Raw genomic sequence first — 141390 nt, 5'->3', positions numbered from 1 at the left:
CCCACAGAGATCCAGGGTATTACTCAATAACTCCTACTTACCTATTTGATGAAAACATAAATGAGATCATTTCAGATGCTATTTGATGCAAGTGAAATTTGAATCCAAAGAGACAAACATTTATGTTTAAATTTCACTTTTGAGGACTTTCTGCTGCTGCCTAAGGAGGGAGAGGATAGCATGGGACCCATAAATGTATGGGAAATGAGTCCATATGATCAACATTCTGAATACAAAGCACATCTTGCAGCTGATGAGACTTTATTTCAAGGCACTATTTGAGGCCAAGTTTTGCTGTGGTAGCATTCAGAGGAAGTAGCTTATTTTGGAGATTGTCCCACTGCCATAAGAGACATAAACTAAGGACTAAGCCACAGATTGCATCTTCAAATCTAAAATACATCTACATATTTAAATGTATGTATTTTAAATGCATGTCTTTTTCATTTCAGCGAGCCTGGGGAAGGAAAGAGCAAAGTAAAAGCCCTGGAATCCTTTGCTAGAGTTTGCAACAAGCTCATCTTGAGCATCAGCAATTCAAACTTCATCAAGTCAAAATGCCAATGAGATTGCAATGACTCCAGCAACACCCTCAAACAGTGTTGGGGGACTGGAGATGGCACAGCATCCTACTGTTCCCAATTCCCACTTTTCCCTGCCACTAAAGGTAGTGCTATTTCTGGTAGAAATGCATTTAAAAATCCTGAATTGCTGGTTGTCTTACACAGCTGCACAATTGTTAGCAGCTTGGTTGTTATTTGCTCTACCTGGAAGCTGGTGGGACTGTCACCCCCTGACCAGGGGACAGGGATGGGCCAGTGCTGCCAAAGTTCATCCCAGCACAAGCCACATCCAAGAGCTTCAACCTGCATTTCATGTCCTCACCATACTCATGTAGCAATGCAGCTACTTAAGAAAAAACTGTGGTTTTTATCAAATCCATAATTACCCCATTCTCCTAATACTGTTTAGTGAAAGGAAGATAGCGATGCACTTCTAAAAAACCAAACTTCTGGGGAATTAATATTTAAAATTTGGATATTTTTGTTGCACAGGTGGATGGGAAAGCCATTAACAATTCTGCATACACCTTATTAGAAAGGCTGCCCACATCCCAGCTCAGACAGAGCATAGACTGATAAAAAGGCTTAATACATAAATGCTTGTTTGTGTTTGGAAAGTTCCTGGAGCTTAGCCAAACATTCAGTGTGCTGAGGAAATACAGAGAGACAAGGGCCTGCTTTTAGAGCAATGCTTGTCTGCAGCTCTGTATTATCCTGAGTGACATTTAGCCCAAGTACAGTAATAACACACATCCCTGCCTGCTGCTGAAAGCAAAAGCCAGATTTTAATACCTCATGGAAATATTCTTGCTTTTGGGAGCATCCAAAACTGGGGGGGGAAAAAACCCAACATTCAGCTTATAAAAATATTGATTTCTTCACATAAAAATGAGCCAGTTTTTAGCAACAAAAGCCTCTCAGATGGTGGGTGTAACCTCCAAGCTGCTGCCATGGCAGTCTTTTAGTAACACTTGTGAGTTATACAGAGATGCTTCAGCACAGACTGCAAGGATGCAGAGCTCACTGTTCCCAGTGACAGCCAGGGAGCCTGGAAGCACAGAGCAGGCACTGAAGCTTGCCCAGCAGGTCAGGATCAGGAGGATCAGGGTTACAGCTGAGCCACAGCAAGGAGATCACTCTCATCCTGATGCAGGGAGGAGCCAGAAGCACATGGTTTATGAGTGTTTGGTTTTACTGAAGTCACTGAGATGCCAGCACAGAAGGAGGTTTGACTGACCTGCTGTGCTAAGTTCACTCTCACATCTAAATGATGGACCAGGCAATCTTACTGAAATACAGCATCTGTTCTTCACCCTGCTCCCTTTCCTCCTCTGGCCAAAGGGTGCTGAGGTTTAGGGATAGGTCAAGAGAAAAGCCAGCAAGATAAAAACCTTAGGAGAAACCCAGAGTTGGGATTAGTTATCAATCACAGCCCTGCTCTCAATGAACTCCCAAAAAGTAATAATTTCTCCTCTAGGATAGCAGGCAGGTGTTTCAGGCAAGTGAGAACAAACTCACTGATTCCAGGTACAAAAATTTACCCTAAAAGCCATGCTAAAGCCCCTGGACAGCTGAGGGGATGTCCTTTCAGTGCCATGGGAGTGCTACACACCCTGATGGAGTGCTGCCTTCAAGGGCCAGAGCACTGCTTGCTGTCTGACCCTGAGAGCAGCTCCAAGCTGGCCTCTCCCATTTAACAGGTCTGAATTCCTTAAGGACTCTCTCTAGAGCATGGAAGGAGAGTGATGGAAGGGGGAGTAACAGGTCTGCAAAATCCAGAGTGGAGAGGTAATGAGAGGGCACCTACTACCAACTTAATAAATGGGAGTGAGGGGTGGAATTTGATGAAATGATCAGACAGCATGTCTAACACAAATTAAATAAAGTGCTTTTTTACACAGTTAATTTATGGAACTCCTTGACACAAGTTATTACATGAGACAAGGAGTTTTAAAAGGACTCAGTAAAGGACTAGACAAAGTCATGATGACTTAGTACCTAAAGGCACAGCTTGAACACCCCTAAGCCATCAATTGCCAAAAACTGGAAAGATTTGTCTGAGACAAGTTCAATGTCTGTTATTTCTGCTGCCTTTTCCCACACATCTGCCTCTTGCAGGCTTTGCTGGCCAGGTGATTCTATTTCCATATTGTCCCTGGCACTGAGCAGGAGCAGGGACAGTGTGCAATAAGCCACTGCAGCAGCTGACCCTTCCTGCACATTTTCCCCTGGGTCACTACTGAGCAACTTTCTCTGCTTTTCAGAGGGATGGGCTCTCATCCTGCCAGCCCATGCAGTCACTTTCTCACACACACATTCCCAAACCAGCCCCATCACAGCTTGCAACGTGACCAGCACAGGTCAGAGCTCTCCTCCTGTGGTTATCCTACCACTGCTCAGATTATCCTTATTAAGGGAAAGGAGATATTTTAAGGTCTTTTTCTCTTCTCATTAAAGGCTCTGTCACAGGAATTACTTGTTGCCACAGGTTTAATCTTCTGCAGAGTCCAGTCTCCACGTGTTTGCATTCATGAGATGAGGGACAGAGCACCAGGAGGAAATTGGACCAAATTAACCTGCTCCCATGACAATCCACAATAATAACAAAAGTGGAAAATGGCAGAGAATTAAACTGTTCTTGACAAAAACTGTAATGACCTCCAAGAATGCCTCTAAAGTAACTGTCCAAGTAATAGTTTCCAAGTGCAATCTCAAGGATATGCTATGCAAACTCCCCAGCAGTATTTCAAACTACTGGTTAAGAAGACAAAAAAAATTTTAAAAATTAATGAGAGAAGGAGATAATCAATACTATAATTAACAACAAAGTAATCTAAAACAGGGTGATTGGGTTAAATAAGTACAGGTAGATTGGATCAGAGGAAACTATGAAATAAAGAGAAGACTTTAAATCTGATTTGGTTTTAACAGTGGGAAACTAAACACTTTAAAAGAAGTTGTACAACAGGCTGCCCTACTCCATTTCAAACTCTCAGTAGTTGAGTAGAAAAAAAAACCCACCAAAACAAAAAAAACCAGCAAGCAAAGCAAACTGATTTTAGATAGCATAACCTTAATTAGTCAATCCCCAGATAGAGAGATAGCATCAGTCAAAGTCAGGGCAGAATTGGATCGAAAGGCCATCTGAGATTGGCCCAATCTGCTGAATAAAAGGATGTCCAAAATAAAAGTATTTCCGCAGAGTGAATACCAGGAGTCTGCATGCTGCATTTTCCTTTTTAAAGCTGGCTGAGGCAGCCAGGGCTATATTTTCCAGGGATTAACAAAGGAGAGAGAAAGTAAAACCTTGTTATTCTCCTCGTAACAAAGGCTGTGGCACTACCTAAATGCTCCTTTTCAGAATCAATATTTCTGAAAATGGTGTCAGTTGCCATCATGTCAAAGAAGAAATTCAAGAGTTTGTCCCTGAATCATAAAAAGAGACTGAAACATCATCTTCAGGATAATGCTGAGCTCTGACACACCAGGCACAGGCCTGGTACCATGAAAGGACCATGGCCTTATCAATGCACAGCTGACAGTGAAGAGTTCAGGGACAGCAGAAACTAAAGTTACTCCTTCAGATAAAGCCCAGTAGTGACACAGCACTGTCATAATACACCTCCTTAATCTAGTCAAACTCTATGAGAAGAAAGAAAGTAATCCTTGGAGGATTTCCACTAAGTATAAACAATAATATATTACCTAAGGGCTTAATACTGCTCTGCTGACAAAAACCTCTGAAATTTCATGCAGCTGAGACTCCCAGATTCCAGCTCAGTACAGGGAGCACTTCATTTGGGATTCATCTGTCCAACTTCAAATGCATGCAACATTAATATTTGCATATGAAAATTCATTTAGACTCCATATGTGAAGAGCTAGGCATTTCTGGAGTCCATTACTGATGAACAGAGCCAAGAAGCATTGCAGATAAGTAATGTGAAAAATGAATACTATTTCTTCAGACAAATATATCTGAAAAAACTCTCTTGGCTCTGTGGCCAAGATGAAGTTTTCTTCCATTTTGAATAAAACAAAAAACCAAGAAAGCCTTGGTACCAATTAAAAAAAAAAAAACAACAGGGAGGAAAAACAGCAACAAAAATCCCAGCATTGTGTTACTCACAAAGTCACTCTTATCACACACTGTGAACCAAATCCTTCTTCCAGGCAATATCCTCCAACATCATAAGAAGTGAGACCAAGGGCATTGGCCAAACTTCAGTTTCTTTCTTTAGCTACATCTCAGTCCCCCACATGGACAATTAATCTCTGCTTTAGGAGTCAGTCTATGGAGCACAGTTGCAGTCAAAGCTATCATTGCCAAATGAAAGCAGCAGGTAAATGACTTTGTGCTATCTCTGGTTTTATAAACTTCCTTTGATAAAAGCTGGCTTTGAAGCAAATAAACAACTTGGTATGAAGACACACGAGCCAGCAAAGGTCTGGAAGTCTTTCAGATCTTGGTATTATCATCCCAAGATGAGCCCTTGGAGAAAAATCATGTCAGACCATACCTTAAAATACAGGAAAAGGAGAGGTACAAATCCAGTAAGAACTTCAAAATTGTTTAACTTGTCATGTTCAGTATCTGTTTCTATACTCTTCCCAATTTATTGAAGCAGATTTTGGTAAGAGTGCAAGGGAGAGAAGCCCTGCAATTTAAATAGACCTTTCTGACTGTCAGTTAGATTGATTACAATTTTCTGCAAACAATACATTTTTAAATATTTCTTTATGGAGTTTATTTTACTCCCAACATTTTCCCTATTATACAAACCCCATAACGAATGCAATCACACTTCTATTCACTGCCTCTCCAAAGTCTCCCTTTTCTCTAGCCTCCTGTTAGCTCTTTCTTTTCTAAATTTAACTCCCTTAGCTTTGTTTGGTAACCTTTTCCTCATGCCCTCATTATCTAAATTCTGCTCCTGCTGTGGTAAAGCTGGTGGGGAGCTGGATCTGGGTTGTTATTTTGGAAATGGGCGGGGGAGGAGGTAATGAATCAGTCCATCAGTAGAGGTTTATTTATGGCTGTTTTTCCTTAATAAATAATTTTTTTTTAACTAAACCAAGTTCTCTACCACCTTGTACAAAAAAATTGACAGCAAAAGCACTGGAATTTATTTAGAATATCTCAAAATATGTCTTATTTCTGGTTATTATATTGGCAGGGTACATGCTGGATAGTCCTTTACAGCTGTGAAAGGTAAATATAAGCTGGAACTCTAACTCATTTGTTCACTGCTCAGTGTTAGCACAGGTGACCCTGGAGAAACTGTGATCAGCACAGAGGGACAGACTCCACAGGGCAGGGAACAGAGTCCTGCCCTCAGCCAGCTGCTGCTCATCCCCAGCTCCCTCTGTGCAGGAGGCACATCCAGCAGCAATTCCCACACCCCAGGATGTGGCATTTAGGAAACTGAGGGTGCAGGTGACTGCCCTTTTTCATCCCATCCACCACAAATGTTCCTCACCCAGCCTTGGACAGAGCTAAATGCTGCCTTGAGTCTCTCCATGAAGTGGTGATGAGACCAGCCACCCACTGACAGGCACAAATATGGAAACAGATTGTCCAGAAAAAAAAAAAACAAAAAAAAACAAAAACCAAAAATACCAAAAATCAAAGACTTGCAGCATGAAAAGACAGAGAAGCAAGGACAAGGAAGGGCTAAGGTCATCAGTCACTTCCCAAAGAGGACAGAGTAAACCCAAATCACTGAACAAAGAATATGTCACTAATTATTACAGTGTGTCTTGCACTTCGTTTGCAGCAGTTCTGCTCAAACTTTAATGCATAAATTTCAGCTCTCTTTGGAGTTTCCCATTGACTCATCACACACAAAACATCAGCAGCCCTTTGGAGATGGAGAGAAGCTCCAGGCAGAACATGGTTTGTCCATCCTGATATCAGGGATGCAGGAGAAAACTGCAGGGAGCAGAATCTTAGTGAAGGGAATAACTGCAGCTTTCCCAACATCATGTTCCATGTATCCTGCCCAACACACCCTTCTACAAACTCCTTGACTGCCCCAATAAATCTTCCCTTGAGCTAGTACACTTTAAATACTCTATGGAAACAGGTTGATGCACATAAAAACCACACAGCTAATGCACAGTGAGGTAACTAAATGAATGAATTTGGATGCAAATAGGAAAATAAAAGCTATATTTCACCTACAGAGAGAGCCTGGAAACCCCTGTTCCCACAAAGCACATACTGATTTTGAGAATATAGTGAGCTTGTGTTGGGACACAGAGGGGAGATATTTTTAAAATGCCAAAGTCACTGGCATGGCACCAGGCATTGGTTTAATTTCATTCTCGTGCTTGCTCAGAGCCAAAATGAGTCATCTTCCCCATGAAATAGGAATCTGTACACAAAGCTGGCTGTTAATTACCTTTCCTGTCTCCATTAAAGAGGGAAGTGACAGCTTCAACCTCTCCCTGGGTGAGCATTGTGTTCTCTCTGTGCTGTCTCCACCGCTCGCCAACAAATCTGCTGCTACAACTCAAGTGGCACTTGAGATATTCAGTCTAGCATTTCAACAACAGTATAATAACTGATAATTTGACAACAAGAAGCCATCCTCAGGAAACTCAAGCCACTTATAGCCCCAGGAGAAACAAGGAGAGGTATTTCTCCACCAGGCCTGCCCACAGAGCAGCTCGTTTTTGCCCTGGCCAGCATCAAGCACTCCAAAACTGGGAGCAGACATCTCCAAAACTGGGAGCAGACATCTCCAAAACTGGGAGCAGACATCTCCAAAACTGGGAGCAGACATCCCCAAAATATTGCTGGTTTAGCACTTTGGCTCCATGAAATGAGAGGGTCTATTTCTCATTTATTTGTGAGGCTACAGTGAGCATAAAGTTTTTTGAGCAGAACTCCACCAAAATATCACAAGTTCCTTAGATGCCTTTTTACCTTTGCACAGAGCACTAAGTGAAAGGAATGTAAAGTGTTACAGCAGTTGCCACCAATTAACTGTCAAAAAGCCTGAATCTGCCATATTCCAAAAATTACAGTGGCAAGAATAATAAGAAAAAATTTAGTTCTGTTTGTTCCCTGGGCTTTTACTCCTATGGGAAAATCTCTAATTGAAGGGCAGAAACAAAATTTTTCAATGCAAAAGCCTGTTCTTTTTAAAGACCCTTTTGAAGACAGTTATTTATAAGTGAAATAGCCTAAGATTTAGAATATAATCATTAAAAAATGGGGAGAAAAATAAAAAGGTAACACTGAAATTGCTACTCATTTAAGCTTGTAACAAAAATTCACTCCTATTCAAAGGTGAATCAAGATCCATACAAAGCTACTCTCAGTGAGCCCTTGGGATTCAAATAGATTAATGTACTTGTGCTCAGCTTCCCAGAAGGACAAAACTCACCTTTGTGTACATTGCAGCAGCTAAAGAAACAAAAATTTTCCAGAAATTAAAACACTGAAAACCTTCAAATGCAGCAGGGGAAAAAAAAGTCATACTCACTTCCATTTCTGTTTATAAGCTCAATATTTTACCAGATATAAAACAACCTCTAAATAAAAGCTCAAAGGAATTTGCTAACCCTCCTAAGGTCTCACTGGACACCTCTAAATTAGATAACACCACTGATGAGTCTTTAATCCTTTGTGTCACTACAGGGGAAGATTGATGTGTTCACAGCAAGGTGTTGGATCATTTGCCTGGACCATGGCACAGGTCATTCTCCAAGCTCAGCCTGAAGGCCACTATAATTTATTTATTTTCTCACACCAGTTGCATCTGATTTATTTACTTATTCACCTGCAGAAGTAAATACAAACACCAGGGTTGATATCTTTATAGCATCCTTCTCCCTGAGGAGCCAAGTTCTCACTATATCAGGATACCCACTACTATGATAAACTCTTTTTGTGGTGAATTTATTACTTTGTCACAGCATGTTCTGTATTGAGTAGAACAGCTCCAAGTGAAACCAGTTCATTAGTCATCTGCTCTGTGGCTTATGGGGGAAAGCTCTGGAATTACCAAAAATAAATACACACAAGGAATTGCATTACTTCTCAGAGGCAGAGAAATTCCTGTTACTACATGTCTTATCTGAGAAGATAAAGAATACAGGGAAATAATAAAGGAAATTCTTGATCATTAGAGTAATTTCATGAGGGTATCTAAAAATCAAAGCACAAGACTGAATTTCAGCCTTGCAAGGTTAATCATAGAAAACTCATCTACATGAAACAAACTCCGTTTTTGTTTTTTTTTTCATAAAATAGTTTAAAGCTAGTTTTTCATTTCATTGAACTTTTCATGGGGCTGTTCATCACATTTTTACCATCGTGGCAAGTGACTAATGACCTTGAAAAAAATAAAAAGTAGCCATATGAGCATTAGCAGAATAATATATACTCCAGATAAAGGAGGGAATGTTCAGCTTTTGCTCAGTGAGGTATGCAGCTTGTTCGACAAAAAATGATTTATAGGGAAAGCAGCAGGAAATCTCCTGATGGTTTTGAGATGCACAGCAGGCACAAGCAAAGCTGAGACTCAATGCAAGCAGAATCCCACCATGGAAACAGAGGTAATTAATATGTGCTTGTGATTGAGCTCACCTAACCTGTACCCCCCTTACTTAATTCCTTGAACTCAAGGCCATCATGAATGAGACTCTGCTGTGTCTTCCCAGGGACTGGGAAGGAATAGAAACAGCTACACAGGACAGAACTAGTCTGCTATTTTCCTTTCAAATGAAGGAGGAATTATTCCACAGGGTGTAGCTGAAGGTGCAAGATTCAGTGCTGCATGGACACTGGCACAGAACTCCCACTATTTAGCAATTTTTCCCCCTGGAAAAGGAATATCCCAGTGTGTGAGGGAGTAATCTCCCAATCTCTTTAAAAGATTCAATGCTTCTAATGCTGGTTATTTCATTCCAGGTATTCTTATTCACAAAAAGAACAATGTTCCCTTCCTGAAATCTTTGTGGTGTGCAAAGGGGGTTCTAGTAGAGGGTTCCTACAAATTATGAGAGCTGCATGTAGAAAAAGGGGAAAAAAAGGAGGGGGAAAATCATAAAAAACTCACCAAAAGCAATGGCAGTATAGCCTTGTTTTCATTCTGTCAAGCTTCATCTCGACCACGCTTTAAAGCAATTTAAGTGTTGCCCAATTTGATTCCCTATGCAGCCCCAGCAGATGATAACAAGAAAACCTGAGACACCACATGCAGCTGAAAGTGCCTGAGCACTGCCCAGACAGAGCCTGGTCAGGAGAACCCAATGGTGGATTCAGGGAGGGGGAAACAGACTGAAACAGAAAGAAATAGAATTTTTTAGGATGTCTCTTCTAATCTTGTTTCTATTCACTTCAATATAGGAGCCAGAACAACTTTCTCTTTTAATTTTACAAGATCTCATAGGCAGATTAAAGTTTCTCTGTAGTTATTTCCTCTGCATTTGATCTGGCTTATTTATTTTAATATCAACGGAGTTAAAAGAGGATGCATGTCATCTATTTTATTGGCTTTAGTTTTTCCCAGTGCAACTTTTTACAAGAGCAATCAGCTCCAAGATAAAAGGCAACACTATAGCTCTGACCTGGGAGAATTTCACCTTTACTTAGCAATCCTAGAGGTTGTTTCAGTTGCAGGCTTCAGCTTCAGCCAAACTCTTGCTTTTTGGTTGCAGTCACAAAAATGCCACATGCAAGAGGAGTTTTTCCAGGTAAAAGTGTTTTGGTGGGCACACATGTAACCACTGCACCCTGAAGCACCTCTGGAAATACAGGACACCATGCCAAGAGGTTGGGCACATATAGATTACTGAGCTGGAAAATTATTTTGGACCCAAAGTCTCTCTACTTCAATTTTATGGGTAATTAAACCTAATGTGTTGTCATTCAGAAAGCAATTAAGTCCAATATCTAGCATGCAGTGTCCCCTTCCAGTGAGTGATGGGGAGGAAGTGGCAGGATTCACTGTGCTGATGGATCATTTTTGGGAACCCCCCATGACCTTCGGTCCCCTCCTGAAAGGGAAACTGAGCAAAGCAGGAAGGTGGGGCAGGAGGATGTCCCTGGGGTACACCCAGCACTCACTATCAGCTGCACACCCAAGGGAGAGCCTGGAGAGGAGATTTCCCAAGCAATTAGACAGCTTTATCTGGATATTGCTCTGCTAAAGAGACAGAAATGGGCAGAGATAAGAGAGATCAGGGATACACAACGATTTTCATTCTTTGGGAACTTCACATCAAACACACTGGGCACACTAGAGGTCTTTTCACTTTTCCTGCTGGCAGAAGACACCAATTCAACTCACCAAAACCATTAATGGGGCTAACTCAGCCATTGCAAAATCCCTTGGCTGAGAGCCATGCTCAGCTCAGCTCTGAGTTTTTACCCACCAGCAATGCCCAGCACTGCTGCTGTGGCAGGGAGCAGGTCCCAGCCCCAGATGGATGAGAACCAAAGCAGCCCCAGCAGAGACCCTGCACACCCACTGCACTGCTGCTGCAGGAGCTGTGCTGCTCCTGAGCCCCATAAACTGCACACAACCTGAAATCCTTGGCCATACAAAATGCCAGCTGTCCCCAAGCTCAGTGAAAACCCTGAGTTGAGATCTTAAGGGGGAAAAAAAAAAAAAAAAAAAAAAAAGCAGGCTTATGTCAGAGTACTCATTAATACCACAACATTTGTTTTAAATTCTGTGTTTAAGTATCATTAGGTTTAATAGCAATGGTGGGCTGAGACATAATTGTGATCAAAAGGTTCACCCAAGGTTAGAAAGAAAGTTGGTTGCAAAGTCACAAAAGCAATCTAATCTCCTGCTGTGCAGACCTGTGCTTTGGGAGGAAGATAATTGTTACTAAAGCTCACCAGTGGGTAGTCGACATAAAGAAAAACTTAATAATTTAGAGTGTGCATAATGCCTATTTTTTCAGTGTAACTATGGAATGGAGAATGAGATTGGTAGTGAAAAACTAAAATAAATTTAGCAAACAATACCTTCACAAATCACATCTCAAAGATGCTGTTACAGTCAAGCTGACCCAGCCAAAACATTGGTCTTCTTACAGGAAAAGCTTACACCACTGTGGGATTTCTTAAAACATTTTTCTCTTCCTCTGTTATTTTTTACAGTAATATTTGAATACACCAGCTTTCTGCTTCTTTCATGACTGGGCAGCTTAGTGATAAGCCAGAGTATTACAAATGTTTTCTCCATCTTTGAGAGCAGTGTGTAATATCATTAGATTTACACGGTTTGCTTTGGCAGTGACATGCTCAGTGGACAGGCTGGTCCCCCTCCACAGAGACAGGGTCAGCTCTGAGTAAGCAAGATAGAAGAGCAGCATTAGCAGAAACCCATTATCTCTGTTCAATTTTCCCAAAGAGTAACCAAGGCCTCTTCTGCAACAGAATAAATGAAAATATTTATTGTCTGATAAAAATTAGTAAGCTGTTCTAACACATGCCTGTTCTGGCACATTTTCTCACTGATGGCAGTACAAGGGAGTTTCAGGTGATGAGCAGAGAAGGGCTGGTGACAGCCTCAGCAACACACTCCCAACACCCAAGGAGCTGGAAGAACAAGAGGGCAAAGCTACAAACCCTGGCACTGCTACTGAAGGATTCAATACTTAGTGTGCAACTCACATTTCCACAAACAAAACAGAAAAACACCAGTCTTGTTCCTCTGCCTGCCTACAAGCTCACCTCCCCCTTTCCAGCTGGCAATGCCACACTGTCCCTGCCCCAATTGTTTCTGAAACACAAAGGCAGCACATTCAAAGCAACACCACCCCATCCTGGGCACTTCTGGAAGGTGAACTTTGCTGAAATGCCAGGCTTGCAGTTTGCTGTACTAATTTTATACCCTGGCCCATCCACGAGGATATGGAGAACATATGAAGTCTGTTAATGGCTCATATTTCTGCATCACATCCTCCTGAGCTGCTCCACAGGCTGGCAGTGATGTGTGACACATCAGGAATTTCCCAATTTGTTGACTGTCACAGGTTTGCTTTCACCTCCCTGGAAAATCAGTCCCAGGAGTCGAAAGCCAGATTTTCACTCTCTACTTCAATGCCTCTGTTGAGCATGTGCAGGTTAATGATGGGGTGTGATAATCAATAAACAGCTCCTGGCTTTCAGCTGATGGTGCATTACTGCCAGGGCGGAACAGGAAGGCGAGCCTGCAATTGCTGCTCGCTGGGGAAGGCTCTCTGGGGCAAACACAACTCCTCAGAGCTCCCTTGCTTGTCCTGCTGGTGTCATTTCCACTCTCCTCAGTCTTTGCTGTCAGCATGTTGCTGTGTTCTGGAATTAGAAGGCTGACAGTGATGGCTTTAATGACATGCAAGCAGCATTTCAGTGATTTCCAATAACTACGTGCCAGCATAAAAGCTGCAACTTCTAACTCAGGGAGGCAGAGCCCAGAAAGCTTTGTGCTTACAAAACCCAGTGTCCACAGGACCAAGCTGAGCCTGTGGCAGGAGCAGGTCTGTGGTGCTCATGCTGCAGGGTTCAGAGGTTACTTTCTGCTCGTGGCCTGCCAGCCTCATTTGACCTGCTAATAACAAAGGTTAGGAGTGAAGGAGAAATGCTTTTTGGTAAAAGAAGGAACCTCACATCAAAATAAAGCATTCCTTCAATCCTCAGAAGACAGCCAAGGAAATTACTTAAGATTTCATTATGCTTTTCTTGGCCATTTCATATCTGCACCTGATAGCAAGTGACATCTATCCACACTGTCAGACTTCTTTCCATCATGTAGAAGGACAGGAGAAATCACTCACTGACACCTTGAGATTGTAAGGAACAGAAAGCAAAGGGACATCAAGGGGTTTAGCATTGAATGAGCCAAGTACCTGAACCCATTTAACTCAACTTCCAAATGACTTCCACTTGACTCAAGCAAGGAAACAGGACATTGGATATCAAAACAAAAAACTTTCAGGCTTTAGCTCCTCCAGATAGATCATCACTCAGTACCTACATAATCCATCTCATCTAGTTTATTTCCACCAGCTGTGCTCTAGAGGTAGCATGAGCACCCAGAGAAACCATCTGAAAAGAGCTCCCTGCAAGGACAGAAGGCAGAGACTGAGCCTCCTTTGCACGGTTCAGAGATCCACCCAGACACAATGCAGCCACACCATGCTCCAAGGGTGGCTTCCAGCTCTGAAACAGGCAGGATCCTGCAGCCCCTCTTGATGAAAGCAGCTAGCAACATTCCCCTTCATGTGGGAGAGCAGCTCCCATCTCCTGGAAGGGGATAAGCAGCTGGGGAAGGGGAGGTTGGTTTTATTTTACACCCTCACCCACTGAGAAGGGGTCCAGGCACCACCAAGACTGACTTAACATCTCAGTAAGGGCAGGTGGAGCAGCAGGGTCTGCAAACTCCTCTGGATGGAGAAACAGCACAAGGTCTGTGCCTGAGGATGCAGCTCTGAGGCAGGCAGAGGAAACACCAGCCCAAATCTGCTACTTATTTGCTTTGGACCCCAGGCATTTTTACTCTTCCTCAGAACACTTGGTCTTACTTGAAGAGCAGCACCATGCCTGAAATCAGCCCTCTGCTATGAGTTAAATTGTCAATATTCAGTATGTCAATGGGCTGAGCATTTTTCCTTTTTTCCTTCCTCTCATCCCTTTTAATGAAAACAAATAAAAACAAACAAACCAAACCAAACCCAAACAGACAAACCCCACAGCACTCTGAAATCCCTGTGCAAATTTACAGCTTCTGCCAAGCTTTGTAGAGCAGATGATGTGATGCAACCAGAGAAGGTGAGGGAACACAGAGGATTCCCACAGTGTTTACTCTCACACAATAAGGGACAATCACAGCAACTCTGTAGCTTAGATAAAATGAATTTCACACCTCAGGTCAGCATAGAGTGAATGGCTGCTCCCAGGTCTCCTGTGCTAGTGCCATGAACCTGGGATGAAGAGGCATTACTGAGATACACTGAGACAAGGAGAATTTTTGTTGCAGCTTCTGCTAAAAAAAGTAGCAGAAATAGCCTGTGAATACTACAGAATAAGGCCAACAATTCCTGCATTTAGACTCCATCCTTGGAGGGGAATACAGTCAGACTGACTCCAGGGGAGAAGCAGAGAAAGCAGCAAGCCACCTTCCTCATCTTTAATTCTTGATTAAACTTCTGTCTGTCATTTGTGGATGTGGCTCTCCAATCCATCCAACTATCACCATCACCATCAGTTGCTTTTAGACAAAATGAAGAATTCAGAGGAAGTGTTAAATTTGTTTTAAAAAAATAAGAATATGCATAGCAAGAGCTGAACTGCTCCCAGTTCCCTCAGCAGCCTCAGGGACCAGCCCTTACTCTGTACCTGCCAGGTGAGAGGGGGGCCTGGTCACTTCACTGACTCAGCAACCAGGATCCTTTCACCCTGTGGAATACCCCAAGCCTTGGCTGCAGCCAGAATGGCCTTCCTTGGAGCCCCAGCACATGGGATTACTCAGTTTTAGGGTTCATGATTCCAGACTCAGCTCAGGATATCCACCACAAGGTCTGTGTGCAGAGGGATCATGTATTGATGTGCTGGGTAGAGAGGATTTGAATGTGATAGGACAGATGCAAGCCCTGACCTATCAATGGGGCAAAAGAGATCCACACAGGGCTCTGCAGCCCCCACTCCACAGAAAGGCTGCTCTCCAAAGGGCTTCCTGCATCCTGTGCTTTCTCCACCAGCAGAAATCCCTCCTAGCAGAGCTTCCATCTGAGGAGGACTTCTGAAAGATGGAAATGGGTCATCTTCTCTCCCAAGCACTCACATCTTCCCTGCCCTGGGGAGCCACTTAAAAGCATTAGGTGATAAATGTTTTGTTGCCAAGCACTGCAGAGGCCCCGTGGAACTCGTGTTCTGACACCTCTGCTGGTAAACCAGAGAGTGGTACAACAACATGACAAGGGATTTAAAAAATTAAGTCTCCCCAGACACTCCCTGGGGGTGCTTTTCCTACAACATGCAGGCTGCCAGAACTGCTGCTTGTGAGATGCCACGTTCCTACATTTCCTTGTTTTACAAGTAATGGTTTTCTCCTCTTAGTGAAACTTTAATGTGACAAAAGGAAGGGGCACTGCAGTAATACTGGGATGCTTTTTTTGGATGCCACCATGCCTGTGGTAGAGCATTCACCTTGCTCCTGGACTTGCCTTTGCATGACCAATCATTCAGATCAGAAATAAAATCCCTTTCAGAAGGAATGGACAGAGTGTGAAGGTTTTGGCAGTGAGCTTTTCACACTAGGAGGGGAAACAAAGTTAGAGGGGGTGGACAACAGGACATAGGAGCAGAATGGGACAGGCCAGGTTTCAAACACCTGGTCTCTTCCTTCCAGGGCTTTGGGACACAGCAAGGCTGCTCAAGACATGCAGGAGTGACAGCCCTCAGCTCATCCCAGCCTCCCCCAGCCAAACTGTGTTATCAATGGCTGTCTCCTCACTTCCAGTACCTGCTGCTGTAAATCATAGCCCAGAGCCAGGCTTAAGAGAAAGCATCTAAATCACAAAATAAAACAGGTCAGAGCTGCAATTATGATCAGTGAAGCAGGCATCAGTATGTTGTGCATAATTAAAATGACTGTAGGACTTCTCTATAAATATCAGCCAGAAAAGTGTCTCTTTGTGTGTGGGCATAAAAATGAGATGCAGGAAACAGCCTGCTCTGATGTGACAACATGACCTTGGAACAACTTTGTTGCCTCCACAGCAGAGTAATTACACTGTTGAAATGTCTGATTGTGTCCCTCTTGCCATCAGCAGCAACCAAGCCTTTACAGCAATAAAGTGGAGCAAGTAACAGTTCAATAAAGATCCACAGATAGACTCATCCTGCAGGGGCTGCTGCTCCTTGAAGTTCTCTGAAGCTGCAGTTCCAAGAGCAGAGCCTCTCGTTTTCTCCTTTAAAAGTCTGAACTCAGCTTGGAGATGAAATCTACTCAAGATGATAAATGGATACCATGCAAAGCTTGTCTTACACACGTCTTTAAATATTTTACTTACTGCTCATCAATCTTCCCCATCTATGCAGCATTCTTAACTACTTTGCAGTAAGAAATCCGATCCCTCCGGGGAATTTGGGAAGCAAAATACATTCCCAATCTTCTCAATGCTCTGATGACAGGAAATATGGAAATGTTAAATGGAGAGTGGTGCTAAAGCAGAGGGTTGCTCCAGACAGCTTTGCTGCTACCAGACTGAGCCGTGGGGCAAGGGCTGGCCCTGGCTGGACCCACGGGTCAGGGGCAAATCCACACGGTGCTTTTTGGACCTTGTGAGTCCAAATATTCACAGTTTCACTGGCAACAACTCAGAACCACAAATCAAGTCTGAAATGCTGCACAGGGCAGGCTCCACAACAGAGCAGGTGAATAACATCACTGGTAATGAGCAGCACTCCTTCCATTAGCACAGGGAAAAACCAGAAGTTTGGCAAGTGACAACACACGAGGTATGTTTTTATTCAGAGCTATTTCAAAACACAGATACTTCAATCAATAATCACTCACCTCCCATTCAATACCCCAGTAATCCCCTTTTGTCCAGCATAATGCCTAGACACAATTTTATTGACCCAGCAGTATTCTCCTAGGACACACCATTCTTTGACTGTTAATGACCAAGTGGGTACATTTCTCCTGCAGCCAAGTATTTATCAGGCAGAAGGCAAATATGGGATTCATTGATGCATAAAACATTGCAGATAAATAATAATGAAAGACCTATGCATCATTCTTGTCAATGTGCTGAGATTTGCTGAATGCACAAAGGTTGGGGGAAAGAAAAAGAAATAATCAAAAGTGTTCATCTGGGAGAACAAATATTGAGGCAAAAGCTTATTCAGGGGCAGAAGGGACTCTTCCACCAAGACCAGACTATTAGCACTGGAAAATACACAGCCTGATCTTGTGTCCAAAAATATAACATCACCACATGCTCCAAAGGAAATGCTCTAAACCATCTCACAACCCAAGGAATGGTTATAAAATATATACTGAGTTGTGGGGAAAAATGATAGGATTTAATAATTTTTTTTGTTAATATTTCACAAGCTGAACGAGTAAAAGAGTACTGGATACATTAATTAATATAAATTATTTTCCATGTGAAATATTAATATGCTGGACTGAAATCAAAAGTCAAATTAAATAAATGCCTGCAACAAAATGAACTGGAACATTGTGAAAAGCAGGGGAAATAAGCAAGGAGGAAACAGTTGTCATTCTCAAATCCCTCAAATACAGATCTTCTTTATAAAGAATAATGGTGCATCCAAAATGGTCATTTCCTTAAAATAACCTATATAAAGTACTAAAGGAGAGGCCCATAATACATGACACTATTGCGGCTCTGTCAGGTCACTATTTTCTTTTTAAGGTGTTATACTCCTTGAGCTTCTTCTGGGAATTCTCCCTAATAAATTTCCTTTATGTGTCACTTTTCAGGAGTGACATTTGAGGGATGCTATGAAAATACTTGGAGATCTTCTGGAATAACTGTGTGCAGCTGATAACCCTGAGCAGGCAGGAGCAGACCTGGGAGATCCCCTCTTACAGATCAGTGTTTTTGGGGCAGGACAGGAGTCAGGGAGCCTCAAGAGCCATTGGGACACAAATGAACTCCAGGTTCAGAGGAGTTCAGAGGAGCAGGCAGCCAGTTCCAGCACAGCCTGTGTGCAGCATCTCCACCCCACTCATGTGGGGACAGACAGGGGGGAAAAACCACCTTGCAAAGCACCAGGTAAAAACCCTGTAACCCACTGCTGTGCTAGATAATGTGGTGGAAGTGCTCTGAAATCCCAGCCTTGGCACAGCCCATGGAGCAGCCTGGTCCAGCCTGGCAGAATTTCTGCACTTTACCAAGTCACCCATCTCCTGCTTCTCAAACTCAGAGAAAAGTGACACCTGTCCATTAACACATTCCCCCATCAGAGCCTGTTAAATGCTCATCTGCCCTTCTCCATATTCCTCACCCTTCCAGGAGACAAACTCCATTCAAGGCAAGTAACATAAAGCTCATTTCCTTTGAACTTATTTACAAGTTTTACCATTAAACTTGCCCACATTATGCAAGCAGCTTGCAATCTTCCTTAATTCTCTGACTTTAATTATATAATTGAACAACCTAAAAACTCATTTTTTCCAGGAAACATTAAACATTACCATCTTAATGAAATTCTTAATGAAACCATCCTCCCTGCATGCAAATGACTGGCACTGGATTTGCTTATCACACTGATAGACAAAAGGACAAATGCCCTTTCTTTTGTCAATCATCAGGAGTGACAGCCCTGCCTAAGGACACTCCCCCTCGATGGATGGATAAGACACAACCACAGACAGGAGGAAGGCATCTCAGGGAAGGGTGAGGAAGCAGCCAGGAAAGGTCAGTAAGGGGGAATAAACCAACTGCAGATATGCAGACAAGGCAAACTTAATTCCTTAAGCCCAGCTGATTTCTGAGGGGCTCTGCATCAGCTGGGTTGTAACACACAGGATGGGAAGAGCTGGAGAGGTCAGTCAGGGGTCTCAGCATGTTGCAGCCATGTACTATCCAAAAGGAGAAAACTGAGGGCATTTTAGACATTTGACAGTTATAACCTCTTTCAAGACACTTGGCTCAGCCTTCCCCACCTCAAACACCCTCCTTGTGTTGCCTTTGTCTCAGAGACACTCTTGGCTCCAGCTCCAGACATGGCACACTCACCAAAAAGCAAGAACCCACCTGGGAAGGAGCCTTGCCAGTGGGGTGGCTGTGCTGGGAGCACTGGTCCTCCCCTTGCAGCTGGGCATGCCACAGCACAGAGAGATGCTGCTGTACCAAGCACTGCAGGGACCCAAGATACCTGCAGGGGTGAAACCTCCAAGAGAAGCCTCAAGACAGCAGGGGGAATAGAAACCAGCACTGAACTCCCATTGCTTCTCTCACCTCACCCACCAACTTGCCAGCCCTTTTACTAAACCAGCTGCAGAGGAGAGGAGCATCTGTCCCCTGCCAAGGCTGTGGAGGTGCCTTTTTGGACCCAGGTCCTCTTTTGGTGCCTGGCTGCTGCTGCTCTCCACAGCAGATTTTTGAGGCACTGGCTCAGCCACCATTCCAAACAATTTGATTTACAGGCTACAGCACTGTTTTCCCAAAGCAGACCCATTCTGCTCCCTCCCAGCCTTTTCTTGCAGGGTATTTTTACACAGCCAAGTTCCTGTGCAGTACCAAGCTCTACCCAGCTGAAGAAATTTTTGTCACGATTATTTCAGGTTCATCCTCTCCTTCACTGTCACTTTGCGACCTCCAGTTCTTGTTTTTGATACCAGTTCAAAGACACCACAAATGCCTTTCATTTTTATTCCCATCAAAAACATGTGTAGTTCAAAGACATGACCTTGGTGTCTGCTTCTGCAAACAACACTGGCCTCAGTGCTACACCAAAACCCATGTCACTGAATCAGCTTGCTCAAGCCTCTTCCAAATCTAATTCTTTCTAAATCTAATCCCCACAGATAAAGAGCAGAATAGTTTTATTCAATAAGCATTAATTAGTCCTTTTTTCCTCCACTCTCCTGCTTCACTGCATTTACAGTGCTCTACCCCTCTGGCCCGCAGGTACAGCTCACCCTGCTGCAGCTCCCAGATTGTCCTGATGATTTATTGACAATAAAACTCAAGCCCCAGGTGCCTTTCCCAATTTACACTCAGATCTGCAATTATGTGGTAGGTGGTCATAGCAAACTTTCAAATGAACAGAGATAGCTGCAATTAGTAATTTAGAGGGAAAGAAGGAAAAAGTAAAGAGGTGTCAGTGTTCTGGCACTACCCAAACCAGAAGGTCTGGGAGGGAATATTGCAAGAGTTAAAGATCCAGCAGAGCTTTGGAGATGAGGATCTGAACCTGACCCCTGGCCTCCACTAAGGGCATTCTGCTCCTCAGATTCCTGCTGCTGTCAGCTGAATCCTGGCAGTTTTAAAGACATTAGGACAAAACCATCTTTTCCATTTCAAGTCTAAAAAATAAAAGTATTTTTGAGTCAGCTACAAATATCTGACAAGCTAATTGCTTGGTATCATTAGGGGATTAAAGAATTATTTTTACTTAGGTCATGCATTTAATCCAGGTGAATTTCTTATGCTGGTTTGAAGCAAATAGTTAGGGAGCCTTGATTTGCCAAGATCCCATCACCAGTCTTGGTTTCTCAGCTAAAAAAATCTGCCAAGGTCTCCCCATAGTTGGAAATAAATTCTATTTTCTAGCTCACTATCTTTCCTGAAAGTACAACAGCCCTGCCACCATCAGAATATTATCTGTGTCCAGAGCAGAAATGGATTTTAAAGCCCTGGTAGGCAAAGGGGTTCTCAATCCCATGACAGCTCATGATCCTAAACAAAAGGAACAACCTAACTCACAATTAACTATCTTGGTGCTCCAACAGTCCAGCTGAAACCAACTCATAGATTACTCCAGCAGAGTAAGAAAACACCCACAAAGCACAGGGGACCAAAACATGGCCATTGAGGCCCAAATCAACTCATTAAAAAAATAAATGGGAGCAATTCCATTGGCCTCAGTGGGAATTCGATCTGGTGTACAGCTGGTAAAGCACTTTCACCAAGCCTTTCACTCAAGGCTCTTTACAGCAGAGGTGCATCATTATTTGCTAGAACCCCAAAACCTTCCCCTGGTCTGGTTTGTTTTTCACTCTATGATTAATTCCAGTATCTCAGAGTACTCCCTAGCTGTGAATTTTTGTCCCTGCCATGGTTTTTTGTCCTTAGCATCCCAAGTGTTGTATTCCTCAGCAATTATTTATAGGAGGGACTCATCCAGCCCCAGATCCATGCCCCAGCCTTGTGTCAGTGCAGCTCCAGCTGTTTGTCTCCCAGGAATTCAATCACCTTTCTGCTCCCAGGCTGCAGCTCAACATTCCTGACAGCTCATCCTCTCTGCAGGAGCAGAGCTCCATCCTCCCACAAGGAAGATTTCCATTTAGCCTCCACAACAGCCATTTGCACATGGAAGCAGGAGTTCTTAAACAAAAATCTCCCAAAATCAACTTTTTCAGGCTGTAAAATTTAGATTTCAAGTTCAAATTGAAATCCTATTTTTACTCTGATATAAAATTTGGCTCTTAATTCATCCCAATAGAAAGCTCTCTTCTTTTTTGTATTACCTATGTCATGATAGTATTTGTGATGACAAAAAGCAACTCAAAGTGCTCAAATCACACATGCTTGGACATACGAGGCCAAAACCAAAACTCTGTCCCATTTGCTACACACACTTCTGTCTGAAGTGGTTTTCTCTGTCACCTTTTTTCATTCCTTTCCTTTCTTCTCTCAACTTTTTCCTTTCTTTTCTTCTCTCACCTTTTTTCCTTCCTTTCCTCTCTCACCTTTTCTATATGTAAAAGAAGAAATACTTTTGCCTTTCCAAGTGGGAAATCTGCAGTGACAGGATGGGGAAGGGACCCTTCAGCAGTGGGAAGGGAGAATGACCAAGGATGCACCAGAAGTGCTGACTCTGCTCCTGAAAATCAGGAGCAGCCTCCTGGCCAGGCTCTGTGCTCAGACCAGGAAGGATGCCCTTTGCAAAGGAGGGATATTGATTGCAAGGAACCATCCCACCACCACCCCCTGGCAAGAGGTCACTGCAAAACTTCCCCTCCTCTCACTCACATCCATCTTGTTGATTCTGTGGAGATTCTGCAGATTAAAGCAGAGCAACTGAATTATTCCAGCTAATGAGAACGTAATGTTTCATTGCCGACTTCCACAGTCACTTAAATCTATCCTTATCTAATTAATTCTGCAAAACAAAAAGTGACTAGGCAAATAAACTCCACAACGTGACAGCTGTAGTATTATGAGTTACTGTTCAGTCAGCAAACAGACCAAGAGAGTGTAAGGGGGCCAAAGAGAAAAGGATGAAGAAATTACTCAATGAATGATTTAAACCAGTGCAAAATTTGAGGAGGGCAAAAGACCCCACAACTGACCCACTTTAGATCTGTAGAAGTGTCACCACTGCCATCCTGCTATTGAAAGGCACAGAGGCTTATGAGTGTCAATTGGAGCTACACAGAGCTAAGACAGCCACAGCCCATCTCAGAAAAGCAAAATTAAACAACATTAGCAATGACCCATTTCCTCACTCAGCAGGAGCCAGCTGAGCTAATCTGGCACTGGAAGAAACACGCTGAGGGTTTTCCCATGCAGAGATTGCTCTCTGCCAACACTTCCACTAATCCACCTTGCCCCAAAATGGTTGACCATTTCTGTTTAAAGAAATAAGTGGGGATTAAGACGAGGAAGCCTCAAATCCAACTGTATTGAAATTAAACTGGCAGGGAAGGCAAACTGCTGAGAAAGAGGGATTTGCTCTGGAAAAAGATACAGAGCTGCTGTGGGATGGGGAGCTCTACAGAGGGTGTAGCTGTCACACCCCACTGATACCCTCAATTGCACAGGGAGGATATTAATTTCTGGGGTTTATATTTGTTTTTTTCTTTTTTAAGTACAAAAAGGAATTCCCTGCCTATTCACCTCCAAAGGAACAAGTCAAACATAACTTTAGCCACACAGACCTTTCACTTTTGTTGCAGGTAAATGTTTTCACTTAAGTAATCTAAACTGCAGTGACAGCAAGGTTGGGCTGGGTGATCTTAAAGGTTATTTCCAACCTAAACAATTTTATGATTCTGTGACAACTGTTTCAAGTGTTTGCTCCCATCATCTCCCCCTCACTCCCCTTGCCACACTTTTAGTTACTTTGCCTGTATCTACAGACATTTGTGTCCTCTTTGCTACCAGTTCCATTTGCCCACTTTTTCCCTCAAAAACAAAGAGGGCAGCACCTCTGTTGATGTCTCCTGGCAGAGATATCAGAGCCATCCTCATTTATTCCAGCTGAGGATTTGACCCCAGGACTTCCAGTGCTTGAGTTGTAATAGAAGGAGAATCAGACCAGGCCATTACATGTTTGGGAGAAGTCCAAGACATTTTAAGGTGCTGTAGAAAACAGTGCCAGCAATTCTGTAATTTGTAAGGATTTTTTTTTCCCCATCTGAATCAAATAAGGATGTTCAGTGCAATGGGTAGAGCTCACAGAGATCTCACCCAGGCACTCTTTTGATTATTAAACATACCAAGATCTGCCACAGGGATTAGTTGCAGTTTGAGGAGTCCAGGGACATGCACCAGCCCATTTTTCAATTCACAGCTTACTTACATTCCTGTTTTTTTGTATTCAGCCCAAAAAGGCCCCATAAGTCAGACAGTCTGATGTGGTATTGCTGCAAGGGCCATGACCCCCAATATGTGGGACTTCTGGCAAACAGAGCCACCTTCACACCCAAATTGGGACAATTTAGTTACATTTGTAAGGAAGTTCAAACTACACAAAAAATCCAATCAAAGCAAACAACTAACACAAAAGGCTGGTAACATTTTATACCCAAACATCCAAAGAGAAGTGGATCTTCATTCTCCCTTTCTTCCTTCAGATTGAAGGATTTTCTCATGGTTTTTCCTACTTCTCCACAGGAAGGATAGCCCAAGATGAGACAGGCACCAGACACTACCAGGTCATAGCCTGAACCACCACATTTTCAGCAAGAACATGTAGTAGTTACATTCAAGACCCTAAAAGGCTGCTTCCCTCAGTACACATGGCCCAGTCCACAGGAGACTATTGTACAGATCTTTGGGAACACAAACTATAATCTTCCCCAGTTATGTGGATAAGGGACAGGGCACATTCTGCTTAACCTGGAATACTAAAACACAACTACCAGTTCCTCTACCTGCCACACTCACTAGAACAGGCTACCACTATTTGCTTAATAAATTGTTTTGCAAGACAAACCAAGAGCATCACGAGGTGACAGTGACACAAAAACCACCCTAAGCTGTATCAATGTCACTGCACACACAGACCAGCAAAGAGCCTGACCCTGCACACACCTGCAGCACTTCTGCCTTGCAGGAGCAGAGCTCAGCCAAAGCCTGACAAATGCAATTAACAGGTGAGGAAAGACAGGTCCAAGAACAAACATGCTTATTTGTACAGTTATTTTTACACTAGGGTGATGAATCCTGGCATAACTTGCCATGCCCTCCATGTCTGTCCCTCTAGCACACTGCCAGTCTCCCAGGAAGGCCAGGAATAGGAATATGTTTGGGTTTTTTTCCTATGCAATCTCATTTCTTTCTTGGTTTGCCTTTCTCTACTAATGCCTTGGGTTAACTAATTGAATTCAAGTAGCTTAATTGAAACATCTTGGGTTAACTAATTGAATTTAAGTTGAGACATGTTAAGTGCAGTTCTTGTTTCTGATGCAGCAGGAAGGGGAAAAAACCCCAAACAGCATCAAAGCCCTCTGCATTTGTTGGCACCATTTTTTTTTTTTTTACTTTGACATGGATTAGGATCATCAGAACAATATTGTTGAGACTATTCAAATTTCTAGTCAAGAACGAGGGAGAAGATATTCCTTTTGTACAACAACATTTCTGTAAATTTTGTTTAGCTTGCGTGGGATACAGTTAATTACAGTAATCTATCAAACTGGCACAAGGTAGTATTCACACACAAAGTTTTTCCTGCAGTCAGAATCCTTAGTTTTATATGAGACTGGTTTGTGCTAATTGAATTTTCACTTGGGTAGATAAAATCTTTAACAACTCTGGAATAACTAAGTGCTCTTTGTTCAATGATGTGGATCAGAATGATTTACAGCACCTTTCACATAATCATGCTAATTTTGCTTTCATATGATTAATTAAAACAATATGTTCTTTCTTTGTAAAATAGAATTAGTGCACCCAAGGAGACAGGTTTCATTGCAAACTTCTTTTTCTGGTAATAAAAGCAATTCTCACATACCACATTTTTGGCAAAGCTAAATAAACACGCTCAAGTGGGCAAGGAAACTGCAGCTGGGGTCAGATCCCTCTGTGGAGTGCCACCAGCAGGATTTGCAGATTGCACCAGTTCAGCCCCAGAGCTGGGAGGCAGAGCTTGGCCAGCAGGAAGATTTTGGGGTCTCCAGGCCAAAGCCCCTTCCCACTGCCAGCTTCCTGCAGACCTTCTCTCTCTCATCACAGCTGGAGCCAAACTGATGGACACTCCTGGCACAGCACAAAAACTCAAATGCTGAATGGATGGTGCTTGTGGTCCAAGCTCTGGATGCAGCACATCCCTCTGGAACTGGATACCTGGCTCTGATGGTCACACTGAGCCTCACCCCTGGGAAGGGTGAGAGGGAGCTTTGCTCTGTGTGTTGGGTGCCAGCTTTACACTGTCCCTCCCAGGATTTGTTACTGGCCTTGGCAGGATTGTTTAGATCTTCTCCTTGAGGTATACACTGATGAAATACCCCAGATAATGAGAGCTGCTAGAGGAGATTGATGAAGTGGATCCCATGGGGGGCTCTGGAGGGGAGGCAGGTGCTCTGGCTGATGGCAAAAAGTGAAGAGTGAACCTCGAGAGATGCTCTAATGGCACCAAAGGGCTAATTGTGCAACCTGACCCATGAGAATTCACAACCATCATTATAATTATTAGCAACCATGTGGATGGATGGACACAGAGCACTCAGGATTTACCTCCAAGGGCTCCCTCCTGCCTTATTTCACTTCAAGTCTGGATCAGACCAGAAACATTACCCAACCCAAAGTTTCAAACACACTAAGCTCTCACAACTTTGACTGCATGCCTGAGCATAAGCATTCTTTACTGCATGAATTGTGAAGGAAATCATGTAGTGCTGTGTTTTATAAACCAATTGAAAAAAATCACAATAAGAAGTTTACTTTCATCTGTCAATCCAAGATGTCAAGTCACTTTGCCTGAAGCACCCATGTATACCAGCAAAAAGAAACCCCTCAGCTGTTAAATGTCACATTTCAAGTAGTTCACCCACCAACTAAACCATACAGAGAAACCTGCTTAGAGGCATAAATACAAGGAGCATGAAGATCAGTCAAGGTAATCATTTCTATGGCAAAAAAAAAAATTCAACACTGTACAGATCAAAATAGAATATAACCAGTACTTGAATCTAATCCCAATGCTAAAATGTGCTGGGCAGAAAGCAGAATACCTTTAGGAATGCAAGTGTGAAAAATTTAGGTACCAAATAGAGACAACCCATCAGCAGGTAAAGGAACTCTAGAAATCAATCAAGTTTAGGACAAGCTCAGTGTAGATGCAACAAGCACATCCACTGGAACAAGGAAAAATGAGCACTCCAAAGAGCCTAGAAAAGGCACCTCTCAGAAAAGCAGTGCAGTTGAAAGGGACTGAAATAGAGATACTTAAACCCAGCCCTGACTCCTAGAAGAGACTGATTCAGAACAAGCCAGGAAAAAGAAATAAAAGGAAAAAATTTTGCATCTATGTTTTTCTGTTCCTATCAAAGACTTTCCAAGGGCTGTCTGATTAAAGGACTTTCACTACACCCTCTTCTCTATCTCCACATCTCAGCTTGCTTTCTCCAGCAGGCTGGAAGGTGTGTGGTTATTGGGAAAATTCCTGCTGCTGAAACTATCTCCTTGTGCACACACTCCTCCAGGGCAGGGGATGAGCAAACCAGCAAACTGCATGTGACAGGCCACTCACTGCACTTCATGGCAATGCCCAGGATGTGGTTTGACTGCAGTCCTACCAGGCTCTAATTCAGGTGTCATGACTGCTTCTCTTCAGTGCCTGATGCACGAAGAGGAGCCCTGGCTTGCTCCTGGTCCTGACCTCTCCCTGCAGCTTATAGGATACAGCAGCTGTGGCAGCACAGGGAGCTGCCCTTTGGTAATGTATCTTCAGTGCTGTTGTATAAAATAAAAATTCCATCTAGAAAAGCAAGGAGATAACAGACTAAGGGGCTGCTCCTGGTCCAGGGTGGTCTGGACACCACAGTGGTCAGACAGTGTGGTCAGTCTGTCCATCCTCTCACTGCATCCATCAGTCCTGCTGGAGCCTGAGCAGCTGGGAGCACACTCTGCTGCCTCCTCCTCTGATGATTGGCATTTTCTGCTTCTGGAAAATTAATTTGATGGCTGAATTAAACTAATAATTGTTTCATTTACAAATACAGTCTCTGAGTGCTTTTGACTTGGAGCATGATTCTCTTGGGAGGTGCCAGGGAGATCCAGTTGTATTACTTATGGAATCTGGGCTAATTTAATTACTTTTTGATGGAAAGTGCATGATTTTGCAGACGGTAGCTGTCTGCAGGGCCACACACAGTTGCTGATATCTTTTCACTTTCCTCTGTGAAGCAAGAGATGATAAAGGGCCCAATTAATAAAGTCACCTTGAGAAGGAGACCTTCTGTTAATGGGAGAACCAGGAGTGATTCACCATTTGGGCAAATTCTGGTTTCCTTATTTCCATCCTATCAAACACTCACCCACTCACAATATGCCTCTTGAAAACAACTGAATGCTAAGGGAGCCCATATGTCCACACTTTCACAAAGTCTTTCAAAGCAGGTAACAATTAGAAACATATTTATCAATGACATCCTGAATTTATACCCTTTCCCTCTATCACCTCCAGTTCCCTGTGCTCCCACTGTGCCCCACCAGCCCCACACAAGGGTTCTCATCCCATGGCAAAAGTTTGGGGACTTGAGTGCTGACAATTCAGAAATAGCACCAGAGTAAAGGATAATAAATAGTTGTTTCAAAAGTAACCTGTGCTGTTCATGTAATTAAACCCCATTTTCCACTCATCCCCAGGCAAAGGAAGAATCACAGACCTCTACCCAAGAGCACCATGTGCTTCTTCTGCTGTCACCAACATCCAGAGCATCCTCCAAGCCACTGCTAGGGCTTCCAGCCAGCTCTCCAGGGAGGGCTGCTCCTCTCCACTCTCTGCCTTAAATTCCCCATGGAAAAGGGAAAATAATTTTTGTTTCTTGCCCTTCATCTTGGCTGCCCAGATCACTTCTTCCTGCAGGTCCAACCACTGCTCGCTGTAAGTACACACAGAACCCAGTCCTGCAAAAGGAACAGGGTCTCTGGTTCCACAGGGATTGAGATGCCAACGTGGCACAAGCAAAATGAAACAGAGTCAGTCAGCATTTCATGGTAAGTGCCCTGACAGCAGGCAGAAGAGAGCTCACAGGAAATCCTGACAGGCACCTCAGGCTGCAGAGCATGAAACACAGTGGCAAAGATGCATCTTGGAATTTGGGATTTACTCTCAAGGGCAAAGTGTTTGAGTTCTGCTGAACCATGCCCAGCTTTAAACACAGAGAATAAAGAGCATCAGCTCAGCTGTTTTTTCCAGAAAACATTCACAAGACTAGGTCATCATCTGTCAGCAGTGAGAAGGAAACTTCCCCAGAGAAAATTAGCCAGAGGAGGAGGAGGGAGTTTGGAAGTGAAGGTAGAATAGTTTTGGAAAAAATGAAAAAGTAAGAAAAAGCTCTCCAGAGCTGTGAATCATCCTATAGATAAAGAAAATGGTGGCTTTTAGTGGTACTGTGAGATGCTGAGTGGTCTTAACCCCACTCCCTACTGTGGATCATTTTCTATCATAACTTACAAAACTATTATTTCCATTTAAATACCTATTCTACAGGGTCCAAACCACAATTTGTAAGGCTTTATCCCTCAAACTCTCTCAAAGCACTGAAGGAAGGAGTAGACAGAAAGCAAATGGCACACACAGAACCATGCCTTGAAAACCCAGGTGTCCTCTCCTGTGCTCTGCCAAGGACTGCACACACCTCAGCAGAGGGAGTTGAGGATCTCTCCATGGGATTTTGTGCTTTCACAGTAGAGGTTGTCACCATGAAACTCTGGCAGTGACAGATTATTTTTACACACAGCTCTTTCCTATTTATTACACAGTCACAGAATGGTTTGGGTAGGAAGGGACCTTTTAAAGTCATCCAGTTCAACCCCTCCCCACATGCAGATTCTAGAGATGAGCTTTCACTCTAGAAATTCATTTCTATTAATGAGGCTCAGAGACTGAAAAACCCAAAGCCAGCAGAGTGAACACACACAGCCAGCAGCCAGGCTGGCACCTTGTGACTCCCCCAGGACAGAGGAGGGCTCAAAAGAGAAATCCTCAATCCAGCAGCACTGACGTTACAAGGCCTCCAGTACAATATTAAATTAGAGCCTTGGCAGCCCCTCTAGGACCACATACTTTTATTTGTAATACAGTTGAGCTACACTTAAAATGAGGACTTGTAAAAGGAATAGACTGCTGTAAAAAGAATTAATTTTCTGTACTCCAGATCAGAGCCGTAGCACTGAAGTGAGGCCTTTAGAAACAAATGACCAAAAAGCAATAAACCTATTAAAAAAAATAAACTTTTGCTACACAAAAAGGGTGAAATAGGGACCTGTCAAAGGGATGATGCAGTTTGTTTTCTGTTTTGCAAATCAAAGCTAATTTCCCTGAGAAATGGATCTTTTTGAACAAACATTTCTTTTAGTATTGGGAATGTTAGAACTGCAGCTTGACTTTACAACATGGCTGAGCATTAAGCAGATTTTTACTAAAGAAAAGAAGTTATGGATGTAGTTAGTAAGGAAAACAATAAAATATGCTTGTCAGAATAGTTAGGCTTTAAAGACCTTGAGAGAGACTGCCTGGCATGGAAAATGCTGTGGAGCTGCAGTTTTCAGTGCCCAGTGATGATCATGGGCACTGCCCTGTGGCACTGCCCCTGTTCAGAGGTCAGTGTCCCTTTTCCCAGTGACTCTGGCTCCAGTCTGTCCTGTGCCACTGGCAGCTGTGGTTTGCAGCAGGGGCACATCCAGTTTATTCCAACCTCTGGCCCCATTCCCTGAATTTCGTGGCACAGACCAACAGCTTTCATCTGTTACAGACACCTCCATCAGGTTACAAAAGTTCTGTGCATCACCTATTCTCCCCTATTGCTCCAAAAATGTGTGTGCTTTGATAAAAGTCCTGGGGTTTGATGACAAAAAAGGGTTTGGCTTTTCTCCCAGCCAGATGCACACAGGTCAGAGATTCATGATACACCTATGCAGGTGATGGTGAGAGTTTTGTACCTTTGAACACAAACAAATCAGATGTTTTTAGGAGCTGCAGTTCTTCAGAAAAACATCAGGCAAGGACTTAAAATTAAAATGGCAGAACCAGGAATGGTTCTGTGTACCCAAAACACATCCATAATAGTGAGGGGGAAACTGCCTCACACTCAGACCTTGGAAAAATTCACCCAGTCCCTGCAGTTTTCCAAAGTGACAAGGTTTTATTTACCTAAAAGAGATGTATCCAGACTTTGATGAGCTCTTGCTGCTTTTTAATCTATCACTCAGGGAGCTGCTCTTGCAGGGAGCATTTGACACTGAGAGAGAGGCAGCAGTGCCTGGCAAAACCTGACTTGGCTGTTTTTGGGGAGGCTGTGTTTGAGCATCCATCAGGTGTGCTGTGCACACAGCCCAGCCAGACTCTGCTCTCTGGCAAGTTTGGCAGACATCACAGCACTGTCTCTCACTCACAGAGAGTGTTTTTTTCTTCTCTCACTGCACAGATGAAGGAGAAACTCGAGGAGAGTCATCCTTCTTCCTCACACTGCTTTTGCACTTCACAGCAACAGCATTCCTGAGCTCTACAAAGTCTCCATTTTTCCTTGCTCTAAATGTGGTAAGAGGCAGCAATTTTATTCCACCTTTAATAACACAGAAACTGGCATTTAATTTTTAATGCTGGCTTAAAACCCAGGAGGTTGCTGGGCTTCACAGGCGAAATCAATCTCCTCTTGGGTCATTTAGAGAGTTCAGGAGTCCAACACCACTGCTGGCAACTAATCCCTTCTTCCTCCTCTTCCCTCCTCTCTCAAACACCCTTTGAATTTTGCTGTACTGAAGGGAGGGGTAAGGTCAGATGGCTGGCCAGGCTCCTGGGGTACTGCAGGGGCCATAAACCAACAGGAATTAAAGCAGAATATACAAGCCAGGTTATTGAGCCCATTTCCTGGCCAGTGCAGTGCCCACAACACATTCCCTTGTGCTTTATCTGCAGCTCTTGAACAGAGCTTGCTGCTATTCCTCTCTGGTCACTTGGACTTTGCAGCTCTTAGGATGACCTGCAGGTTTGATCCTACCTGCAAAGGCTGTCTTGTCTAAGAAGAAAAAAAAAAAAAAAAAAAAATCCAATGTATAAAGGAATAGATAAGAACATATTCCTGCAGAGATGAGTCCCTGAGGTTTTAGGGTTTCATGAACTACCAGCAAGTTCAGCAGACTTGTGACATGGGCCCATACCACCAGTGTTTTAAAACTTACTTTAGAGAACAGACTGCTTTTTCTACTCTCTGGATTTTCTAAAGGGCAAGATCAAGAGACTAGAAAGGAAGAGGGGAGGGGGAAAAAGCCACAAATAGGATTGGTTCCAAGAATATAGCTACTTGTCAGTTCTGCAAAATAGCTGTTAATTTATAGAGGAGAAGTGTGCAGGTTCCTCCAGAGCCATACATCACATCTTTCTCACTGTGATACCTGCCTTTATTTGGCCTTCATATTATGGACCAAAATGGATTTCTCTGGTTCTGGATAAACTGCACAAGGGTGATGTACCCTGTGATTTATTGCTGCAAGTGCTTAAAACGCCTCCCACTAAATTTGTAGTGACCTTATCACACTATTAAAACCTGAAGTAAATAAGTGCACCAAGTAAAGGTTAACAACACTCAAATAAAACAAACAGCAAACAGAGGGGATAGGAGATTCTCAATCCCATCACTGGCACAATCCAGGGGATGAAATTGTCCTGGCAGCACCAGGGAAGAGGCCAGAGGATGCAGGGCCATGCAGAGATAAGGAATGTGGTTTAACCTCAGCCCAGCAGCATGACAGCTTTGCTGTGCCATGTTTTCACCTCAGGAAGCCCCTGGATGAGGATCCATAATGAGCCCAGGCTGGGCAAACACAGCAGCACAGAGGCTCAAAGATCCCTCAGAGAAGAGAGCATCAAAGCCCAAAAACACTGAGGAGGGCAGAGCAGGAAGCAATGGCTCTGCAGCCACAAGGAGATCCTTCTGAGAAATAAAAAATAAATAAAATTAAAAAAAAAACCAAACTTTATACTGTGGTCTGGAGAGAGAGTCATCACCAAATCTATCTCAGTTTTAATCTAGAGCCGAGTATTTTTCCTACAGTAATTGCTTACGTTTATTTTCTATTTTATAAAAGACCATGCCCAGGTCATACCTTCTATAGTTTCTCACAAAGATTTATAATTAGCAGATACCTGAATAAAATTAGTATCAGGAAATAGGGGAGTACTTGAAGAAACATTAAGGTGAACAAATGCAGACACTGATCCAGAGAATGAAAAATAAACTTTTGAGCCACTGATTTGAACAGATTCCTTATTGGTTTGTAGAGGGAGATATTCTCATCTCCAGGTGCTCATTGTTACAGCCACATAACAATGAAGTTTTCTGCAACTCAGAGCATCAGAACACACCTTGCCCACATTAGAACTCTAATAAAAAGCAAAATGTATGGAGGGAAAAGCATTTTTGACTAGCAATCCCCCCTAAAATTGTTTTAAGTCCTTAAGACAAAAGGAAAAAAACATGAACCAATTTCTTAATGCAAGCTGAAGCAGGTTTTGTACATTTGGCCTCTGCAGTTGGAAATGTTATTTTGATTCCAAAATAAATATTCATTTCCCATTTCACACAAGTGTGAAGTTCTGAAACTTTCTCTCCAAACATTAAACTCCTTGAATATAACATTTAGTATTCCCAGCCTCATTTTCTCTCTAATACATCAGCAAAGGTGAGTCAGGTCATTAGAATCTCCTTCCTTTTCATTCCAACAGCAGTTGTGATCATAAATTCATTATTTTCATAATTGCTCCATTATAATTTAGTAATAGATTCACATTAATTTCAAAAGTCCTAGTACGAGGCATTACCCAAACAAAATAAGAAACAATTAAAATTATATTTATCTAAAATCCTATTTAGAAGGAATTATCCAAACAAACTAAGAAATACATAGCATGAAATTTATCTAACATCCCATTAAAAATTATAACTTTGAGGCCAAAGAAAATATCTCACATAAAAGCACACAAGATAATTGACTTTTTCTGCTGTGCTCTTGAAACAAGAGCTGATAGCCAGCACCAGTGCTGAACCAAGCAGGAATGCTGGGCAGCCACAGGGGCTTCACACCCCCAGAACTGACCCCAGCAGCCCTGCCAAGACCCCTCCCCAACAATTTCTCTTTAGGAATTCAAAATTGATAACACCAGTAAAAAAACTCACTTTTGCCAGGACTACTTGGGAAGCTTTTCCTGCTGCCTTCAAGTCTCCACGTTAAGGAATTCCTCCCCAGGAGCTGCAGAGCATTTCACCACCAACCCTTTTCACCTGCTTCCACCTGGGTCACTCAGGTGCAGAGTGTTTCAGGGAGGAAAGGCTTTTAAACCAAGGCAGCTGGTGCTCCTGCCTGCTTTGTCCAGTGCTCCTGCATCTCCTTGCAGAAAGCACAGCAGATTATTGTTTGTCCCCTAAGGCCCCCAGATATTTGTCTCACCATCTACTATCTCAAATCATAAATTGCTTTATTGTTTGCCACTTCAGGGAGCAGCACTTAGCTGAGCCCTGCCTTGGGCTGCTCTTTTCCATGTCCCTCCATTGGGTTGTAGCCACTTTGAATTTAAAACACTCATAATTTTTTTTGTTGTTGTTTTTAAGCATCTGTTGAACTTTTCAGAGTGGAGAGTTGTGTTTTCTCAGCAGTAATGGAACTTGTATTGATGTAAAGTAGTCTTCTGTGTAACAAATTCTCTATGTCTCAATAACTAGGTCATGTTCAGCACTGAGAAAAGATGCTGCAGATCAGGTTGGTGTCAGCCATGCCCCACAAGCAGAACTCACAGCATCATTTTATATCATTAACTTGATCTCAGTGTCCAGTTTTACATTTCAGAATGTATGTCCATGGTCAGAAACACATTAAAGCAAACACTTAACTCCACCCATCAGTTATCTCCTGTCCCAGCCTTCCTGAAATGAGTCATTAGCTGTATTTCATCTCTTCAGTTCCAAAATCCTCAAATTCAGCTGCAAAAATGGAACCCCTTTGATCTTAGATTGCCACTAATTCATAATTGATAACCCAGACTGGAAGCAAAAGAAAAAAATTCGTCCCCATTAGTTGTTCCACTTAATATGTTCTGGTGCTTCAATTATGCAAAACCCAACTCTCAGGGCCTGACTGCTTTCCAAAATGTGAGTCAATGGGGGGAAGAGAAAAACCCAGATTGAGTTATTCCAGCTGTAAATCTTTGTAATAGCATAGATGTCACGAGAGCAATACTCAACACTGAACAATCCTGTTTGTTTACCAAGCTGCTCCTTTGTAGAATTCCCAAGGCATCCATAAATGACTCCAGAGAGCTCAGTGAAGGACTCAGGACTTGTTCTCCCTCACTTATATTTTTTTGGCCAGGCCATTAGGCTGTGAGTTGTAATGACCCTTTTTGGCCCTAGGCACTAAAAGCCTTGGAGTAATATACGACCTGGTAAGTGAATAAGTGAGGAGGAATAATTAACACAAGTCATTATGCTCTTTATTTTGTAAAAGAGAAACTGTCACTTCTTTCTGAAGACCTCTGAATTATAAAAGTTAAGAAAATGAGCACCATGAAGAAAACAGCAGTGCAGACATCACTGGGCCAAAGTGTTTTTCTACTGGAGACTGACAGAAGCAGGACTGCACAGCAGGGAGCTCAGCTGAAAAGGCACAGATGCCTGCAGCACCTCATGAATAACCAGCAATCAAAGATATGGATATGAATGTACCTGTGTTCTGTCACCCAGCAGGTTGTTGGGCTTCAAGAAGAATCTTTGGACTTGCATTTCTCTCAGACAAAACTGTAGAACTAGAACCATGCAGCAGACTCCCAGGAATCAGGGGAAATTACAGCCTGCAGTGGCACAGCTGCTGGTCAAGATCAGGAGGATCACCTGTTCAGGACATTTTAGTTCCATAGTTCTCCATAAAATTCACCCACATTAGCAAAAAAAAAAAAAAAAAAAGTGTGTGTGTGTATATATATATATATATATATATATATAGTTTGATTTTCTACTGGCTTGTGTCAAGAGACTGATGGACTTGATACTTTAGGAAGGTGGGAACTCCAGGTGGAAATTTTCATGAAGTAGGACCAGGATAAGGCCTCTTTTCTGGAAGGCATCACAACTTTTCTTTTTCTTGTACTTACAGGATCTCCTCTTTTCCTGTCACTGATTTTCTGTAAACTTCAATCTCTTCCATACTTCTCCTCAAACCTGGTCAACAGCTCCTGACACTGCAGGAAGGCATTCCTTCCTGGAGTAAACTGTGCTAAAGGAAAACACAATTATTTTACAACAGAAATTCACATCTGCTCTTTTTTCTTATGTACACTTAGTTTCCTAGAGTGGCAGGGTAAAGTCAAAGGCTTAAGGCAAAAGGATGGAACATCCTCACATTGCATTTATTGCCAGAATGTGTCAAAGTCATCACATAAACCTCCTTGCATTTTCTGGTACATTTTAAGGGCTAAGCCATTAACCTCTTACAAGAATAAATCTATCGAGTTCCCCAGGCTTCTCTTGCTCTGTTATTACTCCCAAGTCTAAATCCTTTTGGTACTTGGAAATTGAGGTGTACACTGTGCCTTTTACAGACAGACAGATGCATCTTGTCCTCACAGACCACCCCCTTCTCCTCCTTTCTTTGTCAGGTGCTGCAACACACCTGCTGTTACCTTTGCACTTCTGCTATTCTCATTCCCACCCAAATTTCCTCTTATTTCTCAAGAGAAATATATGCCTCAGCCTTTCCCAAGTCTATGAGAGCAGGAAACTCTCAGCTGGCTTCCCTGGGCAGTGCAGACCCTTCCCCACCCTGTCCTGCAGCTGACAGAGCTCTGCCTTTGCTGGCAGACCTGGGGATGCTGTCTCATGTCCAGCAGGACTGGGACCACTGATCCAGGGCCAGTTCTTGCCTTACATTTTGTCTCTCCTGCTTTCCTGTTGTTTTTATTTTTCCCAGAAACCTGGCAAAAGAAAAACAACCCTGCACCTCACAGACATTTTAATAATTCATATTCACCTTCAGTCACTGGAAGTTTAATAAACAAGTACTTATTAGAATACAATCACTTCTTAAAGCAGGCAGTTTTTAGGAATGAAATCACAATAATTACCTGTAAGAATATGTATGAATAACAAACGTTCAGTCCTCCTGTTTTCATTGTTTTGTTCATTTGCATGAAAGACTTCCCCAATGTTCCCCTTGCCTCTTTTTTAGCAAAGACTTTGCTTTTAATTGGACTGAATATTCAGCTGAGTTCAAACCCAAGTTTGTATGTAAAAAAGCTACACATAGCAACCAGCTCATCCTGGAATCCATTAAAAATAACAAGAGGGATTGGAATGAGATTATTTCAAGAGCTCTCTTACATTCACAGGAAAACAGATTTATTGCACTTGCAGAGAAGCTCTCCCAGGCAAGGGAGATGCAGGTGATAACACTGAGTCCTCTTGGTTCTTCCTCTTTCCTTTGTCCACAAAGCAGAACCATGAGGATTTCTGAGCTAATTTCATCCCTGAAAATCAGCTTGCCATGTGCTGGGAGCCTGTTATCAACACTGCCTGCTCCTGCAGCCTCCTTCCTTCAGCCCTCCCTCGGGATGCATCTCAGGTCCCTGTGAAATCCAACCTGGCACTAAAAGGAAGCAATGGAGAATACTGTACAAAACTAAAATAAACCAGATGCTGCTAAGTGGCAACTGCAATAAAAACACCTGCAAGAGGCAGGAAAGCAGATGGAAAGCTGACTGACACCCAGGTGAGCCCAGCAGCCTCAGTGCTGCAACAGGGGGGTGAGCAAATCCTGACCACCCACCCTCGACCCAGTCACCCTCTCAGGGGCTCCAGTGAGATTTGGGCTCACCAAATAAAAAACAGCATGCTGCCCTAAGAGCAGAGCACAGTGCCAAATTGCAGCCTGCCACCTCAGCTGCCACCCCTCTGGGAGGATGCAGGCTGTGTTTTCATTCCTAGGGAGGGTTTTTATTTGTCTCACTTAAAAAATAGCTATTTTCATAAAAAACATCTTTCCTGCACTCCCACTCACAGCAAGAAAATGGAAAGTGACCCAGAGACTTTAGGTTTCTCCTTCTAGCTCCTGACAGGGGAGATTTTCAGGAAGAAATAGAAACCCTGCTTTAACAAGATAATTGTTTTAGGGCACATTGTGTTGTGGAGCTCTTGAATGGAAGAGAACGTGGGGGTAGGAAAATTTTGACTTTCTCAACAGGAAAAATAATACCTTTGTAAATCAGAGGTACACACAGCCTGAGGCTGTAGCTGAATCTTTGAAGGGCAAGTCCTCTACTAAGACTTTCCTCACTGGCTGCCCTGCAGTGACCCCATGCAGCAGCCCCTGTAGAAGCCTTGAAGCCACCATCTCCAAAGGCACAGGCTGGGATGTGCCTCCTGAGGAGGATGCATATTTAACTCCAGGGCTACAAACAGGGGAAGGAGCAGCATGTCTCCTGTGCCAGGTAACACATGGCCTTTCAAGCTGCTCTTCAAAGCAGAACATCTTCCTTTGGACCACAGAGCCACAGGCAGCTCCAGCTTTGGGTCCTGGGGAAAGGTTTGTAATAGAGGAGCCCTGATTAGAAGCCAAATGAAACAAGATAAATCTGTAGAGGTTTTAAGAGTGAGTTTTACTGACTGCCATGCACCCTTAATCACTGAAAGTCTGCTGATCCCAAAGGTCTGGGCTGCTAAACAAAAGTCACAGGAGGCAAAAAGGTTTTCTTTGGAGTCTTGCTTCTAGTTGCTTACAACTTGCAGTTCTCAAAGTAAATGAGCTGCAGTTTGGCTCTGTGTAGATAAAGGTCTCACATTTGCACTATACCCACAGAGCTCAGCCATTGCTCTGAACCTGCACAGTGCAGGTTCCTGCAGTTCATCGCTGCAAGCACAGAGGGCTCTTCTGGTGAAAGGCACTAAGCCACACTTTTCCTGGAGATCCCACATCTCAAGTTTGTTGTTTAGGTTTTTTTTTCCCTAAGAGCAAACTAAAATGAACTGAACATTAGTGTGGCTTAGTTCTGTAGCAGATCTTTACTGATATAAATTAACTCTGACCCATATTCCTAATTCACACTTCTTGCCAACTCAGGAATGAGAAGTTAAACACAACCAGGAGGAATGCAGTTAACAATAAGGGCCTTGGCCTCAACAAGGTCAATCTTTCACCTTCATTTTGATAACCCTTATGCCAAAACCAGAATAGGAAAGAGGCATTTATTTCATTGTCCTGGAGTTCATTCATTCTGGGTTTTATAAGAGCCTGTAACTTTGTGATTTCTGCCAACTGGTTTTCTCTTGTGCACTGGCAGAGAAGCATGCAGGGCAAACACAAACATCCCAGCAAAATTACTGACCATGTTTGGATCTAACCTAGCTTGGGAATCTCTGGGATGCACAGGAGGTTGAACTGGCTACCCAGTTCCAGCTGTGTAAGAGTGCCCTGGCTTCTTTTTAAGCTTATTTATGTACAGATCAAACAAACAGACTTCCAAGCGCTTTCATTTAACTTTGATGCCAAACTTTGATGTCTTCACCATTTACAGTAATCATTTTTATGTGCATTTAATATTATTTTTTTTAGTCCAAAATGCTATACATAAAAAGACCAACTTCATTTAAAATATGCAGCATTTTTGCTATTTGAAAACTCTGCATTTTTAATTTGTTTCTTATCAGCAGAGTACTTCTGGGGCAAGGAGAACATCAAGTTTTTAATGCCTTTCAGTTGATTTAAATTAATATTTTATGTTTTTATTCAAAAGAGCTGGCTGATAGAAGGGTGCTGACTTTTTTTTTTTTTTCCACACTCTTTCTCTGGCATGTTATATGCAAAGTAATGGTTATTTCTTAAATGTTTGGTGCTTTATTCCATGATGAGTACCCAGAAGATGATATTTCCACAAAGTTTAATGCACTTGGATCACTACTCAAATGCCCAGGCTGGGTAGGAAAGGGTCCCCAGTCTCTCAAGGTTAAGATTTTTTATCTTAATACATCAAACATTTGTTTTAGAGGTAAACACTACCTTTGTGTGCCCCATCCCCTCAAAACAACAAAGCAGGGACGTGTTTCCCTCCCTGGCTCTGTGTCTCTGCTGAGTTCTTTTCAGAAAGCCAGAGATAAGAGTGAAACTTTTAATCAAAGGGGGCCTGAATGATTTTTGCATTTAATAACCACTTCATCACTGTCTCTAGATGAAAGTGCTGTATTGGATTCCATAGCTGACAGGAGTGGTGAGGCAAAGGACAGTCTTCAATTGGGAAGCTGCACCCCTCTCCTTTTAAAACCCATGGAGCAGGAGTATCTGAAAAGGTACCTTCACTGCTGAATGCTTCCCCTCCCTTACCCCAGGTAGTTCAGAGCTGGTAGAAATCTGGTACCTGAGGATAAAGCTCAGAGAGGAGTCACTGGGGATGCAAACTCAGACTAACCCTGCCACAGCTCCCACAGTCACAGACAGATCTAAAAATGTCTGGAAAATGGGAGGAACTCAGAGGAGGACTGTAATCACAGAGCCAAGTCCCACACAGCACAGGCTAATGCAGCATTAACACCACATTTTCACAGAAAGAAAATATTATTACCATTCTCCATGAGGGCAAAGTACAGGGGAGAAAGTTTTTCTCTCTAGGGCAGATGGAGGAGGAGAGCAGTGAGAAGAAATCATTAGTAAAATAATTGGCTGCCTTCTTTGCACAGTTGCCACAAAATGTTTATGCTGCCAGTGCCATGAGGGTGTTGAGTTGCCAAAGTCACAGTTGTGCCAAGGAACTGTCAACTACAGGGGCTGCTGCTGCTTTTCATCTTGTGAGTATATGAAGCACCCCTGGGTCATCACCCCTTTGCCCTGCTTTCCCAGGAACCATATCAGAAATATTTATTATCAGCCTCCTTCTGAAACCAAGGATTTTGGTCCCCATGATTGCTAGCAGGAACAAACATAATATCTGAAAATATCTCTGAAAAATAAAGACAGGATGCTGTGTGATAGAGGATCTGAATTAAGTTTGTGGAGGATTTTTTTAAAGTGAGTAATAAGTTGGAAGCTTCTGTGTCAGAGAACAAAAGACCTGTTGTTTTTCCCTGCTGTAGATAGAAAGAAATGTTAATATCTTACATTCAGGCAAAATGATACTGAGTTTATTCCAGGATTGTGCTGGAGTGGGGCAGAAATGTCACTTTATTAAAACAACTTTGTTTGCTTCTCCACCTCATTTTCCAGCTAACTTTAACAAAACACAGCTTGAAGAAGAAAAAATGTCTTTGTTTTGTATCAAAGCAGATGGATGTAAAAAAGAACTCCTAAGATACCCAAAAGTGGCTCCTGAGCACAGGCAGTCACTGCAAAAAATTCCAACAAGAAGCCTCACTTATCAGCAAGAAATCATATTAAAGAAGGGCATGATCTGGGAAGGAAAAACATGCACCACACAGTAACTTATTCATATATTACATGTGTAAAGAAAGCTTCTAAGAGCACAGAACTGAGAGCAGCTGCAGCTCCCTGCAAGTCCCTGCTGCTCTGGGGGTGGGGAGCACACTCAGCACACAGCAGGATTTACCTCTCATGACCATCTCAGCCCAAAGCCAAACTGTTATATGAATAAAATCCCTGCATACTAGATCAGGACAAGAGAAGATTGCCTGTGTTGCTGAGAGATTATCAAGTGAATAAATCTAGCATGTGATAGATAAAACAAATACCCATTAAAAATACAAATCTCTCAACACTAGGAAGAGAAATGCACTCCCAGCACAGACACTGAAAGCCTTCAAGAAGACAGGCATATCCAGCATCAGAACAGATGGGAGAAGATGAACAATAATCACTTTCCAAGCATCCATCCCCACAAAAGCAGTGAGTACAGGCCCCCTAAAGAGACAGATAATAAGAGCAAAAGAAAAATGAAGAGTATCTCTGAAACACCTTGGACTTGATGAGAACAGCTGGGAATTTCTGCTTTGAAGTGTGACATACTAGAGACAAACACAGACACTTCTGGTTACTCAGCCAATAGTTCAGTTGGCATTGCCTTGATCTCAGAAATTTTCACTGACTTTTGGAGGTAACAGAAGTGTTATTGCACCAGACTTCTGATTGTTGCTCTTGACTCCAGTCAGCCCAAAGTAAATCCAAGTTTCAAATAATTTTGCCCCTTCCCTTTGCTGACTTTGGAATACACCTTCCCCTCCTAAGGGCATCTCAGTTCTGGTTGTTTCACACTCAAATTTCTCTAGATACACCTTGCTCTAGAAGATGAAAATTGTCCTGCCTCATTCACCTGTCAAGAGAGAGGCTAGCAGCATGAGGTTTATTATTAATTATTAAATCAGCCATTTGTGGGTGTTTCTGGGCTCGTGCCAGCTCTACCTTCAGAGGTTTTGGACAAACACAGGGTGAGGGGAAGGACTCCTGTGCACTCTCCCAAGCTCTTCCATTACACCTGATTTATAGCATGACACTACTTGTTCTAGCCCATAACCTTGAGCCTGTAAACTACACAGGGAAAAATTTACTAACTACTGAGTTCATCTTAATGCACTGTTGGGAATTTTAAGTGGGGAAAAAAGAGGGCAAGGAATCTGGCATCTGGAGGAGCTGGTTTTGAGCAGCACTCCTGTGCTGGCCCAGTGCATCTCACTCTGCTTTCATTTAAATAAAGTTTTAATTTACACAGCCAGCATATAGTAAGGACCCATGTTTGTCTTGCTCTGAAGGTGATAATCAATAGGAGAGTTGTAGACACATTTCCCAGCTTGGATGGAGCTTCCCACAACAACATGTCCTAATGCCTTTACTCCACTCTCAGATGGCATCAGGGTTTGATTAATAACAGAAGACAGAAAACTGGTTCCCAACTTTTCTATTAGTATAGAAAATTGTCACCCACATAGAAGACAAATTCCAAGCAGTAAAGGAGTCCTCATCAGTGCAAACAGAAAAGCACTGAGAGCTGGAACATGGGTGCCACAGGTCCTTTACCACACAAAGTCTGATGGCTGCACTGCTGTGCAAGACACACAAGCATCACCCACAGTTGCAGCAGCTGTTTAGATACTTTGCCCCACATTTTGTCATTGTTTTCAAGTGTATTACACAGACTTTAAAGGTTAATTTCCCCAGCTAACACTCTTGAGGTGAATGTCTAATTTGCCCAAGGTAGAGTCCTTGGCTCGTTCCCTTCAATGGCAGCCTGCCCTCTGTACTAATGTACAACTTCCTTGAAACAAGCAGAGAGTGCTGATGTTACAGACTAAATACAAAATGAGCTCTGTATTCACTGACTATTCCCAAGAGATATCTTGCTCCTCACTTCAGCCTAAGTACTCCAAAGTCAGTCCATGAAACTTTCACCTCAAGTTATTTTTGCCATGTAAAGCTCCAGCAAACAGCAATTTGTGTGATTATTTCTGCCATTACAGTCTCTTACTTCATTCAGCTTTTAATTATTTTAAATTACATGGCTGAAGTGCTGCTGGATAGATGTCATTCAGCAATAAAGGCTTGTTCTTTGAAGAGCCTGAACTAGGGGCCTTTTCAGCAGGACTGTGGCTCATATGCTGGGGAATGTCACACTCTGTTTCTGTGGTTCACTGAAGACATTAGGAGTAACCTTATTTCTATTCAAAGCAGAATTGTGTTTGCAAATTACTTTCCAGCATGCCAGCAGTGGATTTCCATAGGGACTGGCAGGAAGCAGTGATTCCTATTGTTCCTTCACTCCAGTGACTGAAGGATTTCCCAAGTGACAGCACAGTGCAGAGGAGACAGGAATGTCACACAGTTCCCATTTGAGCCAAAGGGAATCACAGGATTTGTGAAGCACTGGGCAGAACACACCTGGCAGTGCCCAGGTACCAGCTGAGCCCTAATGCAACCCACTGACCACAGGAGTTCCAGTACAGACCTGGCCAGAACACAACTGTCCTGTCACTGACTCTCACACTCTCGTTTATCTTCCATGTTTAAAAACGGTGATGAACATTTTATAACTACAGTCATGAGCTTTTCTTACTCTACTTTTGATGAACCACATCATTAACAACTGCCCACAAGTCTTAAAAAGATAAAAACAACCAAACAACCACACACATCCATAAAATATCAGGCTTCCTGCCTTCTACTTTCTCACTGGATACTTCAAAATGTTTATGAACAAGCCCAACAGCAGGTTTACAAGTTTCTCCCCAGTTAAATCTCACATTGCTGAGCAGAGCTCACAGTTCTGCTCTCTTCAGATTTCCCTAAAATCTCACTACACCCTCACAAGCACTTGCTCCTTCTGTTTCTGTACCATCAGCACAAACACACACCAGTGGTGAGTTTACAGTGCCCCCAGATGTTACTCCTGAAATCAGCACCAAGTAGAGGCCTGACTGCCTCTCCATCCCTTCTGGTGACAGCTCATTTTAAAGCATTATTTTATAATAAATGATCTGCTAAAGGCTTATTGCAGTTAGCATGGAATTTTGTGTCTGAGTCTGTACCAAACACCTGCCTGAGCTGCAGAAGTACTAATTATTATGAAAGCACAGTAGAATCAAACCTCTAAAATTTATAAATATACATTTATATATAGGACTTGCCAGTGTAAAGCTGTGTCACTAGATCTTAGTGAACTGGAAAAGATTCAGGTTCCCAGCATTCTGATGGACTTACCATAATAACCACTCCAGACATTCTTATCACCCTGCCAGGGAAAGGCAGGGACCAAGGCAGTTCCTCACCTCACCCCTTCTCCCACCACTCCTGTCACAGACACAGCTGTGGAGCTTCCTCAGCCAGCACCATAAAGATCAGCCCTGGGTTATGAATGTTTAAGATACCAGAAAATTCCACCAAGGATCATAAGAATACTAAAAACATGCCAAAAGTTCATTTTCCCACTTACTGTCTTGGGGAAGAAAACAAAAACAAGCAAAACCTTACTTTTTAACAGAAAAAAATTTCAAAGCCCAGATCTGTTTGTTTAAAGGACTTTCAGGGCCACCTGCAAATCATAAGGATGGAAAATTCATCAGTCACATTCTCACTTCTCTCTATCTGTGGATTCATAACCAGAGTAATGGTATCTCTAAGGATACAGCCCTCTCTGAAGGTCCAGAAAGGATCTCAAGTAAAATCTACAGCATGCAGGAGAAATAGGTACTGGAATAAAATTCCTAGAAGCCAGGTTTTATGTGCCTAAGCATAATGTATGTGACTGCTTCTTAAAATTGGATTATTTTGCAATTCTTTAGTCTTCTCCCAGATCACTGATCCCCAAAAAGGTTATAAACAATTCAAGTTTGCTACAACTTGTAAGAGATTGACTCTGACAGAGGAGTTTAAGGGCAGCTGGCAGAGCCCAGCACAGCTGTTTATCACAGTACAACAGAAACAGTTCTTCAAACACACATCAGGGACTGCAGAGATAGAGAGTTTTATCAGAACACACCTTTCAGGCAAGTTACTAAATCGTGGCTTTACAGCAAGAAATGTGTTTGAAGGTACACTGCAGAAAACCAGAGTGCAAATAGGCCCCTGTTAATGGTACTGAGCTCTCAATATGCTTCTTGTGTAACTTCACCATCCCCTAATACTCTTTAACATCATGAGACCCTTTCTTTGGTAGCCCAAAGAAATCACTCTGTACCAACCTTTTTTAAGATAATAAAAATAAATTATTTCCTTATAGGAATTGTCCCTTTGCCACCACCCAAATACTGATCAAAGTAAACACAGGTATGAAAAGCTACCAGGAGCTGTCAAGGTAAAAAGACCCAAATAAGGTAAGCAATCCATCTCCCACTCTAATATTCCCAGAATGGAAAAGAAAGGTCTAAATATCAGACATTTGTTCATCAAATCTGGCCATCTTGATTTGAAAATCTGACTGAGTGAAATGAAATTCCCCCTATCAATCTCAAGTCTTTTCCTCTTCGAAGAAGTTAATGATAAAAACGGGATTGTTTTCAGAGAACTGAAAGCCTGATTTGTTTACGCAACAAGCCATTCCATATTAAATCTATGGAGTTTTTAATTTTCCTCAATGTAACCAAAGCAATTTGTTTCCAGACAATGCAGAATTAGTTCACTCTTCACCAAAAAAAAACTTTTCTCCATATTTTGCCTGTTACCCACAATGAATTTCCAGAGAGAACAGCCTGAAATCCATGCCTGTATCAGATTATTAATGCCATGGGCAAATTCCAAAATAGTTTGACCATTCTGGAAGTTTTCACTGCCACTTCCTCTCTGACAAACTAAATATTGCCACCTACTGCCAAAGCCTGAACCTCCAAGCATTTTTTTATTTCCCACCCCCAGACAAAATGCCCAAGACACACAAAGAAGGCTGTTACAGCCCAGATAAACCAAAAATTGATGTCTGATATTCTGAAATATCGTTGTTACTTGGTTTTGTCCACTCTTACTTGTTTTTTTCCAATCTTGTAACTACTTTGTCAAATTTTAGTTTGAGGCTTGATCTTGCAACATGTCTGTCAAGCACACAGTTTTATTATAAAAGTCCCACCATACATAACAGAGACACCAAGCTTTATAAAAGGACCATATGTTTTAGATCTGACAGTCCAGGGTTGAGCTTGAATACTGTGGTCCAAGTAACTCAGAAAAATAACATCTGCTACTCCAAGATTTTTCCATACCTGTGACTTGACAAATAAATAAAAAAAAAACATGATCTGTCTCACATCATCCAGTTCCAGCAGCACCAAAGATATAACTAAACCATGACTTTAATGATTCCTTTCCACAATTACACTGCCCAACAAGAAATACCGATACAGCCACCGAAGTGTGTCACAGAGTGTGAACAAGGGTTCTGTTTCGCAGCTGCTGCACATATTCCTTTGCTTGCTCAAAGCCAGTCTTTGGTGGCTCTGGGGGAGGAGGAGGACCTTCCACCAGCTTCACAAAGTAGTGGCACCTGCTGATTTTCATCATGCCAAACATGCCCTTGCCGTGGCACCGCACCCGCTTCACGTAGCGGCCCCTGCCCGTCTGCGACTCCGCTGCAGGAAAAACGAGGGAGAGATTTTTCAGTCAGGAACAAACAGCTGCAATAAAACACCTCTCTTGCCAGGGTATTTTTCATGGCTGCTTCTAGGAAGTTAATTTTGCTTGGGATTCTCCCCTCCATCTTTCTTCTGTTACATTTAGCAGATCGCTGCTGCAGAGGAACCCGTGAGCTGCATTAACGCTCTCCAGGAGCACCAGAAAGGTGAATTTAGAAAGCAGGCACATGAAGATAAGTGTGTGGTGAAGGACAAATCACACTGAGCACTTACTAGATTATACAGCTCTTCTGAAGGTGGTATTTGTTTCACTGCCTTTCAGTAGTTTGTCTCATGAATTCCTGTAAGGTCTTACAGACTTCATTTTCCCTCCTTTCTCCCTTTATTGCATTCATCACAGGAATTTCATTACCTGCACATCCAGTCCTGCACTACAGCTGAGCCTTCTTGTGGCAGAGTCCTGCAAGACTCCAAAGAATTCTAATCAAACTCTCTACAGTCCAGGGGACTTTAAGGGGTCAGTTTAATAAAATTTATCCCCTATTAGGAAAAATGGGATTTTTTCTTTGGGCCTCAAAACACCTAGGAGTAAACATTTCTCTAACATCTTTCTAGACTACAAAGCACTTTAGTCATTACAAGCTTATCCTGCAAATCATCTACAGACAAATCTTTTTATTAAGAATTTTACTGTCATTACCCATTTACTTTTATACTGTGTATGATGGAAGTTTAACTTGGATCCTGCAAATCAAGTTGTACCAGCCACAGACAAAGCTTCCAGCATCTCTGACTAGCAACATTAAAAACTAGAAACCATTTGCTTCTTGTTGTCCAGACTTTCATATTAGTGTCAAATATCTTCCTCCTCAGGACCTTCTGTTCAAGAGAGAGCAGAAATTACACTCTCAGAGGGATATATCCATCTTAAAAATGCTGCAAACATGTGCCTTTCATGTTTTGGTAAAGTTAAGTTTAGCAGAAACTGTCCTCTATTCACTTCCAGTGATTTCAAGCATCAAAATCTTATTAAATATAACACATTTTCATAGGGTAGGATAGAGTAGGGTGACATTTTTCGAATGCACTAAATTTAAAAAATGTACCTATGTGTAAATTTGATTTGAATTCCACATTGTGCTTTCTTACAGCCATTTCCTGTGCTTCTAACAGAACCTGTAACAAAAGGAAAAGAAATGGAAATACTGAGGAGGAATTAAAGCAATGCTATTTCTTATCTCTAGATAACATGAAAGAAGTTGAAAGTTTAAGTCAGTTATAGAAAAACTATTTTATTGAGATAAAAACTGTTAAAAGACAAGCATCTCTTTACATAAGGATGTTCCCTGCATAGAATGAAAAAGCCTCAGGACAATTTTATTACATTTTTGGGGAGGAAAGGGAGGCATGGTTTCCACCACCATTTGTCAGCCTTCCATCCATGGACCTTTATGGAATTAGACATCTGACTAGCAATAAATTCCAAGGTGGGCAAAATGAACGTGGTCCATTCAATACTTTCAGCTAATACAGGACATTTCTTTGCCATAATTATACCAGAAATCAACACTTCAGCCAAGAAAATGAGTAATTTGAGAATCCAAACTACTTCAGTGTATTCAGAGCTTTTGGGCCTTTAGAGAACTCAGTCCTCTCCTTAATAACATCTTTCATCCTTTACAGCTTAAGAACCAAAGCACACAGATGTAGCACTCATTATTAACCAGGATTCTGAACCTTTTACCATGAACTTAACACCAAGCACTGCTAGAGAGGACACCCACATGGAATTTATCACCATGACAAATCAGAAAACCAGAGACCCCAACACATTCATAAGTCACAACATTACATGACTGCAACAAAAATAAGTTGTTAGAAAGTGCTCCCAACAGGCTTATTTGAAACACAAAAACCCACAGAAGTAGAAACACCTCCAAACTTCTGGTGACAGGTATTGATTTTAAAGTTTTCTGGAAACCAAGAGTGTTAAACTGCTATTTACCTCTTTGATCACCTTTGCTCCCTTTTTGTCACTGAATTCCAGCTGAGCAAGAGCCTGATCAATGGACATTCCTTTTATCTGCAATCAAAGCATTAAAATTTACTTCTGCATTTACAAATATTTTCTTTCTCTTATTCAGAAGATATTATTGAAATTATACTGCTATTATAAAAACAAAAATACTGTCATTTCCTTAATTACCATTTCTTCAATGTAATATCTCACAGCTAAACCAAACTACAAACAGCCATTCCCTGTCCAGATCCATGCACATCCCCAGGACTCTGCTATAAAGATGCTGATTAAACTGTGATTGAATGAGGCTGTTAAGGCAAATACAGCAATTAAATTTTGCATTCTCTCAAGCACAGTACAAAATACTCTTTGCTTACCAGTTTTGCCAGATACCACATCTTATCTTTGCTGTATTTTATTTCCCTCCGACAGTGATATATTTCCTAGGGGCAAAACAAAGAAGGATGAGTAATTTTGCTGTGGAAACAGGAATGGAGCATCCATGGCTGCTCCACAATCTATGTTCTTACTAAGAATAAAATAAGAAGGGCTCTGCCTACTATGAGAACAGCACATCAGGCATAGCTTTGATATTTGAAACTGAAAGCACTAAAAAAAGGGGCTGGCACACAGGAAATTTTAATACAATCTTATGACAGTTTATAAGCAGAAGTCTTTGAAAAGGATAATCAGAAGATTTAGCACCATCTTTTCCTCTCATTCTCCCCACTTTAGAAGCAAAGATGGACATGCCCATTCAGCCTTAAAAATATTACCTTGCTGTCAACTCAGCAAATAAACAATATTATCAGAATGAACTTAATTAGCTCTTCAGAACTGAAAAGGGTTTCAAGTTTGATTGGCATGAAGAGCTGCCTCCACAGACCCATTTAACATTATTACTAACAGGGACCAGCACCAGTCAGGAGAATCTAACATCAATACAAATTTGAAAGAGATGGCACTCTTGATAAACAGGCAAAACACTGATTTAATAAACAAGTCTGTCAATAGCTGCACTTTACACACACTGCATCAGTCAGCACAGTCCACAGCAGGGATTTCTATATCCTAGGCCATAATGCTCACAAGAGCAATCAATAAATGCTCATGGCCCACAAAATACATGCCTAAAAAACCCTATTTATTTTGAAATGTAAATACTTCTACTATACTGAGCAATGTGTCTAACAGAAGCCACAACACATCAATTCCTAATGAAGAAAAATGATAACAATGGAATTCCAGAATATCAGATCTTGACAGTGCAATTTCTATGTCCTTGTAGTTCACAGACTTCTACAGAGGATGGGACCCCTACAGCTTGAACAACACATTGAGTAAATGATCAGCTGCCAGAAACTCAAGGATCCAATAAAATTTAGAGATGGAAAGCATTCCAAGTGATATTAACTTCTACAAACTGAATAAAATCCTAAAATAATGAGCAAATAAGCTTTCAAACTAGTGTCTTGTGCAGTCCCCCTGTGCACAGAATGACACTCTGTTCAGATATTGCTAAAGATTCTGAGGTAAGGACATCCACAGGAGCACCCTTACAGCTGGTCTGCGAGGCTCTCCAGGCAGCTGGGGAGGGTAAACAATCCTGTTCTTCTTCTCCCACTTCCCAATTTTCCCATTTCTCTGCACAGATGTGCTTGTGTGGATGCATGACAGAGGAAAAAGGCTACCAGATGCCAGCCACCTGCAAGACAAGACCACAACCTCAGCTGCTGAACACAGGTTCTTTGTCCTTGCCCAGTTTAATGGGAAAATTGTGAACTTGCAGTCTTGAGAAAGAGAACCAGCACATTTGTGTACTCAAAAAAACAAACTATTAAGTCCTTTATAGTTTATGATGAAAGGGCTTTTTAATTCAGCAAGACCATGAATATTGGTATGAGATTCCACATTAAATGTGCTCAGATTGTCACACAAAGTCACAGTCACACCTGTTCTGATGTTATTGTGGGGTTCAGGACTCACACAAACCATTTGCACCTTTCCCAAGGTACTTTCCATACCTATTTAACTTTTACCAACAACACACTTAGCAGTGAAAATTTCTAGTTTTTCAAGGGGCTGAGTATCTCAGAGCATTAGAAGTTTATAAACATAATGAAAATTGAAAAGAGAGGTGTTCTAAACTACTTCCAAAACACAATCTAGTCAATACAAAAAGCAGACTGCTGATAGCAATAGATTTAGTTTTCAGGCAGTTTGCTCACCTCAGATTCTGAAAAACCAAGCTACATTTTGCCCCCTGCTGCCTGGATAAAGCAGCAGTGGGCAGCCACTTGTGACTACAAGAAACAGATGAGTTCAAGACCAAATGCTGTGAGTTTGGCTGAGCCTTGAATGTCTTTTTGTGTGTGGCCAACCCGTGCAAAGCATCTTTAAAAAGGCAAACAGAGCATGCTGATTAGGGCATTGAATACCAGTGTTCACATCCCATAAGCAGAGATTAGCATGATACACATATTTCAATGTCATTGAGTATTTTTTCAGATTTTTGCAGGGATACAGTTGGCAGGTCCACTCCTCCTACAGCACAACTATGGGATTCCTCCAGAAAGAGAGGAAACTTCAGCAAAGGAAGGAAAGCAGTGACTGGGGACAGCACAAATACCACATTGCAGTGACCTAAACTGTGAAATGAGAGAAAACATGGATGTCCAAAAGAAAGAAACAAGGAGAGAGATATCTCCAGCCATCATGGCAGAAGTTCTGAATAAACAGAGACAGCACAGGGGCAGAAAGTGAGCTGCTCCCTGCAGCTGCAGGGCTGGGTGAGCCACGCCAGGCGAGCCCAGCCCCAGGGACCAGGCAGGGCAATGCCTGTCCCGGTGCCCAGGGACCTCCCGGTGCCAGACTCACCTCTCTGGCCGAGCCCAGCTGAGGAGACCCCGAGCACAGGCTGCACCTGCAGGGAAGGGAAAGGGAGGCATGACCAGAATCATAAAATCACAGAGTGGTTTGGGGTGGAAAGGACCTTGAAGCCTATCCATGGGCCGGGACACCTTCCAGTGCCGCGGTTTGCTCCAGCCCCAGCCGGCCTGGCCTTGAGCGCTGCCAGGGATGGCGCAGCCACAGCTGTGCCAGGGCTTCACCAGCCTCACTGCAAAGAATGCTTCCATAATATCCAATCTAAACCTACTCGCTGCCAGTCTGAAGCCATCCCCCTTTATCCTGTCGCTCCAGGCGCTTGTAAATGCTCTCGCTACATCATCCCTTCAGACTCTGGAAAGCTGCAACTTGATCACCCCGAAGCCTCTCTTCTCCAGGATGAACAACCCCAATTCTCCTAGCCTTTCCTCTTAAGAGAGCTCTCCATCCCTCCGATCATCCTCCTCTCAAGCGAGACCCTCCCAAACCAGCGCCGCGTCCCCTCAACCTCACCCGCGCTCAGCGCCCAGCGCGCCGCCATCTTCCCGGCCTCGCTTTGCGGCAGCGCTCCGGGCGGGCGCACGGGCAGGGCCGCGGTTTGCGACAGTTTGCGGCGGCGTGCGCGGCGCTCGGCGGCAGCGCCCGGGGCACGTGGGGCGGCGCGGGGCGATGGCGGCGGCGACGGGGATGGAGACGGGAGCGGGGACGGGTTCGGGGATGGGGGTGCGGGCGCTGCCCGCCTCCCCCAACTGGTACAGCAGCCGCTGCAGCGACGCTAGCAGCGACGGCCGCCTCTTCGGCTTCGCGGCGAGACACCGCGTCTGCTTGCTGGATGTCACCGCCGCCGCCGCGCCCACGTTTTACGGTATGGTCACAACCTTCCCCGGTCCCCGCACTGTTCAGGGGGGGCTGTACCGGGAGCCCGGACACGGCACGTGTGAGGGGGGATTTTGGGGTGCGGGGTTTCGAAGGCTTTGGTGCCCCGTGTCGATTTCTCGGTGTCGCGGCAGGGGAGCTCATCGGGCACACGGACAGGATCTCCGGATTCGCCTTCTGCCACTGCCCCGGGCAGAGCAGCCTCTGCGCCAGCAGCTCGGACGACGGCAGCGTCAGGATCTGGGACAGCGGGACTCTGTCGGCGCTGCTGGAGTACAGCGTGCACCAGGTGGGCTCGCACGGTGGGGCTGCTGTGCCCTAAGTGCTTTTCAGAGCCGCTGGAATTAAGTGAGTTGGACGCTCCTGGCCCGCTCGCTGTTCTTAGCCTGCAGCGCTGTTCATCACCGTAATTAGCTGCTGGTTGTCATCAGAGCCGCAGTGAAGTGGTTTTGACTCATTAGTGCTTAACCCAGCTCGCCTCAAGTGATCTTTGCGGGTTGCTGTGGCCCACAGGACAGACCGAGTGTGTATTTAAAGAGTTACTGTTGCCCATCAGCAACTGCATCCATCCTCTAAAGCCTGAAAGAATTGAGACACTCTGAGACAAACCTAGCTGAATCTGGGCACAGATAATCTTTTCACAGATTAGTTCCTGCCTGTTTTTCTGGATTACATACCAATAAAACAGCTCTAAACGTTTCCAATGCTCTTTCCTCAGAACCCGATCTCAGCACTGCACTGGTCACCTCTTGTGAAGGACCTGATTGTGTCTGGTGATGAGAAAGGTGTCATTGTTTGCTACTGGCACAACAGAAGTGACAGCCAGCAGTTCTTCCCAGAGCCCCGGACAGTTTTCTGCCTCACCTGTTCTCCTCATAATGAAAACCTGGTGGCCATTGGGTAAATGTTCATTAGTTATTATTCCTATGTTTTGCTTTCCACTCTTCTTCTGCAAGAATGTAATTGGGAGGTTTTGCTATGTGGTTGAAAGTTAATTTTTAAGAGGTCTTGGTGGCTGTTCTTTTAGTTTGGGAGTAAAACAAATTAGAAATAACATTTTGATTTGGTAAATCTGCAAAGGCAAAGACATCTAAAAGTGTAATGGTCCAGGCTGGCTTCTTTGTACTAGGGTGATAGTGACCCTGGAAAGAGCCTGTAAATCACCTTATTCCACAAGCATCCAAGAATGTCTTGATTAATTTAAATCTCTGCTTTCAGCTACAAGGATGGCATGGTGGTGATAATTGATATCAGCAGGAAGAGAGAAGTTGTGCACCGGCTGAGAGGCCACGAGGATGAAATCCATTGTCTGGCCTGGTGCCCTGTGCCTGGGGAGGAAAGGTTACCTGCTTGGCAGGATGAGCTCCAGGGTATGTAGACATAATTAACAGTTTGTGGAGTAGTTTTTAGTTCATGGAAATGTCCTTCTAGAGGACTGTTTTTTTTACAGAGGGTTGGTAACTAGCTAAGCAACTGCTAAGTTCAATAAAATACGTTAATTCTCAGTTCATTTTTATGAAGCTTTGAATTTTAAAGCATAATAACGTGATTTCAATGGTATTCAGCAGCTCCTTCAGAAGAAGGCAAGGTTCCAAATGGAGAGCTGACACAGGACACAGCCACAAAGAAAGGTTGTTACCTGGCCTCTGGAAGCAAGGATCAAACCATCCGAATATGGAGCTGTACCAGAGGCAGGAGTAAGTAAGAGATACACAGCAACAAGGTGTGAAGCAGCTCTTAAACTGCAGCCTTATGTGCTAAAAACGTGGGGAATGCCTTTAAAGCTGCAGATTCACAGGAGCCCTGTGTCTTTGAGAGTGTGTGAGGTGCAGTGATGCTCCTGGTTGTGCAGGTGTGGTGACTCTGAAGCTGCCACCCACCAAGAGGAGAGGAGGAGCCGTGGACCCCGCGGTCAAGGAGCGCATCTGGCTCACTCTGCTCTGGCCTGCTGGCCACCCCAGCGACCTGCTCTCCAGTGCCTTTGGGTGAGTGGGGCCCCCAGCAGCAGCTGCACCTTCCTTTCTTCCTGCTGGGGAAGTGCTGAGTACAAAACACACCCCCTTCTTCCTTGCTTTCCAGTGGAAATTGGAAACTGTAAAATCCAGGCTGAGAGTTAGAGTTCAGACATTGAGAAAATTGCTATTTGTCCCCATAATCTAACTGAATGTTGAATGCTAATAGTATTAATTGTGGTTTTGTTCATCTGCTGGGAAAAAGTGTCAGTTTTTAGGTGGAGTTTGTGTGTGTAGCTTTGTACAAGCAGTGGATGTCTGCAGAATTCTGGTACTCCTGACTTGCAGTATATTTGTCATATAGTCTGTATAGGGCCTGTGTTGTTCTTTTGAAGTGAAAATTTTAAATAAATTTCAATTTTGTAGAGGAGAACTGCTCCTTTGGAATTTGACCCAGCCTGGCAAACGCAAGTGGACTCTTCTGGGATCTTCAGAAGGACAAAACCACTCCAGAATTGTGTTCAATCTGAGTTCTGTGAAGCAGCAAGACAGAGAGCTCCTTTTTTCCATTTCAATGGACAGAGATGTAAGAACCATTTAAAAATTAGCATAGCAATGTCTCTACAATGCCATTTGACTGAGTAAGATTTACCCTTTCAGGCCACAGTTTTTCTCTTGAAGTGGGTTTATTTTAGCTTTTCATAGCATCACTAGCTAAGATTTGTAACACAACACAGGTTGTGTATGTTTCTGTTAGTTTATAAGCTCAACCTCTTAGCATGGTGGAGTGAATGCTTATGACACTCTGGACTCATACAGTAAGCATTTAATGAAAGGTGTTTTCCACTTCTTTTCCTCTCTGTTTCACTTTTAAAAGCCTGGTTTTCCTTCTTAGAATAATTTAATTGTACAAACTAATGCATCTATATTTTAATCAGCCTTTCTTTTCAATCTTTGGTCTTTTACTGGTAGCAGAGTTTTTCCTGTTTTGAGATTGGAAGAGAAACTTAGTAAAAGAAATTCATTATATCTTTTCCAATCTTGCAGCTGCTGCATCCCTGTCTGTGACATGGAATCCTCTGGATGCAAATCACATTCCATCAAGCCTTGCATTTTGACCCTTTGATTCTTCATTTCACTCCTGCTTTGTTTTTTCTTGTCCTGTAGTCACTCTGTATTTAACCATTCCTTGGTCCTTAAATATTCTTCAGGTGAAATGCTGGGATCTGTCAACTCTGGATTGCAGCTGGACCATGCCCTCCCTTGGAGGATTTGTCTACAGCCTTGCCTTCTCCCCTGTGGACACAGGCTGCCTTGCCATTGGGGTTGGGGACAGCATGATCCGAGTGTGGAACACTTTGTCTGTCAACAACCCTTATGATGTTAAAACCTTCTGGCAAAGCATAAAGTCCAAGGTTACAGCAGTAAGTGTGCTTTGGATTCCTTTTTTTTTTTCTTTCCTTATATCTTCTTTTCACTTAAATTTTTTCAAGTGTGGTTTTCTCTCTGTTTCACTCTGAAGGTTTGTCCCAGCTTAAATGGAACAAAGCCAAGTTGTTAATTTTATACTCAATTCTTTCTGCATACAATCCATTTTAGAATCTGGCAACAAGTTTTTAGACCTATTTACCATCCTAGAAGCTTGCCTTTACATCTGAAATAAGATGACTCAGAGATAAGTTGCAGTCCAGCTGGCTGTTATGTTACTTTTTCACTTTTATCCTCCTTCATGATTCTTCCTTGCTTCATCCATGGTTGCCCTTGCTGTGCTAGGAAGTTTGACAGATACCAAAAACCAATACAGCCAACACAGGTGTCTTCAGTTGGGCTTTAACCACTGGTTGGTCAAAAGCTACTGCCTGGTAAAATAGCTGGCAGCTATTTCTGTTTTGTAATGTAGCTATCAAATAGCATTTTAATGATTTTAATCCCCTGCATCTTATCCCATCAGAACTGGAAGGGGGAAAGCCTTTGATACTCAGAGCAGAGTGATGAAATCAAGTGGCTGTGGTTGGAAGGCTGGGTATAACATCCTTACTCATCAGTTTCAGAATTTTTCTTTTGTTTATTATTTAGCAATAAGATGTTTGTAACTTAGGTCATTTTGTGCCTCTGTATATTTTTCTTGCAGTTATCCTGGCATCCAACTAAGGAAGGCTGCTTGGCTTTTGGAACAGATGATGGGAAAGTTGGCATATTTGACACTTTGTCCAGCAGGTAAAAAAGTGGCTTTCAAATTCATCAGTGTCAGATCCTGCTGGTGTGTTACCACTCAGGGGTGGTGTGGCCTTTCCTGAGGGATACCTTTGCTGTTAGATGAGTGAGATTAAATTAAAATTAGTCAAACAGTTGGATTTTTCAATGCATTTTTTCATTTGCATTATGCCTGTGAGCTTCTAAGGTGAACTTGCTTTAGGGCAATCTTGAAATTGCATGTCCTGTGGGAGGACATCAGTTCAGGAAGACTTTACCCAGAAAGAAATTTTCAGGGAAGGAGGAGCAGCAAGGAGGAGGAGGTCACCAGGATGATTGTGTTACCATTTTAGTAGTGTCCTACAGCAGATGTTAAAGAAAAAAAGTTGGTTGAGCTATGGCTTTAGAATGTTAGAGCACCTGGTATCTCAAGTATGTTTGATTTTATCTTTTTTTCATTTCCATTTGCTGAAATCTGACTGCCCCTGTTTCCTTATCTTCCTGCCCAGTGCTAAGAATAAGCCACCTCAGATCTCCAGCACTTACCACAAGAAGACAGTGTACACATTAGCCTGGGGTCCTCCAACTCCTCCTCTGATTTCTGGTGAGTCTTCCAACACCTTGTGACAGTAGAATGTCCATGCAGAGCACACAGATGTCATGAAGCTGCTCTTCCCTCCCTTCTTAGGAGAAGGAGCCCCATTTGCTTGGTGGCAATTCTTTGAAGCAGCTAGGAATGTGTTCTGTAACTGTTAACAGTTTTGCAAGGGTGCAAACTCTTGTAGTTTGTGAATTCTGGTACCTTCAGGAAATACAGTTGAATAGTGCCCCACACCTCTGGGCTTGCTTCAGGAAATTCACAGGCTTCCTGCAGTAATTGCATCAAATCAAATACAGGTTTCAGAATTTCTGCTGTTTGAAATTTAGCCCTTCTTACACACTTGGATTATTTTCTTTTAAGGACCAAAATTTCAAGGGAATCTTGCTGTTTGCAGAGATTGTGATATGAGGGATCTGTTGTTAGAAATGAGAACTCCTTTTAGAGGGTTGTACTGTGAGAATTTTCTGCTGGTGGACCACATGCAATTGAAGGATGCATATTTTTTTCTGAAATAATGCTTTGATTTATAGTGAGAGAGATTCTATAAAGACTGGTGAAGAACAGAGTGTACTTAGCTCTTTTTCTCTTTTGGATAGGAGAAGAAAGTGAACAGCCCTCTGTAACTTTATATAGTTGTGCTGGAGAAGGAATTGTTTTCCAACACAATCCCTGGAAACTTAATGGAGAAGCAAATGACATCAACAAAGTCATCAGAGACACCAATTCAATCAAAGTGAGTATAAATTTGAGGGATTTTATGGATTTACAGTAACCACACCAGAGTTTCCATGGCCTTGTTGTTAAGTTTCTGATTTTGCCTTTTTGATGCATCTGTAACAAAAAACTTCAACCCCTCAGTCTCCACAGATCAACTTCAGTGACACTAACTGACTTAAACTATTTAAAGAGTCTATATAGTTGTGTCTGAAGAGGGTGGTTGGTATTTTTTTCTCCTAGTGTGAACATGGCACATCATCTTCTGGCATCAGTTGCTTAATTTTCTACACTGTGATTTTACTAGGGAGAATAAATGGGGGTAGAGTTTGGATTTAAAACTGTGTGTGGCTGTTGAAAATAGTAGATTTCCAGTTTCAAAGCACTTGAAGTGATATCCTGAATTATATCCTGGCTTGGACCACATGGTGAGCATGGATGAGTTACCTCAATTCCTTTAGTTCTCTTGCTTCAGCCATGAACTTTTAAAAATTTTTCATTAAGAACAGTAATGATTTTGCAGGAGGCTGTTTCCATTTATACTGCAGCCAGTGCAGAGTGGTTGGTGATCACTGAGTATCTTCTCAAGTGTTGTCCACCATATCTTAGTTGAAAGTATAAAATAAGTGTAGTGGGTTGGATCTTCAGTTCTTTTAAGTCAGCTGGAGTCAGTCCAAGGGTATTGATTTGCATCAGCTGGGTTTTATCTTCTTCCTTGAGTTAAGACTCTCTGAGGGATAAGAATAATGTCAGAGGCATTTAAATTATCATATTTAGACATCTAAATTATAAGTAGCTTTTGTCTGGATTCAAATGAGTACGGATAATTAAAAGTAAACTTTGGTTTCTTTTGAAGTGTGAAAGAATTTGCTTGCAAAGTCTGTTGCTTTCCAAGGTGTGTAAGGTTGTAAAACATCAAGGTCCTACTGGAATCCAGACAAAATTTCTTCAAAATATTTCTCAGAATTAAACCATAAAAAGTGATTGATTCTTGCATCAGTTATTTCAATTGCTCAGGTTTATGTCACTGCTTCAAAAGCAATGGACACTTTTATGACTTTTCATTTTGCAGACTAATTGCAGCTCTGTCCAGTTGCCAGCCTTGCTGTGTTGGATGTATGTGAGAGGGATTTGGGGGGTTTTGGCAATAATTGTGTCTTTTTCTGCAGCACAAGCTGCCTGCACGTACAGAGATCAGCTGGAAACCAGATGGCAAACTCCTGGCTCTTGGCAATGAGGATGGGTATGTCCAGCTTGTGGGTTAAGGTGGTGTCTGTGCTGATCTTGACTGCAAGTCACTGTGGTGAAGCAGAAGTACTTTTTGTTGCCCTGGTTTGTCACTGTTCTTGCACTGCAGATGTATTGGGACCATGATAGTACAGCATTCCCTGCTGTTATTTGTAGTAGCTGCTCTTGGCATGGAGGATCCTCATTATCACATTAAATTCTATTTCAAGGATCCACTCATGGTTGAAATGCACTTTTGCTGACCAGTGAAACCAGAGTTTGAGTTGAATCCAGAAAGCACAAACTCATTTACTCTAATTCATGTGCTTCGATTCTGCTCATGCAAGATAACAAAAATGTTCCCATTTTCACCAACTACTGAAATTCTTACACTGTTGTTCTTACATTTCAGCTCAATTGAAATATTTCAGGCACCAAACTTGAAGTTGCTCTGCACTATCCAGCAGCATCACAAACTGATCAATGCCATTCGTTGGCACCATGAGCACGGGACCCAGCCAGAGCTGAGTTACTTGATAGCCTCAGGCTCCATCAATGCCACCATTTATGTGCATAATCTGAAGAATGTTGTAGGTAACAGTTTGCAGATTATATTCCAAATCTTGACATCTTTTTTATTTAATTCTGTTTTGTCTTTCTGGCCATATTTAATAATGTTTCTATTTTCTTTCAGAGAACCCTTCAGAAAATCCTTTGATGATAACAGAGCCTTTTCGAACTCTGGCTGGGCACACAGCTAAAATCACAAGCCTTTCTTGGAGCCCCCACCACGAGGGGAGATTGGTGTCTGCTTGCTATGATGGCACTGCTCAGGTATTGTCCAAAGCACCTCAGAATTGTATTTCAAATCACCCATTCCACAGCTGATCAAAGAGCAAAACCTGTTTTTGTGAGGTAAACTATTAAAGTACTGCAAGTTTATCTGCTGGTTCTGGATATCTGATGCACAGATTATGTTGTGATTTGCAAATTGATTTGTAAGTCCAAGCATTTAGGTGCTCATATTAGCACTTTTGGATCCTTAGTAAAGAAAGATGTTGTGCAGCTGTATCAGTGCAAACAAAGTCTGCATTTTTTCCATTTCCATGTTGGTGTTTGAAGTACCCCTGCAAAATCCCAAAAGAGAAGTTCCTATCTGTGCAAATCATGAGAAAATGCAGAGTATTAGGTGAAGAAGTGACTTTCTGAGTAATTGGATTTCTTCCTTGTTGCCAAGGTGTGGGATGTGATGAAGGAAGAGCCACTCTGCAATTACCGAGGGCACCAGGGCCGCCTGCTGAGTGTCCAGTGGTCCCCAGTGGATCCAGATTGTGTTTATACAGGAGCAGATGATTTTTCTGTTCACAAATGGCAAATCTCCAAGCAGGAACACACACGGCCTCCTCAGGGTGAGTGTATTCAAACAGAAAATCTTTCCTGAAGGTGATGTTGGAGCTGAGAAATGGGAAGTTGCTATGTTGAAGTGATGCAAGTTCTTGTGCTGAATTCCAAATCTGCCTCTTGCTCTTCAGGAATAAACTGTGTCTAGGTTTAAATTGAGTGTTCTTATTTGGGAACTAAATGTTGATCCTAAGATCACTTAATACACTAAAATTTGCACTTTTACAGGCAAAAAGAGTATAGAGTTAGAGAAGAAAAGAAGTATACAGCCAAAAGTTAAAGCCAAGAAGAAGAAAAAGCCTGTAGGCAAGAGTCCAGGCAAGCAGGATGCAAATGATGCCATGAATGGAGATGACAGCTTGAAGGAAATACTGCTGGAGGAAAATGGAGTGTCAGACCACGAAGGAGAAAAAGAAGCTCAGGAGGCAGAGTTGGCTGATAAAGTCTCTGTGACTGGTAATAATCAGATCATCTTAGTTCAATATTTTCCAGACTGTTCAGCCCTCAGAGCATCACCAAGTTTAATTTTCATGCAGATTTTCTCATTGTATGGTTTTGAATTGAAATTGTCCTTGAAGGGAAAAAGGCTCTGGAATGCCTTTTATAATTTTCTAAACTATTTTGGGACAAATTGTCTTCAGATAACAAGATTCTGGCCTCAAACAGAGTTACTGTGTTGGGCTTGAAACAATGCCATTTTTGATCAGCATTGATAAATCTTATAATGCTGGTGGGTTTTCATAGGTGTCTCTTGACATATCATTTAGCCTTTGACAGTTTTCTGTTTTCTTGATATTTCCTTTCCCTAAAAAGCTGTTACATTTTATGGCAAAGCAAAGCTTGGTTTCTGTTTCAAAATTAATGTAACAGAATGTGACTATGTGAATTATTCTGTGTGCACTTCCATTCATTGCTTTTCCTTTTTTAAATCACTTGACTCCACAGTGTCCAGGGATACATCTTCATCTGCATGTGATGATTCTTCATTCAGCTTACCAAAGCCTTCTGTGACCCAGAAAGCTGCTCCTGTGAGAAAGGATTCACCTAAAGAGAGACCAAGTTAGTACCTTCAGGGATTTTTAGCAGTCCTGTATCAAGACAGAGTTCCCCATTCTAGACTTGTTTGACTGCAGCTTGCCTTCCTAATTGACACCAAATAAGTGCCAGAGAAAGAAAAGAATGCTTTTGAAATAAACTGAGGAGTTCTGCTGTAACTGCAGCAGCAGTGACTAAAGTGTGTCTGATTTTTCAGCTCCTGATGCCTCTCTGAAGAGGAGGAAGCCTCGTTCCATTCTGCCCTTCAGCACATTAATGGATCACAGGTCAAAAGAAGAATTGCATCAGGACTGCTTGAGGTTGGCTGCATGTCTGAAAACTAAAGGTATCAGTATAAAATTTAAAATACTTAGAGGGTAGGTGCTCTCAAATACTCAAAATCAATTGTCCAAGGACTTGACTTAAACGACAGGACAATATTTTTTTAAATCCTCACCTTTATCAAAATGTGACTTGGTGTGATATCAAACTTAGATCTTAGTGTTGACCAGCAAATTGTTAAATCTGCTGTACAGGAAAGAAAGTAGAAGACAGAAGTATTTGCCACCACTTGAGTGGTGTACAATGGTACAGTGACTTGGCACATTGCCAGTTTTTTGTTAAATCCTAAATATTAATTCTTCTTATCTGGTTTAGATAATAATGAAGATGTGTCCCCTGACCTCAAGGATTGCATCCACCTGGGGTTGTTCACAGACAGGGATTCTCTACACAAGATGATTGATATGGAAGGTAAGTGGCAAAAAGAGTAAGTCCACTGTAACTGTTACATTCAAGTAGAAAACAAATTGGGAAAAATGCTTGAGTTTTCTTTATTGTGGATAGAATTAAGAATGCAGCACTGTGTGAGAAGAATATACATCTTTTTCTCAGATGGTTTTTGCATCTTTGAGATGCAAACCTGCCTTATCTTAATGAATGATTTCCCTTTTGCCAAGCTATTTTACTATGACAAGTGATGCTGTTGCATTCATGCTGATGGGAAGTGTGTTTGCTTCCAACAGGAAAACACCACTTGGAGAATGGGCATGCAGAGCTCTTCCAGCAGCTCATGCTGTGGAAAGGAGACATGAAGGGTGTCCTTCAGGCAGCTGCTGAGAGGGGGGATCTGACAGACCAGCTGGTAGCCATGTCACCCATGGGTATGTTTGCTCTAGCACCACATACACTGGTGGAATTGGCTGCCAAGAGTCCCCTCATTCTGGTGGTTCTGGACAGAAACTCAGGAATTAGTTCTTTGTGATAAGATTAGCAGTCCTTACAGCTTGCTGCTGGTTTAAATATGCTTTTAAGTTATTTTACTGGCAGTGAAGTCCTGCAATTATGTTCAGTTAGTTTTGCCCCACTTCACTTGTGTTAGCATGGTTAAGAAATAGACTCTAACCTGGGGCAGATTGAAAAAACCTGTGATGGTAAGTCACAGGAATTCTTCCAGTTATAAAACTGCCTCCAATGGTGTTGCCTTTTCTTTTGCAGTTGGCTACCAGGCCTGGGTTTGGACAGTGGAAGCCTTTGCCAAGCAGCTGTGTTTTCAGGAGCAGTATGTGAAGGCTGCCTCCCATCTCCTGTCCATCCATAAAGTCTATGAGGCTATTGAGCTCCTGAGAGTGAACAACTTTTACAGGTTGCTGTATATTTATGTTTAGCACTTCATCTTGTTGGTTTTGGGTTTTTTTGTGGGGTAGACTGAGCATTTTGGTTCACTCTTTGCACACAGTGTAACTTTCCTGTCTGGTTTCTGTTATGTGCACAGGGAAGCAATTGTAATGGCTAAGGCCAGGCTGCGTCCAGAGGATCCAGTTCTGAAGGATCTCTACACCAGCTGGGCAGCTCTGCTAGAGAAAGATGGTCATTATTCCATGGCTGCCAAGTGGTGAGTGTTACTGGGGAGAAGACAGAATTGTTTTCATGTCTTGGTTTTGTATCAGTTGAAATCTGTTAACAGGTTTGGTCACTGGTTGTCTAAGGTGCTTCCTGAGCCTGATCTCACTAAATTTCTTCCAATGTAGGTGGGAAGTGAAGCTCCAGAGAGCAGTTCAGAGCAGAAAGTCCAAATGCCATTTACAGTAGAGCCATTTCTTTCCATAGACATTCCTGGAAGTTTTTGAAAAGTAGTCTAGCAAGACTAAGATTAGGTTGTCTACAAGAAGCTTATGTGAGATGTCCAGCCTTTCCACAGGAAACATTCAGTGCAGCAGTTCATTTTGAGTTTCTTGAAACCTTAGCAAATATCCTGGTTATTGGGTTATCCTGCTCCAACTGGAGTGTTTAAACTTATTGACTACCAAAATTACTAATATTTCTTGAAATATTTTGACTGGAATAGTGTCCTCTGCTTGGTGCTGATTTCAGTTCTGGCATTTTTGTGGGTGTCACACTTGTGAAAGGGTTTGCATGAAACCCAGAGAAATGCAGTAGGGACAAACAGCTGCATATAACCTTTGTCTCCTGAATCTGTTTAGTTTTATTGCTCATCCAAGCCATGTGTGGTGTGCAGACCACCAGAGATTTCAGTCCTGACTTTAAGGCTGTGTGACTTTCCCTTTGTGGCTTTGCATCAGATTGTTCACCATATGTTTATGGTAAACTTTGATAAGAAGGTGAGGAGAGCTCTGAGAACCTGTGGAAAATCCAGAGTAATCTTCATTTGCATGTTTGTGCTACTGTGTTGCAATCCAATTTAAAAACTATTTTAGTACCAATCAACTTGTTTTGCTTTTATCTTTTTCAGTTATTTGGGGGCTTCCTCACCTTATGATGCAGTTAAAGTGTTGTCGAAAAAGGGGGATGTGGCATCTCTTAAAACTGCTGCTGAGCTTGCTCTGATATCTGGGGAGGAGGAGTTGTCAGCAACTTTGTCTTTGAGATGTGCCCAAGACCTGCTGTTATCCAGGAATTGGGTGGGAGCTCAGGAAGTTCTTCAGCAGCATAAAACTTTATTTGTGAGTCTGGTCCTTTGCTTTCCACCATCTTCAGTATTATCTCTCTCCAGATTGACATAACTTGGCACCACTTCCCATATGTTAATGGTCCATAAGTGGTCCTTTGGGCTGGTTTTGCTTCAAAATATTTTTCTAGGAGTATATTGGATCAACCCCATGGATTGGTCATGGTGGGGAGGCATGTAGACTGCTTATTGTTATATGAGAGGTTGTAGAGAAAAGTGGGATTCTTATTTTAAGTGTAGCACCAATCATGAGAAGGAAGAAGTATTTGCTGTTTACATTAAATGAACTAATGAACCAGCTGGAAGGGCAGCTGCTGGAGGCTGAAATTTGAAATTTTTTGTGGACTGAGAAGCAGGTGTCTTGACTTGCTCTGAGGTTTCCTCTGACTTCCCCTAGGCTCTGTCACCAAGATGCTGCTACCAGGCACAATGTTCTTAAATCACTCTACCTGCTGTGGTCAGCAAGGGATTGCTTTTCTTGCTGCAACAACACAGTGCTTTATTTTTTTTTTTCCTCCTTGTTAAAGGGACAAAGGCTTGTTTTCTGCCTGAATGAAGTGCTCTGCAGGTGCCTCAGTGAAAGGAACCCCTGTGAGCGAAAGAGCCCCGTGCCCCCCTGTTACCACAGCTGGCAGCTGAACAGACAGGCCTCCTTTTTTGACATGGTGACAGAAGTGTGGCAGAATGTGCTGGGCATGGACACCACTGAACAAGCCACATGTGCACAGGAGCAGCTTCACAGGATTGAGCATCCTCCCTCAACCAGCAACACACACCCAAAGCAGGTAAATGGATTTTGATCTGTGCAGGCACAAATCCTCACTTGGGCATAGGCAGTAAATCCAGCCACTCTGTGGTGTTTCAGCAGCCATTCCCAGGGAACTGATGTCTGCACCCTGCTGCAGGATGGGGTTTTAGTCTGGGAGAGAGATGATCAGCAGTTGGTAGCCAGCAGTTGTTTCTGCATTTGTTTCTGTGCTGGATAAGAGCTGGCATAGAGTGTTGGGGGTGAGCACTGAGGTCACTGAGATGTGCTGGCTGGGAGTGATTGACAGAGCTGAGTAGTCTCAGCACTGATTCAGGGTTTGTATTGGACTCTTAAGGGAGGTAGGGCTGCTTGTTGTCAAAATAGTTTGCAAGGTCTGCCCATAGACTGGTGCTCCTGCAGCTCTTCTCTGTGACCACAGTGTGCCACTGCTCCCACTTCTCATCTGCTTGCTAAGACACAGGCAAGCACAGTGGCTGATTTCACAGCTCCAGGTGATGTAGAAATGCTCTACCTCCTGCATGAAGGAGACTGTAAATTGCATTGTCACTAAAATTGCTTTTGGTCAAATCATGTGCTTCTGGGCTCTTCCACAGTTGTCAAAAGCTCATACTTGCAGTAAAACTATTAACTGTGCTCTCTGGGTCTTCCTGTAGGTGCTTTTCCATATCTCCCATGACCTGGCCCTTGCAGCCCTGAGCTGTCACTTGGGTACATGGGATGAGGCAGTGAAAAGTATTCTTGGAGCTGTGACCCGCAGTTTTGATGCTGGGAATTTCACTCTGATGCAGGAGATTTGCAGCATCATCCTTCCTGAGGGTAAGTCTCTCTTTGTGTCTCTTTTGGCACTGACAGGGCTCTTTTCTGCCAGCACAGCTGTGTCCATTACTGTTCCTAGGCTAAATAATGTTTGGAAGCAGCAAGACTTAGCCATATCTGTGGAAACTTGTAGAGTTTGGCTAGTGCAAAGACCATTGGGCAATGAAAATTCCTAACTGTGGAAGGAAGCTCAGCTGTGTCACCTGGTGTGAGTGATGTAGGAAACTGAGTGAATTCTCTTCTGTGAGGGAGATGGGGCACATCAGAATGCTGTGTTCATTTCATAGCAACATATACTCCAACTTGTCTTCCATTCATTTTAGGGTATGCAGTGTATTTAGTTTGTGGGTTATTATGTGACTCAAGTTTTGCAGCTTGAGACCAAGGAAATTTGTTGTAGCTGATGAGAACATTTTAGCTAGAACAGAGTATTGTGTTCACAAAGATACCAAAGATGTTTTGGGTTTCCAGGGTTTCCTGCTTCATTTACCAGATCTGCTGATTGTCTCTGAAAGTTCAATGAACTATCTGTAATCCTTTTCTCATTATTAGGTTGTGATGACCTGAGAGACAAACTGGACAGCACAAACTCTCAGAGCATGGATGCCTGCAGGAGTCTGGAGGGCTTTGTGGCTTACAGATGGCTCTATGAGCTCTGGTGGAACCCACCTAAAGACTCCCTGGGCCTGCAGAAGGCTGTTCTGGGCCCTGTGCTGTGTCCCAGTGAGCAGACAGCTCTTGAGAAGAGCTGTGTTTCAGGTGACCCATCCCCTGAGGAAACAGTTCAAACTGCAGCTGAGATGGGTGAAAACCTCTGCAGTACAACTGAAGTTCCCAAGTGTGAGACACAGAGTGACTCAAGAACTGACTCTGTTGATGTGGTAGACAGACAGTCAAAACTGAAGGGTTGCCAAGTGCTCCTTTCAGAAGAGATGGCTGCCTTGCAGAACACCCAGAGAGACATAGCTGAGGTCCAGGAGACTTTAGCAGAAATGATCCGCCAGCATCAGCAGCAGAGGAACAATCTCCAGGAAAACACAAATGGAAACACCCAGGGAAGCAACCTGGAACAGAGTTCAGAGACTGAATCAGAAAAATCATGCTCTGACAGCAACCAGATGAATTGGTAAGACTCAGCACAGGAATGAGTGGGTTGAAATGTTTCTTTTTTGTATTTGTGCAGCAAATTTGTTTTGCTTAGACTGCCTCTAATCTCCAGCCCATCATCCAGGAACATTTGAATATACAGCTCAGAAATCTTGCATTTCCCCTGGACTGAACCATCATGTGCATAAACTCAGTGCAGCTGAACAGTTTTGTGATGCAGGAGGTGGTGGTACAGTGAATAAACAGGGCAGCTTGAAAAAGGGAAGATAATGAAAAGGCTAAGCATGATTTAAGAGTTCTGTTTCCTTGTTGAACATTGGTTTGGGACTAACAAGAATGAGCTAGAGCATAAAACACTTGGCCAGTTCTCTCCTGTGCTCCTTGTCCAGGAGGGAGGCTACAGTCACCTAACATTCTCATGACACCTGCTCTTTTCTTGACAGCAAAGATGAACCAAAGCAACCAGTTACACTCCCTGAGCTCACAAAGCAGCTTCTGAAAGCAAAGCAGAAATTAGCTGAATTCCCAGACAATTTAAAGGTAAGTTTTCAGAAGAGCCATTGCAGTTCTGGAAAAAGTTATTCTGCAAGGGCTGCAGAATCACAGAATCCCTTTCATACAGAAAGGAACAGTGATGTTCCTTGTGATCCTGTGGTAGTTTTGAGAGGAACCTGACACATGGCATCAGGGTGGTATTTTTCTTTCAAGTGTAATTTCCCCATGCAGTTGGACAGCATAGCTAAAGCTCCTGTGTGGGAGAACTCAGTGAGATACCATGGATGGATCATCCTATGCATCTTCAGAGAAATCCCTTCATACTTATGTATGGAAAAAAAAATATAAATAATGAAATCAAACATTTAAGCTATAAAATGGCCTTTATAGATTAGGAGCTGCAGGAAGTACACATCACACATTTGAAAATGGGTAACCATGGTGATTGGGCAAAAGGGGGAAAACCTGGATAAATGTGAAGAGAAAATGCATCTGACTCCTGGCTGTTTTGAGAGTGCTACAAAGCAGTGTCTTTAGAGAGCTGCCTGATTATGCTGAATAACTGCAATATAAACTCTAGACATCACCTCATGTTCATTTTTTTGCAGGTCTTCCCATTCCCTGATGTGCTGGAGTGCTGCCTCGTGCTCCTCCACCTTGGATCCCAGTGTCCTCCTGAGCTGCAGGAAGAGGCTCTGGCTCTCCTTAGGGAACACGGTGATGCTGGTGTTCACAAAAAGGCTGCCAGGAACTTCTTGACGTGACATGTGGAGACCAAACTGTCTCCTGTGAGCTGCCTCCAGCTGCTTAACACTTAAGGCTGCTCTTTCTTCAAGTGAAGGCTTCTTTTGATGGTTGTGGCTGTTACTGATACAAAATGTCAGGTTTGTACACATCCACTTGTACTCATCCACTGATACTTATTTAAGGAGACTGTTAGAAAACTGAAAAGCAGTAGAGTGTGGGCTTGAACTGTTCTAATGGATTTTTGTATAGTTTTTTATTTGTTGGACACTATGCTAATTAAAGATTTTGCTGTTTACATGCAAGAGAAAGTTTTGAGTGCTTTGTAGTTTTTCAGCAGAGGAGGAAGAATAGCTGCCCTCAGGAAAATCAGTGGTTTCTGTAAACTGACCCTTAGGCCAGTATTGTTCTTAAAAGCATTGTGAGTTTATTTTTTCTCCTTTAAATAAAGTCTTCTACCACCATGAATTGGTATTTAACTTGATGTATAGAAGTAAGTTCTCTAGAATGGTGCTGTTTTAGAAAGTGCCAAAACCAATCCTGGATTTGGCAGCCTTGAACATGCAGTATTTTGACCAGTTTTACAGCTTCCTTAAAGGCTTTGTCTGTCTTGCTAGAAAAAGTAACTTCTGTGAAAAGCACAAGGGTGCACTTAGTAAACACAGCATCTCTCAGTAATTTTTAGAAGCAAGGTTTTAAATGTAGCAAAGAAAGTTGATGGGGAAAGCATGGATCATGAATTTAGAAAGTTTCAGGTACAGTAATTATTGTTTAATAATTAAAAGCAGGAGCAACCGATTTTTTAGATCAAAAGCTGTTCCAGGTTCTTCCAGCCAAAATGCAAACTTAATCCTGATAGATTTCCTGCTTTGAGCTGAGTAAATCCTCAGAACATCTTCAAGAGCAGCAGGTGAAAGCAAGGGCTTGGACTGAAACAAGATCATGCTGTAGATGTGTTTAACCAGTCAAGTGTTGCCACCGATCTGAATTTGCTAAGTTCTGTACAAAGCACCCAAAAAACCAGGTGGGGGAGCCAGAGCTTAACCAAACTGCCTTCCTGCACTTCAGCAGCAAGCACTGCAGTTCAGATGGAGCAGAAAACTTCACACACTAGTTTGTCCCTTTAAATGGCCATTCTGCAGTGCAGGAATCCTGCACCAGACTGCAAAAGAGATTTTACTAAGAGCTACCCCAGGAACACATCATAAATGGTAAACAAATTTGAGCATCTTCAGGCATGTATCTCCCAAATTCAGATTCCAAAGCCTCAACTTTGAAAATTCTAGTGCTTGATGGAAAATCCAAAACAAAGCCTGGTTTAAAAAATTTATTTTACAAAAAATAAAAACTAGTCTTTACAAACATTTCAAATACCAGCTCTAAACCTCAACTCTTTAATACTGGATTAAGCTTGTTCAAAATGCCAGACCAAGTCTTAAAAATCTTTGACATGTCCAAAAAGGGTTAAGAAATGTCCTTACAGAGCTGTTGAAAAAAAAAAATCACTAGAGAATGTTTTTCAAAGTCAGAATCCCAAGTTCTTCATCCTCTTAACTACTTTTCAGGTGTTTATAGTGGGAAAAAAAAAATCAGAAACTTGGGGAAAAAATGAGAAACCCTGTTTTAGCTGGTAATTATATTGTAAAATTAGGGGCTGGAGAAGCAGGGGGGAGAAGAGGAACAAATATTTGTCCATGCTGAACTAGTTGTGTTGCAGAAGAATAAAATTTGTAGGTTTCAGTTGAAGCAAACTGAAATCAGAATGTTGGTCCAATCCCCTGTCAAAGGTGAACTTTCAGGCCTCTGAATGTATTTCCAGAACAGTTCCTTAATACCCGTAAGAACGAAGCTGAGGCTTAGTATGAGTCAAAGCAGTAACAGAGAATTAGAAACTAAGGAGTGCTGATCAAATCAGCTCCATTAATCTCCATTCCCTCTGTTGTTAAAGCAAATCTCTGAGTATTTTTAGCTGCAAGGATCATTTTTAATTTCATCAGTTCCCAAACCTCTGCAGTGATCAAAGGGAGAAATTTCCACAGACAAGAGATAAAATAAGCAACACATGAGGTGAAGCTGTCACCCTCACAACATGCAGAAGTTTTAAAATAAGCTTTATAAAACACAAACTGCAATTTTGTGTGCATGTCTGCGTCCATTTTCACTGTGTTTCCCAACCCTCAGTTCTACCCAATAATTTCTACTGGTAAATCTTCCTTGCAGATTCTGTACAGTATAAAGAGGAAAAAAACAGAGGTATACACAGTAGATTCTGTCCTTTGCCCTTGGTATTAAAAATATGGCAAACCACAAATGCTGGCATTAGGAATTCAGTCAACTCTTCTGGGTTTCAAAGGAAAATGCAGCTCTTCAGCAAAACTGCAAGGCTTGGTGCAGCCTGTATACTGGAGATGCTTTTTGTTTGAGATACTGTTTAGGGAAAATGGTTGAGGACAGCAGCTGCCAATATGGTAAACATGTTGTGCTGAGGGGCACCGCTCATCACGGCTGCATGTTGTTGATAATGGCCAAAATGCTCATTTTCTCTTGGGCTGAGTCCACATCTTCATTTTGTTTCTGAGCCACTCCTGTGCCGAGGCCATACAGTCGTCCACAATACTTTGCATCATCAATTGTATCCTCAAAAAATAACTGCAGATTAAAAAAAAAAAAAAAAAAAAAAAGATTCAGGTATTGTTTAATTGTGCCTCTAAATCAGAGAACATCCAGTGTTAATTAACAGCTCATTTGAAATCAGCTACTTGCAGGATGGAGTGTACAAATTAAAATAAGCACATGAAAGGCGAGTAAACAGAACAAGTCTGTGCCAGTATCAGTAATTCCTATTCCTGACAGTTTCAAGTGTGATGGCCACAAGGCTCAAAAATCCCAAATCAAAACAAACAACACATTGTACATGTTGACATTTATGGACAGGAAGTGGAGAAGGAAAAACACTGCATTACCTCTTTCATTCTGAAAAATGCCATTCCTGTGAGAAGAGAGTCTGATCCTGCCTGGTGCTGTCGTCCAATTCGCTGCAAATCCAGCTGATCTGCCACTTCCTGAAGGCCACCCTGCAAAGAGAACAGAAGAGATTTTATTTTGGAAGATCCATCTCTTGCCAAAATTGCCACATTTCACCAAAACATGAGGGCAAACAGGATATGATGAATGAATGCAGATCCTAGTGAGCAGTATGCACACCCAAGCTGTGAATGAAACACAGAGGGAAATGCTGTTCAATAGTGCATAAATAACTTATCAAATTTAGGTGCCTTCTTTTCCTGTTGCAGATACTTGAGATAGTTGTGGGTACATTCATAGGTTACACATGCTGGGCCTTTCCCTCCCCTTACTCAAGGCTGTGATTCAATAGATAAATTACTTTAAACCCTCTTACCCGTTAATCAAGTCATGGAATATTTCATGCAAAATAAATACCCTTGCATAGGAAACATAAATATGCTGAATTATAATTAGCCTCTGATACACAAATCAGAAGGCTGTGACAATGTCCCCTTTATAATAAACACATTGCTAAGTCTGAAACTGGGGAGGGCATTAGACACAAACTGTGTCTCAGGTGCTTCTGTGTCACTACTGACTTTTATACACATTCCACTTGTGTTCCTGTACATGTACAGAGTTGATGCCCATCACCTGCTTGCTGGGGAGATAAAAGTACCTTGAGGTTTTTGCAGCTCTTCATTAAGTACTTCACATCATAGATAGATGGGAAGAAAAGGTTTAAGATATGGAAAAATTCATGTTCCTCTTCTGGTAACCTGGAATCTGTCAATAACTTCACCATGTAGCCAAAGTCATAACCACTGAAAACAAAACCACAGAGAAACCAGGTAAGCAGGCAGTACCTATAACCCAAGGTACTAGTACCTCCTTTTTCAACAGAATTTTACTTGTGGTGCCTTTCAAGCCTTAACATTTTCTGATAACCATAAAACTCTAGATCTCAGCCAGAACTCATCCTGATTTTCTATGTCAATGTAGGACTTTGGGATGGTCCCCAAGTGCCTTCACCAGCATTTCGTGGAACAGCTAAGCCATTGGGAAGAATACACATTTCTTCCCAACTTTGAACATTTCTGTAGCTGAGGGCAGTACAGAAAAACAGGAAACCCTGTAAGTATCTGCTGAGGGAGAAGGAAGTGGTGGTGAGTCCTTTCATTTGTGATACCATGTTGGACCAGAGGCTTCCTAATCAAGTTGGGTGATATGCTACAAGAAAATTGTCTTAACCACACAGGTGGAAGTTCAGAGCAACACCAACATTGTAAGGAATAAGAAACAAAATCCTTATTTTACAATGCATTTACTTAGTGTAGGAATCACACTTCAACTTGTTAGTAGCTTCTTCAAGAGAGGGAGACTGTAACAGCAAAAGGATTCACAAGCAGACAGAAAGTCCAACCATAAAGTGTCCTTGCTTCTTAAATTTGGCCTTCATATCTTGAAGCTTATTTTAACTGCAGGACTGCTAATTTTTCTCCTTAAAATCTGCCCATCTCCATGGAAAGGGCAGAGAATTAAAAAGAGATTTCACAGGGTCAGTGAGCATCCTGGACCCACCTGTGGAAGGACAACCATTTCACACTGTCACTGAGGACAACCCCAGATGTCATCAGCAACTCAGCAAAATGCAGGGTATCAATCCCTTCTTCTTCATGCTTCTGGAACTGCAGCCCAGAGCTGGCAAGGAGGTCTATGGAATCCTGAGAATACATGTCTTCCCTGAAGGAAAAAAAAAAAAAGCAAGTTTGCACTCAGGATAGTGCCAAGACAAGCTCATTTTAGAAAAATTCTCCCCACACTATGTCAAGAATTGGACTAACCAGTAGGATACTTCTGGATAGGGTTCCAATTTGTCCCTCTAGAAAATTCACACTGACTCACTTTCAATGCCACTACTGCAGCCTCCTACATCCACAACAAGCTGTTCTGTGATCATAAATAGTTAGCACTTCCATTGCTAGTGCAAATTCCAAAGATTCCACCTTCACAGGACTGAAGGTGACAGTTTTGAACAATATACCTTCTGCAAGGTGAAAGGAAGCATCACAGATGAGGGTCCAGCAGAAAGGGGAGTTCTCCCAAACAGGAAGATTTATATCTTCTAAATTCTAAAGCACTGACCATCATTCCTGTCTACCTTTTTCCTCTTCACTCCACAGTATGCACCACCTTATCAGCACCTCCACTTCCATCTCTGGGAGTAAACAGAATTGCATCATCCTTGACTCAGGAAGGAGGACAAGAATGATGTGCTTGGGGGAGAGCTGAGCAGGAACCTGACTTCTCTACTGGTTTGTGTCATTTGAGAGGGAAGAAACACATAGAGCCAAGTTCTATCAATATCATAACTCATCTAAATGAGGTGATCACACAGCAAAAAACACTTCACACTGATTTCAATACTTGCAAGAAGCACACAAATTTTTGGAGTAAATAGTGCAACTCTTGGGGTCAAGAACTGGATTATTGTAGTAGCTACAAATTTTTGTAATGCTTTCCAGTGACAGTTTCATAAAAATAGATTTGATTTCCTCTACATATGTGGTTTTGCCAGATAAACCCTTTCTTTATTTCCAGACAGCTCTAGTGGTAATTATGCTGAGTTTATAATTACAGGGGAAGGGATAATGAAACTTGTTTCAGCTGCAACCCAGGATATAACAGTATGGAGACAAGAACTGCCACACTCCATTTAACAAGATTCATTCTCCTGAACAGATGTGATGATTACAGCAACATGTTTTTAGATCCCAGCTTATACTTCAGCGTGGATCTGTAAAGAGGTCTTTTTGATGAGAGCAGCATACCCATTTATTTTTAGCAGAAAGAGATGGACTTTTACATACATACATATATATATATGTGTGTGTGTGTGTGTGTGTGTGAAGTTTCAAACACTGTTAGAGGAAAAAAAGGCACACAAAATTATCAAGAGAAAGGGAAGAAGCATAGAATTTAGCAGGGCTTTGAGTTCCAGATACACTGTTAACTCCTGGCAATCCAAAACAGATTCTAGTCTGTACTAGAATCTGAATCCTTATGGCTCAGAATCAGCCAGCAACAATGAACACATGGCCACCAGTGCTTGCCAAAGGAAAGCATCACTCCAGCAGAAGGGAGCAGCAAATTACTGCCAAGCCCAAAGACTCACGTGAGGTTGAATTTGAAGTTGAACTGCCAGGTGTTGATGCCAGAAGGATATTCCCCCTTCTCATTTGTGAAAGTCAGGCCCAGCTGGATGATTTTCAGCAGGTCGACGTTGCAGCGAAGGAGCTGGTACTGATAATCTATGGAGCTGCGGAATTCACCGATGGGCCTGACAACAACTCCAGGGAACTCCGTGTCCTGGCAGAGGAGGGAGAGCTGAGTTTCACCATGGATTCTATTAGGAGTCATTATTAGCACTCTGCTAGGACAGTCCAGACAGGGAAAACCTTCACTGCTCTGAGGAACACCCAATGCCTACCCTAACAAAAACTACTGTCAATCAAAACACACCTCAACAACAGAAGCCATCTGTTAGATGAGAAACCCTCTATTAGGTGAAAAACCTCTTACTTAGCAAGTGATTAATTAGTGTGCTATCTTTGCTGAACATCAAACTGCCACCCTCACACCTTCAGATTGGGTCACTGAGCTGCTACTGACTATACATAAAATCTTTCACAAAAACCCAGTGCTGTGCACTGACACAACCTCTCCTTGCCCAAGAGGTTTATCAGTCTACTCTTGCAGCACAGTCACTAAACAGACCCTAAGAACACTCTCAATGAGACTAAAAAGAAGCAAAAAGTTCATTTCCCATTGACAAATGTTAACAAAAAGTCATGTTCACTTCCATTGCTGAATTTGACACCAAAATCCCACACACTCTGCAGAGGCACCTGTCTTTTGCCACATTTCTAATGAGGACTTTTCATATCTTGAGGTTTGGTGTTCCCAAGCAAAGCTGGCAGAACTTACAGCATGACAGCTAAAACCAGTTTTTTATCTTACACAGTGGGGTGCTGCCAAGCAGATACAGACTTGTAAGAGCAGGAGGAGATTCCTCCCACCTTGGGGAGATTATGCTCTTCTTAAACAAAGCTTTATGAACATACTGTCTTATCTCCAGCTGGAATATTTTTCTTCCCTAAGAATCAACATCTGTCCTCATTAGAAAGGAGGCAGACCAGCTGGCTAGCAGTCACTTGCAGGCCTTTTGACCTCCAGTCCCATGGCATCTTCTATAATCAAATGGACAAAAACATTCAAAGGACAAACACACTGGTGGAAAAATAAGGATTTAAATTCAATTGTGACTTGTTTCATTTTCCTGTTGCACAAATTAATACTCTATGAATAGCTAAATATTAAATAAATTCATGTTTTTAAGCTGGTCTCCATCTTCCTTTTCTTTCAATCAATCCATACTCAGCACTCCTTGTATTAAATTCTGGGAAGCCACCGAAGAGCTTTTCATTATTTTCACCTCTTCTAGTTCAGTTTGACTGGGGGGTAGGGAGAAATAATTTCTCACTCAAAAATCAACTTAGTCCACAACCAATAAAAAAAAAAATCCCTTGACGAAGGCAATTAGGTCAAGTATAAAACATGTACCATGGCAATGTAGCTGTAACTCAGAACAATCTCCCGGATTTTCCTCATCTCTTCCTCCAGGTTGTTGGCCCATACTTCACAGATAACCTGGCTGTTCTCTGCAAGGGCTGCTGGCATCTTGCAGGGACCAGAAAAAAGGCAGCTGATGCTGAACTCGAATGACAGAGTAGGATCACAAGCTGTGCAATCTTATCAGGGTGCTGCATTAAAGAGATAAATAAACAATGCTTTAAGTGAAGGAAGAGTGACACATGAATAAATGCTCTGTAGGAGTCAGTCCCACTTCCATTTTCACCATCAAATAACTCGTTTAAAGTTTATACCAAGTTCTTTCCTGCTTTGTCACTTTCTGTAAACATGCTGAATGAAATCTCGAGCATCTGTTCACAATATAAGTGCAGATGCACAATCAACAGTCCAGTTATTTATGCAAAGAATCATTATCCCTATCTTCCTCTTCCTGGCATAAGCTTTGTCACTTTGGGCACAAGATGTACAGGCAGTGAATCCTCCTCTTTAATCCTCAGCTATTTCCCCATCCCTGGAAGTGCTCAGGGCCAGGCTGGAGGGAGCTCTGAGCAACCTGTTCTAGTGGAAGGTGTCGAGGTGGAATGAGATGATCTTGATCTCCAATCCAAAGCCCTCTGTGATTCACACAATTGTTTAAACACAACAACAGCAGAATGTACTAGGAGAACACCCATTAACACAAGTTTCAATAGGTATGAACATCTAAACGGGGGTGCCAAGAAGATGGAGCCAGGCTCATGCTGGTGATGTCAAGCAACAGGACAAGAGACAAGGGGCAGAAAGTGATGCACAGGAAGTTTCCCCTGAACCTGAACATGAGGAAGAACATGTGCAAAAACTGTGCAGGGACCGGGCATGGGAACGGATTGCCCAGAGAGGTTTTGGAGTCTGCCTCAATGGAGATATTCCAGAACCGTCCGGACACAATCCTGTGCTATATTCTCTGGGATGACCCTGCCTGAGGAAGGAGGCTGGACCAGGTGACCCACTGTGGCCCCTTCTAACCGGACCCATTCTGGGACTCTGTCCTTCTCTGATGTAACTCACAGTTACACAGGACACAGTGCTGCGGGCTGTTTCAGCCGAAACTACGGCCAGTGGCAGCAGTGCCACAGCTCTGGGGAGCCCCGGCTGCGCCCCTTTCCCCAACAACACCGGCAAACCGCTCCCAGCTCTGCCAGGGGGCTCCGCCGCAGCCCACGGCCGGGCCCCGCGCCACAGTTACCCGGAGGGACCGAGCGCACCGCCACAGCCCGGCGCGGCCCGGGGTCCCCTCAGGGCCCCCTCACAGCCTGGGGGCGGCCGGACGCGGCTCACCGCAACCGGAAAGCGGGAGGGCCGCTGTCCGCTGCGCCACTCCCTCACCCCCAAGCTCAGCCCTGCTCCCCCAGCGCCTGTCCCGCTGCCTGCCCGCCCGCCCCGCTCCCCGGTACCTCCCGGCAGCCGCGGCCGGGACGCGCCGCTCTCGCCCCGCGCAACCGCGACGGCTCCGAGTCCCCCCGGCCGCGAGGGGCGGCGCTTCCGGGTCTCGCGCCGCTTTGGCTCTCGCGAGAGAGAGCGAGAGACGGCGGAGCCGGCGGCGCGGGCGAGGGGGCGGGGCGGGGCGGGGCGGGGCGGGGGAGGGGGCGGGCACTGGCACGTTACTGCGCACGGCCGCGGTGCTCGCACTGCGCATGCGCCCAGCCCTGGCCGGCTAGTGTTTCCCTTCCTCCTGCCCCCCCACAGTGCAGTTAATGGGCTTGCCCGGGCTCCCCGCGCTGCAAACGGCGGGCGAGTCCAATCTCCGCGGGCGGGGGGGGAGGGATGAGGGAGCTGGGTGCCTCCGCTCCTTGAGGGAACAGGCGCCATAACGCCCACCGGGGCTGGGGTGGGCTCCCGACATGGGGAGCCCCCAGCACCCCGACCCCTTGGGACACGGGCTGCGCCGGGCCCTGGCGGAGCGTCCCCGAAAGAAGCAGCGGCCGCCCCTCCCTCACCAAGGGGAGGTGAGGGGGTCCCCGGGTCGGGGTGAGGCCCGAGCCCCCCCGGGCTCCCAGGCCAGGGGCGCACAGGGTGGGAGCGGGGTGAGGTTTGTTTTTAAGGGGTTTTTTTAAGGCCCAGAGAGCGAACCACTGCTGTCCTGGCACGCGTGGCTCCTACGGTATAGTGCCTGTCAGGCTCATTGACTGAGCAAGTTCTGCTGCTTCCTGCAGGGGCTTAGAAGTCATTTAAGTTCCTACTGCACCTGCAGACTTCTAGTCTGGCTTCTCCTGTTCCAGGAATGGAATTTAAATTACGTTAGCAACAGAAGGTTGTAGCTGGTAAAGCAGCTACTGTTTGTGTAACACAGCTGCCAACACTTGCTTTGCTGGCTGATGCTGATGGCAGATAGGCAATTCATTTGGAAGCTTGTCTACTAAATAAGCTTAGATAATATTTCCTTTCTTTTAGACAGGGTTGTATCTGTTGTAAAATATGTTTGTGCCTCTCTATATGTAAGTGTTCTGGTACTGGATTATCTGCCCACCATATGGGAGTCTTTTCCTGAATCTTGGCTACTTGCCCAGCATTTTGATCAAAGTATCTGGAAAAGCAGTTATTGGTATCTTTCACAGGTCGGACACTGTTCAGTGTCTCAAGCTTAATGCTCATGCCTGAGCAGAGATGTTACCTGTAGAAAAGAAGAGGGTTTTTCAAATGCTGCTGTGTCTAGTGACCTTGCTGCTGTCAGCATCTTATTACATTCCCTTTATTGAGCGTTATTTCGATTCAGAGTTTATCTTCAGCGATGATAGAGAGTTACCACTTTGCCTTAGCTCTGCAGTTTCTGGCGTTGCATAATTTATGCAACATGCAATATGCTACACTGTCAGAAAGTAATCACCTTTCTTGCCGTGGTCACTTGAGTCTGGGGTTTTGTACAAGGAAATCTCTGTTGTTAGCAGGTAAATTCAGTAGGCTGGATTACAGCACCCTATAAATATAAGGTTAAATTTTTATTTTCCAAAAGAGTTCAGAGGAATTTTTCTTGCTCATAAACCCAGCACTTGAAGGGATGTTGAGTCCAAGGAAAAGAGATGATGCATCTCCTCAGGCCGCTGTAAATATCTGTGCCTTGATACTGAAATAAAAATGTGTTGCAGGCAATAATCACCTGTGATAAATTACATTTGTAATGTGTAAAAATTTGTGTGTAAAAAAATAAGCTTCTCAAGGATGTTTGCAAGCCCTGGTGGAAAGAGATGGAGACACATTTTGGTTGATGAGACCAGAATTTTTTCAAACATGACGTGGCTAATAAAGATTCAGAATAGCTGAGAAAGGCATCCTGCTCTTTAAAAAGTCCCATTATTTCTGCATTTGGAGGTTACCAAGGTTGCCTCCAGCTCCAGCACTCCAAAGCAGATGTTGAAGAGTCCTCACATCTACACATTAAAGCAGAGTTGCATTATAAGGTGAAATAAAAGTCTTTAGATCAACATTTTTACACTGGGCAGCTTGAGCTGCATGTCCTGTTGTGCCTTTTCTTTGGAGCTTAGGCACAGCACCACAAGAAAACTTATTGTGGGAATCCTGAAAGGTGAATTTATGTTTTCCTCACCCTTCTGTTGTTCCACGTGCTCCCAAAGCAGCCACTGCAGTGCCCTGGCAGTGGGTGAGAAATCTGGTTCAGAATTCAGGAAATCAGGCAGTGGGTGATGTATCCAAGTTCAGATTCCTCTTCAGCCTTAGAGGAACTGTCAGTATGGGCTTGTTCAGTCCCCTGAAAGATACTTCATGGATTTTCCCCTGTTGTTCCTCTCAAACAGTGAAGCAACCAGTGACTATTACAAAAACCATGGGGAGTGAACAGAGTTGTATTATGAAACGTCTGATCAAAAAGTTTTTTTGCTGTGAAAAAAATCAGGCTTCTTGCTTGGCTCAGCAAAGATTGCAGCAGCATTGCAGTGTCTGTGGTGGAGACATCAGCACAGGGCAGCCAGCAAACAGGAGCAGCTGTTTGATTAGTGACAACCTGTGCTAGACACAAAATTGCAGCAGAAGATGAGTGGCATTTACAACCCTATGACTAATGTGCTGAGCTGTCCCTATGGGTATGAATATTTCAGAGATCACCCATGTTAGAACTGAATAGTGGTTCAAAAGGAACACAGGTCTGAAATTCACTCTTACCACCTACTATTGGCTGTTGGATGAACAGCCCTCCCCCTGCAAGCTCAAATCCAAAGATCAGCTGAGGACATTATCCTTATGGCACCCCTCTCTTGAGATGCTCATTTCCACTTCCTCTGCACGTGAGTAAATAGTTCAAAGGAGTCACATTCCTCTCTGTTGAGCCTCCTCTGTTTGATAAATACCAATTAGTATCAACAGCTAAGAATTACAACTTCTGTCTCGACCAGAGAATAGTTGGAATTAGGCAAGAGAAAGTGACAATGGAAACACAGTAGTAGTGTTAAATGCTGTTCACTCTTGCAGAGCTCTGCAGTTCCAGCTCTGTTGGCATGAGGTGTTAGTGAGAAACAGTGTGTGTTGCTTCACCTGTGAAGGGCAAACAAAGCTGTGAGACTGAGGTGATACTCCCTTTTTCCTCCTGTGGAAAAATAGATCTGGAAAGTTATGATAGCAACAATCTCAATTCTCAGAGCTTAGTTTGTAATAGGGCACCATTTATGGGCTAAGTAACAGATTGGGGCCACATTTGCATAAGAAAGATCAATGCTGCTGTAAATTACATCTTGCTCTCTGCAATACCGTAATTACACACTTATGGTCTGTAAACATCATGTTTAAAGACAACTGAGCCCAGCACATGCTGACCTATGTCTATCTTCACCTCACCCATGCAAGCAAAGCCTGTAACTGGTTGAGAGCACTGTGTAGCAACAGAGTTGGAGTAATTTTTAGACTTAGTACAACAACATGAAAACTGCACTGCTGTTTTTTTTGCCAAATTCCACAGTAACCCTTATTGCTTTTAACAAATACGCCTTTGACCCATTCAGTTGCATTGGCAGTAGCTATTTTGTGCTCCAGCCACGAGTTAGTGAATTACAAAAACTACTTATCTTTAGGGTGTTGGTGCCTTTTTTATTCTCAGGTGCAGCAATGAAAACCTTGCCTGCAGAGATGTATTCCACGTGCTTAAGTGAGTAACAGTGTGCACATACACACGAGGAGCAGTGCCAGCACTAACAGTGACATGGCACTGGCTTCACATGACTTGTCTGGGAGGGGACAGTCAGCTCCTGCTTGGAAACACCCCCATTGCCCTTGCCTAAACCCTCATACAGTTTCGACAGCAGTAGTCAAAAGTGAGGAGTTGAACTCTGGGCTCTGAATAGACACAAAAGACCTCTCCTAGGCTACCATCAGCAGGAGGTGAGCAAAGAACAGGCAGCCAGAGTTCAAGGGTGTTGAAGCTTGAAAAGATATGGTGGAGACTTTGAGGAAGTCATTAAAAGGCAACGTGTCTGTGTGAAGTCCATTGTCAGCTTTTCTAGGAACGAAGGTTCCCCCTAAAACCGTGCAGTGCTTGGTAGGACATCAAACACCACGTCTGGTCCTGTGGCTGTCCACACAGAGTGGCTGATATGCAACAGTTCAGGTGACCAGGTAAGTGGTCCTGTGTCTTTTCTTCCATATGTTCTGTACTTCCATGGATATTCACAGCCTTTGTTCTCCCAGGAGTGGGCTATAAAGGTTGATTTCAGTGAAGATCTACACAGGAAGGCAGGAGGAGTCCCAAGGAGCTGAGGTGGGCAGGCAGTCCATCAGAGCAGATGGAGCTGTTCTGAGCTGCACCTGCCATGCAGGGCTGTGGCTGGTGGCAGAAGGATGCAGTAGAGGGAAAGGGCACCAGTGCTCCCTCAGCTTGAGGCTGTCTGGGGACCAGAAATAAAAGAGAACTGCAGGCATGGGGCATAAATAATAATTCACATGTTTAAAAAAAATATTAAAACTACAGCAGGTTTTTTTTTCAGATTATACTCAGATGGTGTTGAGCATTTTAAAACATGACTTATAGAGGAAGAATTCATGTTAGGAAAATTCAGTGAAAACAAGATCTGTAACTTAATGGACAATTGTTGGGCAAATGAAGTTATACACGGAAATAATAACATTAAAAATGTATTAGAATTCTTGTTTGACTAGTGCATGTTTCCCTTTTAGTGTCAAGAGACTGATTGGAAAAGCAATTACTTTTACTCTTGAATTGAGAATTTGCTTTGGATCAAATTTTGTGTCAACTAATTCGAAATAACTGGAAATGGACTTTTTTTTTTAAGCAGTACTAGTTCTGACTGATATTTGGAAATAGCTGCAGGCAGCTGAGAGCTTCAGTGGTTGATTTGGAGCTGTAAAATATGCCAACATGAAAGCAGTGCCAAGCAGCTGAATGGCTTTTTTGTTTGCTGAAACAGCCATGGTTACATGAATAGTTTTTTAATGTATTTGGTGTATTCTGAATCAGGAGAGACATTGCACAATAAAAAGAGAATAGGTAATGAGATGTTGGAGAAAAGATACTGTATCCAAATTTTTCTGGGTTCAATGTAAAAATGTAAAATTTTATCCTGAAAAGTGGCTTAATAAAGGCAGTATTCTGAAACAGAGGGTAAGCAGACATGTCAGCTCTGCCTTGAGTTGGAAATCGTTGCCCAAGCCAGCCTTCTGTCATAAATGGATTATTTTAAAAAGAATACTAGAAATGTGATTGTAATTTTAACTCTTTTCTAAAGGGGCAGAATAGGTGGCTCAATCAAGTAATAGCTCCTTCTCCTTCTAAAAACTCAAAGCAGAGTCTCATTTTCTACTGTGCTCTGCTCTGGAGCTCTTCACATACAAAGATTCAGCAGGTTTGAGTCAGCACTGCTGAATGGAGGAACCTCTGGAGCATCAGCCTTCCAGCTCAGTGAGGTTCCTTTTCCAATCTTCCTCTCCTAATCTTATGTCTGCTACCAAGTCATCAGAGCAGAATAATCTCTTTAACCACAGAAAACTGTGGCCAGCACTATTTACTTTACTGTCCCAGCAGAATAATTGGATATTGCTCTTTTCAGCTCCTTACTGGGTGGTTGTAAAAGATAGGATGTGCACAGCCTAAGAGCAAATAATAAGAGTTATAACCAAAAAAAAAATCCAAGTGAGAAAAAATTATAGTTAAGGTTGCCAAGTACTGGAACTGATTTCCCAGAGAGGCTATGAAATCTCCCTCTGTGCAGACACTCAACTGTTCAAGGCTCTGAACAACCTGTTCAGAAAGCTGGAATGGAGCAAAGCCTCAAAGGAATGGATTATTCAAACCTGACATATTTCAAGCTTTTATTGGTGTTTTTTTTTTTTTTCTGGAGGCAGTTGGCACACCTTGCCTGAGAGGACCTGTGTGACAAGATGGGCACATAGTGAATGTTATGTAATGGATGTGATTAGAATGTCTTTTGAAAATTAAGATAAGATCCATTTAAATTTGTCCTGTGGCATGCTATTTATGCTGTTCTCTTCAGGCTAGCAGGTTATTTTGGTTGTTTCTCATGGGTATTCTTCATCAGATGTATTGGAGTTCAACTGTATTTTATCAATAAAGATGTGGTTGGCAAACAATATATGAGAGGAAAAGAAAATCCCACAGACTGGCTGTGGTAGTTCACAAATTGCAGTAGTGAGCAGCTCTGTGTCTGAGGAAGGACCAGAAGCCCTGGGACACTGCAGGTTCTCCAACACATTCTCACTTTAAACAACAGAACCTTAGGGCATCTCACACTACCTTTTTTGGCCAAAGGAGACAAAGTGAACTTGGATTTTTTTAAAGGCTGCTACCAAAACTTAACATTTCCTATAGGAGTATATCCATCCCTAGTGTTGAAATACAGGGCAGGGAGTTGGCCTCAGGGTTTCAAGTTTCAAATCCCTTTTTGCCTTATTTTTCTTTTTTCCTTCTCAGAACTTTCTAACATCAGTTTCTTCCACTAAAATGTGTGGTATGGTGGGCTGGCCTTGCTCTTTTGTATCTGTGAGTAAGCAGGAAGAAGGTATCTAATTTTTCTGTCTCATGCCCTTTGACCTGCATACTAATATGTAATGTAACAGAGCTGGGAACACCTGTAAATAAACAGAGTTGGATTTGTAAGAACATACCCAGAAGGCTGTAATTATAAAATCTAAAACCTACTGACTAACATAGGATTTCTTTTTGACAGTTTATTCCTCCTTTCTGAAACACTGCAAGAAGAGTACTCCCAAGAGGCTTCCCACCATCATGAAGGTAATAGAATATCATCTTCCTAATGAGTAATTTTCCAACTGTTTGTACCCTAGACAGGGACCTTTGAACCTTCTCTCTGCTTGCCTTTGTACTTTAGGTAACAGTTTGGCTGTGCTTGAATATTCTGCTGAGTAGGAAAAGCAAAATGGATTAAATTCTGCAATCCTCAGTAATCTGGCTGTCATATTATTAGAAGTTGTGTGTTTGTTCTTAAAGACCATGTGAAACTAAAAAAACATTAAGGAATGTTTTGTTAACTTTTGCTAATTATATTTGATGATAAGACTGCAGAAATATAAAAATAGCTATGCAATAATCCCTAGGACTGCCTGAACATGGCCTGAAATACAGGCAGTGAAGCCCCAGCAGCTACTCAAACCTTGGGTTTTATTTATTTTTTTATTTTCTTTTAACTAAACAACAAATGTTCAAGCCAGAGCCAAGTGGTGAGAGATTGATTATAAGATGGCCATGTGCCCATTTAGGACTTTAACCCTCTCAGTGTCCATAGCAGGATTTGAAGCAAAGATGATTTTCTTACTCTGCTCTTAAGCTGTAACTCAGAGTTTGAGTGAAGCCTCTGGGGCTCTAGTTTGTTAATTCACTGAGGCACAAACTCACTTTGTTTTCATCCCTGTTCATTTAATTGCATGTTGTCATTATGGAAGAACATATGTCCCACATTATCATTTCCTTACAGCCTGGGAAAGGCTGGAGCAGCTACTGGGTGCTGCAGTGTATTCCTGGGCCAGATCAAGGAGAAAGTATTACCACAACACACCAGTGACACAAGCAAAAGCCTTGGGTCTGGCTGTTCTCCCATTTTTCTTCATCCCTGTTAATCTTCTGGGACACTACTAACTCTTCAGGAAATAAGGGCATTTTTCTTCTCAAAAACTCAGCTTTGCTCCATGACCAACACAAGAAGGATGGAGCAGGACAGGACACAGCACAGAACAAATATTTTACACTTTTACCACTGAACTGCAAGTGGAGGAGATTTGCTGTTGTCAGCATCATATTCTGCCACTCTCCAGCTGGACAAGGTTCACTTACTGAGATCACCCTTTATTTCAGATGGAAGCAGACTCTGGATATTCCCCCTCTGCTGAGCTGCAGAAGCAGGTAAAGGCTCAAGCTCATTGCTTGCTCATGCAGGTGCTTTGGAAGGCTGAATGTGTGTAATCACCTTCTGAGAGAAGTGACAGACACATCCTCATTCCAAACATTTCAGCATAATTAGGAGCTCATATCTTATCACTAAAGCAACACTTCCCCAGCAATTTTCCTTTCCATTGGACTGCAGCTATAGGAGCAAGTGGGGAAGGACCTGTTGTCTTTGCTTGCCTGGCAAGAACCCCCCAGAGTCCCCCATAACCAGAAGCTGTGCCACCCCACTGGGCCTGGTCCTCAGAGTGGTCCTGCTAGGCTCTTACTGCCACCTGATGTGCCCCAGTCTCTTTACCTTGCCAGCAACTCTGTTCTGCACTTAAGGAATTTGCCATCTTCTACAAGCACTTTAAGAGCAAGAACTCAACCAATTTATGAATTAGTTTGGAAACTACTGTGCTGTAGCTCTTGGCATGAGGAGAAACAGGGTATTAAGCACTTGGACTTGATGAACAAGATTTTTTTCCTATGTAAACTTCTCTACTTGTACATCTCATGCAATTATACTGTGTGGGATTAATGTAATCACTTCACACATGCAATAAAAACACAGCCTCAAAACAAGGCAGTTTCTAGCCAAAGGGCTGTTAAAATAGCTGAAGTGCTGAACTGTAGCTTCTCTCTGTCCTCTCTCAAAGCAGGACACACACAGTGTCTGTGAATATTAGGAGTTTTAACTAGGGTTTGGAACTCTTGAGCTGGAGAATGTTTAACTGAGATCTTATTTGGGCTAACTGGAAATTCTGACACTTGTAAGACAAAATTTTTGTTTGGTATGCTCTTCATCCCAGAAGCAAAAGGATTTATAGGATATGAGTCTGTTAAAAAGCTCAAAGCTTTCTATAGCTTCTGTGATTTTTTTTTCCAAAGAATATGTAAGTGGTGGTGGTAAAGACTGAGAAGGTCTTACATCAGCATACATGGAGCATAACATGGATGCAGCTGGAAGTATGAAACTGCTAAGGGAGCAAATCTCTGGTCCAGGATCCAACAGGCACTATCTGTTGCTACAGGAGAGGCTTTTGCCAGCCTGGCATTTGCCCTTCAGTACCCCCAGTGATAACAGTGGCAGTTGATTGCACTGCTCTCATATAAATCCTAGGGTTCACAAATATCAAACTGTAGGGCAAGAGTCCTGCCAGTTTCTTCCTCTCTATCTGCTTTTTCGATTAAAAGAAAAAAAAAGGAGGTGATAGGGGGAAATGTTGTTTGTTTTAATAGTGAATGTTTCAGTGCTAATGAGCAAAGTTCTGTCCTGGGACAAATAAATATTGTTTATGAGTCCTGGGCCACATTTAATGTTCCATAGCTTTTAAAGAATCTAAAAGCCATGTAAAGAGGATTCCTTAATATTGCATTACCCTAAACCACCTGCATTTGGCATTTCTCAGAGCTGCCTCTCTTGTTTGTCCTCTCTGACAGGAGGTGAGCAGGACAGCAGCTATGAATCACACTGTTTTCACTCCAGTTTGTTTGTGCAGCACAACACCACAGTTAAAAAAAAACAAACAGGAAGGATAGAAGAAGGAAGAAGACAATAGCTGGTTTTTATACTATTGCATTGATTTAAAAAAAAAAAAAAATTACATTGCAGATAGATATAATTCATATTCACTCACAAAACCCAAATTAATTGCACTTCAGAACCAATTCCAATTTGGACTACTCTAAAAGACAGATTGTTAAATTTGTTGCATATTTGCTAAACAACTTTCTTCTGAATAGTTAAATATTCAAATATATTGAATACTACTTTTTGAATATACGTATTCCTGTTAAGGAGGTCATCTGAGCACAGCAGTTCTTGACTGCTGTGGGGAGAAAACACTGCATCCTGAGAGGGAGATAATACTGAGGGAGGGAGGTGCTGAGATGGAGCAGCATTCCTTCTTGCCCAGTGCTCTGAGTTATCCAGAAACCCCTGGAGTTATTGCCCTCCAGGTACTGAGCAGCATGCCAAATAAAAACAAAGAGGGAAAAAATCAGTGGTCCTCACTCTCCCTTTGGTTATTCCAGAGAAATTCCACATCAGTCATGCACCAGGTCTTGTAAGCATGACAGATGGATGATTACACACAAGATCCCACAACAGCTTTGTTATTGTGTCCTTCAGAGTGTGTGTGAAGCAAAACAGGCCATCACAGGACTGCCTTCATCATTTCAAATACCAAAAATGCCAGGGCAGGACACAGCAGCACGTGCTTACTCTTGTTGCTTCTCACAGGGAAAGAAGCTCTCACATGCCTTGAGGATCAGTGCCTATGTCTTCAGCACAGGCCTGCTCATGTGCACTGCCTTAGTGAACTCTGCTTCTTGGTAAGAATGTTCTGACAAAGCAGCTTCAGGAGAAGCTTTTCTGTGGAAAGGGGGGAAAAGTGGATGAATAGATGGGCAACCAAGCACTGTTATTCCCACAGGTTTATGCAGAATATAACTTTAGGCAATTTCTGGCAAACAGCATGGTTGGAGTTCTATGACCATATGGAGGGAGATGAGTGGACAATCTTCCTCATTGGTGAGTTTTAACAGTGCTTCTCAGGAGAAATCATCTATATATTAATATAAAAGGGAGACATGGACAAGCTTCCCAAACTCACTAATCCTCCCACTGACAAACACTGGCTTGGAAGGTATCCACAGCTGATGTTCTGCTTTTGGATGGGGTCACCATCAGAACCCTGTACACATTAAAAACCTGATCTTTTTGCTGCTACTTAAGTGGCTTCCCTGTGAAGACACTTTGCTCCTGTGAGAACTGAATGACTCAATAGAACTAATTACTAAAAATGTAAGTAAATGTAGTGGATTCTACTCCTGCTGTACTACTTAAAACTCTTTTCTTGATTAGCAGCTGGTGAACAGAACTGGTAGGGACCTTGCAATGTTCTAGAGATCAACTCAGCCTTATCATGCAAGGATTTAAAAGCAGCAGAGACCTCCCAGCCACCTAGAAATGCCTTTTCTTAGCTTCAGTTAGGTCAAGTTTTCTACCTCTGAGACATTTGTCTCTCTAACCTCCTTCCCATTCTTTAATCTTATCTGTCAGAACTTACCCATATTCCATTTGAAGGCATTTTGGGGCAGGGGACACACATTTGGCACATCTGGGTCCCAGCAAGGTCCTCTAGGTATTATGCCAGTGTATTTTGTTTCTGATTTAGCCATAGTTCTCAGTTCATTCAAACATCTCTGCCCTTTCCTCATGCCACAGGGGCTGCATTGGTGCCTGCACTTGCTTTCTGGGGCTTCAATGGAATCCTTCTGGTGGCTGATATAACAGGAAAGCCAACTTTCATAACTCGCTATCGCATTCAGCTGGGCAAGAATGATCCTGTAAGTACTTCTCCCTCTGCCTTTTCTGCTGGGTAAGCACCTCCTGCAGTCTCTTAGGTCAAGAATGGGGAGAAGAACCTGTTATGCTTTTCTCTTGCAACCAGGTAGGATTTCAGGAGGATCAAGCCAAGTCTTGTACACCCACTGCAGGGAGGAAGGCAAATCCTGTTATGAGGCTAGTGATTAGATCTGCACTGACTGCTGTTAAAGAGCTGATCCCAAAACTAACTGCCTAAAAATCTTAAAGCTTTTCATCCTTCCAGCTAAAACTGCACTACTTCTTTTTTAGCCTCAAGTCCTGACTTCTCTTTTGCAGGTGGACACAAAAAAACTGTGGAAAGCCATCTACACAGTGCTGGGTAATCAGTTCTTTATCTCCTTTCCCATGCTTGTGCCCATGTTCTACATCATGAAACAGTGGGACAACACCTTCAGCAAGGAATTACCAACCTTCCAGTGGTTTCTTGTGGAGCTAAGCATTTTTACTGTAATAGAGGAAATTCTCTTCTATTATTCACACAGGTGAGCTGGACACAGGAATAGGATTCTTGATTTTGCTCCATGCCTTTAAACTTATACCCTGCAACAGCAATAATCCTTATTCTTCTGTCCCACCAGTCTTTTATTTATATGGGAAATCCTGAAATCCACCATCACAACATGAGGGCTTGGTGTTGCCAGTAACTGTAGTAAATAAAAATGGGTAGAATTTTAAAGGTAGAACAGCTTAAAAACTAAGGAAGAAACAAATTAGGCAGTATTACCCAGAAGCTGTAACCCAGCATTCTTTGAAAAGAGTAAGACTGACTATCCTGAAACACAAAAGTCTCAAGGGTCAGTGACTGATCTCTGTTCCCTTGTACTCCACCTATAAATCAGGGCCTGACTCCCAACACTGCAGGATTTCCAAGCACTAACATCAACATTAGAGGACAGAACTAAAGCAAGGAAGACAAAACAAGCAGAAGCAAGCACAGTACTCTAGGAAATCTGTAGGTTTCCATTTAGGACAAATGCACTCAAAAATGTACATGCCATTTTTTACGAAGGACCCAAAGAACTGAATATTCTGATTCTTTGACAGTTGCCAGTAGAAAAAATCAGAACAGTGAAAACATAAAGTAAGTCTTCCCCTAAGTAGTATTCCCAAATTTGAGTAAATAAGTAATTCAGGGACTTTGATTTATGGCATTTATCTGGACTGAGTTTAACATCAGCCAGTAGACATATTAATGGAATAAGGGCTCAGTACAAAGAGAGCAAAGGAAGCAAGGAGTCCTACACTCTTAATGCCAGTTGCTCTGAAATCTTTATGTTAAAGCAGACACAAGCAAGTCCCTGCAAAAATTCTGTGCTCTGTTACTCCTTTTTTGCAGAGCTCAAAACCTGCCTTTCTCTGTTTACTCTCCCTAGGCTTGTTCACCACCCAGTGCTGTATAAGCACATTCACAAGAAGCACCACGAGTGGACAGCCCCCATCGGTGTGGTCTCCATTTATGCTCACCCAATAGAACACATAGTAAGTGGATTCTGCCATGGTCACCCTCCAGCTGCTGTGTGGGGTGTGATTTCCATGGGATGAGGGGGAATGGGAAGAGAAGAGAAGCAAATATGCCCTTAGGAGCATCTTCCTTAGGAAGAGGAAGCTGAGCTGCATTGCCAAGAAGCTTTGCTCTAGGAGGGTTGCAGAAATTGTTTATATTGGACTCCAGTAGCTTTCAGAGCACAGATCCAAGGGCCTCCAGTAGATAAGGAACTGACTGGACAGGGCTTGCCAGGAGCCCCCAGAGGAGTGGGAGCACAGACAGTGCTTTCAGCAAGAGATACAAAACACAGCCTGAGTGAATGTGTGGACTTGGAATCTGTCAGGATTTCTGTGGTTGTTGCTGGAATCAGTGTTTGCAAGGAGTGTATCCCAACACCCTCCAGCTGAGACTTCTCAGGAAAACACATCCCACCTTCAAAAGATAAAATTTAAAAATTCTTTCTCCTGTTACTGATAGTCCTGGGCTGCAGCACCAGCTCCAAGAGTCTCCTCAGCTGACACTGGACTGCACAATGACTGAGGAACCCAGCTGAGCTGTGCTGGTTCACACAGCTGGGTCTGGGCAGCCAGAGCCATTTGTGCCACAGGCAGGACACAGCGAAATGACACATCAGGGTTTGTCACATTGCTCTGTGTGTCTGCAGGCCATGTCCTTTCACAGTGAGGTTTCCCAAGAGCAGCTTCAGCATTTTTCCAAGGTGAAGCTGAAATTCACACCTCAGACTCCAGGGTGATTTACTGGAATCATGCTGTCCTCACCCAGGGTTTGGTGTCATGCACACTTAGGGAGCTTGAGCTATGACAATGGTTTGCAGCAGTAGAATTCTCTTATTACTTTTTGGATGATTATATAACTTTAGTAAGGTGTTTGCAGAGGGATCTTCCTTTACACTGTTTGCACAAAACAAACCAGTGCATGGATCACCAGGTGACAATTCAGCTCCTAGAGGAGAATCTGCTTGTTGTGGACCCATTAATGAAGTAGAGTCTTCTCATTTCCAGATCTCCAACACTCTGCCTGTGATGACTGGCCCGATGATCATGGGATCTCATATTGTTTCAATCTCAGCATGGTTCTCCATTGCTCTTGTAACAACAAGCATTTCTCACTGTGGCTACCACCTGCCCCTCCTGCCATCTCCAGAGTTCCACGACTTCCACCACCTCAAGTATGTCTGGCCACTGCTCAGCTTCCTATTCTGCTGTCCCTCCTGCCTGGCACCACTGATAGGGGAAACTCCTTTCTGAGGGTCAAGTGGGTTTGCCTAACACACACCAGCAGAGCAGCTCTCCACCTGAGAGCAGGCTGGGTGGTGCCAGCTCGTAGAGCAGTTAAACATGGATTTCAAGGGATTCCAGCCCTGTTAAGGACAGTTCTCTGCAAGGTTCTTCCTAGAAGTTCAGAATACACTTCATGTGATCTAAATACACTTCATGTGATCTAAAGACGGAGCAAGGGCAAGTCACATAGGTAAAATGAGTGAGCCTGCCTGTCTGTCCCTCTCCCATACACTGGGATTAGTAACACTGATCAGATTACACTTTGCCCAGACAATCACTATTAACCCTTCCTGAGATTCTCAGCCTGCCAAGCTAGAGAGGGAGCAGTTGCAGCACTGTTCAAGGATACATACATACAAGCAGTGGAGAAACATTCCTGTCTCCCAGTGGGCACTACATGCAGACATACTGCACAGAAATGACTGCTCCTGGTGCAGAACCAGCTCAGGGGACAGTTCAGTCACCACATGCCAGGACACAGATCACTGCAGAGCCAAGACACTCTGGGGAACAGCTGTGCCAGCAGGAAGCACACCTACTCCATAGCCCAGGTCTTGAGAGCACATGGGGCATATAAGGTGGGTGTCCAATGCTCCCACAGCTCTGAGCTGCCCAGGAGGAACAGCTGCTGCTCAGTGCCACCGTTTATGGGCAATGATGGCACCAGAGAGAAGCTGCACAAGGTTCACTCAGAGTTGGACAGAGCTGCCAGGGAGACTGGTGCAGGAGCAGAAATCCCATGGACAGATGATGAGGGCTCAGAAAGGAATGGAAAGGGCAAGGTAACCTCAGTAACTTCCAGTGATGTTTATCTGTTTGGTTCTCAGGTTCAACCAGTGCTATGGAGTGCTGGGAGTGCTGGATTTTCTGCATGGAACAGACAAAATGTTCAGACAAACCAAAGCCTTTGAGAGACACAAGGTCCTGCTCAGCCTCACACCACTCTCTGAAAGCATCCCTGATCCACCCAAGAAAGATGAGTGAAGCAGCCCAGCTGCTCTTGCCCAGCCTGGTGACGAGCAGAGTGAGAGACAATGATTAATGCCAAATAGTATTTTAATCAGGAAACAAGTTCTTGTCCACACATAACAAAACATGAAGCTGAAGTTAAATATGCTGCTTGAAACGACTGCACTTTTGCTGCCATTGTTTTCTATCTAAGACACAAACCTGCCCTAGAAATCTATTTTTAAAATTCAATGGTTTGTGTCTCTGTTACTTGTGCTGTCCCTTGGTTCCAGCTGCCTGTGTATGAGCGAGGTGTGTTCTGGGCCACATGGCTCAGGGTTATCATTATTAAGGTTTTAGCATCAGACTCCAGAGGTGGTGATTTGGCCTCTCTTGTTGGCACTCACCCTTACAGAAACATCAGTCATTCTATCTACATGTGCTACAATTAAAACCAGTTTTTGTGACTCGGAGCACCTGGGACACAGGATTGCAACCCCGTGGAAGAATCACTGGGGCCACAGCTTTAGAAACACTCCCCTGCACATGCAACAAGGGCCTGACTTCCTGTGCGCAGTTTTTATGCACGGGAGGTGAGTACAGGGCTGAACTGGGGCTGCCACAACCTCATTACTGCTCCACAGACAGCTGCAGACAAAGCAAGTTTCCCCTCATGGGACATGGAAGCAGAGCTGGGAGCTGATGTGCTTCATGGCATCACCTCCTCCTGCTGAGATACAACCAAAATTCTGAGATTTTCCAAGGAGCTGTGTGGAGTTAAGGAGCCCCTCTAAGAAAAGACCCAGGAAAGCAGCCCCCAGAACAATATGCACATTCCCTAGTACCCACAGACCATCCGAGACACACTGTGAATGCTCTCGAGGATCTTCCTAAGTCCCAGTCCTGCCTGGGGGCTGGAACAAAAACACCACATTTCTCCCCAGTGTTAGAGCAACCCCTCGAGGAACAGGTACAGAGCTGACCTGTGCTGCACTGACCATTGGTCAGCCCAGCTCTGCCTGTGGAACCAAAGTCAGCTCCCCTGCTCCTCTTCAGTCCTCACAACTGCACCAGGATGAATGCAGCCCAGTCACCCATCTGCAGTTCCCTGGGGAGGGCAAGTCAGCAAAACACAAAACCCAGGCACCACTGTCTTTTGAACTTTTTATTTTTATACATTTTTTTGTATTAAAAAGGAAAAAGCATAATTACCACAAATTACAAAGGACTAAAGCATTACTAGAATAATGAATCACATCAGCCTAGAAAGCAGATACTCTGAATAATATTAATGTTATAATACAAGCTCTCATTCAAGTATTTTACATTTTTCTCTTTTCCTTTTATACGTGATGATGATCCTAGCACATGGGTCAAAGATTATGTACTATCGACAGAGATGGATCATGTACAGCGGCCGTATTAACAAGATTTTCCTCCCAGGTGATACATGGTCTGTGATGAGTCAATTTAAGTTTGTCTCTACTATAAATGCAGCTGAAGAAGGTTGCACACACTCTCTAGTTTTGGGAAACAGAAGGCTGAGGTTGGACACAGAGGGTTTGAGAAGGGCCAGCACATTGAACCATCACCCCTTTAGCTCCAGACGAGCAAGCAGAAGGCTGCACTCGCTGGGATGCAGCTCAGTGGGTGTCTCTGAGCCACAGATCCAAAGGTTTCCAACCCCAGTGGGACAGGACAGGCTGGGGGGGAAGATGGGGAGCAGGGCTGCACCAGGGAGGCTTGAGGGACCAAGTGGTGCCAAGCACCCCCTCCCATGAGGGGCACCACTGGCACAAGCCACCCCACAGCAGGGCTGACACCCAGGAGAGAGCAGGACAGCGTGGGCAGCTGGGGGGACCCCAGCACACTCCACAGGGGCCAGCTGGCACCCAGGGCACCCCTGCTCCTCTGGAGCTTCCCACCAAGGGGATGTGCTCGTCACAGATACATCGGTCCTATGTTCAAGTGTCTGCAGAAAGTGAAACTGTAAACTACTCCTGGAAATGCTGCCCTCCAGCCACCCACTCCACACCACCGAGATGAACATTTGCTTAGGAAAAAAAAAAGAAAAATAAGTTCTTTTATCTGTTACCTGTATTGGAAACTTTCAAAAAAAAGTCAGTGAGGCATTTAACATCAAGTGTAGCAACCCTCTCAAGAGGAGCCCAGCATCCATTTCTAACAGTGACAAGTGACAGAACCAGCCTTAGAGGAGACAGGAGACAATAAGCATTGCAAACACAGCTTGCTACATTTACAGTTTTCCTTTTTTTTTTTTTTTTTTTTCCTTTTGATAAAGTAACTGGAAAGGCATTAACAGCTAGAAGGCCCCCTCTGCACTGCCATGTGGAACACGGCAGGACACTGAGGTTAAACACATCAGTTTGTTACAGTACAACGACCAGTCCCGAGCAGGTGCTGAAACTCGAGGGACTCCAAGGGCTACAGTGAGAAGGCGCCATCAGGGGTGCCAGGGGGGCAGCAGAAGAGATGGACAGGCAAAAACAGAGCAGCAGCATCATTACTTTTTATATTTTCTTTTCCCAAATGAGCATGGCAAAGCAACAAAGCCTCCTCAGAAAAACACCTTCCACCTCCACTCTGACCCCACACCACAGCTCTGTACCTGTTGCAGCCACCTGCATTCTAAAAGCAAGTTTACCTTGGCAAGGAGCCCTGAGCTGCAGCAGCCCGGAGGACCTCCTGAGAAGAGGGGCAGGATGAGGAATGCTCCCCTGACTCAGCCTCCCTCAGCCTTTCCAGAAGCAGCTGGGGCTCCCCCCAGGCTCTGCCAGTGGCTGGACACCAGCACCACGCAGCCCTCCTGGGCTGTGGGACAACTGGCACCCACAGGAGCAGTGTGCAACCAGCCAGTGCTCTGAAACTCAAAAAAGCACAACACATGGAGGTGAAGCATCCAAACTACAAGCAAAGCCTAACTCCCTCCTCTGCAGGAGGGCAAAATCTTCCTCAAATGCAATCCCCCCCTCTGGACAGCTGTCCCTTTACCCACTGGGGACACGGGCCTTGCTGCGGCCGCTCCTGACCCAGCTGGACACGGACCATGTATCAGGGAGCTCCCTGCCCTCTGCCAGCACCTGCCCCAGCATGGAGGAGGGGAATGGTCCTGTGCTCCCTTCCCTGCAGGAAGACAGGTGAGAGCAAGCAGCAGCTGCCTCAGGCTGTCACATCCATCTTTGCTCTGCCCTGCCCACTGCTGTCCCACAGACAGCAAAACAAGGCACACGGTCCACAGACCGGGAGGGCACTGGGACCACTGGGATTGCTCTTCTGACCCACCTTCCCCTGGCTGCACACACTAATGTGGCAAACCACTTGGCAGAGGGGGAAGGGAAAACATTTCCATGCCAAGACTAGAACCTCAGGATCAGAAATAAAAAATTATTTTAAATCAGTATTTTGGGAAATTTTATGGGAAATGTCCTACCTCTTCTACAACCCAAGCAATTCCACAATCTGCTCTACAAGCAACAACTCCATAGCAGCAGCTCATCCTCCCCCATTTCCTACGAATTTGTTGCTGAAACGCAGACAATTGGCTTCAAGAGAGAACACGCCAGTGAAAGGAGCACAGACACAGCAGCAAGGATCACCTGTGGCATATCCAGACCTGCCTCCACTTGCAACAACCAGCAACACATCTACAGTGTCCTTGATCGACTCTCCAGCCTCCTCCTGCCCAAAGCAGGGACAAACCCGCCTATGTACGTAACCTTAGAGACCTGACTCCAGCTCACAAGAGGGAAATCCAGAGATAACAGTCACGGCCACAGCACTGTACAAGTGTTATTTTTGCCCACCTTGCCCAGTTCCCACCCCCCAACCCCAGAGCACTGCTGCCATAACAGATCCACGGCCTCGGGTGGGCTCGCCTGCCGTGACCAAGTGTGAGCGGTACCAGCTGCAGGGTGACATGGCAGGGGTGCAGCAATCAGGGCAGGGTCACACCACCAGCAAACAGCCAAGAAGCAGCTCCCCAGCCTCTCAAAGCCAGCTGTGCTTTTGATTCTAGCAGCAGTTCACAAAGCCACTCCACCCAGAGCAGCACATCTGCCCCGCCAAGGCAGCAACCTGCAGGCAGTGTCAGTTTGGGAAGCGATGGCCCCAGCCAGGGTCCCACAGCTGGTGGACAGCTTGGCACTGCTTCCCCTCTTGCTCCAGCTCTCAGTGCCTGGCTGCTCTCCCCCACCTACCCTGCAGCCACACAGGGACAGCTCTGGAGAGATGATGACTCCTTTCAGCTGTGAGACACAGCTCTGGATCAACTGGATCCCCTGGGAAAACACTGTTCAGTACCAGCTTGTGACTTTGGAGTGGTGCATGACGTGCCCACTGCACACAGGAGCTCTGGAGCCACAGCCAAGGCTGGTATCCCAGGGACCCAGTGGAAGGAGCACGGTGACAGCAAGGCAGGAGAGTCTGGCTGGAAAGGCAGACGACTTTCCAGTGCTACCTCTGGAGCATCTCCAGAGGCAGCACTGGACATCTGACTTCTCACACCTGACACACGCCCCTCACAAAGTATCCAGCTCTCAGCCTGGGGAGGGTTTGCCTGCCAAAGTCCACCTGGTGCTGAGTGTAAGGATCAATCAAGTAAATGCCACAGCAGCTCTGCAGTCACCCCCTGCCTCAGCCAAGTAAGGAGCTACACGGTGTCACCTCAGCCCTTGGAAATGCACAGGGACTGTGCCCTGAGTGGGAGACTCCATGCAGCTGCCTGTCACAACACAACACACAAGGAAACACCCGGGCACGAGTCCCAGCAGCAGCCCTGGGGCAGTGACTGCGGTGGGACAGCTTTCCCAGGGCTGCCTCACTCACCCCCATCAGGCTGCAGCAGAAGCAGCCCTTGCTCACAGCCAGGAGCAGTGCCCCAGCTGCTGTGACATCTCCCTGCTCACTCCCCAGCCACGCTGGAAGCACAGACAGGAGCAGAGCCACCTCCTGCCCAGGGGGGGCCGGGGGGGCGAGCAAGGCCATGACAGAACAGTCACTGCTTGGGGCCAAGGCTGCCATGGTACCAACCGCAGCGTGAGCACGAGTCTCGCTGCCTGCCCTCAGCACCTGCCCCAGGAGCCCCAGGCGGGCAGGGAGGCTCCGAGCCAGCGGCGGGGCAGAGGAAAGGCCGCAGGGAAGAGCAGCTGGGCAGCAACGCCGTGAGGAGTCTCTGGGCCTGGGGGAGCAGAGAGCCCAGTGCACCCCAGGCTGCAGGAAGCCAACAAGCCTCCCCGCTCCAGCTCCACCATAAGGCAACTTTTTTTTTGTGTGTTTTTGGGGTTTTTTGTTTGTTTTTTTTTCTTTTTCTTCAGTAATATTTCCAAGGAAGAAAGCAAAGGGAGACGTGTCTCTTTTTCTTTAAAGAGTTTTTCTGTTGTTGTTGTTTTCGAGGGCTTTGTGGGCTTTTTTGTTTTTGTTGTTTTTTTTTTTTTTTTTTTTTTTGTTATGTCTTTTTTTCCAAGGGAAAAGGAAGAGAAAAGCTCCTTCAGCAAAGTCCTGTCTTTGCAAGCGCTGGGTGTTCTGGGGCAGCGGGTGCACCGTCCACGCAGGCTCGAGTCCAGGTGCCTGCCAGCTCCCAACCAGCCATCCTCACAGGAAGGAGTCACAACGAGCCCATCCTTGGCAAAGGTCCTTTGGTTGACTTCCACATTGTCCGTGACGGAAGGGAGAGGTGGAGAGAGGGAGAGCCAGACCCTGGGGAAGGTGAAGAGGTGGGGAGCAGGGATGGGGAGGAGCAGGGCGGCGCTCCTGGGCGCAGAGGGGACGCCAGCCGGGCATGGAGAGCAGGGGCTCCGCAGCTTCCACGCGAGGCCGCGGCCTCCGAGCCTCCCGCGCGGCCGCCCCGCCATCCCGGGGACACACGGGACTCGTTGGGGCCACACAGAGCAGACTTGTTTTGGTAAATCCAGACGAACTTCTAGCAATAATTTAAAACTTGATATATATATATAATAATAAAAAAATCTCCCCTTTCCAACCCAGCCAGAACACATTTTTTTTTTGAAGAGACACTAAGACGCGAGTGTGTGCACAGGAGGAGAGGGAAGGGGAAGGGTGGGTCTGCTGGGAGCGGGTCTGGCTCTGGTCAGGGTAGTAATAGCAAAATGGTGTTTTGGATGCAGATCGTCTTTGCTTTCCAGCCACAAGAGAAGAAAATCGTGTGCGTTGAAGTTTCTCCCAAGCAGCCTATTCCTGGGAACCCACCTTACAGCTCCCTTCCTGTCCCACCCCCTCATGTCTGCCCTTCTCCGAGCCATTCCCCACCAACCCACCCCACCCCCCGGCAGGAAGCCGATGCTGCAGCCTCTCTACTTCCCCACTGTCTGCAACTCTGCAGCTGATGGGGCAGGGGATTGCTGGCTCAGGTTTTTGGCATCCTCTTGTGCAGGCTGGCTGGCTGAGGCGTGGGCTTGGCTGGATGGGCACTGGCTGACCGTTTTGCTGGAAGACTGGGATGGGTAGCGCTTCCTGCCATCTCCCCCTGACGTCGTGGGGTATCTTTTGTGTCCACCTTCCTCCCCCATGGGTGGCTGGAAGAGAAGGACCCCAGGATCAGCACAGCCTCCTCCAAATGCAGCTGCCCCCCAAGGGATCAGGAAACAGCCTTCCTGCAAGCCTCCACCTCCAACTTCTCTCCCTGGCCCACAAGAACATGCATATCACCCCAAGCACTCAGATTCTCTGTCCAAATTTCCTGCTGCTAGACTTGACAGAAAAACTGACTGACTTCCAAACTGATCACAATGGTGACGACTTGCTCTTAGTCACCTGCTTCCCACACAGAGGCACAGTCCAGAAGTTTGGGAGCCAAAGCTCCACATAAGGCTGGCTCTACTCCAACCATCAATGCTCCCTTTCCTCCTCCTCCTCCTCTCATCAGGGAGGACAGGCTCACCCATCTCCCTTATCCCACACTGAGTGGGTTTGTCATATTCCAATCCCAAAGTTTGTTCCTGGCTTGGTTGCAATGACTGGGAATGACAGTAGGTGTCACTGCCCCCCTCCTGCCACCACCTGGGGACCCCCAAAGTCCTCCATCCTCAGAGGGCTGGTTGCAGGGGCCAGCAGTGTGGTGCAGGAATTGTGTCTACTCACATCTACTCGGAAGTCCTCGAGGCGCTTGAACTTGCTGAGGTATTCTTGCAGTTTGCTGTTAATGTCCAGGTTTTTGGCTTTGGAATATTTTAAGAAGGCCCAGAACTTTTCCAGCCCATAGAGCTGCCCTGGAGAGGGGAAAATACCCAAACAATCCAGATGTCAGCAGGACAAAAACCAAACAAGACACTTTCCTCCAGGCTTCCCCACAAACCCTACTGTCCTGCTGGTGGGCACAGCCTAGGCAAGATGGAAAATTTGAAAAGAAGCCATCTACATCAGAGTTCTAGGAAACCCCCTTGACTTGGGATGCCCTTAGGCTCAGCTGGCTTGGTGACAAGGTTCAGCCACTGCAGGGCCTAGAGAAATCCCACAGGAAATGGTGCCTCTACAGGAATGCTTTGGGAGAGCTGCATCCTCCCACTGCCCTCCTCCGACCCCCAGCAACCTTAAAGATGGTGATAGTCAATCCCCTCCTGTGAAATGAGCAACAGGACATCCCAGTTCTCAATGCATAACACTACATGGCTTCCCCCAGAATGGTCAGAAGAGGCTCAGGAGCACCATACAGCTGAGCTACATCACTGCCAATCCCAGGAAACCAAAGGAGGCACCTACCAGCTTCATAATCCTTGATGGTCTCTTCTTGGAAGTCCTTAAATATGTCTGGCCGGAATTTCTTCTCCAGCCCGTAGCTGTAGTATCTGAAAAGGCACTCCAGACCGTACCTGGGAAGGGAGCAGCATGTGCAGCTCAGACACTGGTGCACACAACACAGGGCAGCAGCAGGAGGCTGACAACAACCCCAGACCCAGCTTCAAACAAGGCAGAGGCACTGCCTTAATTTGCTGTGAGCCCTGTAAAAGGCCAAACCCCTAGAAATGGGCCACTCCATCACTCCTCTCTTACCTGTAACCCTCCTTCCCATCCTCCACAGCCAGTTGCTTGAACTCCTCATACATTTTCTTGTTGAAGTGATCTCGGAGGAAGAAGGACCAGAACCGGAAAAGCGTGTTCATCTCCTGGGACTGACCAATGCCCAGTCGTTTTCGCTCTGTTTGGGGAAGAGGGGATGATTATAAAGCCAATCCTCCCCCAGGGAGTCAGAGGCTCTTGTGCAGGAGGGCCCTGTGGCACTGTGATGACAGCCAGCCCCAGCACTGGACACCATGAGCACAAGCCGTGGGGACACAGCAGCTGCCAGCAGGGCTGTCCTTTAGGGCATTCCTGCCATGTTCCTGTCCCCATGGCAGAGCAGACACCGTGCCCCAGCCCTCAGAGCAGGGTCCCTACCGTTAAGGCAGCGCCGCCGGTACTTGTGGTAGACGTGTTGTGTGAAGCCGTTCTCCTTGAGCAGCTCGTGAGAGGGATGCTGGAACTTGGGCAGGGACTGCGGGGTGCAGCCGTAGCTCCCGACGGCCGGGGTCCCCTCCGAGGGGCTGGAGCTGAGTGTGAGACACTCCTGTCAGCACCCTGCCTCGGCAGCACCCAGGAGAGGGGGGCACCTCCACCCCACCAGTCTGTTGGTCCCACCCACGCCCTGTCACAATCCTGGGTTTGGGACATGAGCCATGGAGCAGCATACTAGGAAGGGGACCTATGTTTCTAATTAAGTCTCATCTTGCTACTCTCCAAGGCTACAGATTTTCTCCAAGCCTTTCCAGGAAGGGCAGGTTTGATCTCTATCCTTTCTGCAGTCACCTAACAGGAGACCTCCCCTGCAAGACCAGATGCTGCCTTTGCCCTTCCTTCCCCCAGCCCCTCCCTTTCCCCTTTCTGCCTCCCCACCATGCTGTCTCTGGTACCTGATGGAGGCAGTGCGGGGCCTGTGCTCCCTGGAGTCCATCACCCAGCCCACGTGGCACTCCATCGGGGGGTTCGAACTGTGCCTCGTCTTCCTCTTGCGCGGAGTCTGCAAGACACGGCGCATCAGGGATGTGCTCCCTCCTCCTCAGGCTGTGAGCCCAGCTCCTGCCCCCAGCCCAGCCTGCTCCCACCTTGGCATCTATCGTCCTGCCCTCCTTCACCACGGGGTAGAAGCGGGGCGTCTGCGTCGGGTCCTTGAGCTGCGGCGTGCGCGGCGTGCGCGGCGTGCGGGCGTTGCGGTAGTTGGGCGATTCTGGGACAGTGGTGGGCAGAGAGCGGGCGATGCTGGAGGGCTCGGGGACTCCAAAGAGCTTGTTGGCCAAAGCGTCTGTGGGTACTGCAGGGACAAACCCCACCTGGGTCAGCCTGGGCTCTGGGCACCCCAGTGTCACCCCCACCCAGCAGATGGGGCAGGAACGCAGGGACACAGCCCAGCTCTCCCACACAAACAGCTTGAAATGCAGTTTGGCCAGAAAGCCCAAATCCTAGCAGCAGATGCCTAGAGCTCCCCACAAGGTATCAGCTTCCTAGTGCTTAACAGCAGCAATAAATCCCTGTCCCCAAGGACACAGCCCTGGTGTCACACAGCAGGCAGCTGCATTCCAAGTACTCAGGAAGGCTCTAAGATGAAAGCCAAATGCCAGGAACTACATCTGAGTCTGACACAGTTCCCTCACTCCACTGGGACACCCCTACTTTTGGGCTGCTCTTCTAGAGCACCACAGCATTCAGCTGGAAGAGCATCACTAATCTGGGAAAAATGCAGCTCAGAATATCCTGGGAACTAGATAATCCACCACACCTGTGACCCCAGTTCCTTCTTCCCAGCTGCTACCCAGCCTCCAAGAACCTCTCAGCATGAGAAGCCTGGACAAATTTGGTCCCCACCCATTCACACCCCATCTCTTACCTTGCTGGAACCTGGGGGGACCAGGAGGGACTTCCTGGTTTGGATCCACGGGGGGCTCTGGGGTCAGGGTGTCAAACTGCTCCCTGCTGATCATATTCACTTTCTTGAAGTTCTCCACCTCTTGCTGCATTGGAGGAAGAAGATGGTGAAGAAACCACTCACCCCATCACAACCATGGCTCTACTTGAGCAACAGCCACAACACTGGGCACCAAGGGCAGCCACAGAGCCTGGGTGCCCAGAGGAAACATGAGCAGGAAGGGAGATATAGCAGAGAGAAAACTGGGCACTGCACAGTTGGGTTTTCAGGCCACATCTGAGCCATTGATGCTGCCAAGCTTTCAGGGAACCCACAAGGCAGCTTCACTAACCAGCACCTGCCTCTCTCAGGCTTTGACCATGGTCAGGGCCAGTGCAGTAAAGCTCAAGATAAGCTCAGTGACCCATTCTTGCCCAGGACCCCCTGCCACCATTTTGTGTCCCTAGAGCCCCCCTCCCCACAGCCATGCTAGCAGCAGGGCACAGTGCTCCCATGGATCTGAAGGGCCCACAACATACACTGTCCTTGTCACCCTCAGCTGTCACCTCAGAGAGCAGCATTGCTTCAGCAATGGGCCAGGTATCAAACTTGTAAGAACTGAGCCAGCTGGGACCTCCAATAAATCATCCCATCTCACAGCTATGATTTCTATCACTGAATGAATCTAGGCAAGTCCCCAGAAGTGAGAGTCACCAAGTTGGGACCCAAACGTTTCAAAACAGCAGATGGGCTTTCTATAAAAAGCCCATGTCTGTGCAAACTGACACCAAAACGGAGAAGAGCACAGGCCAAGTGCAGCTCAGCCATCTATGAATCCATCCCCAACACATGCCACAAAGCACAGGGCATTAAGGGCAGTGCAGAAACACCCAGTTCCCCTCACAGATCTGGCAGTGCCAGCCAAGATCCTGGCTGACAGCAGAACAATGGGCCCCACGTTCCAGGTCACCTCACTACTGGCACTTTGTTTACTGGCTGTAGCCTCACCTCTGGCTACAGCACACAGGGTGTTTATCCCCGGTATGGCCAAACACAATGCTGGGAGCCAAGAATCCCAAACACTGCAAGAGGACTAATCCCAGCTTAGCTCTACCCCACGAGCAGCCTGTAACCCCCTGCACTGCCCTTTTCACCCCAGCCCAGCAGCCCCTGCCGCACACAGGGCTCCCCACAGATCCCTGCCAGCCGCTCTCACCTTGATCTGCGAATACTCGGGCTCGAACTGCTCTGTCCACAGGTCCTGCTCATAGTAGTAGAGCCCATCGTTGATGACCTTGGCCAGCTCTGAGCTCATCTTGGCGCGGGAGGTGTGGTTGCCGGTGCGGTCGCCGCCGGGGTGCCGGCGCAGGTACGGGGGCGTCTGTGTCACGATCAGGATCTTGTTGACGTCGCGGTCGTCGATCTCGTAGTCAGAGTCCTCGTCTGACCAGTCGGTGAAGGTGTTCTTGCGCCCATCCATCTGCTCCATCTCCTCATCAAACAGGAAGTCCAGCTCCTCGGGTTCATCTTGGTCCTTCTGCTTCTGCTGCTGCGGTGTCTTTGACTCCTCTGCTTTCTGCAGGTAGGGGGCCAAGGGTGGCACAGGGTACAGACCACACAGCGACACAAGACCCTTGGTTTATTACCCCAGCCCCTCTGGGGAGAAGGCTTCATGTACACCACTGAGGAGCTCCAAGGGGCTCAGATGGAAACAGGAGAGACTGATCACTCCCAACACACCCTACTTAACTGAGCCTGCCCATGTAAGACCCAAGTCACCCCAGTCACTGGGAGACCCCCAGTCCAAAAGCTCCCACATCACTTACCTTGGGCCTGGCTGGGGAAGGTCGGGGTCTCTTCTTCACTTCAATCCATGTCTCTGAATCCAGGTCTGGCAGACTTGTGGACAGGCCTTTGGGCATTGTCTTCAGGTTACTGACCTCCTCTGTTTTGGTGGGGACTGGGCTGGCAGCACGTGGGGAGCCTGGAGCAGACTCTGGAGCCAACAAAAGCCACAAACTGCTTCAGAGGGAGGGAGGGAACCCAGGGGATGTAGTTATGAATCACCCAACCATTCTGGCAGCATGGCACAGCCTGCAGGACTAACTGGCATGCAGTGGCCAAGGTTTACCAGCACAGTGCCCACAGCTGCTAGAGTGGGAATCTCCAGTTAAGCCTATGATGCCAGGGGTGGCCATAGAGCTCTGCAGGTGACAGCTTCCCAGGCACACAAAGCCCTAAAGCAGGTGCTCTGCTGCTCTCTGGGAAACCTTCCTGAGAGTCTGGAGCCAGATCTTCTTCCATCAAAACTCTTACAACACTACCAAGATCCTTCACATGGGCTCTCAGGCCCAGCCCTGCCAGCCTCCATGGGATGGCGTGACAAGAGCATGGGAAGTCTATGAAGGACAGAAGATTTTTCTGTAACACTTAGTTGACAGCTCCCCAGCTGCTGCCCAATTTGTGCCCAGTATCTCCTCAAAAAGTAAACGAAGACTGGATTCACAAGTGTCCTCTGCTCTAACCAGCACTTGTAGACTATTTCCAGGCAAGCCAAGAGACTTTCAGCAGGACTCACTCTCTCTGAATCCCTTCAGCCCTAGCAGAAGACAAGCCACACTCAAGTCTCTCACACTACCCTATATCTGGAGACATCAGAATTCTGGGGGTCCAAGGACAGACAGAGCCCACACCAGCTCCTACCACCAAGCAGAAAGGCAGTGGTAGAGCCCTGCCCTGGGAACACTCCTGACACTCAGGGTCTCAGTTGTGCTGCAGTCCCAGCACTGCATCCCACACCTCCCTCCACATTCCCCCAGTGCTCACCAGTCTCCTTCTGGAAGCTCTGCCGGGGCACAAACTCGGGGCAATTGATAAACTGTGAGAAGTCTGTCTGTGTGTAATCTGCCATAGGAGGGCCAGGCAGAGCCCATTTTTCTGGCTGCTCTTTTCTCCTGATCTTCTCATCCACGATTTCCACCACCTTGCTGTCTTTCAGAGCCTGGAACCAAGCAGCACTTGGTTAACTTAGGGGTCAGCCCAAGCCATTCCTCTCTGGGAGGAATAACAGGAGGCAGGAGCAAATCAAGGACAAGGGAACACTTGCACCTCATCCACAGCGAACAGGCATTACACAGGGGTGGTGAGAAGCAGAACAAGGAGGAAAGGAGACTTTCCTTGCCCTCACCTTGATGATGAGGCTGATGTCAGTGGTGAGTGCCTGCACGCGGTGGAAGCTGGCGATCAGCGTGATGGGCAGGAAGCCGTCCGAGTCCATCTTGCGGCGCAGGAAGAAGTCTCGCTCCAGGTTGTCCACACTGAAGTAATATTCTCTGCATGGACAATGTGGCAGTGAGAGGAAGCCCCAAACCACCATCCTCTGGGCACCCCCGAGGAAATAACCCACACACACACTGAGGGGAGCAAGCCTGGGGAGCCCAGACACTAAAAGCACAGTCAACACCTTGTCTCTAACCCCTCCCATGGGATTGGCTGCACAGTCCCCAGCAGCAACAAGGACAGGAGGTGGTGCTCACATCTGCCTCTTGATGTAGTCCTTGAGCAGCTCCTGGTCCACGCTGTAGAGCTCAGCACTGCTGATGTTGTCGAAGTAGTAGGTGATGTTGCTGGCGTATTTCTGGGTGCGGGAGCCGTCCGAGCCCTCGAATTTCCGGTATCCGTACTGGTAGTCAAAGTGCCCTGGGGAGGCCAGGAAGGGTCAGCACTGAGCCCCTGGGATCTGCCAAACAGGCTGTACTGCCAGATGGGGCTGGACTCCTGCACAAATACTTCCCTCTTCCTGAGGATTGATCCCCTGGAAGCCCACAGAGGAGCAATCACATCCCTCATCCTCCTGCTCTGTGCCTCTGCCACAGAAGAGGCCAGGAACCCCCTTATCCAAGGGCAACTGAGCAGTCCAGCTGACACATGAAGGCTCTACACTGAAGCTGCATCAGTGTTAGCACAGACACTGCTCAAATTCCAGGGAGGATGCTCTTCCTCACCCAAGCTATGAGTCCTGCTTGGCTCTCAAATGGCATAAAGCCTTCACAGACTATCAACATGCTTCAATTCCTGCTCACAGAGGCATTGCAAGGGGCACTTGGCTTAAGTAGCAGGAAGATACCTGCTTTTATAAAACACTAGTAAGAATTACCTGCTTTGTTAACAGCAGCTCAATTTACCAGCTGGAATGACCTGCCACAGTATTTCCCTGTACCTCCGGAGCGCTCTGCCCTCCCCAGCCCACTTCTGAGCCCCATGTCTCTCAGGCACACAGACACGGAGCTCTGCAGGCAGTGTCACCCTCCCTGCAGTCACAGGAGCACACGCAGTGCTCACCTCCCCGGCCCCGGCCCCGGCCCCTGCCCCGGCCGCGGCCCCGGCCCCGGAAGGTTCCTCGCACGGCGCCTCCCTCGCTCTTGACGCTGCACGTCTCATCGTGGTCCTGCCAGCTGCGCTCGTGCTTGTTGTCGGGGTGCCAGCCTGCACACACGGGAAGGAGAGGCAGGAGGGTGTTAGGGCATTGCCCTGGAGCGAGCCTGCTGCCCCAGGGCTTGCTCTGCCCCGTGGCCAGGCCAGGAGCGGGTCCCAGCCCAGTCCCACCTTTGAGCTCGCTGCGGTTGTTGGAGGGGTGCCTGTGCTGCTCGTTTTGCCGGTTGTTCCGAGAGGCTGTTTTGTCCCTAGGCACCTCTGACTTCATGTCTATCTGTAGAGGGACCCACTTGTGTTTGTTGCCTGCAAAAGGACAGGGTTTGGGTGTGACAGGTTCAGAATGTGCCTGCTTCCCCCCCAACAGCCCCTCTTGCCACACAGTCCTCACACATGGAGGGGAGAAAGCAGCAGAGCCTTTTGGACAGACCCTGTCCTCTGACATCCCTCCAGGCCTCAATGGATGCAGAAAAGCTCTGACCAGGCCTCTGAGACATGGAGGGACATGAGTTAGAACTTGCCTGTAGCAATTGTCACAGCATTTGTCCTTCCTCTGTCCCCTTCTGCCTGCCCAGGCTCAGGCCAGACTGAGCCCATGTGTCAACTGCAGCTGATACAACCCACAGTGAGAGATGTTCTGAGCCACCATGGAGCACACTGCTCCTGCCCTGCCCCTTCTTGGGCCCTGCTCCATCTGCTCCCACCAAAATGACACCTGAAGCCTGCAAACACCTTTTCCCACAGCTGTCCCTGCACTGGGATCATGTCCTGCAGCAAGGAATCCAGGGAAGGCAGAGGATGCCTCCACCTGCCTGTGGGTTGGGGAGGGGGAGACAAGCTGAGCCTGAGGGACTGTCCCCACCACCTACTGCCTTACCTTTTTTCTTCTGGGCTGACTTCTGGTTGTCATCATCACCATTCTTCTCCTCCCCAGACTCATCAGATTTGGTTTTCAGGCTCTCTTTGCCATCACTCCCATCCCCCTTCTCCTGCTCTTTCATGTCTTTCTTGACAGGCAGCTTCCGAAGGGATGGTGTTTTGTGTGGCTGCTGAGGACACACCAGTGCAGAAAGGTGTGAGAGGTGGGAGTAGTGAGGAGCTGGAGCAGACCCCAGCTGTCCCACCAGGAGCAGGATCACTTTGCTCTAGGCTGGGTGCATCCCTGCTCTGTATCTCCCAGAACTGTCCTGCTCCTAGGGAAGGGCTCATTGAGACATCAGGATGGGCTGACAGGGAGACCTTGTGCTCATGGCTGGGTTTGTCCTGTAAGGGGATCAGACTGCCCCAGGGACAAAAGGGTGAGTGACCACCTTGCCCTGACAGACAGCCAGGAGCCAGCAGAGCAGCACCCAAAAATAGAAAGGTTTCAGTGACACCCATGTCCTCAGCAGGGAGGAAGGGCGAAGCCCCTTCAGCACACCAAACCTTTCTCTTGCATTTTCAGTTCCTCCTGTGGAACTCCTGACTTTGGCCCAGTCCCTTCCTGCACAGAGCAGCCCTGAGGAGGGCAGCTCTGGGAGCTGGCCTACCTGCTCCAGCCAGCCCAGGGTTCAGACAGGGCTCCAGGTTCCCAGAATAGCACTGAGGGAGGGAGTCTGCCACAGGGGCAGCCCTAAAAGGAAATTCCCTGCACACTATTCCTGGCTGCTCTGCACTGACACTCAGCACCCCAAATGGCCTGGCTCAGGCAGTGCTTCCAGAGGGATAGGGAGGTCTGCAAGGGCCTCATCCTGTCCATCACAGTGGTTCAGTGTTCTCACCTGGACACTCTTGTGGGCTATTTCTCCAGGTGTTGGCCAATTTGTGGCATCACCAAAGTCACCAACCTTGTAGCAAAGAGAAAAGGTTCCATTAGTGCACAAAGCTGCAGGTGTTCCCTGCAGCAGGGAAGAATGCTTTCCACCCACCACTGTCCCACAAACAGCTGTCCCCAGGAGGCTGGAGGGGGACACCCACCACACTGTACATAAACAGCCCTTTCCTCACCAAAGCAGGAACCCTGAACTAATTACAGATAGCTGCAGACAAGTTTATGTCCCTCAGATGTTGTAACAAGGCTGTCACCACTCCTGCAAGCTCCCAGCCTCTCACCAAATATTCTGCCCCAGCAGCAGCATTTGGCAGCAAGCTGCCCAGGGTAATTCACTCAGTCACAGGCACCATCTTTTGGACAGGGAAAGCACTCAGCTTACAGCATTCTGAACACACCTGGAGCAACCACATCCCACTGAAGAAGCTCTTCCACCTAGTGGCAGTCACAGCCCCAATGAAGTGCCCAACTACAACCACCATGTGCTGCCAACAAAGCAAGGGGACATTCTCAGAGTAGGTGAGAAAATTCAAGGGGAAGGGAACTCCCTTATTACAGTCACCCCATGGGGGATCAACTACTCCTCTGCTGAATGAATGACCTGCTCACTACCATCATTTCTATCTCTCTTAGGTTTCAGAGGACCTGCAGGACACAGAAAAGAAGCCAAACAGCTGCCCAGGTACCAAATGAATCATGGCTGGGCACTGAGTTTATCTGGGCACAGAAACTCCTCCTTGCCCTTGTGGGATTATTATTTCTGAATTAATTTGGAGTCAAATTAATTTTTTATCCCTCAGGAGATCACATCTTTACATGCAGGTGCCATGCTCCTCTGCCCAGGAGGCAAGTTTCCTGGGAAAACCAATTGCAGTGCAGGGCCATGCCTGTTTCACAGAGAGGAGCACCTTTCACCCCCAGGGCTCTTCTCTCTCCAAAATGGAATGAAGAAGCAAAGTCCTATCAAGTTGCAGATATATCTGCACTGGCTGCTGGGAGCCAACAGCCCCTGCCCCCAGCTGTGCCCCAAAAGAAACAGTCCCTCCATGACACTGATTCCCTGGAACAAATTGCCCTGGCTCCTCCAGAGTTGCTTTGTCTGACATCAATTCCCCTGGCTCTCTGTGGGCCAGAGAGGAACAGACTGCACAGGGAAGGACAGAGCTGCAGGCACAGCACTGTCACCACCCTGCCTGCACTGCAGAGCTGGGCACAGGCTGAGCCCACAAGGAATCTGGGGTGTCCTCACAGTGGGGTGAAAGGTTTTCCACACCCAGGACTCCTCCAAGTGCCTCCCTGTTAGCAGGAAGGTGAGAAACTCTCCCGTGACCTAGTGGGCAGAAAACCAGACAGAGCAACATGCAAGACCCTTAAAATGCTGAAGAAGAGATAGAAGACAAGGCCAGCACATCAACTTCTCCACAACCAAGCTTGTGAAGGGAGAGCTCTGCTCTCCAGACCCTTGAAAGGCTCAAGCAGCACTGAAACTGCACCAGAAACTGAGGCCCAGCAAGAGGAGAGCAGACACAGCCTTACCTTGCTTCCTTTCCTCTGCCTCGGGTTTGCAGCCCTCACCACTTTTGCTGGAGTTGTGAGTTCTGCAAGGGAAGGACAACAGAAGTGTTAAAACACAGCTGAGGGCTATGGGTAGGAGTGTTGGCTCTGGAGAGAAGTGGGTAGGAAACAAAGCAGCTCCCCCTTCAGCAAAGGAGGGCTAAGAGGAAAAGGTAAATACAAAACATAGCCAGCTCCTGACTTGAGTCTCAGAACTGCTCCATTAAGATCAGAAAACTCCTGACCAATCCAGGTGGCCCAGAGATGGACTTTTAACCCCATCCTGCTGCAGGAAGACACTCCCTGCCTTAGCTCTGCCCTCCCCTCCTGCCCTTGCCAGCCAGGGAGGGGGGGCAAGGAGCTCAGCTCATGCTGCAGAGCACCCACAGAACAGCAGAACAAACACGCCCTTCAAAAGCCAAGGCCCATCATGGCACCATGAGGCTGGTGCTCCCCAGGGAGCAGAGCAGGGCTCTGACACAGGGACACAGAAGGCTCTGGCTGCTGAATCCTCATTTGAATTCAGCATCCCAGCAGGGACAGCAAGTTCAGGAGAGGAAATGTACAGAGAGAATGAGCCAGATACATCCTAAATCCTGTTACAGCCAAAAGTATTTAGGCACTAAAACACCTCTGGGGTGTTTCAAGACAGAGTGAAACCATCAGGGTTCACACCACCACAGACCTTATAGTAAGTCAAGATCTCAACCTCACCATCTTGGCTCCAGCTCACATGCCACCTCCTTACAAGCAAAAACACGAATACAACTTGCTTTGTGTCACTCAGGTCTAGCTGCAAGGTGCTCTGATCAGGCTCACATAGGGCACACAGAGTCTGAGCAGCAGAGCAGCCCAACTCTGCCCAACACAAACCAGCCCCAAGGACAGGGGTGAGGGTCTCCTCCAGGACACTGGTGCTCCCCGGGGGGAGGAGAGCCCACTGCACCCTGCCCTGAAGGGCAGCCTGAGCCAGGTACCAGGCTCCTGCATAGGATTTCTGCTGACTCACTGACTCTGGTTCAAAAAAAAGCAGCCCTGACTAGGGTAGGGTGAGGGTGGGAGGATCAGGCTATCTGGGGATGCCCCAGGAAACACCCTGAGTAGCCTATTCAGCTCTGCTCAAAGCTGCCTTTGATCTCCTTGGAAAGGCTGGACAACTTTGCCTGGATGATCAAAACCGGTCCCCTTCTGAGCCTCAAAACCAGTGATTCATCCTGCCCTTGCTCAGAGCTGGAGGCTTTGAAGTGTCAGGAAGGCAGAGTCAAGCATGACAGGACAGAGCCATGTGCACTCCCCTTCCCCAACTTCTTTCTCTATGGCTCCTGCATGGAGATTTCAATTCCAGAAGAGTCCAAGCTCTCAGCTGGGTTCCTGCATCCTCCTCTTTTTCCCCAGGACCTCTCCAACCCACCTGCAGTGCCTCCCTCCATGAGCAGCAGCAGTCCCACGTGTCCCTCATTTATACCATGTGCACTTCATTGAGAATCCTGGCTCCATGGCACAAAGCTTGCCACAAGGCTTTTAAACTTCCCTACTAGTGTAGGAAGAGCCAGCACTTTCAAAACAGCCCCCAAAATCCTCCACTCAATGCCCACAGATGTCACCAACTAAATATAGCTTCAAAAGGCACCAGCACAAACCCACAGCCAGCCTGCTTTTCCACAGATGCAGAGCACCCCTGCCTGCTCCAAAGCACTGCCAGGACTGGCACAGCCTGATGAGGCTCTGGGGCTGGGCACAGCAGGGCTCCCTCTCCCCCTGCAAGGATCCATCCAGGCGCCTGCACCCCCTGCACAGCAATGGCATCCAGCCCTTTCCTCCGGCTGCTTCACCTCAGGAGCCCTCCAGCCATAGATGTCCTCCTGCTTTTTTTATGGGAACCAGTCAGAGAGGGACCTCACCAGCAGCAGTGAAAGAGGACGAAGGGGCACAGGCTGCAGGGGCAGGTGCTGCAGAGATGGAGTCTGCGGGGGAGGGAGGAGATTGTTTGAAACAAGTTCTGCCGCTTTCCTTATCTGCAAGATATGAACAGGGATCCCTTATCTCGCTGAGGTGCTGAGAAGACTAATTAGCATTTGCAGAGCACTGCAGAAGACAAAACACAAAGCAAAGGGCTGCAGTCCAGCAGGGAGGCTGCTGCCTGCTCCAGGCTGGGACTGCGGGCACGTGGAGCATGGATGGAGCCGGGATCCAGCAATTCATGGTGGAGACCAAAGCAGGAGACCGAGAGGGTGTGACTGTGCTGGGGGACACGGCCAGACACAGCACCTGCTGAGCCAAGACCACGACAAGCAGAGGCCATGGCTGCCTGGCACCCTCCAGGGCACAGCAGCACATCTTGTGGTCCTCAGCTGAAAAGACCCCCTGCAGGAGAACCCAACTGCATCAGCCTGGGAAGTGGAGAGCAAGTGTGTGCTGCTCATCCCACACAGGAGCTCAGCACTAGCAGCAAGGGACACTGGATACTGCCTTGGTTCACAGCTCAGCCTTTCCAAGCTGCTGACACATGTCTCAGACCTCTGGGCATCTCACAACCAGCCCTCCTTTTGCATCTGTTTGGTGGCAGTAAGTAATTTCAGTTGCACCAGCAGTGCCTGATCACCTCCTGAAAAACAGGGCGCCTCTGTGTGAGGGGACAGACAAAACAGCTGCAGCAGGAGCCAGGGCTTCAGTGGTGTGAGGCTGGCACGGGGACAGTGGGCAGGGAAGCAAGGAGCAGCTTTGCCTGCAGCCACAGAGCAGATGCTGGCACAGACAAGAACAGAAAAGCAGGTCTCGAGTTTTGACCTGCTGCCTGCAGCCAGAACCTGATCATTTGCCTGGCCATGAGATTGCCCAGCCACGAGGAGATTATTCCCCAGCAACCAAGGGATGAGGCACAAGTGGGAGCACCCACAGCAGCCCCAGTGCTGCCATCATAGCCAAACCCTTCCCGTGGCTGTGCCACAGCCAGAGCACTCACTCATTTGGACACTCACACCCCAATGCAGCTGACAAACACTAAGGGAAAGGCTGTGCAGACACCTCGTGCTTTCCTGCAGCCCACCCACACTTGGCTCAGGCACAGTGCCCTGGGGTGGGAGGCTCACAGGGGCATCCAGGTGAGCAAACACCTCTTATCTGGAAGAAGAACCCTTGCACAAGGACCAGACAGCCACAGTGACAGCAAAGCCATAGCTAAATGTCCCTCCACCTCAAAGGGACATAGGTCATAGGACCACTGAACTCAGTCAAGGAGACATTTCTACTACCTTATCTGGGAAAATGAAACTAAACACCCAGCAACTAGTTTCCTGCCTTTCCCTGCATCCAATGGAACTTATAATGGAATTTTAGAGAAGATAAATGAAGCGAGGGAATAAACCTGCAGAGACCTGGCATTACTGGAGAAATACCTGTGCCTACAGCAAGAATGCTGTAATGCCTGCTCCAGGGGTACCACTCATGTGCAAGGGCAGGCCAGGGCTCTGAGAACCCCAGCAGCAGCTGGGACAGCCTCAGAGGGCAGCCCAGGCTCCCAGCAGGAAGGCAGAGCCCTCAGCTCTGGCACACTGTCCCCCTGACACAGCACCCCTCCTTACCCAGCAGCCAGGTCGACAGAAAGGAGCCATCCTGCTCCCTGCTCCACAGCCTGGCACTGCCAGAAACTGCTGATAAAGGTGGTTCCAAGCCAAGAGCCTGGACTTTGAGCTGAAGGGGCTGAGGCAGGGGCGCATGCTCTGTGATGCAGCTCCTGATGGGGCTGTGAGAGCCAAACCAGTATCCCCAGTTTCCCCAGAGCCCTGGCAGGAGCTCGAGGGTGCTGTGTGGGACAGACAGCCACGTGCCCAGCAGGCCACCAGGATCCACTTCCCTCTTCTGTCCAAAAATAATCCTCCCTCCTTCCCACACTCCACAGAACACTCCTGGCACATGTGAAGACTAAGTCATAACCAACACAACAGGACACTTGCTCTGGCATTGAGGTTTGGGTGAGAAAGAACAAGTGAAGCTGGGACAAGAGTGATCTGAGAAAAATGTTTTAAAATTTTTCTGTGTGGGATTAGATGTTTTTCCAGAAGATAGGTCCTTCAGAGTCATTTCATGAGGGCAGAAGAATCCCTCCTGGGGTACTGATAAACAGGAAAGATGTGGTAAAACAGCACCAACCTGCAAAGAAACTCCCATTGAACAGACCCAGCAGGCAACCAGCCACAGCCAGGCCTGCCAGGAGCCCACTGTGGCTGCAAGAATCCCCTTCCTGGCCTAAAAGACCTAGGGACCCAACAGAGAACAGCTCCAAAGGTGTATCCCCATTTTCCCAACATGGGAAACTCAGGGCACTAACCCTGTCCCCTTCCTGGCTCCAGGCCTCAAGCAATCTCTCTCCCAGGATGGCCTGATGTGCACAGCAGCAGGGGCATGGCATGGATTCAGAGTCTCCTGTGGCACTCACTGTCCATGCACTCAGAGCAGGACTTGGAGTCTGAGCCTGCCCAAGCCATCAGAGGCCACAGCTGGTGAGCTTCATGTGCTGCACCAGCAGAGACATCAGCAGCACCAGTCCTGCAGGCCAGATGTGACCTGCAAGAAAACAGCAGCCCCACCAGCAGCCTGCCTCCTGCAGACAGTGACACAGCTCTTTTCTTTCTGAGTGCATCCCAAAGAGGACTGAAGTTACAGAGAAGCCTTGGGGAATGGGTAAACACATTATGCCCCTTTTGTGGGTTTCTGCACCAGCAAGAGGCTGTGATGGGCAACACACCCTTGCTGTAAAGGGGCTGAGAAGCACCAGCAGATGGGAGGGGACCTCAGCCTCCCCAGGGAGCCAGCTGGCAGCACCCCTGTGTGAAGAGGTGCAGATATCCCCAGAGACCAATCAGCAGATCCAGCTCTGCCCTGCCTCCCAAGGAGCTGCTCCCAGCACAGCCTCAGCTGTGTGCCAGAGCTGAGATGGGAAACACTTGTCGCTGCAGCTCCACACACCAGCAGGAAAGCCTGGGATTTATAGCACTGACTGCTTGGCATGCTCACATCTTGCTGAAGGCATCACAAGGCACACAAAGCCAGAAAGGTTCAGGACAGGCTCAGCCCACAGACTGCACCTCCTCTAGGTCTGCAATGTTTTACAGCTCTACCTCCCACCAAATCACAGTTGCAGCCAGAGGGGAAACAAGGGAGCATTGGATGGAGTTCTGTGGCAGCTTTAAATGAGCTGTTATCACAAGAACATCTTCCAGCACAAACAGGTTGGTGTCTCCACAAGAGGGGCTCCCAGCTGCTCCTGGGGACTGCAGAGAACCACAACTGGGCCCATCACTTGCAGCATGTGGTCTCACAGCTCCCAGCAGGCAGCATTTGGCCTTGTCACAAAGGTAAGAGGAGTATCTGCAACACCTCAGCAATATCTGAAGTTACCAGTATATGCAAGAAAAACTGCAGAAGAATGGCAGCAAGGTCAGGACCAAGCAGAAGACCAGTTCCTTAAGATGGATGGCAGGATTCAAGCTTGTAAAGTACATGGGAAGCCTGCTCAGGCAGGTACTGTAGCTCAAAGCCTTCCAAGCAATTTCCCACAGCTCCTCAGCAGAAGCTCCACCGTACAAGCCCTACTGTAAGAGCAAAGGAAGCAAGGAGCTGCCTACACCTCTGCAATGTAAGCTCTGCAACTGCTGCAAAGATCACTCGCTAAAAATAACTTCAAAAAGGGCATCTGACAGCTCCACAGAGAGCATGAGAACACTCCCACCTGGGTGTTCCAGGCAGCTCCGGGAGCTCAGCAGTTTGCCCTGGAAAAGTGCAGGGGGGAGGCTGGGGTACAAGGCAGGTAGTGCCAGGACAGCATTGTCACAGGCTGAGTGAGCCTCAGAGCTCTAATCCCAGCTCTCCAAGCCCTCACATCCCTCAGCTGACAGTCCTGAAAGCCCCGGAAGAGGAGGAGCAGCTCAAGACATGTGCAGAGCCCATCTCTGCGACAGCACAGATCCTCACAGCGAGCAGGGGCTTCAGTCAGACCACAGCCCTCCTCAAGGAGTGAGCAACAGCACTGCTCCTCCACACTCACCAAGCTGATACAAGCTCTACACACAGGCATTATCTGCAGGCTCTGACCTTTATTTCCAGAGTAAACAAGGGGCAGGAAGGGTCTGGACTTATCAAAAATGCATGAACATCTTCACTGCAGCCTCTCAGTCCAAGACACAAATGCTTCAACTCATGCCCAAGCTACACTCCAGGAGGAGTGGGTTAGGAAATGCCAACAGGCATTTTTAACATTAACAGTGTCAGTGAGGCACCCTGGATTCTTCCTGGCACAGACAGACACTACTAAACGTAGCAAATGAACTCCCTCTTAAGGGTGAGTGACATTTTTCCACCACCTTTTCAAGCAAACCTTTTCCCTGAAGAGGATTTCTAGGAAACTCCTGACACACAATCCATGCTCACAGCCCTGCACACGATTGCTGAGACACCAGGCACACACACAATGAGATGGCACATGAACCACCTTCTGCTCAGTGCTCTACAAAAAAAAATGAATCCTAAACTAAGGATTCTCTCCAGGGGAAGCCAATGGCTCCCAGAAACCAAAAAGCATCACACAGGGGACACAGCCAAGGTCACCCAGCTGACCAGACTTCAGAAACTGTCAAAATGAGGAAACTGGGCTGACTCAGGCCCCCAAAGCTGCTGAGCCAGCCCATCCTCTCTGAGCATGGAAAAGGCACCCACCACCACCTCTGCAGGAGAGGCTACTCCAGCACCAGTGCCTGACCCAGCACATCTGTGCACACACATCTCCAGCTGGCAGAGCACACCACCAGCAATTCCTCTGCCAGCAGGGAAGGCAGAAAAGCTTCCAAGGACACCTGTGAACACTCAGGTTAAATGATTCAGGGAGAGGGGCTGAAAAAGCTGGTGGTGCTCCAGGAAAACACCATGTCAGCCTGGGCCCCTGAGAAAAGGCACGAGTCCATCCAGCTGCTGCTCCAGGCACGAGGCACAGCAAGGACACCAGCGCTGGGACACGAGGGCACCTGAGGCAAGGCTGCAGGGGCCCAGGGCGTGGAACTGAGCCAAATCATGGAGGAGATTGAGGGTCAGGCCCTGCCCCAAGCCTGCTCAGAGACCAGCTGATAGTTCCTGACCTAAAAACTAAAATCAGTGGTAGGGGAGAGAGAGGGTTGACATGAAGAGGAACTATGGGATAGCAAGGGAAGACACCAGGCAAGACTCACAACTACTTATAAAACAATAAAAAAAACCAACTCAACCCACTCACCTTCGGGGACAAGTGATTTGCAAATTACAAGGGGGTGTCCACCCTCCAGGAGAGAGCAGGAGCAGTTTCCTCTGCTCCCCTGTACCTCTGCTGCACCGTTCTGCCTATCTGCCAGGCTCTAATGAAAAGCTAGTTAACAGTTAATTATTACCCATTCAGATACACGATCCCCTACTCTGACTGCAGGCTGGGAGGGATAAAGCAGTCACGTGATGCAAAAATCCCGACCTTATAAAAGCACAGGCAACTATATTTAGTTGGCAAAACGATGACCTAGCGAGCCTGCTCCTCCCTGGCCCCCCCTCAGAGGAGCTGAGCTGCCACCTCCCAGGATCCTACCCCCATGGCACCTGGGAGGACCCTCAGCCAGCAGGAGCTGTAATTCTTAAATCAGGAACAGCTGGCACAGGAGCAAGCCCTGTGTGCACATCAGGCTATCCTGGGTGCAGGGGCCAGACCAGCACACAGCCCAGGCTGGGGGGACCCTCCCTGCCCATCCTCAGCAGCTGGTCACCCTGTCAGCAGCAAAAGCTGATAAGCACCAAGAGCAACAAACAGGGGCCTAGCCAAGGTCCTGGACTTTATGTTAAAGCAGGAGGCACACTGGGAACCTGGCTAGTATGACCAGCACAGGAGACACATTCAGGGGCAGTGCTCCAGCTGCTGGCTTCTCCATGGGGCAGCACCATTGCTGTGGACAGATGGCCCTAGAAAAAAGGTGCAACAACAAAATCCAAGAGTGTCCCTCTGCAGAGAAAGAGTTTCAAAGCAGAAAAAAACCCCAAAAATCCTGAGGAGCAGACATCATCAATCTCTTGACATCAGCAGCAGGGTGCTCTCTGCCTGCATCCCGCTGCAGCCAGCGTCGCCCGTAGCACGAGCCAGACGAGGTCACTGTGACTGCCCCGTGCCCAACCCGTGCTGACACCATCCCTTTCATGGCCGTCAGCCTCTTCTGCAGCTGCATCTGGGGACTTGGAAGCTGACAAAACCCTTCCTGGCAAGCATCTGGTGCGTCTCACTGTAAATATTTAACAAGGAAGAGACAGGAATCGAGAGCCAAGCGCCTGCAGAGAGACCCTCCAGCTCCAAGCACTCACACTGTCTAGGAGGAGACTGTGCAGCTCCCACTGTGCCAGAGGAGGGGGAGATGGGTCATACAAGGCAAAAGTGCAAACTGCACAGAATATGCCTCTGGAAAACCTGTCATCTCAAAGAACAGAATGGGTTTCCAGAAAGGAGACTGTGATGTAACTCATAACATCATTCCAAGTTCCTCCCGCTGTGGTTCCTGTACCTTCCTGGCTACTTTTGCACAGGCATCCCTGCAGGATCAGTGTCCCCTGAGCAGTGACCACTTGCTAAGTGACCACTTAACCTTGCCCTCAGCCTGAACAGCTGCAGACCTGCCCCCCTGACTGCATAGAACAAGAAGAGACTGAGCAGCAGCTCAGCTTGTGAGGCCAAGGAAGACAAATACAGCACTGTGCAGAAATCCAGCTCCATCTCCAGGGGAAAGTCATAGTGATTTGGTGGTAGGAGCAGGTGCAGCAAACTTTCCTAGGAATTTAGGGAGGGCATACCTAGGTCTCCCACTAAACAGGGTGTCTCCATAAATGAGCTGAAGAAATCTTACAGTCTCATGACCACCTGGAATATACTGAGCACAGGTATGGGGGCTTCCTCCTGTTGGTGAATTCAAAGCATTAAAATCATGACAAGGCACTCAAATACCCCTGAGATCTTTGAGAGCAAGCAGGACTTCTTTCTGTGCTGCTTCAGGATTACTGTACCTCAGCTGAGCTGACTTCAGGGCATGCTTTTCCAAGCAGAAGATACATCATCCTCACTCATGTCCCCCACCTTAAGTGGGATGCAATGACATTCCAGGTTTTTCTAAGTAAATTGAGACAGCAACTTCTTTCATGAGTCCACAGCCACATGAATCCTGCTGCATAAACCACTCTCTCTAATAAAGCTAATTGCAGTACTACAGGTGGCTGCCTCCCATGTCAATACAGAGCATAAAAGAGTACAACACCCTAATCAGACAGTCTTCCCAAAGGATTCAGGAATACCCAACTAGAAAAATGTGCAACATAGCAGTTTTTCTAATTTAAAGATCCATCTCCTCTCCTTTTATTTCTAAAGGATTAAAAACCACCTCCTTGCAGTGGCAGCATCACCCTCATCTCTTTATGGAAAACTTCACAGCATTTAATTCAAAGAGGCATTTATAAACTCAATAAAGATCTCAGACACTGCTGACAGCTGAACAAAATGATCAGGTCAGGGTGCAGCAGATGAAAAAAAGTCATCAGGAGTGGTGAAACCAAGACAGAGCACCACTTACTGCTCTGTTAAACACCAGCACATCCACAACTGCACCCTGCAGTCAGCTCCGGTCTCTGGAATTCAACAAGGGCACAGGGCTGTTACACTGCTCAAAGAAAAGCAATTAAATCACCAAGAGGCAGCTCCTTGAGAGGTGAGGCTAAAAAGGCTGGGATCCTCCACCAGGAGAGGAGGAGGGCTGGCTGCAGCATGCAGGAGGGCACAGGCACAGCACACTGAGCTAGCAGGAGATCCACTTCAAGTGGGAAAAGTGTGCTCCCTTCCAGAGCAGGGAGCCAATTTCACATAGTAGCAAGTCCTGAACAGCATCAGCTGCGTGGCAGAAGTTTGGTGTTCACAGTGAAGTCATCCACAGACACCCAGGTGGCAAATGTTCCCTCCTCAGCAGCAGGAGTGGGAATGGAGAGTGTGTCCCTCTGCCCACCAAGCCCAGCCCTGCATCTCAAGGGTGCTGAAGTCTCAGTTTTCCATCTGAACTCCAGATCACATGGTTTGGAATGGCTTCTTCTGAAAAGCCCCCTACAGCTGCCAAATCCTGCTTGTGGGATGTGGGAGAGGAGGGGACTGGGGCACTGCTGTGCCAGACAGAAGGAAAGTGAGGCCTCTCTCTATTTGCAAACACTGTTAGGTAAGTGGGACACAAACACTGCTGCTCTTCCACCTCCACAGTGCCCGCACGTGACACGGGGATGATCCAGGCTGAGGATCCAGGCTGAGGGCAGGACACCACTGGCATCCACATGCCAACAAGCAGGAACATGCTCTGGGGCACAATACAGCTACTGTGCCTACAAAATGGCTGAATTTTGGCTCAGGCACCCCACCTATGCAATTCCCAACCCTGATACTGCAACTCAGCATCTTCCATCACTCTGCTGATCATTTCCTTGGGAAAAGGCCAAAACACTTCTCACCCAGAGTGGAAAACAGCCATACAGACACACCTGTCTTCACAAGATTAAGATTAAAAAATAGACCCCTGACATGTGTGGGAGCTCTGGTGACCAGAGTAAACTGACTCATTCAATAACCTCAGCAAATAAAAGGTGAGGTAGTCAAACCCAACAGCCTGAGGAGTGCACAACAATTCTGGTGGCAGGAGCAGTGTCACTGTGCCTTTGCCTGCTGCCTTCACACTTCACTGTGTTGTGAGATACCATGGCTTTCAGATAAGCTTAGTGCATGGGAAGAAAAAGCATGGCACCAGCTTTAAGGCTTTTCTGGAGAAAAGTATGAGAAAGACTACACAGTGTCCTGTGCAGCTACCATTTAGAGGAATCCTGTTTAAGCTTTAACTTATCTCCTAAAAAACACAGAGAACTGTAAAAAAAAGCCCCAAGCTCTGTAGGTGATGTTTTCTGCAATACTGCTGACATGTAACAAACACTTTCTGAAGTGCTATCATCTGCTGCAGACACACACTCATGCCCCACCCTGGAGGCAGCTGTGCAAGGTCCCCAACCAGCTGGAGAACAGAAGATGGAGTAGTGCCAAGCAAAGGACATCTCTGAGTTCACAGCACAAGCAGACAAAACCCAATACCCAAAAAAGATAGATCTTCAGCAAGGTGGAGAAAAATCTCCTAAAAACTCAACAGATGGGAATACATCTTTGCTCTTCAAAACCCTAATATTTCACTCTTATATGTTAAGAAAGCAAGAAAACCATGAGGGACTTGAAAATGTGGAATCAAAGTCTTAATCCAGTGCATCTAATTGTACACCATGGCCTTGTTAGCCAGCTAGAGCTCTGGAAACACATCCATAACTTCCATCCCTCTGTTCAGTTCAGCAAGCTGAATTACAGTGCCTTCAGTGTTACACCAGACCACTCTAAACCAGTGAGTTATTTGCACTGAAATCAGCTTTAAGACACCAGAGCTGATTTCCATACTTCAATGCCACCACCATCAACAGCAATTTACCCTCACTCTATCCATGAACTGGTGACATGGGATCCCAAGCAAAGCCAAAGATGGACATCAGAAATGGACACAGTGACACACCTGGGGTGACACAAGGCCAAGTCAGTACTGACTTCCATTGCCAGTGCCTTTGCTATGGCACAGCCAGGCTCTCACTGACTGATCCTGGTATCACTGGTTAAAACACAGAATCCTGGCACTCCCACAACATCAGTCTGGATGAGGAGCTTCTGGCAATTTGGGAAAGGCACGAATTGAGACCATCAATATCTGCTTCTGAAAACTACATTCCTTTCCTGATTTGAAACCTGAATCCAGAGCAACCTCCCTCTCCCAGCAAGGCTGCACACACCACTGGGACCAGGAAATTTTTTCTTTGCACTGATGGCAACACAGTGAGTACCTTGGTTGTCCTTAACAGCAAGACTCAACAGCAACACACAAGACTACAAGCCATGGGAGAGCTCTGTGCCTTTCCAAAGTATTGCAAATTCAAATGTATATCCTCAGGTTCATAGACACATCTGTATACAGGTAACATATAAACAACAACAATCTGAGTTACATTTGCATCTTGACACGTCAGTGTTTTCAATTATGAGTGATGACCAAGACCTACAAGTTCCCAAACTCCTTCACCCCGGACATCCCAATTTGCTATGCTACAATGTATGAGAGGAAAGAACCTTCCAGCTGTTTAGTCATCACTACATGAAAGCACAGATGTCACTGCTATACATGAATGACCAAATATTAGAGGTTTGTTTGGGAAGTTTTTTTGCTTCGGTTTTTGGGTGGGGCTTTTTGGGGTTTTGTTTGTGGCTTGGCTTTGTTTTTTTTAAAATTAATGTCCATTGCATATTCCAGACTGCATGTACCAGTCTTCTAAGTTCAGGTAGAGCTGACTCTGAAGAAAGAGAAGTGCAGGGAAGGCAAGGGAGAAGGAGGCTTGAAGAGTTCCATTTTTATTTAATACATACCAGACTGGCCGTCAGCTGGAAATATATCTGTAAAAGACAAAAAAAAAAAAAAAAAGATCAGTATTGGTTGCAGGTGGAGTGCAAATCATATTTAAAAGGTCTCCTCTCTTGATTTGTTTGCTTTAGCTAAACAGAGGAAGTATTTTCTTAGTATCTCAAGTTAAACATCAATCCAGTTTGGAACCCACCTCAATTCAACCGCTTGTTGTAAGAAAGATTTTGAAGGAGTCTGTGTTTACCCAAATGAGCTGCTCTCATAAATAAACTTCTGTATGGGCTTCTAGCAGACAGCAATGAACAACAAAAAAGGTTGTTGAGATGTATGAAGATCCACAAAATTAGCTACTAAGCAGCAACATCAGATGGAAATCTACAGAGAACATCTAACAGGGAGCACAGGTGGAAGCAGAGGCAAAAGGCAAGGGAGTTTTCTTTGGATCCTTCTTGGTTTTGCAGCCACAAGGGACACGAGCAGCTGTGCCTGGCCCTAACAGCACCTACACCAGACACACAGCTCCATCACCAAAGGGACACCCAGGGCCTGGGCACATCACACCAGCAAACCCCTTCCCTCTCCCAGCTCAGGACTCTGTCAGCAGGCACAGGCCACTTCATGGGACACTGGAGTCTGGGGGGTTCAGAGCCCAAAACTGATTATTCAACCTCCCCAGCCCCCCAGGCTCTTTCCAGTCAGAGGTACAGGCCTCCTCTTGGAGGGTCTTATGTATTGCCAGGAAGATGTTTACTTAAGTAGCTGGAAGGACAAGACTTTTCATTTAAGGAGCACACAGGACAGTGTGTGTGGAAAATCCCAGTTGATAAAGGCTCCCCCAGAAGATATGAAAACAGTACTTTTGAGAGAGCAATGCATTATGTTTTCTTCAAGGATCCCAGAAGAGGAGGGGGAAGGAAGGCTGCCAGCAAGGCAAGGTCCTCCTGGGACAGGGGCAGGCCCCTGGCTCCTGCTTATCAGCCACCCAAAACACACATTCAGCTGGAAAGTCACAAGAGTTGCAGCAAGGACTACCCCTCAGGCAGGGCAATGCTCTCTGGCCTGGGCTCAGCTCATGCAAAAACAGCAAAAACACCCCTCTGCCAAAATAACTTCTGTTTCTCTTCCTCTGACTTGCACCATTCAAAGCATTCTCAGGCAGGGATGTTTTCATCCCACATAGGAACAGAAGAGCCAAGTGGAGCAAAAATACCCAGAAGTTAAATCAAGACTCCTCTCTACCATTATTAGAGATATGGTCTGTGGCCATTTGAAGGCATGATATCAAGGACAGCCCAGCACACCTAGAACAGTCTCCAAGCACCAGTTTGGGTCCTTTGCAAATTGTATGTTCTACTGCAATCCTCTACCAGCCCACAACCCAAATGCATTTAAACATCTTGTATTTCTGTATGGTCACTGAGGAGTTCAGGCTTCTACATCAGCAAGCTGAAACTTCCTGTATTTCACTGAATCATAAAATTGTTAAGGTTTGAAAAGACCTTAAAGATCTCAAACAACATATAATTTATTTCCCTACTGGGGCTTCTCTGCAAAGGAACAAGATAGTAACACTGGTATCCCACCTGTTTGGATCAGCTGTACCAGATGTTACCAAAAACCAGAACAAATAACACTACCACAATGGCTGATAAAATGAACTCCTTTGTGCCAGCCAAGAATTTAGCAAAGTCAGGTTTTGGCAAATGTTCCCCTTGCTGTACCCTGAGGGGTGCAGTTCTGCAGTCTGCATTCCTGCTAGGCTGTCCACCAACTCCTCATAAACACACCACAGCAGAACCAGCCATTCACAATAGGTCTGGGCTCTGGACACCACAAATGCCACCAAATCAGGCAGCAGCTGCAGGTGACCCATCAGCAACACCTCCTATCAGACAGGTCACCACCACAACTCCAAACTCACATTCCCTCAAGGTCTCTTCTCACTCAGCTCAGTGCTGTATTCCCCACTGTCCTGTCCTGCTCTAGATGTGCAGCCAGGCTCTCCTGAGCTCAGCCATACTCTACAGCAGCCTTGCCACTACATTTCTTAGAAAAGCAGTGGCTCTACTCAGTGGCTGAGGTCAGTAGAAAGCAAGGACCACGTGTGATGGCCAAGGGCAGATCCAACTCACATTCACCTCAAGAGGTTTGCCAGGGCGACTCCTGTCAAGGAAAAACACTTGCATCCAGTGTTTTGCCCAGTGCTCAGCCCCTTGTCTGGGAGAGGCTGGCCTTGTCCAACTCATCACACTCTGATTAACAGTTTTAACTCCAAGCTCTTCAGAGCAGGCTGAGAACCCTGGGCTTGCAGGCAGCTCTCCCCAGAGCTGAGAACATGCAGAGAGCAACCAGTCTGCAGGACTTGCTTTGAAAAACAGGGCTGCAGGGAGACACATCTGAGGCAGGGCTGGTGAGGGACCAGCAGCCACTATGACCCCTTTGGGATACTTTTGTTTCTCACTATGCACCCAAAACTAGAAAATGATCTTGTGTCGGAACAAAGGGACTGCAATCACCACGGGAACCAGTGATCTCTTCACCACAGCACCAGTCTCTGCAGAGAAAGGTATTTCCCAAGTCCCTGACCATTCTCCTCAGCCCTATACAGAATCCATACAGTCTACAACATCTCAACAGAAAAACACACTCTGTGAACCTTCCTGTTACCAGCAAAGCAGGTGGAGGATGGAGTGAGGAGGAGGTCAGAGGTCAGGGTCATGGCAGCTGGCAGGATGCTGGGACAGGCAGGGAGCATCCCTTCCAGGACCATGACTGAGGGTGCAGATGTGGTACAGGGGTGCTGCTCTGGGCACCAACACCCACAGCTGCTGCACACAGAGCCCAGGAGATCAAAGTAAATTGAGAGCAGTCGTCCTTATTTTAGGCGGCGCTGGAGGTGGATCTCAATTTCAATTTTTGCCTGATGGTATTTTTACACAAAGGAGAAGACCGTATGCTAAAATGGGGCATTTAAAGAGAAAAGCTGATGCATCCACACACATAACCCCTTCCCCAGGGGCTATCTGGCTACTGCTGCTATTCAGGTATCTGGGGCAGGTCCACAGAAGTCACCCCATTTACGAGTCCCCATCTCCCCTCGCTGCTCCCTGAGGACACAGGCGCTAACCACGCTCCCAGCGCTGAACCCCAACGCCCGCACAGGCAGCCAGTCTCTCTTCAGCTGGCAAGGGACCTCCACACCCGCTGCCTGTCCCAGCCCCCCTTTTCCAGCAGGGACACTGCTTCCTCCTGGCAGGGCCTGAGGCAGTGGCTGAGGAGCAGCTCACTGTCCCTGACGCAAGAGAAGCGATGACTCGTTATTACAGCAACCTGCAGCCATAACTGCCGAGGGGCCGCGGCCACAGGCCCAGTGCCAGCAGGAACCAGCTCCAGTGCCCTTCTGCTCTCCAAACGGGGAAAAACCACCTCAGAGTGCTTTATGCCAACCTGCCAGTCACCAAAGCACACTGAGTGGTGCAGCAGACTGACCAGTGTGCTGGGTGAGGGCTGTGCACACACAGGCACGAGAATCAGCTCCTGGCTGCTCCCAGTGGGACATGGGGCTCATCCACACTGCCACAGAAGACACCAGCCCATTTGTTCTGGCTTTCCACCCATGAAGTTGTAACCAAATCATCCTCCACGTTTTGCAGACAAAAGACTCAGACGTCAGCAGAAGAAATGACCTCTCCAAGGTCACAGGGGGACTCGCAGCAGGGATGTGACCAGAACTCGATCACAATGGCTCAAAAGCTGCAGGGCAGCCCAGGAGAGGGACTGGGGAGGGAAGTGTTGGCAGATGGCAGGATCAATTGGTATCTTTCCTCCTAACCTGACCTGCTGCCTGGCAGGACACTCCAGGCAGGAAAAAGGTCCAAATTACATAGTCCAACATGTACTGCAAAAAGTCCAGAGCTGCTTGAATTTCTTCTCTGGCTCTGTGCAACATTTCATTTCAAATCTCTGTCACCAGGCTCCCCCTCGGAGGCCAAGGCAGTGCCTGCAGGCTCCCAAGACAGTTACAGGCCTCTTCAAAGCAGCACTCAGCGGAGAAGGGGGGGAGGTCTGCTACAGAAAAGTAGCAAAGCAAGAAACCCTAAACCTAAAGATTAGCATGGCCAATTATATCCCTCCTGAGATCTTGTTTGCTTCCTGTTCCCCTCCTTTGTTACCTGCTGAGCAGGATCGGGGAGGGTCCAGCTCTCAGTCACACAGATCATCCCAGCCCTCTCCAGCTGCCAGGTCCTTGCAAACACCTCCCATGCCTCTCAACTTACTATAGGGCATTTACCCCCTCAAAGAGAAGCTGAAGAATGAGACAGATGGATCGATCCTAACACGATGCTGGCCAAGACACCACTAACGCCTGTGCAAGAGAAACAAAAAAAAGCTACAAAGCTACAGAGAGATTTGCCCCAAATCATTTCTTCTACAAGGGTATCCAGACCACCAGTATGTGCTAAGAGGTTTTCTGTTCCCTGTCCAGAGGAAAGGTTAGATTTGTTCTCAAACACCACCCCCCCCCCATCACCTACACTGGCTCAAGAGCTGCAGCCAGTGTGAGCCCTGACATCAATTTCCCACAAACCACACGGAAACAAATGCCTGATATAGGCTTTCAGTGTATAAACAGCTGTGCTTTTGGTGAAGCTCAGCTGTGCTGCCCCTGCTATCTTCACATACTGGAAAAGTAATGAAGACTTCCGGCATCCCAGAGTTCCAGGAAGAACAATCCTTGGAAAAAAAAAAAAAAAATCACCAATACCAAAGTCAGAGGTAACTCCCTAAACTCCACACCAGACACTAAAGTACCTCAGTGCTGATGTTCAGTCTCCTCCAGAGTGAAGGGGAGCAGTGCAGACCCAGCAGGGCTGTGAACACACAGCCAGCAGCAGTGGCACTGTGCCCAGCAAAAACTCCTTTCAGAGATCCACATGGAAGAGGGTCCAGGTCTCTTCTCCAAGCACCAGAGATGCCAATGGGATCTGGGGAACCTGACCAGAAGAATGAGAGCTCTCCCAACAGACAGTCCTGCAAATCCAACACTCACATATGCACAGGCACAGAAGGAATAACTGGAAGGTCACAGGCTGTTGTTTCTCCCATCCACTTATCAGTGCTGGCACTGGAGAGAACAAACACTGGGTGTTCTCTCCCATTAACCCCTTCCCCTCATCTCCAAAGTGGAGAAGCTGCAAAGTGCTGCTGCTCCAAACCATGAGTCCCAAAATTCCTGATGATGAACCCAACAAGGGGCTTCAGAGAAAATCCAAGACAACTTAAAAGCACTTGATTACTCTTCCCATGGAGCAGGTGGTGACCCAGCTCTCTGTCTCACATCCTTTAATCACCAGTGAGCCTGGAGTGATACCACTGGAGGCCTTAAGCCTTCCAGAAGAACCCTGTGTGAGTCTGGTCCAAATCAGTCACCCTCCCTGAACTGCTCTTTAAGCCACTGGATATAGAACAGACACTAAAGTTTCTGGCACAATCAAGCAAAATACACTTCTCAAAGACTCTTGTTGAAATACAAGAGCCATTTTGGTGCAGCCCAAAGCCAGGTGAATCCCACCCTGTGGAAACTGATACAGGATGGTATTTCCCTCTGACAGGGTAGTCATACCCAGAGCTGGAACACACTTTTCTGCTTGCACATCAAGGGCAGACCCAAACTCCAGAGAAGCTTTGCCCAAGGACAGCCTAGCAAGCAGCAGGCAGGAAAGACCCATCTCCCTACAAAAGAGAATCCATCAATGTACCCAGAAATCCAGTGTCTCAATGGAAGAGGATCCCACTGCACCTCTTCAAATGCACCACTATTGTGGTAAAGTCTCATTACATCAGACAAGGATGCCATAAATCCCTATGAAAATCCCAGAAATTGAAAATTGCACAGCTCTCTCCACCTTTGGGCTGCAGGCAGAGGGCTGAGCAGGGGGCTGTAGGATACACAAGGCAGCACAGTGAAGACATGATAATTAAATCTTTTAACTGAATTAGAAATCATTAGACTCACAGTCTGAGGTGTTCCCTCCCTCTGGCCCAGGCTATCTCCTTGGTTTTAATCAAACATAGCCATTCTAATCACCCTCCAAACTCCATCCTTGCGTGGTTCCACTCTGCTGACAATTACATCAACTCAGATTTCACCTCCAACTGAAGCTAAGAGGGTTATCTCACCATAATCTGCCATGTCTCATCCAAATCATTGTCACAATTGTCTTCACAGGTTTAACGTTAAAATTTAAAACCATGGCTCATTTACAGCAAATTCCTCCCTGCCGAGTATGCAAATGTCACATTCATCATTCCACAATAAATAAAAAAAAACCCCAAAAAACCACAACAGTGAGCTCAGAGAGCTGACCTGAGATTGGGAAGCCAAAAGAGAAGTCCCCTTTTTGTTCAGCTCAGTGCAAGACCCTCTGCAGTGGCAGAGGATTTCTGAGCACTCAGAAGATGCATGAGATCACAGTCGGTATTCCCCCGAGCTCTCAAGGTTGAGCTGGGAGTTGGGAAGTGAAATTCAATATGATTACAGACAGTGAAGTCTGATGCTTTGTCATCCGAGCACATGGTGGAGACACCTCCGTGATTTGCTCCCGACTCGCTGGGTGGAACCTCGTGCACAAACATCCCATCACTTCTGTTTCAGTCAGTAAAAACCTCCCAACTGCATTTCTGGGATGTGTTTCTCCACATTTCAGTATCTGTTGCTACACACACATCATTTCTCAGTATCACACATACTGGTGTCACTCCTTACACTTAATTCCTCATTCTGCTTTTCCCTCTAGTTTGCCCCTTGCACAGCCTCCAGCTGACCTGCCAACATGAGCCCACCTGGAGGTAACACAGCTACAGTGAAGTGCTTCAGCCACTCCTTTGGTGTCTCTTTTTGTGCTGAATGAGGCCAAGAGCAGTGCTTATGTTACTGTGGTTGTCTTTACTTTCAGCAGGCTCATTTTGTGAGGTCAGGAGAGCTGACACAGACTTTTTGACTATTTGGAAGTGTAACCTTTCCAGTTACAGCAAAGGAATAAAAATTGAAGAGAATCCTAAGGGTCTTGCAAGAATAAACTCAGTGTTTCTTTTGCAATATATAATAATAAAAAAAAAAAAAAAAGGAATATGTGACCTTGGAGAATCTGAAGAAATTAATTTCCTGCAGTTCAAGTGAATGCTGGCTTATCAAACATTTGAGTGTTGCTTATTAACTGTGAGTTCTCAATATTTTATTCTGTTACTAGTTTCATCATCGACAAATGTGCAAACCAGATAGTAGTTCGGTAGCTAAGACTTGGTAAAAGAATTACTCATTTACATCACTGACCAGAAGCTTTCAAAAGCATAGTTATAAAGAAAAACAAAACAAAAAAGGCTGCGTGATTTCGTGTGGAGGCTGAATATATATCACAAATAATCTGCTTTTAAGACAGTGCTCAGTATTTAGTAGCATATCCACCTCTGAATTACCAGGCAGGCAAAACACCAATCTCCTTACACACCTTTTCTCTTACTTTCCCACCAACAAAACTCTAGCCTTTCCTCATTTCTGTGGTTTTTTCCAATTTCATACTCGTTTCCCCACATATTTAACCAAGAAAAAAAAACTCACCTCTTCTCTCAATTTTTTTCAGCCTCCTTAAAAGCTACCTTACCCTGAAAGCCCCCGTTCTGTCCATGCACTCAGGCTGCAGGCGAGTCCAGTGCTGGCCTGAGTGCCAGGGGAGGGGAAGCGATGGAGCCGTGGCTCCCTCGGCGCAGCCGTGCCCTGCAGACTGCAGAGTCACTGCAGGAGCACAGCACCAGCCCTTCCACTCGCCTGGGAAACGTGCTCAGCAGTGCCTGAGCTCTGCTGCCCCCCGAGCTGTGCCCCCATTCCTGGCCTGGGACACCCAGCACATTTCCATCCCCTGTCCAGCCTCCCAATCCTGCTTTAACTCTGCCTGTTGTATCAAGGACACGTGAGGTTCACAAGCCCCAGATGAGCCCCCATTTCTCCTGGTTGCCCCCCTGGCCACCAAGGGATCTCTGCAGAGCCTGACAGAGATCAACCGAGTGACACTGAGGAGCACCAGAGGTGCTTCACCTCTGACACCTTCCTCGTGGGGCAGGGGTGCCTCTCTGGGCCCCATTGGGGGCCAGGGTTGCTTGGGGGAGCGAGGGGGGAGTGGAGAGAAGCACTGCTAGAGCAGCAGCTTGCAGACCTGCTCCCAGCCACTTCAAGGGCTGTCCAGAAGGCAGCAAATGTGCTTCCCCAGGAGCACAGGTCAGAGCAGGCTGTGCCCATCAGCACATTGCGAGTGCCACACTTGTTCTGGAGGAACCAGAGTAACAGCACACTGTGAGTGTCACACATATTCTGGGGGAACCAGTGCAACATTTCCTAGATCAAGAGAACCAAGGGCATTTGTGTCACCTCTGAGCATCATCAGAATCAGACTGAGCGGCATCAAGACCTCAGTCACCCCAACAATCACCTCTGTTGACCACTTCTAAAGCAAATTAAGGTTTCCACCTGGCCTGCTGTGACAGAGCACCCAACCCAGTCAGGGCCACCATGGTCACCTTCAACACAATGTCAGCCTCAGCACAGAACTCTACTGAATCTTACTGTTTGTCACCGCACAAAGGAACGGGGTGACTCAAACCCACAAAACAAAAATAAAATCACTACCACTGTAGAGCACTGAACCCTACTGCGTGTTCCCACACAGCCCTGAAACACATGAAAGCATCAAGGGAAGCTTCTGCTCCTAAGTCAGCTTTTCTCCAGAAGGACAGTGAAGGTAACTCACTGATAAAGCAGGTATTAGATGAGCCAGTTCCCAGCCCTTCCTCCCTCTCCTTGCATGTCTCAGCAGAACATCCCCCAGCACACGCAGCTCTAATGCTGCGGGAAGAGCTCTTGATCCTGGCAATACCCACAGCGAGTGTCACAAAGCTGGGCCAGATGACTTGCTAAGGATGGCTCCAGCAGCTCAACCAGCACCTTCAGCCTGGTGCAACACTGAAACCAGCAGAGCCACAACAAATCACACACCAGGAAAGGCAATCCATCCACAAAGGCCCCCAGACTGCAGCACAAATGTGTGCTCTGACAGAGCAAAGTTCAGTTAAGAGGATCTTCTGGGAACCTCCAATTACAGAATGAGCCTCCCTTTAGAAACATGTTGACACTTGACCACAGTTTCCACAACCTTTCCCAAAAACAAAAGTTTATCTTGCACAGCATTAGAATTGCTATCAGCAAACCTATTTCCACCAAAAAGCCTCGTGCCAGTTTTTGCTCCACAGGTGTGGGACATTAATGTGCACGCCCATTTCTCTGTTTGCCAAGCAATCCAGACCGACCCTGACCCAAAACTCGCCCCACAAATAAGTCTGGTAATTCATTATTCAAGGCCAAATTCAGTTCCCATTTGTTCTGGTCACTCATCAGCACTACCTAAATAAATGAGAAACTCCACTACCTTCTTTGAAGCCCTTCTTTTCCCTCTCCTCTGACCTCAAGTCATACAGCTGCATCATTTGATACAACATATTCAGATTAACCGGTTATTTCAATGCAAGGAGATAAGTCTCCCAGCTCCATTCAGACCTCACTAACAAGGACCTGGACCTGCAGAACGAGTGGAACCAAAGGCCAGTATCAAGTGAGAAAAGGAACAAATGCAGAGCTGGCCATGCCAGAGACCACAGAGTGGATTCAGAGATCCACCCAGAGCTTTAGCCAACCCCAGAAGCCAACTTCTTGGCCATGAAAAGCTCCACCTAGACAGCACTATCACCATGGGAGAGCTCAGCAGATATCACCAAGGTTGCATCACCTCTTTCCCCAAGCTCCCTGTGTACACAGCAAGCCAGGAATTTGGCAGAGCCAGCAGTGTGGAGACTCAGGCCCTTGGTAGGAAGTCAGCAAAGGTTTCAATGCCAAGATGACCAAAGGATAAGTAACATATTAAATACCATAATGGAAATGTGTATCGTGGTTGAGAATGAACAAAGCTCCCCAGACCCAACTGGATCTAGGGTAAAAGGACCTGTAATAACTCTAAGGGTTAAAATGTTCAGCCTGGTCTGAACAGCAAGCACAGCTTTCTACTAGAATGCCCATTCCTTATTTTGCCAAACAAGCACAACCACAGAGATAGTGTTGGAGATTCATTATAGTCTCAAGTATATAAAGAGCAACCTAACTCTATCCAAGTCTGCATTCAGCATTGCTCTGAAGATAATTTCACACTGCTCGAGCACAGCAAAAAGATCCAGTGTCATAATCTAGAAGGGAGAGCAGAGCATTGCAGCCCCAGTACCCCCATTCCCAGTCCTGCTTCCTGGACTCAATCTGTCTTCACACCCAAACAAAGCCCGTGTGCTGCCACAATCCTGGTGGAGACTTCTACGGCACCACGAACAATATAAAGCTTAAAAGAAGAGTTGTGAGGGTAAGGAGATGGTTGGAGAGAATCCTTCAGCAAGGCCTTGGAGCTGGCAATGTGGAACTGGAGGTCGCAGCAGAAGCAGGCACTGAAGCCCAGCAACCAGGGCCAGTGAGTCAGCTCCCAGGAGCTGCGCTGCATTCTCCAGCCTTCTCTTCCCGAAACAAACAGTGCAGAACAGGGCAAAGGTCCAGCACAAAGCTGAAGGGCAAAGGTATGCGGGGGAGGGAAAACACTAAGCCTCACGTTTTTTTGGAGCAACAAGTTCCAGTTACCCTCATCCACCCCAACAAGATGGGAAGAGTTACTCAAACATGAGTTGTGGGATCGGAACAAAACAGTAGTTTGGAGAGGAAACTTGGGGCGGTGGGGGGAGGCCTCCTGCTGCGATAGCAGCTCTGTTGCAACAGCCAGAAGAGCTCCACAACTACGTGCCACGACAGAGTGAGAATTGCCCAACACTTTGGAAATAGGTGTGTGCAGGACTACCAAGCTGGATACCTGAGCAAGCAGATGTGTGTGCCTGCTCTGAACGCGAAGAAATGCCAATGGTAAAACAAGCTTCCCATCCGTCTTATCTCCTGCACTGGAGGTTGGTTTCAAGGAAAGCCCTATGGGGAGTTAGTCAGCAAGGGGTGAGATGCTAATGAATCTTCCCCTGCCTTCTCCTCAGTACCAGTAGCCAAGTCAGCCTCTGCTCAGGCATAAAGCAACATGCACTCTAAACAATAGTCAGCTAACCCTAGTGCTTGCTGCTAGCAACTAAGGTGTGCCTTCTGGAAAGTACTGCTTATCCACCCAGCACATGTGCCCAACAGCATGCAGGAAACTCAACTCAAGAAATAAAGGCACCTCCTGCATCTCCACTAGGAAACACACCACTTTCCCTGGCCGAGCACTTGTAGGGAGAATTTTAAAAGTTAGTGCAAGCAAAGCTCAGCAATCGCAGTGCTGGTCATTAAAACCTGCATGTTCTTACTTCCAAGATGTAAATGGCTTTAAAAATAAAGAAGTGCCAAGTGCCTTGATGCAACATTTCTTGAAATACATCCAGCAGGTTTTCAAAACGGGGTGCTGTTAACACCTGTCCACACCAAGGCTTGCATCAGCACCAAGCCCTGGTGCAGGGCACAGTGGAGGAGTACAACGTGTTCCAGAAGGTCGAGCTGTCTTAACTGCAAGCCACACTTCTGATCTACAGAAGAATTGGAGAAAACACTTTGAATTTGGTTTATAGCCAGTAGTGCAAAGCTGGTTTTGCCAGAAAACATTTCCTTCACTACTGCAGACACACACACACTACCATCGTGTCAGTCAGGCTGCCGGCTGCATTTATTTACATGATAAGAAGAGAACATGTAATAACGAGGGCATGGTCACACAGACCTTGCTACTAGATCATTAGAGAGTAAAAACGAGGCATCATTACAGCTCTGCAGCAGTCACAAGCAGTCAGCAGTGTCAAGTACAAGCCCTGCCACACAGGACAGGACCATGTGCATCTCAGCACTCAAAGGAACCCCCACTCTCCTCTTTGCACCTCACACCCTGACAGAAACACACACCAATAAAAGGTAACGTGCATCTCATCAAGAGACCATGAAAATTTTCTGATGTGCCACTCCAGACAAGCCTCAGCCTCCATTCATAGTATCAGCAGTATCACTGCTGTGTAACTCAACCTAATGGTTGCCCCTTACTGCCAAGCCGTTGTGCTTTTGGGAGGTTAAGAAGCAAGGAGAGGCTTCACTTCAACAACCCTCCTTCCTGAAAAAGCAAAAACATTTGCTCGAACATCCTATTATATTACAGGCTGCACTGCCAACTTTGAGCAGAAAAATACTGCAGCAGGCAGTACTGTAGCAAGGCAAGACACAAACTTCTAAAGGTAAATCCTAATCCATGAAAAGAAACGACCCTATTCTTCAGTCCCTGTGTCAGGCCCACACTGCACTCAACTTGCCATAGAGAGTCAAACAACTCAAAACAAACTGGTGTTTTGACCATCTGGGGGTGTATTTGTTAAGCTCTTCCTTATCCATACTCCAACACCGACAGCTGAAACTCACCAAGATATTTCTTGTAGGTGGCTCTGTCTTCCCCAAGTTCAATGCTTTTACTTTTATAAGCACCAATTCCAACGCAGAATTACAGAATGTGCGAACACCTAAGGAGGTCTTGTCCATTAAATCTGCTCTACGGGTCTATAATTAATATAATCACTATAAAAAAATGTAGGGCTTTCAAAGCCTGTAAAACAAGTCATTATCTTTACAGACCTGTCTTCACTATGCTCTCTGGTCTCCTCACTACCTCTGGTGGATCAGGGCTGGAAACATTTAGTATCTCCAGCACACCAGCACTGCACTGGGAACACTGGATTATGAGCAAAGGCTTTGTAAGCTCTGCTGAGAAACCAAAGACTTCCAGTAGTGACTTCTCAGAGTTCAGAAGTTCTCAATCCACTGCAAGCATAGAAAAAGAGTCATTTTCCTTGGGCAATCCTCCTGGAGGTCACTACAACACTACAACTCACCTCACCAGCTGATTCTTTCACAGAAATTCACGCTCCAGATCTTTTTTGGTAAGAGTCTGCCAAAACAAATCATCCACCCAATGAAAAGAAGACACAACATGAGCTTGCAAACTTTACAAGAAGGCACCTGGGAGCAGGGCTGCCAGGCAAGGTCAGCTGCCAGTCTTGCCTCTCGTGGGAGCTCACCAGCCGTGTTTATTTTACACGTTTTCTCTTCTGCTAATGAACAGGCAGCAAAAGAAACAATGGCCCAAGAGAGGAGAGCCAGGCAGCAGCACTGGGGGCACTGCTGGAACCAGTCGCTGCTGCCAAGCGTCCCAGAACACACCACTAACAAATTCCATTTTTGAAACACCTTTGGGAATACAGAGACAACTGTGCTGGGCCCAAGGACAATTCGGAGTGTTGCAGCATTACTCCCTTAGCCTACAAATGCGTGGACACGCTAATGACACACTCTTGACTCTCTCCCTGAAAAAATCACCCCAGGAGTTGCAAGGGCCCCCTGTTTGTGTTGGGCAGCTGCCTCGACGCTGCTGACTCTGACAAATCCCACACCTTTGTGCCTGCCGAGCCTGGTAATGAATCTGGACACTCCTTACACAGGAGACTCAAACAGGAACATTCAACCTCGCAGTTTTGCATTTTTTGGTTTATTTCTGGGGATCGTTATCTCAGAAGGCATCACAATAGAGTGCAACCTTCACACAAAGGAGCGATGTGACCAGTTTTGTGTCATAACGCACGAGGCAAATGCAGACAGCGACGCTGTCCTGGATTTCCTTAAGCTTTGCTTATGTCCATGACTACAATGACAAACCACCAAACAATCCGAACACAGACTTCTACCTGGCACGATTAACTTGTCCTCTACACTTCCCATTAAGATGACAGCTTTCCAGGTGGAAATTGCAGAGCTGTCCATCTCCCAAAGATCAATAACTCTGATGAATCATCATGCTAAGCAGTAACAGTTCTTACAAAACACTGGAACGTACAGTAATTGGGAATCTGATGGCACATCTGGCAGTGCGATTTCAGAGTTAACAGACAGGTAGAAAAAGATTAAGTCTTTGCCAAACAAGACGCTTAGCGAAAACTTCTGAGGTTTTCTCCTACTCCCGATTCACTTGGAGCAGGTAGGAGGGGAGCACAACACCCATCCCGACAGGCGAGGAAATGGTGTGCTGCAGCTTCAGCCTCTGCTGACGACAGCAGCGGGATCCAAGCGCGATTTGGACAGCGCAGCCCCTCCGCTCCCCTTCCCGGGGACCCCCGATCGCCAGGCGCGCCCCAGCCCGGGGCAGCGATCGCGGCGGGCAGAGCGGCGCTCGGCCGCGGCCCCCGGCCCCGCCGCCGCCATGAGTCGGCAGAGAAAGGCGGCGCGGCCTGCGCGGGGGAGCCGCGGAGCGCACACGTGGGCAGCGCAGGCCGCGGCCCGGGAAGGGCCCCCGCGGGGGCACCGCGGCCGCGCTCCCGGGGGAGCCGCACGCCGGGAACCCACCACGTTGCCGGCGCTGCTGCGGCGGAATGCCGGGAGCGGGAGGGGAACGGGGGGGGGGGGGGGGCCGCGTGTCCGCCGCCGGGCCCGCCCGCCGCCGCCGCCACCGGGCCCCCGGCGCCCTCCGCTCCCCGCCGCCGCATGGCCGGGCCGGGCCGCGCCGCCCTCCCCGCCTCGTGGCCGCGGCCGGCGCCGCCGCTCCCCCCGCCCGCCCCGCAGCGCCCCGCGCCCCCCGCCCCGGCGCGGCCCCGCAGGCCGCGGGCGCGGCCCCACGCCGCGTGTGCCGCATGGCGCGGCCGCCCGGGGCGCGGTCGGCGGCGCACCCGGCCCCCCCGGCCCGCTCCCAGCGCCCCCCGAGCACCCACCGGGAGGCGACTGCCCGTTCACGGCCGGCGCGTTCTTCGTCCAGGGGTTCACCTTGGGCGGCGGGGCCTCGATGAACTCCCGGCGCCCCGCGCCGCCCGCCTCGCCGCCGTCCTCCGCCTCGCCGCCGGCCCTCAGCAGGCTCTCCTTCTCCTGGTTGTTGCTCTCCTCCTTCTGCTGCTTGGCGCTGGGCGGCCTCGGCGCCGCCGGCCCGCCGTCGGGGCCCATGGGCGGCTCGCCCTTCTCCCGGCCGCCGTCCTGCGGCGGCTTCAGCACCAGGGCGCGCTCCTCGGCGGGCAGCAGCGGGGCCGTGCCGGGCAGCAGCGCCTCCACCTGCGTCGCCATCTGCGCGCCCCCGAGCCCCGCCGGGAACCCCCCGACCCCGGTGCCGCCGCAATATGGAGCCGCGCGGGGACCACGCGACTGCCGCGGGGGCGCGCACCGCCCGCCCGTGCGCGCCGCCGGCGAGGGGAGGGGCGGCGCGGGGCGCGCCCCCGCGGGGCGGCCGGCGGCGCGCACGGGCCTGATGCAACGCCCGGCTGAGCTGGGCTGAGCTGGGGGGGAGAGACGGGAGTGCTTAAAGGGCTCCGGGCCCTTCCCCGGCGTTCGGACCGCGCTGCCCCGCTGGGACGGGCCGGGATCGGGCCGCGGTGCCGCTGCCGGGCACTCCGGAACCACCGCACCGGGGGAGCCCCGGAGTCCCCGAGCCGGCTTCCACGGAGTCTCCCCGGCCGGCAGCAGCCAGGAGCAGAGGGACAGGGCTGTTCTCGGGTGGGGATAACGTGGTTGGAAAGCGCAGAAAGGGACTCGCTGCGTGTCCTGGGGAATCGCGGAACCGCAGAAATGGTCAGGTTGGGCTGTCTGGTCCCAGCTCCCCGTGTAAACCATGTCCCCGAGCACATGGATGAGCATTGCATCCACATGGTTCTTGCATATCTCCGGTGAGGGAGAACCCACAGCCTCTCTGCTCTCCAGTGTGGGTCACTGCACAGTAAAGTTCTTCCTTATATTTAGATGGAACTTCCTGTGTATCAATTTTTGTCCATTGCCTGTGTCCCATTTCTCAAAACCACCGAGAAGAGCCCTGCTTCACCTTCTTGGCACCCCCGTCCTTTAGATATTTATACACACCGATGAGAGACAGACCACCCCCGTCTCCTGTGCACAGCAAACCTTTGTTTGAGTAGGCTAAAATATTTAATTGATCTCTAGCTGATAGAATGTCACTCGCTCATCACCATCATTAATATTCCTGGTATTTGTCCTCAATTCTTTCAGCCAGCAAGACAGAGACTGCAGAAGACTGTGTGTGAATGTACAAATGAATTACACACATTTAAAAGGCAGCTTGCATTGCTGATACCATTTAGCACAACCTAATTCACAGCAGCCCTTACTTGATGCCCTTTTTATTCAATGCAAGCCTCTCACAGCCTCTTCCCTCATCACAGCAAGCACACCCCTCTGCTTCTGCCCAGAAAGGTTCATCTGGAAATCCCGGCATGTCCTGCAGCCCCAGGGACACATCTATGCAATCCCTGCAGGAGACCCGTCAGCATGACAAGGCACTGAAGATGTAGCTGCCAGCTGCTGATGCGTGGAGAAGGATGAAAAGCTGATTTCACTGTTGGAAGGAAAGAAGAAAGCGAGAAACAAACATGAACTCAGCACAACATTTGGAAGGGCAGCAGTATCAGGGCTCTGGTGAATCCATAGAGGGAGTCCCAGGCTGTTGGGGATGATCCACTGAGACCATCTCAGCTCTCTGTGTGCCTTGGCTCAGAGAGCCTGTGCCACAGCCTCAGGGATCAACAACAGTTATCCCAAATCATTCAAGAATTTGGCCAGTAAACTTCCAAAAGGAATATTAAATATAACTCAAGTAGAGAGGTCTGCTGGCCTGGCTGCCTGGCTGGCTCAATGGCTGAGCTGCAGTAACCCAAGCCACAGCCTGTGCTCCTGTGGCCAGTCCCTGGTGTGCTGGGAGGGTCCCTGCACTCCTCATGAGCACAACTTGGGATCTGCACAGCTCCCAGCCAGTCCCAGCCACACCTTCTCTAGCAGCAGGTCCTTGCATGGGCAGCACAGCTGGCTGAGGAAGGTGCTCTGCTGCCCTATGAGCCAAGAGCCAAACTGGCTCCAGAGCTGCCAGGCAGGAGGGAGCTGGGTGAGTCTCACCCTCATGCAGAGCCCAGCCCGGGCTTTCAGTGTTAGAAACCCCAGCAGGCTTTCAGTGTTAGAAAATAAATGCACGAGTGAGGGGGGAGAGAGGGAAGTGTCTGTAGCTTCTTGCATCAGCCGTAGGGAACATCACCTTGGCAGGTCAGCTCTCAAGCACCCCTCCTTCATGGGAAGGAAAGCTGGTTGTGCATCACCTCCAGCTGGTGTAAACACACTGACATGTCCAGCAAGCTCCTCTCCTCCCTTGGTGTCCTCACCTCTGCTGGACCCACCTTCCCCTGCTCTGCCCAGCATCCACAGCACTTGGATATTCTGCTGCTCCCTCCAGGGATTTGCTGAGAAGCAGCCAAGGAGTCTCCACATTTCTGCAGCACATTTCACTGGGAATTAATCCATATCTGCTTTCCCCAAATTCAATGAAAGCACCTGACTGGCATCCCCAGTCCTGCTTCTCTGCCTCATCCTTCACCCCAGATGTGTTCCTGTGCCTGCCCAGACCACATCAAGCAGCTCCAGGTGCTGCTCCCAGCCCTGTGCTGGCCCTGCACAGGCTCTGAGGAAGCAATCTCCAGGGAAACTCCTCTGCTGAGCAGTGATTTGGGCAGGAGCTCCCCACCTCCTTTGCTCCATGCACAACAGCTTATTTATTTCTCCCTGACTGAAGCGTGGCTTGCATATTTATTGCAGACAGCCGGCTGCTTTGGTGCTGGCCTGGAGGTTTAAAGATGCTTTGAAGGTGGCCATTAATGTCTCTGAGCATCTCTGGGTCTTGCTTGGCTGGTCATTTCTGCTGGTCTGGCAAGCTCACCTAGGGGCCCAACCTTCCCTTTGGGAACAGCTTTAGTTCAGTGGCCTGGAGCAAGGCCTGTGCATGGCAAGGAGCACAGAGCAGCCAATGTGACTGATATGCTCCTTAACTTCACCATCCTGTTTGGCTGGTAGCTCAGCCCCTTTCTCAGGTTCCACTTGCCTAATTTTGTCCAGCTCTGTGGGCACGAGGTCACCGTTAGAAGTGTTTCCTACAGTTTCACCTTTGCTCTAGTCTGGTCCTGAATGCTGATCAGCATCTGCAGCACACTCCTGACCACCCCTCCTTTCCCTGCAGACCTCAAAACCAGCTCAGATTTAAAGTGTGCTTCAAGGGAATTTTCTCTCTCCAGCACCTCCAGACCAGTTTGTTTGCTGCCAGTGCTGGTCACGCTGTTCCCTGGTGAGATGCCCAAGTTTTACACGTGGATAGCAGAATATTAAGGCTCAGGCATCTTTAACACTGTGCAAAAGAGAAAGAGGATTTTTTCCAAGGAAAGTCCAAGCTTCCTATCCTGAGTCATATGCTTTGACTTATTTATGTGGTTGTTATTGCTCTGTGAACCCTGCCAGGCAGAAACATTGTCGGGGACAATGCACACAAGGTTGGGCTGACTTTCCTGCAGCAGCCCTGCAGTGTTGCCCTCCAGCA

General features: G+C 46.2%; 5 protein-coding genes across 15 annotated transcripts; 2 read left to right on the top strand and 3 right to left on the bottom strand.

The window, feature by feature from the left end:
- Nucleotides 1-46203: 46203 nt before the first annotated feature.
- On the bottom strand, nt 46204-52221 carry MRPL22 (mitochondrial ribosomal protein L22). The gene is made up of 7 exons (XM_079319821.1): nt 52119-52221; nt 51597-51642; nt 50280-50424; nt 49097-49162; nt 48705-48782; nt 47806-47875; nt 46204-46696 (listed from the first exon to the last, which is right to left on the bottom strand). The coding sequence occupies exons 1-7, from the start codon at nt 52144-52146 to the stop codon at nt 46485-46487; spliced, it is 645 nt and encodes a 214-aa protein (XP_079175947.1). The 5' UTR covers nt 52147-52221; the 3' UTR covers nt 46204-46484.
- Nucleotides 52212-68965, top strand: GEMIN5 (gem nuclear organelle associated protein 5). 2 transcript variants are annotated; one of them, XM_079319801.1, is made up of 28 exons: nt 52212-52470; nt 52616-52770; nt 53200-53381; nt 53700-53851; nt 54050-54178; nt 54334-54466; nt 54860-55019; nt 55645-55857; nt 56565-56650; nt 57136-57230; nt 57824-57960; nt 59111-59184; nt 59581-59762; nt 59863-60002; nt 60406-60577; nt 60798-61025; nt 61515-61628; nt 61822-61950; nt 62262-62357; nt 62630-62767; nt 63102-63249; nt 63379-63498; nt 64357-64567; nt 65100-65357; nt 65995-66157; nt 66710-67283; nt 67708-67804; nt 68368-68965. In XM_079319801.1, exons 1-28 carry the CDS (start codon nt 52275-52277, stop codon nt 68521-68523), a joined length of 4638 nt encoding a protein of 1545 aa, XP_079175927.1. In that variant the 5' UTR covers nt 52212-52274; the 3' UTR covers nt 68524-68965. The 2 variants fall into 2 exon arrangements, with proteins under 2 accessions (XP_079175927.1, XP_079175926.1); XM_079319800.1 differs by having other exon boundaries at nt 54047-54178.
- An 855-nt stretch (nt 68966-69820) lies between these two features.
- Nucleotides 69821-77935, bottom strand: CNOT8 (CCR4-NOT transcription complex subunit 8). The gene is made up of 7 exons (XM_079319820.1): nt 77596-77935; nt 76133-76332; nt 74685-74878; nt 73091-73252; nt 72189-72333; nt 71467-71577; nt 69821-71152 (listed from the first exon to the last, which is right to left on the bottom strand). Exons 2-7 carry the CDS (start codon nt 76247-76249, stop codon nt 71003-71005), a joined length of 879 nt encoding a protein of 292 aa, XP_079175946.1. The 5' UTR covers nt 76250-76332; nt 77596-77935; the 3' UTR covers nt 69821-71002.
- Nucleotides 77936-77974: 39 nt separating this feature from the next.
- On the top strand, nt 77975-96040 carry FAXDC2 (fatty acid hydroxylase domain containing 2). 8 transcript variants are annotated; one of them, XM_079319817.1, is made up of 11 exons: nt 77975-78147; nt 81646-81757; nt 84343-84407; nt 85485-85532; nt 87802-87893; nt 87995-88092; nt 88789-88910; nt 89227-89432; nt 90324-90429; nt 91459-91625; nt 92565-96040. In XM_079319817.1, exons 3-11 carry the CDS (start codon nt 84402-84404, stop codon nt 92719-92721), a joined length of 1002 nt encoding a protein of 333 aa, XP_079175943.1. In that variant the 5' UTR covers nt 77975-78147; nt 81646-81757; nt 84343-84401; the 3' UTR covers nt 92722-96040. The 8 variants fall into 8 exon arrangements, with proteins under 8 accessions (XP_079175943.1, XP_079175944.1, XP_079175940.1 ...); XM_079319818.1 differs by having other exon boundaries at nt 77975-80436; nt 81637-81757; XM_079319814.1 differs by having other exon boundaries at nt 77994-78169; nt 81626-81757.
- On the bottom strand, nt 93836-138212 carry LARP1 (La ribonucleoprotein 1, translational regulator). Of its 3 annotated transcripts, none has more exons than XM_079319803.1 (20): nt 137753-138212; nt 122911-122937; nt 110373-110434; nt 108787-108852; nt 107904-108072; nt 107201-107332; nt 106937-107080; nt 106132-106294; nt 105783-105927; nt 105422-105596; nt 104422-104591; nt 103812-104171; nt 102578-102701; nt 101799-102004; nt 101607-101713; nt 101095-101246; nt 100711-100855; nt 100420-100529; nt 99802-99929; nt 93836-99236 (listed from the first exon to the last, which is right to left on the bottom strand). In XM_079319803.1, exons 1-20 carry the CDS (start codon nt 138093-138095, stop codon nt 99015-99017), a joined length of 3150 nt encoding a protein of 1049 aa, XP_079175929.1. In that variant the 5' UTR covers nt 138096-138212; the 3' UTR covers nt 93836-99014. The 3 variants fall into 3 exon arrangements, with proteins under 3 accessions (XP_079175929.1, XP_079175928.1, XP_079175930.1); XM_079319802.1 differs by having other exon boundaries at nt 107904-108075; nt 137753-138211; XM_079319804.1 differs by lacking the exon at nt 137753-138212 and adding an exon at nt 127718-127971 and having other exon boundaries at nt 107904-108075.
- Nucleotides 138213-141390: the final 3178 nt, after the last annotated feature.

Source organism: Erithacus rubecula, assembly GCF_903797595.1.
Source record: "Erithacus rubecula genome assembly, chromosome: 16".
Taxonomy (NCBI): domain Eukaryota; kingdom Metazoa; phylum Chordata; class Aves; order Passeriformes; family Muscicapidae; genus Erithacus; species Erithacus rubecula.
This window is presented reverse-complemented; position numbering and strand designations above follow the sequence as displayed.

What these genes read in the sequence shown, in the direction of transcription:
- MRPL22 (XM_079319821.1), bottom strand. Translation starts at nt 52,146, where the DNA reads ATGGCGGCGCGCTGGGCGCTGAGCGCGG. An exon ending in AGCTGGGCTCGGCCAGAGAG is followed by an intron (nt 50,425 to 51,596) that starts GTGAGTCTGGCA and finishes CTTGTCTTGCAG; the next exon opens with GTGGCTGGCATCTGGTAGCC. An exon ending in GAGAGCCTCGCAGACCAGCT is followed by an intron (nt 49,163 to 50,279) that starts GTAAGGGTGCTC and finishes TTTTGCCCCTAG; the next exon opens with GAAATATATCACTGTCGGAG.
- GEMIN5 (XM_079319800.1), top strand. Translation starts at nt 52,275, where the DNA reads ATGGCGGCGGCGACGGGGATGGAGACGGGAGCGGGGACGGGTTCGGGG. An exon ending in AACTCCTCCTCTGATTTCTG is followed by an intron (nt 57,231 to 57,823) that starts GTGAGTCTTCCA and finishes TCTTTTGGATAG; the next exon opens with GAGAAGAAAGTGAACAGCCC. An exon ending in CAAGATGATTGATATGGAAG is followed by an intron (nt 62,358 to 62,629) that starts GTAAGTGGCAAA and finishes TGCTTCCAACAG; the next exon opens with GAAAACACCACTTGGAGAAT.
- CNOT8 (XM_079319820.1), bottom strand. Translation starts at nt 76,249, where the DNA reads ATGCCAGCAGCCCTTGCAGAGAACAGCCAGGTTATCTGTGAAGTATGG. An exon ending in AACTTCAAATTCAACCTCAC is followed by an intron (nt 73,253 to 74,684) that starts GTGAGTCTTTGG and finishes TTTTTCCTTCAG; the next exon opens with GGAAGACATGTATTCTCAGG. An exon ending in AGAGCTGCAAAAACCTCAAG is followed by an intron (nt 71,578 to 72,188) that starts GTACTTTTATCT and finishes TTCTCTTTGCAG; the next exon opens with GGTGGCCTTCAGGAAGTGGC.
- FAXDC2 (XM_079319817.1), top strand. An exon ending in CTGCTGAGCTGCAGAAGCAG is followed by an intron (nt 85,533 to 87,801) that starts GTAAAGGCTCAA and finishes TGCTTCTCACAG; the next exon opens with GGAAAGAAGCTCTCACATGC. An exon ending in CACGACTTCCACCACCTCAA is followed by an intron (nt 91,626 to 92,564) that starts GTATGTCTGGCC and finishes TTTGGTTCTCAG; the next exon opens with GTTCAACCAGTGCTATGGAG.
- LARP1 (XM_079319802.1), bottom strand. Translation starts at nt 138,095, where the DNA reads ATGGCGACGCAGGTGGAGGCGCTGCTGCCCGGCACGGCCCCGCTGCTG. An exon ending in GAACGGGCAGTCGCCTCCCG is followed by an intron (nt 122,938 to 137,752) that starts GTGGGTGCTCGG and finishes TGTCTTTTACAG; the next exon opens with ATATATTTCCAGCTGACGGC. An exon ending in GAGCTTCCAGAAGGAGACTG is followed by an intron (nt 104,592 to 105,421) that starts GTGAGCACTGGG and finishes TGTTGGCTCCAG; the next exon opens with AGTCTGCTCCAGGCTCCCCA.